This window comes from Falco peregrinus, chromosome 1, assembly GCF_023634155.1.
Source record: "Falco peregrinus isolate bFalPer1 chromosome 1, bFalPer1.pri, whole genome shotgun sequence".
Taxonomy (NCBI): domain Eukaryota; kingdom Metazoa; phylum Chordata; class Aves; order Falconiformes; family Falconidae; genus Falco; species Falco peregrinus.
The window spans coordinates 61,886,535-62,030,713 of record NC_073721.1 but is presented as its reverse complement, the minus strand read 5'-3'; the positions used below and the strand labels follow the sequence as shown (position 1 = coordinate 62,030,713).

General features: G+C 40.5%; 2 protein-coding genes across 5 annotated transcripts; one reads left to right on the top strand and one right to left on the bottom strand.

The window, feature by feature from the left end:
- Nucleotides 1-49,104: 49,104 nt before the first annotated feature.
- LOC129784913 (uncharacterized) lies at nucleotides 49,105-53,581 on the bottom strand. Of its 3 annotated transcripts, XM_055810948.1 has the most exons (3): nucleotides 53,386-53,581; nucleotides 52,073-52,335; nucleotides 49,105-51,940 (listed from the first exon to the last, which is right to left on the bottom strand). In XM_055810948.1, exons 1-3 carry the CDS (start codon nucleotides 53,547-53,549, stop codon nucleotides 51,627-51,629), a joined length of 741 nt encoding a protein of 246 aa, XP_055666923.1. In that variant the 5' UTR covers nucleotides 53,550-53,581; the 3' UTR covers nucleotides 49,105-51,626. The 3 variants fall into 3 exon arrangements, 1 of the variants encoding a protein (XP_055666923.1); XR_008748162.1 differs by having other exon boundaries at nucleotides 49,105-52,504; XR_008748163.1 differs by lacking the exon at nucleotides 52,073-52,335.
- On the top strand, nucleotides 51,934-117,315 carry FLRT2 (fibronectin leucine rich transmembrane protein 2). Of its 2 annotated transcripts, XM_005236343.3 has the most exons (3): nucleotides 51,934-52,086; nucleotides 54,718-55,052; nucleotides 106,991-117,315. In XM_005236343.3, exon 3 carries the CDS (start codon nucleotides 107,423-107,425, stop codon nucleotides 109,409-109,411), a length of 1,989 nt encoding a protein of 662 aa, XP_005236400.1. In that variant the 5' UTR covers nucleotides 51,934-52,086; nucleotides 54,718-55,052; nucleotides 106,991-107,422; the 3' UTR covers nucleotides 109,412-117,315. The 2 variants fall into 2 exon arrangements, with proteins under 2 accessions (XP_005236400.1, XP_027640927.1); XM_027785126.2 differs by lacking the exon at nucleotides 54,718-55,052.
- Nucleotides 117,316-144,179: the final 26,864 nt, after the last annotated feature.

The following is a 144,179-nucleotide window of genomic DNA, read 5'->3' as shown; positions in this document are numbered from 1 at the left end:
AGCAGCAGATAATAAATCAGTCTTTCAAAGAGGCTGAAAGAAAAGATGCTTTTAAATTTTGGGGGATTTGGGGGAAGGAAAAATCTGGAAAGGGTGACAATGTTATAATGAATGGAGCTTCCAATGAACAGTGTTATCAAGGTAACCACAGCTTCACAATTCAGAGCCTGAATCATCTAGTTTTGTCATGCAGTGGCTGGAGAACAGTATAGCCCTTTGCTAGCACTTGATCTGAAGCCACATAAAGCCAGAAAGGATAGAGGCAATGAATAATCTGGTTTTGCAATCAGCGGGGTAGACATGATCAGACCTCAACTCACTTAAATTGCCATTTCTGATATAGGAAAGATTTTCTGACTGGTGGCAAGACACGTCAGGCTCTCCCAGTTCCTCCTACTACGCACGCAGGGCACACACCAAACAAATGCTGGCTGTGCAATTTGCACCATCGTTGCATCAACCATGGCCAGTGACTCTCACCCATCCATGTGTGTCTGGGCAACAACATGGGGTTCACTGAGAGCAGAGGGAGGGAGACCCTGTTTATCGGCACCAGGTGAGGGTAGCCATTTGGTCAGGCCACCAAGGTGGAGGGGGAACTTCACGAGCCCTGAAAGAGGAGCCCAGCCAAGCTATTCCTCCAGGAGGCACTGAGATGTAAAGTCTAAACCTATACAATTAAAACCAACCACATACTCAAGAAAAAGCCCCAGCTCACTTGGTCACCTGCTGCAGCACTCTCCAAACTAGCCAGCTACAACAAGGTCTTTTACCACCACATACCAACATACTCTTCATACAGTCCCTCTGCTACCTTCTCCTCATCTCACCTCATCCAGGGCATGCACTCCCTCTTCTCTCTGCTTCTTCCTCTCCTCCCCTCTCTGCCTTGGCTGCTCTCTCTTCCTTGACCACTCAACCCCTTACCAGAACCAGCCACAGCTGCCCCTTATCCACACCAGCCAACCCCCCATCCCTGAAGCCAGCCCATAGCTGTATATTATCAGTGTTAATTAACCTGCCTTCATTCCTCTACAGTCACCATCAAGGAATAGTCTTGCTCTACAGTAAAATTAATCAATGGACATCAGCAGTGACATCTGAGGACAAAGTCTTACCATTCGGTAGGAATTAACCAGCTGGAGAACTCCATTGCCAAACAAGCTTAGCTGCAGCATCAGAGTGATACGAGACCAGCAGAGCTGCTCTGAATAAGAACCTGTGCAGGACTGCTTTTAAACGTGATATGACTAGCAACATCTGGACAAAATAACCTATGATTTCCCACATGATTAGGAGATATACATCCAGTATTTATGAAGATAGATCTGTCTTTCCCTAAGCCCCAAGACCTTTCTTCAGTACTCAGGCTTATAACAGGATCTTTCAGTCATTGTCAGAGCCTTAAAAGAAATCTCTTCTCAGTCTCAACATCTTTGAGAAGCAAAATATATTGAAACCTAACTGAGACAAGGAGCTGGGGATGGTGCTGCATTTGTTTGTAATTGCCTACGGTCTCTTCTACTTTATGTTTTTTCCTCGTTGGTGCCGTACCACAAAATATATTTCCTTCACAGTGCCATTTGTGAGCAAATTTTAAACAGTAAAACTATAAATGAGCCTCAACCACAGACATCATCATGAGTATAATATATAATTGAACTGTGGAATTCACTGTCCCAAAACATTAATGGGGTGCATTATTGAAAGAAATTACACATGTACTAATATTAACATCAAGTTTTACAGACACTGACCAGCCTTGTAGTTTGGTTTCTGTAGGTAAGTGTTCCAAAGCATAAAAAGGGGTCAGAAGGAAATACCTTACCCTGATGAAGTATTGCAATTAGGTGGATTGTGAGAGTAGGAGTGGGAGGGAGTACATTAAACTTCTGATTTCCACCATTATCCATGGCAGGAGACATCTCCAGGATTGATAGTTCCACTAAAACAATTCTTAAATCCCTAAAAAAAATAATATATAGAACTCATTCTGACAACTTTGCAGAGACAGGTCATGATCTTTCCTAATGCATGCTAGGAAAGACATGCAATGTGAAGGAAATTGTTATAAAAAGTCTTAATAATCCAGTATTGTAGGACTTCTTGCAGACTTGCTAGTTTAGGGCTAATTTTATACAAAAATAAATTAATACTACATAAAAAGGTAAGCACTATCATAACCAAAATCATTTTATAGTCATCATAAAAAGGATAATTCTAAACATGGGTGACATGCTCTTACTGACAAATGGTATATTCTACAGAGCAATAACTTATCCATTTGTGATTTTCTCACCCACAGCTCCTCAGTCTATATCCTGTAGGTCACCACTCTGCTCCCAGTTATGAATTCCAAGTAGGAAACACCTCACTGTCAATATTTATATATTTTTTCAGGATTTAATGGTGAGGGTTATCAGTAGGAAATATTCCTCTTTTTGTTAGTGTGCTTATTTGCCTGGTGAAATTAACTGAATAATAGCTTCAACTGGAAGTAGGACCTTCAGACTTCTCGCTAACTTTAATTGCATAGATTTCCTTATGTCTAAGAACATCTCAAATAACGTTAATAACCCTGTCTGTGTCTTAGACTGCCAGGGACCCGGTATTTCTGCTGAGGGTTGTAGTCTTTTATATTGAATAAAGTTCATTTGTTTACAAACACATGCTTTCTCATCCATTATTCTACTGAATGAAGCATTTATCAGGGAGATGAAATCAAGTCTGTTGTACAATGCTTTCCAGGAAGCTGTGCTACAATGGCTTTTTTGTGATAGAAAGTGATCAAGCAATGCCCTGAAGCATGAGATTTGATTACTCATGTTTATCAGAATATATATGAATATTCTTCTCAAACACAGAAGTAACCTGATATAACACATCTCACACAATTTATACAGTGAACTACATCTACGTTATGATTTATGTATAATCCTGAAGTAGAAAGAGGACAAGAGAGAAAAAGATCCTTTAATTTAGGATCAGTATTATCACTAGCACTTAGCAAAAATAAAGATTCAGGACTTGGTCTTTGGGGGCATTTGAAACACAAACTGCAATGTGGACCAGACCTACCCTTGCACAGAAGTTAAGCATGTTTATCAGATTTTTAGTTATTATATGTAGTTTATCAGTCTTTGCCTTATTGGAAAGAAACATCTTTTTCCTCGAAGTCTCTTAGTAACCCAAAAATCATATTAACTGCTGCAAGCCCGTGACATTTTTGTGTAGTAAAAGGCTCTAAAAAGGCTTTGATCCAGATATTATTCCCACACCTTCACTTGATATATCAAAATACCGAGTACAGTCAGTAGTTCTGTGCCATACCTAGTTAGTTATGGTACGTCAATAAAAAAGCACAACAAATAAAACACATGCCCAGAAGTGCTTTTCATTAGGAAATTTCTCCCCATTCTGAGTGGGACTAAAATAATTTCTGAATATTTTATTAATAATTTTATACTCACTATTGACCAGAGTAATTATAAATAAAGCATATCATGCACATTTTTTATATTTTATAAATTAGTAAGTATCATATCAGAAGAATTAGGATTTTATTGTTGATTTCTCTTCCTTACTTCTTAAGGAGGGAATTTTTCCTATGAGAACATAAAGCAAATCACCAGTAGCTTCACCACTTCTGCAAGTTTGAGCTGGATCTCAGCTCAGAAGCCTTCACCCACTTCCTGAGAGTTCATCTCTGGACAGCCCTGATTTTTTGCTTCTCTGAATCTGTTTGAGTCCCCTAATTTCTCCCACAAATGTATTCACCTCCCTACTCAAAACACCACCTTTCAAAGCTCCAGGACCACATAGTTTCAACTCCCCAGGAGATTTTCATGTTGCTGTTTTAGTGGTGATGTGTTATGTTTGGGGTGGGTTGTTTGTTGTTTTTGTTTGGTTGTTGGGGTTGGTTGTTTTTTTTATCAGCTTCCTTGATTTCTCACATTTATCTGAAAGGAGGACTCCATTTGCAATTGCATTTAATGTAGCTTAGAATATTTATAGTATTATATCATCATAGACAACAAACAGGGCTAAAAGAGATCTCAGGGGGAATTTCTTTGTGCAGTTTAAACCCATTGCTTCTTGCTCCACCCACCATGTAAACAAATAACAGATTACACCCTCCTCCTCAGCAACCTTTTATGTCTTAAAAAACTGTTGGCGTATTTCTCTTCATCTTCTGTGATGTAAAACATTGTTGTTTCATTCCAGTTTTGTAGGTTATCTCCTAAACTCTTTTCTTAGCTCTCTTCGGTTGGGCTAGCAGTCACTCAAGCAATGAGCTCAGAAGTACTTAGGTCTGGAAGCCAAATCCTTACAGTTTACCCTTGTGCCTTCCAAACTACAGCTTTGTTCATATGCCCAGTCTGATGTTCGCTTTTTAGCAATGCATGGTTTTGACTCCATTTGTGATCTAGAGCTGCTTTTCCTGCAGATCTCTCACATGGCCAAAGGTGTGCAGATCCTCTGTTCATCAGCTGATTGTTTCCACCTAGACTCTTGTCTGTAAGAACAGTTGATAAAAGTTTTAGACATTCTCAGAGAAAGCTGTACTCAATGAAAAACAGTATTTCCTAGTGGAAAACCGGAAATTGCTGTTTTACTGACAAGTCCTAAAATTAAATCCATCACTTCCCCCAAGACTGACAAGTAAGAATGAATTACTTCTTGGCAAACTCAAGAAATAAGAAAGTATTAAGGAACAATGAGAGACATGGCTTGTCCAACAGCACTGAAAAAATGCTGATCTGGGTCCCAGCTTCTTAATCAGGACTCAGTCCTGGTCACCATGGGAGATGGATATCCTATTAGACACCCAGAATGTCCCCCCCCTTGGTCAGTGTAAGTATTATGGTGACAGTGATATCCACCTGTCTTTATGCCAAGCCACTTCCAGGAGTGATAAACAGTTTTAATTGTTACAAAACATTTATTGTCCAGCCAGTTATTCTCTACCTCTCCTGGCATAAAAGCACAATTTGGATGAAACATCCCTTGGGCCTGTTTGGCCTAGGGACTGCCTCTAGGACTATGCTGTGATGATGAACGAGATTTTAATCTCAATTGTAGCCCTCAAACTCAAAACAACCCCCATGAGATTCCAGGGATGTCAGCAGATTCACAACAGCAGCAACAACATAGAAACCAAAGCACTTCTCCCCTCCCCCAGGAGCAATCTGGCTACAGTGCTCTCAATTCTATTATCACTTCTGTTCTTGCCAAAAAAATGCCAAAACCACTAAAAAATATATATAAATAAATCACAGACATTAGTGCTCAGATACTTCCAGATGGAGTTTTGGCTCAGCATCTGAAATATTTATTAACTCACCAATAATATTCTCCTGCAAGACAAACACTTTTATTTTTCAATTGTAAAATCAAGTACTGAAAAAGTTTGGGATTAATGCTATGTGCTGCACAGGTTAATGGAGCAGACCAGGTTTAAAATCAATCACCCTTAGTGTGAAAATATATTCATTAGTACAGGTAAAGAAAACACATAATATTTAATTTCTTATCCAAGCAGTCAATTTAAAATTAAATTGGTATATTAGATAAAATAATTCAAGCCTTAGAGGACACTGTGCTTAATGGTAGCTGTAGTGAAGAATGTATATTTTTCTTATAACAATGTAATATTCCCTAGCACTTCTAGGTTTGCAACATCAGAAAAATAAAAATGATCCAACCAGCTCTGACGGGGCGCTCATTGCACATGCAGACTCCACTTCCCCAATCCTGTCCTTCAGGCTGATCTAATCTCAGCAGCTGTGGGAGCTGGATTCCAGGTTCGTACAGCCATACAGACACTCCATCTCCAGCTGGCTGAATCAGCATGGTAAGACCAGCTTCCAGACATTCATGCACCAGACTGGTTGAGGATGCAAGATCTGGTGTCTGAAGTCAAGGGCGCTATGCAATAAACCTGCCAGGCAGGCTGAAAACCAGTCAGAAGGTAATGCAGTTGACTTCTTTCCCAGAAGACAGTCTACTGCCTGCTGATAGCTGCGGAGATATCCTATTCTATTACCCAACAACTTCAACCTTGCTTATGATGAATGAAATTACAGCAAGCAGAGACACGGAAAGGATCAATGCCAAACTGTAGTTACAGTCTGATAGTCCAGGACCCAAAAGATTCTACAACAGCATTTGTTTGGTTTATGTTTTTCATGCTGAAAGGTCAGTGTCAGCTTTGCTATTATCTTACGTAAGGGTAATGGGTAAGGACAGCAACAGCGCAGCAAAAGCTGTTAGAAACAACGCTCAGATGGTCCTGCCTGCTCACTCTGAATCATGATTGCATCCCTCCTCCTTCTCAGCTCAGAGAAATGCAACCAGAAAGGATGATCCTTAATGGCTACAAACAAACTGTAAAAACTATAAGCTATAAGACTCTGACAAGAAGTTTTGGTGAATCAGCATCCCATCTGCTTCTCAGGTGCACACGCATCTGAAGGTGAAATCTAGCACCTGTGTTTTTATCAACCCACAGGTTAATCTCCATGACATTCTAGCACATTCCTATGAATTCCTCCCAAAAGTGATGCTTCTTATACCTGATTAACCACATTTCTCTAAAAGCAGCTAAAATAAGAATGAATGTTTGGGTTTTGGTTGGCCTTGGTGATCAGAGGAACTCACAATGGATTTCTTTTGGGCTTTGAAAACATTGGCAAAAATGGAAACTTCATTCAAGAAACAGTTTTAAGAATATTAGACCAAGAAATTACACTTTAGCCCTTTAAAAAGACAGTGAATAGACCAATTAAGTGAGGGGGGAAAAAAATGTTTAGTTACACAGGCAGGACATTATAAACGTGACTAGGGATGAAAGCAACCTGAAGTGAAGCCTGCTTCTGAAGGAACTCCAGTGATGGGGATCTTTTTAAAGAACAAGCACTGAACATGTCTTAAATAGATGTCAGAAAAAAATCAGTCTTCTGGAAAAGGAAGTTTAAATCTCGCAAGTGATTCTGTAATGACATTAGACTACCCTTCCATTTATGCTTAATAATCAATAAGGCGGTGGATAATTTACACTACTGAAACCACAACCTGCCATAATTTCATTTGTAGTCCTTAGTGAGCCAATTACACAACATCTTTCTTACTTTTTTTCCTTTAAGTGACTGCCTTTAATGCATATTGATCTGATGGTATACAGTATATAAATCCATCCCTTATCTGTGGAGAGGGAATGAAACAATGTTTACAATTGACAAGACAAACTTGAGTAATTTAACCTAATCTATCCATCTAATCAAATATCACTCACGCTTCTTGCCAAGCTCTTGAAGAATCTCCTGCATGTAATGCCTCTATGGTATGAACAGTCACCCAAAAACTCTGAAGAGCTAGGTCTCAGGTTCAAACTGAAGATCCAAAGGAGGTGTAACAAAATAAATGTAAGTGTATAATCAAAGAAAATCTTCATCTGATTTCATATGCACATAGGAAAAATGTTTAGGTAATAAAAGTTAAATTAAAATGAACAAGTGGTACTAGTTTGTGCATGACATAGGAAGATATGATGATCCCAATTAATACTTCTTTCCTGATCCAAGCTGATTGAGACTGAAGATAATTAGTCTCATGAATGGCTGGCAGCTTGCAGCAAAGCACTCTGTGGGAAAATACTGTATTTTGCCTGGATTTCACCCGATCCATCTACCTACACAAGGCTCCACTTGACTGTCAATCTCAGAGCTGTGATCAAGGAATGAATGGGCAGGGAAAGTCAGCTCCATTTTATCACAATATAAAGTCTGGGATCAAAAACTATGCAGAAGCTTATGCTACCTAATATGTTTGTCCTGTTATTACTAAAGCATTTCTTGGAAACTGACACTTTTCATCTACATTTAGAAAAGCTTGCTTGAAAGGAAGCGTTCTGTACATTTGCTTTCAGGCTCTGCTAGGATGGATCACACGTAGGAAGAGTGTATTCAATAAGCGTTTGTGTCAGTTGTGAACTAAATTACACACAAATAATTCTTGACATGATTCAAGTAGTGCTAAGTCTCTATCTTGCTGAGTAATGACAAAGACTGGAAAGGACCTTGTTTTTAGCTGTCATGACCCATTATTGCAGCATGTATCTTTCCAAGATGTTTAAGATCATGAACATGTCTTCTGCTGCAGCTGGGTTTGGTTTGAGCCATTAGATATTTCCTGGAATGCATAATTACCAGTTAACACAGCCAAAAGCCATTTCAGACTCTTTCCATAAAGCTCTAAGTAATAATCTGAAAACATATGAGTTGTTTACACAAAATGAGGGCTTGGATTAGCTTTCAAGGGAAGTCAACAGCCTCAAAAGCAAAAGCTAACTGAAATGCCTTTCAGAAGCATCTCTACATATAGCAAAACACTAAAATAACTGAAGATTCATTACATTAATTTGAAGGCTACACTTTCTCCAGCATGCTGGGAGTTTCAGAAGAAATTCCCTACACAGAGGAGTTTTTATTAGGAGTTTTATTATTAGTTTTTATCTCAAGGCATCCCTTCACTTCTGGTCGTCTCATCTCACTGGTGTTTAAGAAACTCATGTTCTTAGAAACAAACTTCATGCTACTGCCTAGATGTAACTCATACATTCATCTCAGTGCTTTAATTTTCCCAGTCTCCTCTACTAGTAGCTAAAATAGCAGCTTATTAAAAAGCCTTGTACCTCCATAAAGCTGGGCCATGATCCCCTGCAGCCTCAATAGGTACCACTTCACTTTCTTATAGGGGTCAGGTCACCCCATCAGAGAAGAAAGGTCAAATCACAGAACCCAATTCTGACTTGAAATTTGCAATCTGTCACTGAAATCAGCTTCAAGTATTTTGCTAAGAGGAATTCAAAGCATTACACACCTTGTAATCATTACAGAATGGCTCTACCAAATCATAAAATCACAGAATCTCAACATCAACAACTAAAACATTGTAAGGACTAATATCAGCTCAGCTGCATTTTTTTTTCTGCCCCATCCGGGGCCAGAGGAAGCAGGTTTCCTCTTCATGCTGAGTACACAGGGGTTTGACTCATATTACCAAAAAAGCTGGAAGGAGAGGCCTCCCCCAAGCTTCTGAACTCATCTGGTATCTGCTCACACAAAGACATCAATGTTCTGAGATAAATTAGCCCCTGGAATGTTTTTGTTTTTAGAACTGTGTTCTGAAAAGGCAATGTTTGCCATACATCTGGAAAAAGTGTGCATAGGTTAAGGATGGAAATGGGAAAGCCCTGAGAAAATAAAACATGAAAAGGAGCAGACTGGGTGGGAAAACTGCTGCAGCCTAAGTGAGGGGGTGAAAGGGGACTATCCTATCAGGAGGACGTCTTGCAGAGAAGCTTACAAAGATAGCATTTTCTTCTGGGGCTTGGAGATGCTTCATTTGACACACATCACTCCCCAGCAGAGTGGGTGGACAGCTAGTTTGAGATTTTATATGAAAGTGAAATCTTAAGATATAAATACATAGAGAGGATCAGAAATTCTACACAGTTGTTTTGGTTTGTTTTTTTCTCTTTTTTTTGTTTTTGTTTTGTTTTTTTTAAAGACATCCCTTGTTGCTAGAGAAATGGCATCCTACATCCCAGCTGTAGAACATAATGGTCAAGAGAAAAGAAAGAAGCCACAGAAGCTTTAAGTGCCACCTTCTTCTAGCCTGCTCTTTTGTCTAAGGTCTTAATAACTGCAATTAGTAGAAAACTGAAAGTCTAAACAGACAAGGTGAACTGTAGGACGTAACATTCCCAGAATTTCCAGTGCACTGTATCTCCAGCCTCTTACCAGACCTCAGGCCTGCACCTGATATACTGCTGTATATAGAGAGTTATGGATGTCTCTGCAGTTCTTGTAGTCCTTCCCAAGAACAAATACTCTTTACTACCAGTACAGCTGAAGCTCATTTCTACTCAGCATACTGATACCATTGCTAGAAAAAGCATCTCACTTAACTTGCTGATATGGTCCTCACAACGGATTTCACATGATCTGATCATTGCCATCTGGAAAACCCTACACACATCTCTCAGTTATTTCTGTATATACAGAAAAATAAAACTAGGAAGCCATCCAGCATTTGTATAAATGCACTACCCCACTCAGTGGTGAAAAAAGCATGCTAATAATATATAAATACAAAAAAATAGTTGTCTTTTAGGGCAATAATTGAGCCAGTAAGCTCAAGGAAGTATGCTTGCTATTTACTAGCTTGTAGATGTTACTGTAATGCAAGAAAAAAAATCTAACCCATAAACAAAGCTGAAGAGAAAGAAAAGGGCAAAACCCCTCAATCTTCTTCCATCACAATTATGCCAGACAAGTTATCAAGGTGAAAAGGACTCTAAACCCAATAGTAAATCCCAAGAATGGTTTTGTCAGTTCTGTGAAATGATAAATTCAACAAGTAAGAAAATAATTTAAAGCATGTAGCAATCCAATGTACATAGTGAGAGAAAAAACTACAAAGGTGAAATCATAGTCTATTGAACATTCTAGTAAGGACTGGCAGTTCACCTACAAGTCACAGGCTCTTGACAACAGATTTTAAAGCCAGAGGTGTTAGGTTGTCTGTGTGCTATAATCTAAGAAATGTTCGTTAGCCATCATTGGCAGAGAGCCAAATGCTCTATGTCAACTGAAGTATGGTTTCAGAAAAACACTCACTAGATTTGAAAGCAGCAAGAGACAATCTACTATTCCCCCAAACAGTTTGTTCTCTTGGACAATGCTGATCTGAATGTCTGTAGGCTGGCAAGAACTTGAATCTACCATTTCAGAGTTTCAGCCAGACTAGCTCACCGTAATGGTCAATAAATGTAAGGAAAGTCATCAGTGTCTCACACCCCTATCAGCATTTCAAAGGAAAAAGGTTGAATGAACATGGAAAAGTCTGATAATTCAGTCTGGAAGCGAAGATGAGAAAGGGACAGAATCAAACAAATTACTTTCTTCTGGTTTTCTTATTGACTACCTATCATACCTATCTATCGTCTTCTCCCATGTCCATCCCCCTGCCCAGTTAGTGTCTTGGCTGTTCAGAAGTCTTGTCCTGCTGCCTACCTCCCCAGCACATTGCTCAAGAAATCTGTAAGTCCAAGGTTTTAAAACTCAAGGCAATTGCCATGCAAAGAGGAGATACAGCAATCATGACTTTTATTACTCTTTAAGAATCTTCACTTTCAGTATCTTAGTTTAACTTGTACCTTTGCAGCGGGCAGAGAAGTGTCTGTCAGTATGCATGTCACAGCAGCTGGTGATCCTTCTCATCCTGTCACTAATCAATACATACTAACACTTGAAAAGCTTCTGTTAATGAGCATGACTTCAGTAACAACAGTACGTGACAGGTATCTCCAGACAATTCCATTATATGCACATTTTTAAACTTATCAAATCAAGTCTTTGTTCTTTAAATACTTCCTGAAACTCAGACAAGAACATACCAGAAGTGTAAATTTTCTGGCAACTGCTCAACTTTTACCTGTCCTTTATATAACTGTTCACACAGCTTTTTCTTCTGGTTATCTGTTTACTGTTTTATTAGAAATCTATCCTACTTTGCACAATAGCATTGTGCTTGCAGTGTTAATATCAGTTTAATTAATCTTTGTTTCTGCAACAAAAGAACATTTTAAAAAGGAGGAAGAAGAACTAAGCACAGATGAATGAAGGAGAGAGTGATGCACAACGTAAATGGAGAGGTGAAGGGTGAATAAGAATTAAATTAGTCTTCAGCCATGTATGTGCACCAGCCAACCATACCTTGCTAAAAATCAAGGAGCTGTGAGCTGCCCCTGTTTCTGTTTTACATCCATAAAACCTAACAGTGACATGAGAGAGGCTGTCAATGAGGTAGCTCAAAGTCCCCTTTTCCTTACTTGTAACTGCCAGGTGAGAAAGGTATCCAAGCTTAGCCAGGGAGATGGTGGCATAAACTGTTCTTTTTTTTTTAATAAGTATTTTACATACTGGCATTGCTCTGTGGCCCAGTGTGGTTGCAGGTCACTGGAACGCTTCCCAACACAGTAGACAAGTATATTTTCCAACAACAACAAAGTAAGCCGTAAGAGTACCCTGCCTTTGTTTAACCTTCCCTGAAAAGCATTGCTTATGTCACATGTACATGTTCATACTAAGGGTCCTGCAAGCATAAATCTCACCATCTCTAAGAAGGGAAATGTAACTGAGGCTCTGTACAGAGAGAAATTCTGTTGTGAGTTGTTCCCCCCGCCTTTATTTGTTTCACAGTCGTAGCTAAAACCTGGCCTGAGGATGCTGACAACATGCAAAAGATGGTTCCTTGCAGCATCGCTAGCAGGGATCGTGTCAGGTGGCAAGCAGGAGGAGACAGTTTCCTCAGGTCCAGTGCCAGTCTGAACAAACATTTCACTGTGAACTATCAAAACCTGAGCTATTACTTCTTCTACATGCAAAATAGGTTTTGTTAAAATTAAAACTAGTCTATGTTAGTGTTTTTAAATCTGGGCTAATAAGTAAGCCTCAAATGTTTGCCTCTGCTTTGTTGTACTAGCATAACTTATTTCACTTCAACAGAGTGGATCAAGCAGATAAATCAGTCTTTACATGGCACAGGAAAACGCGAAGGACTTAAATCCATCCCCTAGCTCTATATGCATTAGAGATGCAAAATTCCAGTGGCTGCTTCAAATTCTCTTTTAATATTAGTAGAGGTTCAGACACAATAGAACTTAAACAGACAAGGTTAGCTTGTTCCAACACATACATATTCACTCTGCCCCCTTTTCACTGATGTGAAGGCATGAAGAGGAACAAAGGCAGCCTGTCCTGCAGCTCCCACAAAAACGTTCCTCCCCTGGCTAGCTTATATCCTTTCTCTCTCTTAATCATCTATTCCTTGTCCCCATTACAGGAACAGGTTAAGAGCGCAGACCAATTACTCTGTGCATTAGTTACCTCCGAAAGGTGCAAAACATACTGCAGAGCAACCAGAAAAATTGGAGTTATTAAAATTTATCCAAGGCTTGGACCAGGACCTTAACATGTAGGGGGTTGAGCTGCAGAAGTGCCAAACATCATATCTGCCTCTGACACCAGCAGAAACAGCTTTTGCTCATTGCCTTTGAGAATTAGGCCACTGCATTTTAAGTTATCACATACTCCTTAATTACTTAAGAAAAGTAGTTCTTTCTTTTATGCTCAAGGCAAAAGTGATGCACTAAACAAGGGTCCAAAGGGAATGTAACAGCAAAGGCATCAAGGTTCTCACTGTCTTCCAGAGCACTGGCTGGAGATCAAATGGCATACATGCACTGCAAACCAGGCTACAGCAAGGAGCCAGCCACCCCTCAGCAGCAGGGAGCGGAGGGGACAGGACCCCAACACAGCGAGCAGCCCCAGTGCTGCTAGCAGGGTTCAACAGAGCCACCAGCACGGCAAGCACAGCACTCAGCTGGTGACAAAAAACTGGAAACAGTACAACATACCCATACAACGGCTCCAGACAGGACCAACTGCCAGTAACAGGTCACCTCAGGGAAAGAGCAAACTCCCAAAGCTGAGCTTAAATGGGGCTGCTGGGACCATGGCAGGGGTGGGTGCCCCAGGTGAGTGGGGTCAGGGTCATTAAAGCCTATTAGTACCCTCAGGGCCCTGTCACTGTAGGGTATTGCTGTCTTTTACTGCAGTGGGCAGGGAATGATTTGGAAAGGCAAAAAAAACCACATCAAAAAGCCCAGACAACTCAGTTCTGTGTCTGTTTCCTCTTAAGTGGAAGTGCTTGTCCATCTTCTCTGTGTTGAGGACACAAGGTCTACAACTCTTCTTAGAGAAATTAAAAGGAAAACACAGACTTAGTCCTTTAAGAAAGAAAAGCCCAAGTGCAAATAGTCCTGCAGGTCATCTCCCTAATGCTTAATTTATTTGAACAGCTGTGTATCAAAGCTAGCAGAATTAAGTGTCTCCTTTTGTTAGCTGTGAGCCATTTGAAGGAAAAGTCCGAAAATGTCATAACATTTTGTATTTAATATATACAAGTGCAGATTCAATGGGATGCGTGGGGGAAATATCTCTTTCATAATGCTTTTAATCGCTCTCCATTTACAGGGAACAACTGCATTCACAGTGGCTTTTTCTAGACTTGGTGTTTTGGACAATTAATTCCCAGTGGGTACAGCATAACTGGTGATAGCATCAATGGGGCTGGTGGTGTTTGCCAAGGGTTCAGGAGCTCGCAGTCCCATTTCATGTCTGAGTGCATATGAGCAGTCTCAGGTTAGAGTTTAACTGTAGTTATGGATCTGCACTTAGGCATAAAGAGATCCCACCACAGATCAGGCCACTGCTAATTTTTCCCAGCACCATCATTGTCACGGGTTTGGGGCTGCCTGGAAGGAGGCATGGAACGTGGAGACAGTTCCTCATGATTGTACTGTAAAGATCACTAGTAATATGAGAGTTCCTAAGATTTAAGAGAACTTTTCAAATATTATCAGAGTTGCTAAGACTTCAGAGAACTTTTCAGCTATGTTTTGGTTTTGGCGTGCTTTCCACTCCTAACACTCCATTTGTAGCCCAGGTTGGATGAGAAAGTACTGACCTTAACCCATGTTTGTAATCAAAGAAATGAATACAATGATTGTGCCATTTAAAGGAGAGATCTTAATGTTGTATCATATTATCCGCCTCAGGAGAGGCAACCACGTGACACCACGTCCCTGGCCATCGAGCTCTGAGAAAGATGCTGCTGCCCTGAGCCTCCTGGTCCAGAGGAGGAGCAGAGGCAGAGACACCTGCCACCACCCAGGAGGGTCACAACTAGTCTCTTGGTTGGTTCTGAAGTAAAGAAAGGCAAAAATAAATTTCCCTGACTCTGCTGTGTGCTATGTCTCAGAAGTCAACCCTGAAATACTTCACAGAAGAAGAGAGAAAGATTTAGGCTGTGCTTTGAAAGAAATGTAAATGTAATGCTTCATTAGGTGGATTCAGGCAAAATTACCTTCCCTTCTTTTTCCTTTCCCCTGCCCTTTTCCCTCCCCTCTTCCCTTTCCTCTCCACCTCTCTCCTGTGTTTCCCAGTGGGATTACTAAAGGGTTGAAGGAGCCAGGGAATGCTACCCAGGCTTTCTCAGACGCCGATGCAACGGGACTGGGGAGAACAGCTCTTTCTAATCTCAGACAGTCAAACCCCAGGAGCCGGAGGCTGACTTCACCCGTATGATGAAACCAGTTTTAAATCCTTCAGACAAACACTATGATATCATTGATGTACGCTCCATTTTTTTTGTTCTTTGCCTAGTTTCTCTTCTACCTTTTAGTATATGACAGAATCCATTCCCCGACTTGTCTTAAAGATGCTTTTCCCCTCCCAGGAAAGCTGAAATTCATGAGAATTTGTATGAGTCCAGAAGCTCAGCTTTTAGGACAAACAGCAAATGTCAGGGAGTTGTGTCATAAAATCCTGAGCATGTGTGACAGTGGAATTGAACCGACAGTTAGGAATTCATCTTGCTGGGAAGATCCTCTTCAGAGCTTTCCTAATTTTGTTTTACACGCTGTATACATACCACTTCTCTGACAATCACAGGAAGTGATAAACTTGTTTTATTGCTCTGCAGAGGTACTATTGTGTCCAATTAACTTGGTGCTACAGTTTTTTCTAATTAGCCAGGAAATACACATCATAGTTAATTATACTGTACACCATTCAGGAGGCTGGAAATAATTAAACATGTTTTCATTATTCAACCGGCCTGGAAAAAGTAAATACATTTCAAGCACTAGTTCTGAAATACTCTCTCTGATGCTGGCGGCCAGTTGGGTCAAAACTTCAACCAAGCCTGAATATATTGTCAGAAATACACAACAACAGTCAAAACAGCGAGCTGTGTGCCTCCGTGAAATATATATTTGTTCCTTAAAGGAAGAAAGTACATACCTCTGTGGAAAACAAAACAAAACCAAAAACCAAAGTGACTATGTGAGCTATATAAATGTAGTAACAACGAAGAACATGCAATGTAAACCACAGTATATGAGCAGTGAAACTAACTGAAACTACAAATACACGCAATTTTGAAAATGGAGGCAGCAAAATATATTTTTTTCCTTAAGATTTGCCATGTAATTAAAATTCAGCAAATAATACCACTGAAAAATAGTGCACTGTGATATCTAGACAGGAGATGATCTTTGTTCAACAACTTCGTTTTCAATAACCCTGCCCTAAATGGCCTCAGCTGCAGCTGCAGCTTGATTTTTACAAAAGGCCAGAACCTACAAAGAACTGAGGTCTGACTAAAAAGAAAAAAATCTGGCACAGAAGCATCGGCGCTGAGCAGGCGGGCTCCCTGCAGATTGCATTGGGAAAGCCAGAGCCCTCAGGGCAGCACACCAGGGTGGCCGTGGGGGCTGGAGCTGCTGGCTGTCCCCCACCTCAGCAATCACTAGGTAAGGGCTACGAACAGGGACATGCGGTGGTCAGGAGCACATCAGAAATGTCACCCACTCCTCCTCAGGTTGGGGTCCCAGTGGAACAGGGGCACTTGGCTGCCCTCGATCTCCAGCCCTGAGCATCCTCCTGGACAGAGAACATCTCTTTGTTCCTTTCCTGACACAGAAGCAGGCAGACTTCATGTTCTCCATTAAAAACAACGCAGAGGCCCAGGCCATCACTGTGGAAGTGGCCTGAGCCGTGTGGCAGTGATGTCCTCCATTGATCTGCTCACCGCTACCTCAGGCGCACCGAGCACCGGGGCTTGGCAAGTGGGTCCGTGCGCAGTTATCGCCCTTTGACACCAAATCTGCACAGGACGGCAGAAAGGTTTTAGGAAACTTGTTTACACAGGAGGCAGCTCTCAGACCCATGCAGGAGCTAGAAGTTCTGTTTTGTTGAAGAATTTCCAACATGTAACAACCCACCCAGGCTCCAAAGCACCCGGGAAGGGAAGTTTTAGCAAGGGTGACACAGGGGAGGGAAAATTACTGTGGCTGATTGAAACTTAAAGTGGTGTGATTTACGGAGTGGGGTAAAACACAACAGAAAGTCAAATGCATGTGGTAAAATAAATAATAATAAAAAGATAAAAATAATTTAAACACCCTTATTATTAAAATGGTCAAATTAGATTTTTTTAACATTGTGATGATTTTTCCCCCCATAAAATTAAACTTTGCAAATCATACATCATAAGAAATGCAGTTTTGACAAAATCATGCATTTTCACAGAATATGATCCCCTCAAGATTTCTTTGTCCTGAACTATTTCTTAACTTTTTCGAGAGATCCATTCTGAATATACACAAAATTTACACTGAAGCCTGCTCGTTGTCAAAGCATTTAGAAAGGTTATGGGATGAAACAGACAACTAGAAGAAAAACTCTTCCTTCATCGGGTATTTCAAATTAGCTTTTAGAACCTAATATCTGATGGTTTGTGAAATGTGAGGGTCTGTTTACTGAGAACATAAGCAGGAAATTGCTTGCTCCAGCCTGCCTTTACAAACAAAGCAAATCAGATACAAAACTGGTTGCTAGTGACTTCGCAAATTTGAAATAACCCATTCTTCTTTGAAGGTAAGACAAAAGAAATTTCACTGCCCTACAAAATATTTTTATGTTTAAAACTGCCATTTGTATGATCTGACCTTTTTTCATGACTTGACAGTTACATTAACACAAAAAGAAATTTAAACCTGAAACAAATATGCCTCCATGGTTGTAATTTGAACTTCAACCAGTCACAAAATCAAATGTCAAAATGTGTTCAACCTAAATCAATATCAAGATTAGAAGAGGCATTTTCCTCTGTTCATTCTGTTAATTTGAACTTCTAAACATGATTATCTCAAGTTATTGATTTATACAAATGAGACATATTTTTACTTAATTGAAACCATTCATGAACCACCAAACTCATTTGTAAAATTATGCAAGGAGGCTAAAAAAGCTTTAAGTACATTTTATTTTTATCTTACTGCAATGAGAGTAAAGCAGTGTGAAAGCTTCCTGAACAAAACTGAGCAAGTTTTAGTTGGTAAGTGAAAGCAAAATAGTTATGCCTTAAGGATGATTTATTTTGCTGTAAAAACTTTTGCCTACTATTACAGTTGAAATATACGTCCCCGGTGACATAGGTACCTATCCCCAAACTCTAACTGAAAAGCCCATTGAAATCACAGACATTATTTTCATTGAGCTCAAAGGATCAAAGCAGTCTTACAGCTTCCCTGCTGATGTGCAACGGTGTTTGCTTTCATGTGCAAAGTCCACTGTCCATTTCCAGCTATAAGAACATGCAACAAGATGTACACAAGCAGCTTTATTTTTAAATGAAATGTAAAAACTCATCTATATCTTTTCTACATATATTGGTTAGTATTTCTCCATCCATTCATATATTGCAGAGACATCCTAGAATTAATTGAAAATATAGAGGACCATAATTTTTGTAGGGTTTTCTGTCTTACTAATGCTGTTGTAATTTACCATACTGAACCATAAATGTATTTGGTGGTTTCCTCTGAAAAATGTGACGTCACCTGACAGCATGATGCTAAATGAGCTTGATGTAATAAAACTCAGCCTGTCATATCTGTTGTTGTCATATTATATTTAAAACAAGCCTGCAAGTGACAAGAACAAATAAAATATTGTCAAGTTCTAATTGCTTCTGCAGGGAAAGCACCTCACCAAACTTCAGGCTGCCTAAGCTAGGCCAGTAATGCCAGTAATGCACAGCAGACTGGCAAATTTACTGAATGTCTATGTTTCCCTTAATGGAAGGAAAACCAAGGCAAACTGAACATCCCATTAATGCACTCTAGTTCGACAGCTGTCCACAAAGCCGAAAACTACAGGGAGAGGAACGTCAGACCTGGACCTCGGTGAGGGTTTGCGACACACTTGGGAGTCCCCAGAGCGCCCATGAAGCAAAAGGACTTTCTCATCCAAAGCCCTAGGTAACCGGAAACTACAGCAATTCCGCTTTAAAGGAGTATTTCTCAGCCCTAATTTTAGTCTTACAGGTAAGTAATGATCATGTGAGCTTCCATATCCTTCAGCCCTGTGTGGGGTCCAAGCTGACAGTTGCTGTGGGGGGGCTGAAGGCAGCGCTATTGATTGCAAGTAGCTTGGAGGATGAGGGGCTGCCGGACTGAGACCTCCACAACAGCAAAAAGCAGTGCCGGGGTGGTGACAAATAATACAGTAGCAGCAATTTAATGCAGCAGTTCTTCTGGTACATTAGTTAAAAATTAATGTAGAACCCAGGAGCCTGATCCTGATTTCAAGAAAATCAATGTTTAAACACCCACTGAATTGTACAAAAGAGAGATAAACTTCTAAATTATTGACCACCGCTGCTTATGTCATCTGTTTGCAGGCCAGGTGTCTGGTTTCTTAAGGGATTTTAGAAAGATTCAAAGTCTTTCCTTATCTCAAACACTGAGCAAACTCAGACAGACTCAGACATAATCTGTACCACAGGAGGAACAATCTGATGAACGGAGGTGATGCATCACTCCCATGGCAGCCTGGGTTTTTCTAACACGCAGAATTACACTAAAGAGCACATGCTTCACCTTTGCTCTCCCAGCTGTTCAGAGCAAGCAGATCCAGCCCTGGCCCTGCGAGATCATCACTGTCTGTCCTACCTGTAACAGAAGGATAGCTATCCCTAAACAAACTACGAGACTCCAACCTCTTCTTAGTCACCTTTCAGTCTGCTGGTCCTTCAGGATCTCTTTATCTCCACAGCATTGTCACAGACATGCTTGCCTAAGGCTAGGAGAAATTCAGATTTTGTAGGAAGAGGAAAAATTTGTCATCGAAATGAATGATAGCTGAAAAAAGTAGTCCATTTTCTGAGACAGGAAAGGAAAAGGCTTCTTTTTCAGGGCAAAAGAACAATTTCTCTCTGAAAGCTTGTCTGCCTTTTCCAGCTAGTTTAGCTTCAGTTAGTTTAACAAAAATTCTTCCTATACAACGTCAGGATTCTTTGAATTAAAAGTGGTAATAGCAGTATCAATCTGATAAATAGTAGCTAAGACTTTTAAGATATAATGATGTGAAACCAAATTTGCACAATTAGAACATACTGTTTAGGGGCAATAAAGTTAGTTTGGTTCCTCACATTTTGAAGATCTGTTCTTTTTCATTTTGTTTTCTTATTCAATTTCTTTTGGTACATGCCATTAGGATTAGGTGTGCCCTATTTTTATGAATCAGGGTAGTTCAGTATCAATCACCAGGAAAGGCAGATTTATGCTTACTGAGTATTTGGAGGAGGTTGTATAATTAGCTGCAAAGCAAGAGCAGAAGAGATCATTTCATTGCAGAGCAGAGCATAATAAAAATTCACTTATTTTGTTTTGTTAAAATATACATCTTCTAAATTGCCCTTTTCTGTGACTAGATTGTGAAAGTTAGGCCAACTGACTGAGGCAAGCAGGATAACAAAATAATCCCAAGGTAAAACACAAAAACAATAAGAAGGGAGTCTTTAATCTTTTCAATGGAGCTGGTCCAAAAATAATAACAAAATTTCATTTTAAGCATAGCCCAATATAAAATAAGCCTCACTTTTGTATTATCTGATTCTGCCTGTTTTGCTACTTTGCTAGCTGTATCTTTAATGTAATTATATGTTTAAGTTTCCTTACCAGCTATATCTTCTTACCTGTAATGACTGCAAGTAGATATGAATAGGTGTAGGAGGACAAAAAGATTTTCTGTCTTGTAAATAGACAGTTTGCCTTTTTACTATTTTCTTTTAACCGTAAGTCACAGCAATCTGGCAAACATTTTTCTGACAATTTAAATATTTAGTTCTCCTAAATTTTGGATGTTTGTTCAGATTTTTTTGTTCTCCGGAGAAAGAGTAACTTAGCTTGGTAGAACAAAATGTACACATAGTCCTGTTTCTTGTCTTTAGTGCTGACCAAGGAAGGTGCATGAAGAGCCAAGTCATCTACAGAACAGTATAGAAACATGGCAACTTTTATTAAAGAGGTGTTTTCTTAGTATAATCAAACAGCTTCCTCTGATCTGAAGTTCAAGGTCTTCCTGAGTAACAGGTTGTATCTTATGTTTATTAGCCTTTGATAGATTAATCTTCTCTGAGTCTGCTTAAAGAGTTTTTAAATTTATGTAAATTTTTGACATTGGCAACACACTGTAGCAACAAGTTGCACAGATTAATAACTTTTTGTGTAGGAAAAAAAGACCCACAAAACATTTTGTTCGGTTTGAACTTACTATATGAAAATTTAATTTGATTACCATTGCTTCCCGTATTCAGAGAAGCAGTGAATAGTCATTGCATATAAACATACCTTCCCCAGGCAAATAGTGTTGCTTTAGATCTCTGTAATTTCCTCCTTATTTGTGTCTTTTCTGTCTTGTGTAATCCTAATCTAGTAGTATGTCCTTAATATAGAAGACATTTGTTTCTTTAATCAGCCTTCTCTCCTTTCAAGACACCTTCTCTGGTTTTACTGTATCCCATTTTACAATAAGCAGATCAGGAATTAATTCAATGTTGAATCTCTGGGCACTCCACCAACATATATAGTAACACAATGACGTTTTCCATTTCATACTCAGTCCCTTGATTGCTTTTTTTTTTTTTTTTTTTTTTTGTTAATATCAGGACTTGACAAGATTAAATATAACATTTGTAAAGGCCTCCTTTGTTTTCTAGGGAGGAGTGAAGGAGGAATAGAGTTTGACATGAGATATTTCACATTTAAATCTGTAAGATCTTAACCTACAAAAAAAAAAATAATTGTCAAATTGGAATCTTGCTATAGACAGAGTGATCTAAATGAATATGAACAACAAATGATGTAGGTAATATATTTAGTTACATTATTGAAAATTGCTGAAGAACAGCTGCGTAAAATGCCCTGTGCAGAATCCGTCCATCACACTGGCACTTTCAGTCTGGCATTTCCTATCAACTTTGTACTTGGATATATTTTTCAGCATCTGTGCTGTCTTTGATTTTGTGCCCAAACATAGAAAAGCCTTCAATTCTCAGAAGTTACTGTAAATAATAAATGGTAAAAAAGCCCCAACCCTCTCCTGTCACATGCTGAATGCCTTCTGTGCTCTTCAATCTCCCATTTTGGAGATTGGAGCTGGATGAATTATTAGCTTGTGCCAGCATTCCCATGTCCTTGCTGGGAACAAACTATCTGCTTTGCTATCTTGCTCTCTGAAGTGCTTGCTTGGCTCCTGCTCTGCCTTTCCCCACCGTGGAATCTGCACCATGAGCCCGTGCGCGGAGGAGCATCCCCCAGGCTGCCCAAGCTGGGTGCATCGCCCCCCTGCCTGGCCATCTGCCCCTCCAAACCCGAAAGCAAATAAGGAAGCACTGGCCTTGTGACTAATTGCAAATGTAATTAATATTTTTGAAATAGCTGATGCTTTTATTGGGATTTTTTCCTTCAGAGTCACATCCTGAACACTCAGACTTTGTGAAGCCTACTTGCATGAACAATATTTGAAAATAACCAGAAGTGACCTTTCCAATTTTATTTGAACCATGCATTTAGATGAAAAGAATAAAAAGATTTCTCGATTAAAAAGAAAAGGAAATCGGTTAGGTGACACTTAAAAGTTTTATCAGGTCTTCGATGATCTGTGGAAAGTTAAATATTTGTTTTGCAAAGCAAATTCCACAGCACATCCATCACCACTGTTGGGGTCTGTGAGATACCATTAGCAGGAGGAGCAGGAGGAGCAGGAGGAGCAGGAGGCATGGCTCCGGCACTCCAGGATTGCGCTCCATTAAAGATGCTGATTCTGACCTAGAAAATGTCACTTAACTTGGAGTCTTTCACCTACCAGATTTAAATAGGCTACAATTATTTTTGCCTGTATCAAAAGGAGCTGGTGAAAGTCATGTTTTACCTGGCTGTTCAGAGGGTGTGCGACAGGAGTGGAGCTGCGCTATCTTTTTCTCTCAGCCTCAGGATGTTTAGTCACGTTTGGTGACGTGATATAATGGGGATGACAAACACGGTAAATGCTCGCTCCACTCCACGCTGCTCATCTGCCAATGGTGATTATGATTATTACCTTTGCAGCTGGGAAAGCAGAGCACATTTTAATGCAAACTGAAATGGGACAGATTGTATTTTTGTTTTAACATATTAGCATAAATGAAATTGTTGGCAGATTCCTGCTGCTGAGGTGCTGACCTTGAGATGATAGCTGCTTCCTCCTGCCTGCCGCCACGCTACCGCCAGCAGCCACCCACCTTTTCTTCCAATGAATGGGCCAGATACACCTGCTTTACTAGCATCTCCTTGGAGTGGGTCTTTGTCATTGCCACCTAAGGGTACAGCAAGGAGGTAGGTGTACACACACACACACACACACACACACACGCACACACACGGCTGCTGAAGAGAGGGGTGCTCGAGTCCTGGGGAGGCTGCTGTAGATATTTCCCTTGCACAGGCCGGGCTCCCTTGTAAAGCCGTTTTGCCTCCATGATCTCGTTTTGAAGGGTGGGAATGACTAAATTGGGCCAATGAAGGTCTTAATGGCACAAGCTGGCTTTTAATTCATATTTACACTGAAGCCTCAGCACACTGCTCCAGCAGCATAAAAGACTATAAAATTCAAATAAATTATATTTACAGCCACTGTAAGGCCTCTTTACAGTGTGAAAGTGACAGAAATGAGAAGCAGGCGTGTTTGCAAAGTGCTGTGAAGACAGCCCTGTTTTATAAATTGGAAAGCATTATAATCTTTCAACTTGCTATCTCGTGAAAGGTTTCTTCAGCCTTCCCTCCTTTTGTTGTGAGGGAAGGCTTGGCTGCAATCACTTTACACTTTTGGCTGACAAGAGTAGATGGCACTGCCATCCACGACGCTCCCTCTCCTAACCTGCCGAGCATGCCGGGGAGGCTTGCTCCCGCCAGAGCTTTCACCACCCCAGAGGCTGTCAAACCTGTTGTCACTCACATATGTTGGAGCGTGGTAGCTCCAGCATGGGGTGGGGGGTGGGGGGAAGCTGAAAAGGTGCAAGAAATGGGAATAAATCACAAAAAGAAGGGAGAAAAAAACCCACAATCCCACACATAAGGAGGTCTTTCCTAATGGGACCGTGCAATAAACCACAGAACAATAATCCACAGAGTGCTAAAACTCACTGGTAAAGGAATTGGAAATGCTGGTATAATGTTATGCTTCAAGCATATTTTCAACTTCCTTAGGCCAGATCTAAAATAATTTATTCAGTCGTTAGGGCAGGTCTTGAAAGCAATACGATTGAGTTTTTTCTTTACTCCAGATAAAGAATTGTAAATTTGGCCTTTTGTGTTTGCATGATTCATTCCCGCAGTGTTAAACTGAAGTCTTTAATGTTTGGATTTGATAACATACTGTATACAAGCAATTTATCAGAAGTGTTATTGAGTTAAAGGCTAGCTGATTACAACAGATTTTTCTATTTGATTTACCAAAAGTGACACAGTAACCAAACACACATACTCTGCTGTCTGCGATTCATCTATATGACACTCTTATCTCAAAAAACGGAACAAAAAAGTGATAAATAGGTCAGACACCGTGAGGTCTACTTTCCCATCAAAAAGTTAAACCACAGCCTTGCATATGGGATGAAGAGTCGTTCATGCAAATCTCTGGCACGACAGACCTGAATCTCTTCTCACCAAAATCACTTCAAATTAAAAGGTAGCACAGCAAAGCCAGCACCCCGGTATCAAAGAGCACAGAGGGAAGCCACCCCCAGAGTCCTAGTTATGTAAAAAACAATGTGATGCTCTTTAGAAACCTCACCCTGAAAGGAAATCTGAGGTGAATAATTTCATTTTTCTTAGGAAGAAAATACTTCTGTCAAGGAAGGCTGTAAATCTGGGTGTTGGAAAGGGGAAGCTGGGGTGGCTGGAGCACCAGGGTGTCGTGGTTCACGCTTTCTGTTTCACTGAACTTATTTCACATTGCTGCATGATGTGCAGCACCCAGAAGATTACATGCCCACAAATTGTTAGAAAGGCTATGCAAAAAAGAACTACAAAAAGGAAGCTGAGGTGCCTTAATTTACCAAGCTACTAACAGCCTAAAACTGTACTTACAGCTTTGATATTCAGGCTAAAAATCAGTCACGAATTCTCATTAGTCACCAGCAGAACTTCTTTCTGTTCCACGGGCCCAGGGTACTGAAGCCTCAGGCTGCCTGTGCCAGGGGCACACCTACAGAACACTGCAAGGGCTCTGCTCCCCCAGCCTTCATTTAAAAGGTCCTGATACATTATTTTTTTTTTTTAAGCCTTGCAACAAAATTCAAGGATAAAAGAGCAAACCCAAGTTGAGATGAGTGAACAGACATTTCCTAAAAGTTCTGTTAAGATTATATGACCTAAGATAATTTTCCTTCAGAAGGTTTGAAAGCTCTGATCTTGCCCTTGCTGTCGTCAAAGTCAACAATCCACTAGAATATAATAATGCCGCAGAGTGCCTGGAACCTTATCCTGCTGTCCCACCACTTTTCTGCTACAGTTTATTTCAGGCAAGTTAATCCTTTCTTCTCACCAAATTTAGCTGAGATCTCTGGCCACTGGTGTTGAAACTGAAGAGGTTCTGTCCACTAGTCCATTAATGATTTATCCCAAGGGAGAGAACTTTAAGGCAAATTAAAGGGAAGACAGACAACTGCACACAACCAGCTGCCTGGTAAAACAACTGACCTGAATTGTAAGTGGGTCAAAATTTCTTGGCTTAGAGAAGGGAGGATATTTGCAGCATGAGATTACATGATCCTCTCTCTGAGCAACAGGGATTTTCCTAGGAAGCCCATGTCCCTGTAGAGATTGAACACCAGTGAAAAAGCAGATAGCTTCCAGAAGTCATACTTTTAAATAACTGTAAAAACTCTCTCTGCTGTACTTTTTGTGAGCCATAATGCACTGCATCTTTGCAATCACAATTATTAAATTACAGTGTTATTGGTTGCTAAATATCTAAGCTAATGCTGAATGCATGCTAGCACAGTTCACGAGGATGATCCCTAGAAGACCCTTTCTGATAGATCAGAGTGACCAGAGCTATTTAACAGACAGAGAAACACAAGCAAGGTAGTGAAATTATTTATATGAATGTGTTGTATATAAGCATCTCTTTCTGCTGAAGTCCCTGATGAGTGGTATTTCCTACCTCACTTTATCTATGTCATTGTGCCAAAAGCAGCAACATTAGTGTCTAATAGCGGTATCCTCAAAGGCACTTAAGCAATTTTGTTCCCTTCAGGCCTTCAGGCCATAGCCAGAGATACACAGATAAGAAGAGTGACTGATGCCTAAACTTTGTTTAAAAGTAATATTCAGACCCTGCCTGTTTACTCATGAGTATAAAATAAAAAGTTTTCTCTTGAGAAGAAGGCAGTGCAGGCATGAACCTCATGATATTAGAGTTTAGGAGTTCAGCAGTACTAAGAGCATTATCTCTATGGGATCAGAAGTTCAGAGCAAAGATTGAGATACAGCTTTTGCTACGCTGAAATTCTGAGCTGATTTCATCCTTTCAGTACTTACTCATCATCACAAGAACTTGACGTGAGAGCAGAGCATTGTCTGTGAAGGGAACAGAGACTGGAATCACTATTTCCATCTGTCTGTCGTTGAGATATCTTGCAACTGATCCCCTTTTTATTTGTCCTTAAACTCAGAAACTGATGTTGCTCTGCTCGTAATTACCACATGGAGTGATGTTAAGCATTGCTCAAAGATTCACCAGCAACATAAAAATTTGGATTCATAGTCACAGTTTATTTAACCAGATTATAAAGCTAATGTGCTCAGAAGGGAGAAATAACATCAGAAATGTCCTGGGCACAGAGATTAACCTTTCAGGAGTTTTACAAATCTGTCAAGTCTTCAACATTCACTTACAAGTTCTTTGTAGAATAATTCTAGTGAATGCATTTATAAATGAGGGACATGGACCTGTTGGAGTGAGTCCAGAGGAGGCCACAAAGATGCTTAGAGGGCTGAAGCACCTCTCCTGTGCAGCCAGGCTGGGAGAGCTGGGGTGGTTCTGCCTGGAGAAGAGAAGGCTCTGGGGAGACCTTATAGCAACCTACAGGGGGCTGATAAGAAAGCTGTAAAGAGACTTTTGAGTAGGGCCTGAAATGATAAGACAAGGGGTAACCATCTTAAAGTCGAAAAGGATAGATTTAGTTTAGATATTAGGAAGAAATTCTCTACTGTGAGGGTGGTGAGGCACTGGAACTAGATGATCTTTAAGGTCCCTTCCAACTCAAACCATTCTATGATTCTATGAAATGCATTTCTAACTTCTTCCTGGAACTCATACTTTATTTCTCCATTTTTCCCAGATGCAAACACTGATGAAATGACTAATGCAGTTTGGTCTTTAAAATAGAACTGGAAAAATCATTGCTGCAACCGTGTAATATCTCTTTAGGTTTTTTTTCTTCCCTCTCTGGGTTATGTCTTATTAGCTCCATCCCAAACAGAGACAGCATATGCCTTGTGCTAGCTGTCTTCTGCTTGTGTCCCTGGTAGGCGAGCTTTATGCTTATCCTGCCATCTTTCCGAGGCAGCTTATGACATACCAAGAGGTGATAATCAGAGTTCAGATCCAAGTCAAGCTAAACTCTGCACTAATGATTATCCAAAGCAGACAAACAAGGAAAGATGTCACCACTGTCATTCACTCCACCCCATTTAGGTCTATCTGACCAGTCGAGGAGGGAATGAAAGAAGTCACCTGTCACTAGGATGCCCAGGATACACACTGAAAACAGTAAGAATATAGAACTCATGATTTCTGTGCAGTGGTGTCAGGGCAGAGCCTGCCTTCTGGGGTCCAGGCTACAGCAGCAGGCAGGCTGCCCTCCGATTCCTGAGGCTATGAGCAGTGCCTTGAGATCTGGTTTACTCAGCTAGCCCACTAACTGTCTTTAATAATTGTCTTTAAGCCAAATTCCAAGAATAAGGAGGTGAGTTTTAATGGTGAAATATAATGTACCTTTTTTATGTTTTGAAGATTGGTGTCACCTACTCTTTTTACTGACTGACTCAGTTGTTCCTGAGGATGCAAGTTACTGGGTTAGCTTAAGGAAGTTCTTCTTTCTTTCCCACCCACCGCCCCCCTCCGCCCTGCCCCCGCCCCCTCCCCGTAGTAAGAATTTTTCCTCTGTAGAAAGAGGTTAAAACTTCAGTCTTAAGCCCCACAACCTGGACCAAAGAAAACCAAAACACCATCTTGGAACTGTGCAGTAATGGGGGTATAAAGGACATCCAGAGGCCATTAGTCCAATACCCACTCAAAGCAGGGCAAGTATCTAAGTTAGAGTAAGCTCTCAAAGACTGAGCTGCTCAGGATCCTACCCAGCTTCATCCAGCAGAGGGTCCAGCCAAAGACCAGCTACTCCTCACTAGGAAAAGGTCCAACTGGTACTACCTTCTGCTTGTTGTGGAACCAGTGCCCCCACAAGGATCAGATGACTGACCTAAGTGGAGGGGTTTGCCTGTGGTTCCGTACACGCATGGATCTTTTGTGAAAAGTGCTTTGATGGAGCTCGATTGCTTCTTTTAGTTCTGTTTAATTGCAGATGGAGCACTCCAAACAAGGAGAAATTCCTCTTCTGCGTGCCCAAGTGAAAAATGCTTCACTGAGTTTTTAAGCTGTTTGCTAATGCATATAGAAAATGGATCTTTCCCGAGAACCATGTCACATCTTTCAAGCAGATATTACAGGCAAAAGGAACAAGAGCTGGAGAGCAGCCTGGGACTTTGGCTAGGAACTGTGCTTTTCTTAATAGTGCATGGTTTTCCTTTGTTGTTTGAGGTATCAGGTACAAAAATGAAGTTTCAGCAAGATCATAAGTGGTATAAGCCCAAGCCAGAAATATAACCATCAAAATCTTAACAAAGAGAAAAGACGGAGAGGAGGAAGCTCAGGATGTGATGGACCAAATGACTGTTTCACTTCATTTAAAACACGGGCTCTTCCTGCTTTCCATTACAGATCCTAATGAGTATTTCTACCCTACAAAATGTTCCCGAGCTCTCCCTCAGTGTGGGACAGTTGATCACTCCCAATCAACTAGATAAGATGTTAGAAAGACTTATCTTCCTTTCTTGCTGTGATGTTTCCTAATGATACCAATAGCTAACTTTGCAGCTGAAGCTGAAATACAGGTGGTGAGGTGTAACATTAATACTACTGCCATGGGTTGCTTTTTCTCATTCTATAACATTAAACGCAAATTTGTTTGAGGAACACAGTAGCAAAAACCTGACCCAACAGGGCCCTGTCAGTGATCAGGGAATGTGCTGTTTTCAATGCAGGTAGCATCATAAAATCAGGACTAACAGTGCTTAATATAAAGATTGGGAAGACATAAACTATTCATGAATCAATGAAAGAGGTCATAGCCCAAGTTCTTCACTGATTCATATGCCATTTGTATCTGATTTTGCTCTGCATAAGATACCTTTATCTGCTATTTTTAATTCTTCTTGGTTGAGAAAACTGCTCACTCAAATATCATATGCTTCCAAAGCCAAATATAGATACGAATTTCTTTGGATTTTAGACATATGTATGGTGTTAAAATTCACAGTGATGCATGTTAGGGAAAGATCCTGTTCTCATTTCACACTTCTGACAATCTGGAGCACCTCTTTCTACTTCACTGAGGATACAATCATTCAGTCACAGCAGAATGTGGGTCCTTGACTTTAGCGTGGCTTTGTGAACTATTGAAACTACGTTTTTCTTCATCCCCAAAATATGCATCTCATGAACAAAAATTTTGCACACCAGGCTGCCCTTCAAAACAGAAGGGCACAGGTGAAAGTTTGGTATTATGTCAATGTATAAGCCCTGTGGATCAGATTTTGTGAAATATTTCAACTCCTAAATGTGCAGGACTACCCTGGAGAGGTTTGAAAACCCCACCAGCACACTACCGGTGTCTTAAGGCAATACAGCTTTTAAAAACTGTTCCCAGGTCAGTCAGGATCACAGTCAACAAGCAGCTACACAATAAACAGCTACAAATAGCGATGTATTCCCTTTGTAAAAAAGAATCCTGGCTTGAACAAGCAGACAAATTTGGCTAATGTTGCATGTTTTACACCTATATGCAACTGCTTGGATATGAGCAGGAACTGCTTAGATATAAAGGTAATGTTTGAAGAAAATGCCTCATTTACTCGCGCAAAGGCTATTAAGGCTTCTACAAAGCAGAAAATTAATTAATACACTCAAAACCTTGTTGTCTTTAAATTAGGTAGCACTGGTAGCTGCTCAAAGGCAGTTATGCAGGTTTACATTTCTTCCCATGCCTGATATAAATGGCGACGAGTTTGGTGGAAAAAAAGTTGATGATGTTTAGTGAAAGTGTAGGGGGGTGGAGGTGATGGCAAATAACTTTTAATTTTGTATGATGAATTCTGGTATCCTCAAATTTAACTGCTCAAAGTCTGCCAAAGAGAAAAGAGAAAAAAAATCCCTATAATTCAGACGTAATTTCAGCCCAGAATTTCCCAAGAAAATTGATTAAATGAAACGGGAGAAAGAAAAAGAAGACTGACTGAATTTAGCTGCTAAATTATTTATGAAGTATCTTTTGGGCTTCATCTTACGAGAGTTCACAGTCTGAATCCACTTTCTGAACTCCTATCTCAGTCTGTGCCAAGGTGAATTTATATCTCCAATGACTGTATTCAAAAACTCCATCATCCTGATTTATTTGCTGTCTTTTGCCATGTTAATCATGCATCTTAGGGGCACAATGTGGTGTCCCTAAGTATCCTATAAAAAGCAAAAATGCAGAAAGACAAGGAAATATAAAAGCTTCTCCTTGTACACTCAGCAGAACCACGGCAAACAAAGTATCTCCTTGGGCCAGTGCCATTTTTCTAGCGTTACAGCTGACACCAAAATAGTACAGTAACTGGAGACACATAAATATCATAGATAATTATATTCCCTTTAGTTAATTCCAAAACATCTGTGCATGAGACCGCAGCCATAGTCAGACTTTTCAAATGTCAGGGCGATGCTGGTAAATCAACACTTCCACGCATGTGACTGTGCTATAAGGAGCTCCCAGGTCAGCCAGGGCTACCCGGCGGTGTCCCCGGTGTCCCCTGTCCCCAGCGCTCCTGCTGCTCACAGCAGGGCAAAGAGGTCCTGTGGGCACCGTGTGCTGCTTCCTAAGCGGCATTTAGACGTGCAAACTCGTCCTAATGATGCCTTGTTGGTTCACAGAAAATTGTCTCACTGACATTTGCTGCAACTTTTTGCTTTGCTGAGTCAATTTCCCTTGAAATAAAGATTTGCTCACATGAACATCAGGTTCCTCCAAGTGGCCTCATGTCTGTTATCCTCTTTAGGGATATTCTGTGTAAGCTAGTAGGCAAATTTTCTCTTCCTTCTAAATTTAGCTCCTCATACTTTCATCTTTCTTTTTTAACAGAGAGCAACATGATAAATACCTATTCTCAGTGAATTTACAAGATCTCCCAAACTCTCTATTTTTCATCTCAGAAATAGCGCTGTATTTTGTCTGGATTTTAGGTTTGCTTTGAAAACAGTTGTTTTAAAATACAACGTTTACTATTTTGAAGTACAAACAGGTAGGATGAAGTATTAATTTTCCTGAGTTACAGCTTAACAATGAGCTGAAAACAGATGGTGTGACCACCAATTAGGCAAAAATCTTTGATGGTTTCATGTCTTTGTTATTGAAAGAAGGACTTCATAGGTGAGGTGGGTGACATTAATATACATAATTTTAGAATCAAAATTATGATCTGGGAGAAACGTATGCCTAAATTCAAGGGTGATTAAGAGTTCAGTCAGAGAAGTAGTAAAAAAATAGAAAGGTGAACATGTTTTATTTTATTTGCTTAGAAGAACTAAACAGCACCCTCAAAAACTCTAATCAGGACAAAGCTAGTGGTATAGAAAGTGGGTTGAATTGATATTGGGACGTAGGATCACTCTGATACATAAGAAAAAGTGACTCGCCTGGTTTTGACTGCAGTTCCAGAAAGCATTAGGTGGATTCAGTCCTAAACAGAAAAAGCTTTTGGCTGCACTGGAAAATCTTCTCAGTAGAAATCAAGATTTGAGTGGAAACTGAAATACCAATTTAATTCCAGAGTAGGGTTTGGTTGTTGTGATTTAGCTACCTGGTTACGGTTTACTGTGGGAAAAATTTAAAAAATAAAAATAAAAAAAAACTGCCCAGGAAAATTAGAGATCATATGAAGGCTTAACTCTTCCTGTACATAGGTTAACTGTACCTGTATATCCAATAATACACTTAGCAGAAAAATGATATATAAACCATACCTATATGAATGCCTTTGTCATCTTGCATACTAAAACAGATAACTAGATCACTGCAATGAGTTGGTAAAAGCTTTCTATAAAAATGCATCATTAAAAAAAAAAAAAAAAAAGAGCAAGAAAAGAAATAAAGAGAAGCCAGTGTTAGTTCTTTAGCAAAATGAACTCCACTTGCTGAAACATTTTTTGGCCAGAACAATTGTGCCTGGTTTTGCCAGCAGAGCAGAAGCTGGATAGATTTTCCTGTTTTGTTTTTCACACTTTATCTGACATATGCTGCAAAACTTTCTGGAGAAGTCCAGGCCAAAGTCTTCCCAGAGTCTTAACTAGGATAGTTGAGATAGTCTTCCTTCTCTTTTCTCCTCACATATGTTCATTATGTTTCAGCATCACTCTAAACTTGTGGTGCTCGTGTATAACCATGATGTTAGGGTAAGCGTTTGGGTCAGGATAATTTTTTTTTTACCTGTTAAATTGGTGTATTATTAGCAGAGTTTTTTAAGGCAGTAGAAGTTGGGATTAATAGATTTATGGCCTTTTATCCTGCAGGAATTGCCTCTGTACTGGTAGTGCTTCAACAGACACGCTTCAAGTGGTGCAGTTCCGGGAGCTGACAAGGCTTTACATAGCTCACTTGGCAAATGAGCAACGTACCGCAGGGTAAGAGTGTGAAATTACAGCAATGTGGTAGCTGCCAGGTGCATGTTCTTATTCCACAGAAAACATGACGGAGCCTACCTCTTACCTGCCAGCTTGTCAAGCCAGGCACCAGGGCACAACATGCAGCATGCACTGGATGTAAAAATCTTCCTGATAGGAGGCAGAGCAAGCGCCTTGGAGGAGAAAAATCTTCAGTCATTGCAAGCAGCTACAAAACTGCTGGGTTTGCAGCTAAATGTGCAAAAAACCCACGCATAAAGTGCAATGTGAACCAGAGCCTTTACTTGGTTATGAACCTCATGCTCACTGCTGGGCGCACAACTTCTATCACCCTTTTTACATATCATCAGTGACTTTGGCCCAGAAAGTCGAAAGTCTCACTGAATGCACAGGAGCTGAAGCAGGCAAATGCAAACGTGTTTACTCAGGGGTGCAGAGGTGTAGCAAGAAAACCAGCCAAGTATTAGAAAGTGCTCATAAAGAGTCTGTTCCCTCCTATAGGTAATACCTTCTCCCTCTTCCAGGTCCTCCACATGTAAATCACATCAATTTACACTCCATTTCACTGACTTACACTCTAGTAAGTGAGTGTAAGTAGGTCTTAAGGTGTCTAACTGAGCATAAAGGACTCTAAATTACACATTTTATGCATCACCTCTGAACCCAGCTCATAGGTTTTAAACAAAAGAGGAGTAATAAATCGATAGTTTGGAAGAGGGAGGACATTAAATGTATGTCCATTTTGGTTTCTCGAGGTTATCACTGTATTTCATCAGAAGTAAGTAAAAGCTCCTGCCTCTATAGTTGAAACATTATTCAACTCAAATTGAGGTATGTACAAAATTCTTTAGACAATTATTTCAGCAGGTCAAAAAAATAGGAAAACATGAAGATAATAAATCAGGGTTTGGGTTGTTTTTCTGGGTGGGTTTTTTAATCTCAGTTTTGATCTGTCCCTGGGGGAAAAAAAAATGTTTCAGAGAAATAGATGTTATTTTCTGTTTTGGATCATGGGCTGAAATCTCTGATGTTAAACTTCATTCTGATTCACTGTCATTTTTACAATGGAATATGCATTTCAGTAAATTGCTGATGAGGTTTGTGGCAAAGCTACCACACTATGAACAGTGTCTCAGAGTCAGTAAAAAAACTATTTAGAAACAGTGGAATCTATTTATTACCAGATTACTTACTCCTGAGGTCAATTATTGCTACAAACATTTAATTAAATGGTGATGTAAATTTGATGAGCCTACTTAGTAAAAGCAAAGCCTGTTCTACACTTTGAAAAGGTGAATAACAGAAATGTCCCTCCATCATTCCAGTTAAAATTAATTGGTCTCTTGGAAGTCTAGTTACAGAAAATATGCAAACTCTTGGTTCATCTTCCCCATTAACTTAAAAATGTACCAAGAACAAGATTTCCCAAAGCAGAATAAAACAATCTGATTTACTTTAACAATTGAAAAAATCCTGAGGGTTACATTGTATTAAGGAGGGGTTTGGGGGGATTTGTGTTTTGGTGGTTTTTTTTTTCTGAGCTTGGGGGAGGGTTTCTTTAAGGTATGATGTGGAGCTGGAAGGGAAATAGTATTTAAGCTGAGAAACCTGTTATTATTAGTGCTCTGCCTCCACAGTTTTAAAAACAGATTCTGGTACTTATGAGAACGGGGAATTGTATCACTCCGTGACTTCCTCCGTGATAACAAATTAATTAGATGCCAAGTGCTAAATGCTGGATTCGACGCATTCAAAGGGACACTTATGAAAACAAAAGAATTTGGCATCTGAATAGCCTGTGTTTGTTTCTGGAAACATTTATTTATTTTAAGGCTTCAAAATAATGACAATCCATAGAATGCAGCACTCACATTTTAAAGCCCATATTTCCTCACAAAGACCTTTTTTTTCCCAATTTTAATAGAATCTGTTCTTAGAAATTATAATTATACACCAACTCACTCTGCCAGCACCACACTGTACAGCTATGAAAATCAAAAGACTTGCTTTTATGCATTTGCTGAACCAGAGATTTTCTTGAAATCCCTTTGTTGAAAGCCTGCCCAATATTATGAACCACACAATCTCTCAGTCTTCATTCAGACAACATTTTGAGTGAAATAAAGACTTTCTCTGGTGTTATAATACAATTTACCCTTAGCTCAAATCTCTTCAGCTGGTCAGTTGAGAACAGTTAGGAGGGAGACTTTGTGAGTCTCAGAAGCAGAAAGACCTGATGAACTACTTGAATTTCTGGAAACACAAACATTGCATACATATCCGTCCTGTTTAGCATCTCTAGCAATAACCTGAAGGAGGTGATGAGGCGCTCTTTCTTCAAGTTTGCAGGTGACACCAAGAAGGAGGGGGAACAGTCAATACAGTTGAGGGTGGAGGGACACAGACCTGCTGAAAGAATGGGGCCAACAGGAGCCTTAAGGAACGCAGCAAAGACAAACGTGAAGTCCTGCCAGTGGGAAGCAGAGCTTGGTGCAACGTCACTGGCTGGGAGCGGGTGGGCTGGGTGCAGCCCTGCTGTAAAGGTCCTGGGGATCTTAGTGGGCACCAAGCTGAGGGTGAGCCACCAGCGTCACCTGCAACAGCAAGGGCCAGCTGCATCCTGAGCTGCAGGGGCAGGAGGGGAGCGCCGCTGGGAAATCAGGAGAGGTGTTTATTCTCATTTACACACCACTCATCAGTCCACTACAAGACTGTCCAGTTTTGTCCCACTCTGTCTAGTAAAGGCATTGGTAAAGAGGAGTGAGTTCTGCAGGGCGCACCAACAGGACTGGGGGGTGGATGCCTTGCCCTGAAGAGAGGTTGAGGGACCAGGGCTTGTTCAGCCTGGAGGCAAAGGTAGCCTCAGGGTAACCTAGCACCTACATGGAGGGTGTTGAGATGACACAGCCAGCCTCTTCACAGTGATGTGTGGTGGGAGGATGAGGGACAAGAAGCATAAACCAAAGGAAGAGCGTTTCACATAGTGAAACATTCTCCCCATGAAAGCAGTAAAGATGAACTAGGTTGCCCAGATAGGTTGTACAGTCTCCATCCTTGGAAGTTTTCAAGATCTGATAAGATAAAGCCCTGAGCAACTTCAACTGGCAGTGAGTTGACCCTACTGTCAGCAATGTGCTAAAGCAGTGCTGTAGGAACAGCAGGAAGGAAGCCCCTGGAAGAGATGTCCTGGTTGTCAAGTTGTCTCGCAAAGATTTTGTCCTGAATGCCCATATACCTCTCTAGCACTTGTACAAGGTACTACTGGAGTTATTACACATCATTCTGTATAAATTCTGCATTTCCTCTTCAGGTTCATGCCAATTTCCCACCAAGGAAAACAAAGTATTCGAGTCACAGCACATTTTGGAATGACTATATCAAAGGCATTTGTGCCAGCCGAGCTGCACGTACTGGTCATGTACTTCTTCCTACCTCTGTCCATCAGAAACATATTTCACCAATCTTTGTGATCTCTGGTCTCAGATCCCTGGCCCTGGCTCACTGAATTTCCATTAAATGTACCTCTTTAGGTTTGTTGCAATTTGCTTTTTAAAGTGTGAACTATCTTGAAATTTTGTTTAGCTTTAGTTAAACAAGCAAATTAAATTAAAGCCTTGCTTATGGCTTTCCAGCCTATTTCTTTTCCGTTAGAATTAAAGGGGACATTATTTAGGAGATTAGACAAAAATTGCTGAAAACTCCTATCAAGCAGCAGGAGTCTCCCAGGTAAATATACACGGGAAACTCATTTAAATGGCCTTAGTAGTAATTAGCCAATTTTCCCCATAATACTATGAACATACTATTGGAATTCTGTAAGAAATGCATCTTATTCACCCAACAGGCTAGAAAACTTTCTCTGGAACAATGCATTATTCTACACTGTGTAAAGACATATCCAGTCACATAATGATATTCTTCTCTTTGCCCGTATTATATATTTTACAGTTTTGCAAATTCTATTTACTCTTCAGCTGCAAGTCAAGCATACCTATGAAAAACAATACCAAACCTATATATTGCTACAAACCTCCAGAAATGTGCACAAACTTCCGTAGGAACACAATTAATTACTGGATCTGCTGAGATTCCAGCGGTAACTTGTTCATAATTCAAGGTTTCTCTTACCTGTGCCAAAAATATTGGCATGCTGCCGTCACCCGCATGAGATGGCTTTTTATGAGATCTAAAGACTAATACAGTTTCTATCAATGTAAGCTGTTTTCTGAGAGGTGGAGGATGCAGAACACCTGTCATCGACTTTGTAACAGGTATACCTCAAACTGGGGATTAAAACAGTGAGAGCAACTCCTTCCTCCTTTACAGAAACCCAGAACGGGGGGCAACAGCACAGGCTTGGCCATCCCTGAGAGAATATCAAACCTTTGCGACATCATTTATGAGGTTTTCCAGCTTTTAAGAGATGATATTGTCAACTGCTGTGAAAATAACTACTGCTCTTAAGTTAGGAACAAAACACAGAGGAAAAGCAATCAGGCAATCAGGCTGACGTCATTTTTATGACTCAAAAGTTTAAAGCCCGCAAGAAAATGCAAATTTTTTGAGATTTCAACATAGCAAGGCATTTACTGCTAGCCGTGGTGACTTGTATGGGTTCTTTTGGAAGACTGGAGTCCAAGAGGGTTTACCTTTGGCTAATCATTGCCTCCTGAGAAGATAGGAGAGGGGGATTTTCCATCCCAGCAATGCCAAGACTCCTTCCCCACCCAGCATTCAGCGATTCACCACTAAGCAAGGCATCCAGAGTGGATGCTCTGTGATTCGCACCGGCTCCAAAAGGGCATTGCTCTTCCATCGCTCTTCGGCTGGAGTCAGGACTGGTAACGGGCTGACATGGAACCAGACAGTTCCCACTGACTGGAGCAGGAGACAGTCCCATGGGGAGGGGATGGCTTCACAGAGCTCAAACACCAGGTAAGCAATGGGAAAGGGCATGCCGCCGCATCCAGCTGAAGTAGGACACACGCTAGGAAGTGATCTCTCCTCTTCTTAGGGCTCCAAAAGCATCTCCCATGTGAACAGGCTGCGCAGGGCGGAAAGGGAGAGGGTCTGGTCTTTTATTAGTGTGCTGGTTTTGCTTGGTTGCCAGCTGGGGTTCAATCATGACAATTAGAAAGCTGAGGCTTACTTCATCTAAACACGCCGGGGAAATATGGAGAGACAAGTTGTATAAATGTTGAATTTAGCTTAAAGATTATTCCAGTATAGGCAGATCCCTGGCTATACAAATATATTTCTTTGTGTATATATGCATTTGTACACTATACATTCGTATGGATGAAGATCACTGCCTATGCTAGAAAGAACAAAAAAATAATTTTCAGAAAATATTGTGTTAATTTGCATTTAACTCTGAAAAGCGACTGGTTTGTCCTGTTGTTTCATGGTTTGAGAAGTACAACCCCCTCCCCACACCCAAAAACCACCCCAAACAAAAGGCAGGCTGCTGATAATGATACACCAAATCTACGTGATATGAAACAGCTTTCAGATATTCATTGCCTCCAAACTTTCCTCCACCCCACCTCATGCTTTTTATCTTTCATATCTTTGATTTTCCCTTCAGCCTTCCTCTCACACTTCCATTGAAGGTTGCACAAACAGTGTAAGTTATAGATTGTTCCCTGCATCTTTTTCTTTAGGGGATTCATTTTGCTAACAGCTTTCAAATCAAGCGTGGTGCCACCAGCCACCTTGCCACTCTTTCACCCCAGAGGGAGGAACTGATGAGGAGACAGGTCACAGATGTGCAGAAAATTCAATATAAATTGGATGAACTATTTGGACCAAGACAGCAAGGGCTGTCTCATTGCAGAAGCCACACACACACACACACACCTTAATCCTCCCTCAACATATGGCCACTGAGTTCCCAAAATGCAAAACGGGTCACATCCTTCCTTTTCCTAAAATGCTTTCATGCCCTGGCGGGTGGCCAGAAGGTATCTATTCAGTTTCAGTCACACCACAGAGCTTTTGTTATTGGAAGGTGGGGAAGGACTTGGGATATGTGGCCTAAAACATGTTCCAGTCAGAAATTCTCTCTCTTCAGTTTGGTTCAGGAAGAAAACTAGGTGGCAACTCCACAGGGCAGGAGACTCTCGATCAGAAATTGTGCCACAAGGTCCCGAATATAGCCAGATTCTGCCTCTCGCTCAATATCTCTTTACTTTACAGTGGTCTCAGGCTGGTTCCTTCCATAAACTCCCCTGGCAGTAGTGCGGCAGGTGTAGGAGAGCCAAAATACACTGAATTTGAGCACTTGTTGTTAGGTGGAGAGGCTGTAGCAATAACCAGCTGAGCAGACAGTAGCTCTAAATGATGTTGTCAGCTGTACCCGCTGGCACAGAGGTTTTGCTTTCAGCCACCATTGCTAAGCAGAACTGCAAATGAAGGCTGTGGTGGTCTCCGGTGTGCCCTGTACTGTGTTTTGATACCAGAAAGCACTGGTGGTAAAACAGGGGGAGAAAATTTTAGGAGAAGATATAGTTTGTTGGGAGGAAAAAGAAAAAAGAAAAAGTAATTTCCAGAAGAGATGCATGTCTATGGGCTGTGGCCATTTCATCTTCCACTTCATATTGCCTTTGACTGAGGGCAAGCTGGGGCAAAGTTGGAAGTTGCGAGCATTTGGTGGTACCTGTCCTGCGGGGGCAAAAATGGCTGTATAAAATACAGCAGCAGAGATTAACTGTGGCATTTTCCCTGACTCTTTTTCATTTTCTTTTGTAAGTTATAACAGCACAGTCACTCGTGCTTATTACGTTATGCATAGTGATTTAGGGCTTGAGATTCTGTGGTAAGAAAAAGGGAAGATAAGAAATGAAAGGGAGGGGGGAGAAGGAGTACGAGAAAAGCAGCAGGAGAAGTTATGTCATTTGCAGCAATAAATGAGTCAAAGTTAAGAACTAATAGTAAGAAACAGTTAATCCACAGCATACCTCAGCACAGATGAATGAAATAGCAACCTCAATTAGCAAGTGGCAGCAGTGGAGGAGCTAATCCATTGGCAGAAAGGAGGTGAAAGCTAGCAAAGGTGATTAAATGGCAGCAGAGTCGGTCGAAAGGCTTGAATGTGCTATAGTATTTAGCAAGGCAAATTAAACGGCAGGAACAAGCAAGCTGTGAAATGGCTGGACAAAAAACTGACAGGTTTGGCAACAGGGCAGCAGAGAAGCAGAGGGCATGGGAAGTCAAACATGGCCCTGCCTGTGCCCTGAGGGCCAGAATGGAGATCCTTCTGGCTGCTGCAGCTGGAAATGTGTTTTCCACCGGCTGCCTAGGCAATACCACAGACCTGTTCCATCCCCATTGTGTGACCAGCTGTTCCCAGCGGAGGTTCAGAAGTTTCTGCAGAGCCATGTCATGCTTTATGCTGATGAAGATCAGGAAATAGGCTAGAAACAGAATTCCTCCATCTTTCAAACATGGAGAGCTGCCAGGAGTCTTGGACAAGTACCTAGCTCTTGATTGTTTCTTGTGGGTGAATGGCAGTATTGGTAACAGGTGATGCGTTCGGATGTTTTGGACAGAAAATGAGACAAAAGTCAGCTGGGAGGTGTGGGTGGGGGATGCTGCAGATGACAAGGAACTGGTAACGAACCAGTAAGACCCAGCAAAACAGCGAAAAGAAAAAAAGAAATATTTCATCACTTAAGAGGGTTAAGGAGAAAAATCCATTTTCCTTTCAAAGAGAAGGTTCCTGTGTCATTTGATCATTTTTAATTAGTTGCATGAAGAAAATGATGCATAATCTGTAGCAGCAACCAATGACTGAAAATTCAAGGCAGACAAACTCAAATGTGTAATTAGCATTGAAGATAATTAACCATCATGACAGATTATCGAGAGCTTGGTTATCTTTGTAAGCAGTATGTTCTTTCTCAGTTGAAACCTACTAGCTTAATACAAACATTTTTAGGTAAAATTAGGCACACTTTAGCAATGCTTCATAGACTCCTTAGATGATTACATTGCTACTTTAAAAATTTGACACCTCTTAAAGACTTTTTTGCTTAATTTCATTACAGAATATATAAAAGATATAAAGTATTTCTGGTGTTTACAAAATTAATTGAAATTAAACCAGTATATGAAAAGTTCAGAAGGCTGGTGATGTACTTTTCACTTTTGTGATGACTTCTGCTCTTTTTAACACTCTGTAACACTTTGCACAGGCTGTCAGAAATTTTTGTTTCGGTGAAAGTATTTGAAAAATTGATTAGAGAGAGATATGAAAGTAAACTGAGCCTCGGCAGATTTCTTGTGGCCTGTTAGTATTTCTAGTCTAAAGAATTACTAAGCACTATATACACTTTGGTCACCTGAATTCAAATAAAGTCCCTAGGCCTTTGAAACCAGCATGCATGATGTAACGATACTACAGCTAGAGCTGCCTGAATCTCTGTTGAAAGCAAAAACAAAGAAACAAACCCATGCACATTCACGTTTTCCTTCTATACAAACCACCTTAGTTTCATTGGATCCACTGAAGTTATAACAATGCACAGCAGCTAAGGATCTGAGCTGTAGCATATCCACCATTTTATCCTGCTACAGGAATCTTCTACCCGATAACCTTCACCTACTTATGAGAAGGATTTCCCTGTGAAGGAAACAAAGCTCATTTATCCATTTTACAGGTAAGGAATAAAATACCTGTACAGCCCATAATTTATGGTTTTGAAATTTATTTCTTTAAAAGCAGGCCTTTGGGTTCTTCATCCAAGTTGTAAATCACCTTTTGGGACTTTGCGAGGTATTGCATGCATGTGAAAAGGCAGATTTGCTGATAGCATGTGCTCTTTTAAAATAAGATGTCATGAAGGATGAAACAGGTACGCAGGAGGAAAAAGATCTCAAAGGCAAGCATAGGCAGTTACGTGAGAAGAAAAAATGAAGGCAGTATTTTAATTAAATAAAAAGAAAACATGATGCATTATAAAAGGAATAAGGAATACAAGCCATCAGTAAGAGTCCTTACCCCCTGCTGGCCACCAGTCTAGTCATTACCAGCAGGCAATTTTACATCACAAAAGAAATTACTTACAACAAAGAATCCGGAGTGCTTATGAGTTTTAGGCTATGTCAAGGACGGTGTCCAGAGCATAAAAGATAGGCTAGGAAAAAGTGTGTAGACAGCTGTGGGGTATAACAGATCCCCAGTCCCAAGATTTATCCTGCCTTGCTCTGGCACGTTGGTCTTGTAGATAAACATTAGGTTTAAGAGTATAAACACTTGCTAAATGTGGAAAAAAGCATTACCAATATTTCTGGGTTGAAACTGCTAGAAGGTTGCAAACACAGCTGGTAATTAAAGAAATTAAATGCAGAAAGCAGAAAGCAGTTAGCAATCAGTAATGGATGGTCGAGGAGGAGTAAATAATGAGGAAGAATGCAGACAAGTGCAGAAAGACATATAGAGCATTCAAAATGCTAACAGGTGACAGACAGTTCAATGCAGATGAATGAAATGTAATTACAACTTTGATGAGCCTTCATGGCACAAGACTACTCTTTGTTCAAGATAAAATATGAGGAATATAGATGAAAACAGATGAAAAAAATGGAGACAAGTCATTGTACATCATTAATGACTGATAAGAAACAGAAAGAAGAAAGACAAATCAATGCATTTAATGAGTCTTAATAGTCCAGTCCTGTACGCCCGTGAATTAGTATGTGCAAGCTTCATAAAATATGAGCATTTAGAAAAATAGCGAGAAACAAAAGGCAGCTTCTTCATGTGCTGTTAAAAATACAAGGTGTCTGTGTGAGCACTCAGCTAGAAAAAAATAATCAGTTTCTCTGACTTCTGCTTCTTCATCCATAACTTTTATAATCAAGACGTGTAACTTGAACAATCGGCCAGGTGGTTTATGGAAATTTTTTGCACATTTCTCCGAAGTGTCAAACACAGGCATGGCCAGAAGTAGCAGGGCGTTGGCGTGGCTGTACCAATTATTTGATTCAGGGCATCTGATGTTGCGCAGTCAGTGTGATCTGAGCCGGCCGACTCAATAGAGTTTGCCCTGCAAAAGCAGGAGACGCCTTTTGTCCGTTTATCTCTCAGAATTATAGAACTTCAGATCTGTAATAGTAACCAAGTCCATAGGAAGCGATTCCATGCCCTCTCTTTCAGTACAACTACAGGAAGGGTATTCCCAAAGGACCTACTCCTATGTCTCCAAAGACAGGTTTGCTAGGAGATAATAAGTTTTGTAATATTATCCCCTACCAATCTGGAATAAACCCAGCTAAGTCAAATCAGTTCTATGAGAGCATAAGGTAAGTGACAGTGGACCAGGTCCTGAGGACACGGGCAATGAAGAGTGCGCAGGGACTGCAACGCGCTCCTTAGCTCAGCTATCACACGGCATGAGCATCACTCAGCTCTCTGGCCAGTTTAGAATATGGAAGGGAAAAAAAAAAAAGAAAACCAAACAAAACCAACAACAACATAAAGGCAAAACAAACAACCCAAAACAAGTAAATGCAACCTTAGCAGTAACAAGAAGGGAGAGAAAACCAGCACTGCTCACTCAAATCCTTTCTCAGTCACATAATTGAAAATCCTGAGATTCAAAACCTGTGTTTCCAGTGCCAGTCACGATGGCAAGCTACAACATGACGTGGAAGTCTAAATCAGTATTGATGAAGATTTTCTTTTTTTCCAGTAATTACCTTATTCACTTACTTTGTGTTGGTTGGCTGATGGGTTTGTTAGCTTTTTGACTTTTTTCCAGTTTGAGGACTTGCATTCTTGAAAGTTAGAGACTTCTCCCCACCCCCACCCCTACCCTCCCTTTAAATTAGAGTTTGCAGTGGGGCAAGGCTGGTTACAGTTGTTACCTCCCCCAGTTGTCCACCCAGCTCTTTCCTCATTTTCCCTCCACAGGAAGAGCTTCTTTAGGTTGGCAGCAACTCCTGATAGCTACCACTTTACAGCTTAGCATAAAAAAAGAAGCGGAAAATCGACACGGGTCAGCACTAGTACATCTTTTGCTGTCAACTGCAGAGGTTCAAGAATACACCTCAGTAATAACTGATGTGCCAGAGTACCTGCTGGAGCTCAGCAAAGAGCTCTGAGCAGTAACTGCTTAAAGCACCTTAGTTTAGGTGACTGCAAAAGCCTGAGTGTCTCAAGCAATCGCCCAACTCTAGAAGTTAGCTCTGTCAAATGATCATCAATTATAAGGAAAATCATAACACAATTATTGAAAATTGTAATAGTGCCTCTGCTCGGTGAGCCTGTCCAGTCTCACGTACAGCAACAAGACTAAGAAAAGCGAAGCACTGACACTATTATCAATGAGCTTAAAAGCTTTCTCACAACTAGATGAAATATCACATCTTTCAAATATTTAATGTAATAGACTATCTACTATGGATTGGTAAAATCATCTATTCTCTGAGAAAAGAGCTGAAGTTGATTTCTAAGCTTATGAAAAGGCCCTTCAGAGAGTTGATGTTACGTATTGATGAACTATTATGTGGTTTCAGTAAGTCATGTATGCAGTTGCTGGTGGTGAAGATCATAAAAGTCAGAGCCCTGGGGGCACCCCCAGGCCATGATGGGGTACACCCCCAGCTGGGATGCTCCACACACCCTCTGCTGCGGTGCAGGGGCTCCGTGGCGGCGTGGGGCTGGCAGCCAGTGCTGCTCTGGTGGCTGCTGCAGGCGTGCAGTCCTCTGGTCCTGCCTTCTGTGTGGATCCTGGGCATACATGTCAGCCTTCTTTCCAGTCCTGTCTCTGGTCCTGGGTGAACCCTGAGCCTGACTCTCCACCCTGCTGTGTGTGGGATTATTAAGGCACCCTGCCCCCATCACCCTGCTCTGCCCACCCACCTCCCTGCTACAGGGCTGGCTGGGGGCACTGCCTCTGCCTGGGGCCACCCTCCGCTTCCAGCCCGTCCTCCCTTGGGCAGCAGCCTTGCTCATGCAATAAACAGTATAAATTGTATTTTTTAAATTATTTTTACTGATTAAATTTAATATAATTTAATATTTTAATATTTAATTTTTTTTTTCAAAACAAACTCCAGTAATAAACCAGTAATCATGAGAATGTCAAGACTGGCCATAACAATATTTAATAGCCAGCAACGAGTCAGAAACCAGAGAAACCCAAGGATGGTGACAATGGAAGTATCAAATTAGCCTATTTTTTTTAGTGGTGGTTGAGACAAATTGTGTTCAGCAAATGCATGAAACAAGCTCCAGAGATGTTCCCATAGCAAAAACCCAGCTTGTCTCTGAGCTTGCAGAAATCTGTCCCTCTGCTCAACGCATGCTGACAGCCATGCACAGGCTTCAAAAATACAATGAATAAGTCAAATGCTGAAAACTCTCCTCTCCCCTAACTCATTTTATTTGCACTCACTAAAAGTCACCAATAAACCAATACACACCCAAGCTGCTTCATTCTCTTCAGGGAGGATTTCACCGCCTTCTCGAACCCTACGAAAAGAACAGCTTAACTTCTTCCCGTTCTTTTTGCCTGAGGCACTGAAAGGAAGATCATTTTATGATGCAAGTAAAAAGTTCAATCTGTCCTGGGGGTATATTCCTGACTCTTCTTTGTAACTGCTCCACCTAGGCCATTGTATGTGTGGTGTGTTTAGCGAAATAAGCCCATGGTTTGTCTCAAGTGAAATTTATCACCACCAAGTAAGCAGAATTAATCAACGAGAAAACTCAGTGTGAATTGAGGCAGGGTCTGTTTGAGTCAAAAGCAAAGGAGAAGCACACCACAATTACTTAATTATTAATTCTGCAAGATAATTAAATTATATATATATATATATATATATATATGATCCAGAAAAACTTCCCATGTACTATTACTTTTACATACAGCTCTTTTCTTTATAAAAAATGGTCAGCGCTCTCTCCCAGGCTGAATATCGTACGTGCAAAGCCGATGTAGGTCATTCCCCAGGGACCGTTTGAGATCTTGAGAACTGCGAAGACTGCAAAGGGGAAAACGAAGAGGAATGGAATTTCCTAACAAGGACCCTTTAGCTGAATTAAACTCACCCTATATTTGCAATCCTGGTGCAATTCCGTAGATGGGTTTTCTCACCTGCAGGTTCCTTCAGTATCCCTTTGGGGAAAGAAATTCAGGGTCTTTCCCAGTTCTGTTGTAGCGTGGAAATGAACTTAAGAAAAAAATCTGCTGGTACTAGCGACTAAATATTCTTCATAGCATCGGTGTAGTAAGTAGCCTCATACCTTTTGAGCAGCCCATCTCTGCTTCCACATAGCACACACCCCTCATTAAAGCACATCCCTTCTGTCCCCCTGCCAGCAGGCCATGGTTACCTGGATGGGTGCTGAACTTTTCCCTGCTTCAGTGGTTCTCATTAGAGATCCTTGTTCCTTCTAACAACATCTTCCCTACGTCTAAAAGGCAATGCCTTCCTGTTCATAAAGAGGTTACTGAAAAGAGCTCCCTGTTACTAGACATTAAGAAAAAGTTTAGCGCTGCAAAGAATTAAGCTGGTGCCCTGCGTTCCGAAACTGATGAAGAGTTGTTGACTGCTGTGACAACCTTCTTATCCCCCTCAGTCCACAAATCTGTGACGTGGGTGCTTTACACTGCTGAAAACCAAGACAAATGGTTTCACAAGATATTTTCACTGCCTCAGAATCCTCTCAAAGACCTGAAAGCTTACTGCCAATTTATCAGGATTCAAAACAGATACCATCTGCCGAGTCATTCTGCCTGGGCCTTTTTTTTCCCCCCCTTTCCTTTCAGGTAATCAGTCTGTACCACGGTGACATGCTTTTCTGCCCTCTAGTAATAGCCCCTGGATAGGAACCTTCTGGCACAGCAGCATGCAAAGACTATTGCTCATTTATTTCTGAATTTGGAGGTGCAATCACGTAGCCTCTAATTCTTGACCTTGATGGTCAGTGTAATGGCTTTATACCTCCTCCTTTAGGTAATTGAAACCAATTTTCCTTTTCACCTATCCATTTTACCACAATATTTTCTAAAATATATAAGCAGGAAGGATTAGGAAAGGCTTTGCAAAATGTCATTACCTCTTTATCATAATCAAGGGATTAATCCAGAAAAAGAAAAAATCAATAAATTTCAATAGAAAATCTACATTCTCCTTTGTATCTTATTACACGTAATTAGTTTATACCGGAATTGAAAAAGAGTTAACAACGGTTGTCAGCCAGAGCTCAGGGTTCTTTAAAACATTGTAGAATGAAGTTTGCTAGCCTTGCCTAAAGTGCTGCATGGAAATCAGGCAGCTATAAAGCCATAAGACCCGTGCTGTGAGCCCTGGGGGCTACATGGTAAGCTGTAGCAATTTTTTTTAGGCTCTCTTTCTTTACATAATATTAAGACACTTTGACCAGGCTAATTGTTTTAAAACAGTTTTCTCCTGTACAACTTTTATAAAGCTCAAAACTCTAAAATCTGCCCATTCCTGTTTATTGAGCTGAAAGAAAACTGGTTCTGCTTAGAACATCCAGAGGTGCTCTTCCGTAATTGCAACAATCCCCTTGAAAATACAAGAAGTTACAGAAAGGGACTCGACAGAGACAAAAGTGGAAGAATGATTTTAGCTTGCTGAACCTGTGGATAAGAAAGTACAAATGAATCTGGTTTTTTTAATCAGTAGAAAATTAGAATGAGTGAGCTCTTGAAGTCCCTTGGGAGATAGGGCAGATGGCCTTGTGATCAGAAAGTGATGCTTTTTCTAGAGTAGATTGATAGTCTGCCTTCTAGCCTTCTCCACTTGGAATAAAAGAAGAGCGATGAATGCAAAAGGGGCAACTTAATGAATGCTGCACAGCTTGCACTGGCCTGGTGTTTTGGTTCTACATGGTGCAGCTAGAGTATGTCTGGTAGAAGCATGTGGAGTTGTTTTCCAGAAACATAAATTTCCAGTAACAGAACCAGAGATGGAAAACTTTCCTTTATTTTAAAAGCTGCCTATGGCAATGAAAAAGACCTTAATGATTTTGCTTAGAACATGTTAAAGAGAAAACTCACGTGGGCCATTTGTATGCTATTCACAAGGTTTTCCTTATGCCTTCTACTCACACCTTGGTAAGTAGTTAGGTCAATCATAAATGAACTTTTTTTACCCCCCCCGTGTGTGTTGATTTCAGCCAGTTGCTTTTCTGGTTATTCTATTTTTCCCTTGCATTTTGCATACATTAAAAAAACAAAGAACCAATGTATAACCATGTTTAATGATGCTGGTTGCTTATGTCCATGATGATTTAGCCATTTCAATTACCTAAATTTCATCAGATGCAAATAATTAGCTGGATTAATCTATATTTGTGCAGCTGTTTTCAGTGTGAAAATTAAGGTGAGCAACCAGCAATTTATACATAGAATTTTGTCCTCCTTATAGACTTTTTGCTTAAAATAAGATGGCGTGATATGTGATGCAATTTGTCATAGTTTACTTTGGTCACAAAATGTGGTCAGAAAAATAGACTACTTATTGTTTCAGATATAATAAAATGTTACAGTCCAGTCCTCCTGTCTTACCTATTTATCTGTTTCCAACATGTCTATCGGATGGCGTCTGGGTAGATCTATTTTGATTTATACAAAATTTGACAGGAGTCTCTCCGGTTTTCAGAAGGGAAGGGAGGAAAAAAAAATTTCAACAGATTTCGACCAGCTTATTTCCTGATTTTATTGGAAATCAACTTGACAAACAGGCTGCAAACAGAAAAACTTGGAACATCCTCCTCAGTCTTAAAGACGAAAAAAACAACCCAACATTCTATAAGGCTCCGGGATTCCTGTGTCTTCTGGGATAAGGCGGTGAAGGATGGCCAAAGGCAATCCATAGAAGCAGTTTATCATGACACTGTCAAAAGATAAATGCAGAAATCCTTGCAGTAAGGAGGGGAGAGCCTCGGCCAGGTCAAGGCTATGAAGTGCAGCAGCCCAAGGCACTGTGGTACTGTCACAGGCTGACACCCAACACAGACAGGTCAAAGCCCAGCAGGCAACAGTGGGTGAAGGGAAAGGGGGAGACAAGAAAGCACCGATGAGAAACACCACAAATAAGAACAGTCTAATGGCATACTTAAGTTTTATTATTAATTCTATTTGAAAATCAAATCCAATCCCTACTTTCCAAAATAGTAGAAATTTACCATTTGAGTCATATCACAAACTCTGCCAAAGGCTGTTTCAGAACCAGTATGGTAATTTGCTTTTCAGCTTGCCACAGAAGTGAGAGCCCAGAGAAAAGAGACATGGGGTGTTGGTGTTCCCTGGTCTAATGTAGTTCTAGCTCAAGTGCTTCACTTGTTTGATTGCAGTGAAGAGAAACACATTCATAACTTCATCTTGTCTAGAATTCAGTACAATATAACAATATCTTCATAACTCATTTGTCTGCTATTCTAAATGCCCCTTTCCCTTCCTTTTTTCCTTCCCTTCCCTTCCTCAAAGCTTTTTTAAAGCAGCTGATTTTCCCAAATTTGATGAAGAATTCACCTTGTCATTGCCGCCCCCCCCCCCCCCCCCCCCTTCCATCAGCTGCACGAATTTAAGGCCTGACCCCCAATTTGACATGATTGACAAGACCTGGGCATCACTCAGTACGTTTCAGACCAACCAGCCCCCCCCCCCCCCCCCCCATTACAGAATCACTTCCAGTGCCTTTTCCCGGCTCCCCTGCAGCTGCAGAAATCACTTTAACGATACAGCTGGGGGTAAAAAAAAAAAAAAAAAAAAAAAAAGAATTTATGGAAAAGACTCTGATTTTTATAATCTTCCTTAATGTTACCCCATTTCACATTCTGTTTCAAATAAGTGAGGTGGCGTTGCGGCTCGGAGGACCACCACCGCGGGCTGGCCACCCTGCGTGCCCCCAGCCCGTGCGGGAGCGCCCTCGCTGTACCGCCTTTTCGGCTGCCTTTCCCCACGCCGGGCGGTTTGCTAACACACACACACACTTATATCGGGGGTGGGGGGGAAGCTGTTGTGTGCAGCCCGAGCCATCGGGGGTGGTGGTGGGGGGGGGGGTGTCCCGGTCGCCCAGCGCTGGGCTCTGCTGCCCCCTGCGCCGCGCCGCCGGCGCTGCAGCCCGCCCCGCTCCGCGCCCGCGGAGCCCCGCTGCGCGCCCGCCTGCCCGCCGGCCTCAGCCCGGCGGCTGCGCCCACCTCCCCGCTTCTGCCCCCCAACGTTACAAACGGGATGAGGCTAGATGCAATATCTAAAGGGGTTCTTTTTGTTTGGCTTTTTTTCTTTTTTTTTGGGGGGGGGGAGGGGGGTATTCTTTCAAATAGGTCTATTTGCCTCTTCTTAAATTCCAAACCTAAAAATGTGGGTGGGAGGAGGTTTGGTTTGGGTTTTTTTGTTTGTTTATTTTTTTTTTTCCCTGCTCTTTGGCTTATTGTAGGGTTCTTCTCCTTCCTCGGCCAGCCTTACCTTACCCAGCTCAGGAGGCCAGAGTCCCCTTGGCCCGCAGGGGCCATTGCCTCCGTGTCCTCCCCGCGGGGTGACCCCCGGGGCGCTGGAAGGAGGTCCCGGCAGCCCAGCCCACCTCCAGGCTCTCAGTGTTCAGCTGCACTTAGAGGTGGTCGTATGTGTTTGTCCCCCTTATTTTGTTTTTATTCGGGGTGTGTGGGGGGTGTGTGCAGGGAAGGGTGGCAAACATCATAATTTCCTGAAAATATATAAAAAAGAATATTAAAAAAAAAAAAAAAACAACCACAAAAAACAATGGAGTTTGCTAGTTTCCTTCTTTCCCCTTCCGCATCTTTGTGTTGCAGCGCTCCAGCGTTGTCTTGACATCAGGCTCCAGGCTGGTGGTGCTGAGTTTGGAAAGCTTTCATGCACTTCATTTCATCTTTGAATTGCACATGCTTTTTCTCTCATTTTTAAGCTCTCTTCTGCTTCGAAGGAAACATGTTCTGACATGCTGGAGTTTGCTGGTGGTAAATATTTCCTTTGACTACAAAGTGCATGTGTGAAAAAGGCTTTCTTGTTGGTTTGTTGTTGGGTTTTTTTTTTCTATTTTTTTTTCCATGGAAATATGTTTCTTTCTCGCTTGCTCCTTTCTCTGCTGTTATTAATAACCTGTAAACGTGCTGAATCCGGAGGTCTGAGCGAAATAGCTCATGCGGAGCTGTACTTTCAGCCACACCATGCTGAGGAAGGTGTAGAAGCTCTGTGTATGTGTGTGCGAGGGATCCGTGCCATGAGTGTGACAGTTTCCATACCAGATTCGGTGACAAAGTAGGGACCACAGGTGAGTCCCCAGGAAAGCTGCTTTGCCGAGAGGACTTTTTTTTTTTCTTTTTTTTTTTTTTTTTTCCTCCGGCCCCTATCCAGAAAGCAGTGTTCAGCTCTCCAACTGCTCCCCAGTTGGCGGTTGTGATTTATTTCAACTGAAAAAAAAAAAAAAAAATGAAATGAAATCAAGACTAGCGAATGGCACGTAACTGAAAGCCGCCGGGCGAGCAGCCGGCTGCGCTGCCCCTCGCACCAGCGCATCCCCAGGCCTGCGGGCTCGGCGGCCGGGCGAGAGCAAGGGCTGCAAAGGGTTAAGCCGCTGACTCGCTCGCTAGGCAAAGTTTAAGGAAGACTATGCCCGAGGCTGGGCGCGCCGCAGCCCCGCGGCTGGGACCGGTCCCCCTCGCTGCGCAGCGGAGCCGCTCGGGCGGCCGGCGGGGAGCGGGGCCGGCGCGGCCGTGAGGGCGCTCCGCCGCGCTGCGCCCCAGCCGCCGCTGGGAGAGGAAGGCAAGGGAATTCCGAGGCGTTTAACCGCTTTCCCGGGGTGTTCCTCCGTGTCATCGGTGGGGGACGGGGTCAAGTGACCGGCTGGACGAGCAGCTTGGCAAGACAATTTCCTTCCTCCTTTCCTTGAGAGAAACCTTGCGTGATGGTGTCCGTTGGCAGCTATGGAAAGCAGAGACCTTGGCAGTGATCCCTAAAATCATACCATGCCGGAGCCCAGCGCTTCGGTCACTTTAGTCCCTTTCAACCTGCCGGACCCGGTGGGCTTTGGGTGACCAAGCGAGGAGGACCCACCTCCGCAGGAGCAGGTAACGGCTGGTCGAGTCATCTCCTTGGCTTGACACCCTCTTGATTTGACCGAAGTGTGTCTCGAGTGTCTCTGATGTGAAGCATGGGCTGGGTGAGGGGCCAAGGGCAGGAGGGGGCCGGGCGTGAGCCCCCCTAGCCCCTCTGGGGCAAGGCAGCAGGAGTTTGTAGTATCCCCCGTGATTTGGGGGCACAGGGAGCAGAAATGCCTGGCTGGGATCGACAAAGCTCTGTGTGTCGGCGACAGGTTGCTAATATCGGGGAACGTGGAGAAAGAAGGGACGGATGGACAGAGGACGAGAAAGATTTATAAGGGGGGCTATTTTTTTTTTTCCACGAAAAAATGCACCGCTCGTCTATCAGCTTCGGGAAAGGGATATAAATCATCCTCAAATAAGAGCTTTGAAAAGTATGCAGAGCCTTAAAAAAAAAAAAAATAAAGACAGGTCCTAAAAAGTCAAAAAAGACCCAGAACAGCCTTTGATCAACGTCGTTCATTTGCCTCTAGACCCTGCGGGGCTCCTGATGCTTTCATCCCTGGGAGCAGCGAGCAGCCCTCCCTCCAAGCCAGGGGTACAGGCTCTCCCCGCGGGCTGACCCGTGCCAGACCCGCTCCTTCCCGGCCGGCTGAGCCCCGCCGGGGGGTTAGGACCCCCCCACCTCCATCCCGGGGGCGTACCCCGGACCCCGAGGCAGAGGTGTCGGGAGGGGAGCGGGCTCGTCCTCGACTCCTTCCCCCTCGCCGAGTCCCCTGAGAAATGCCGGGGTACCTGCGCTCCCCGTTCCGCGCATCCCCAGCACTCAGCGCACCCGCGTAGGTGAGGGCGCAGCCTCTTCTCCGGGCAGGGCGGCTCGGGGCTGGCTGTTAAAGAGCGGGGTGAGGTGGGGGGGTCATAAGCCCCCTTGGACGGCAGGGTGCGGGGGGGGGCAGGAGCCGGGCTGGGCTGACCCTCGCCGGGCTGGTCGGTACGGCTTGTTAAACCTTTGAAGTCGTGAATAATTTAGCCCCCCACCCCACCCCCCAGCGAAGGAGGTGCGGAGACAATGGCGAGTGATTCAGCTTTTGAGCTGAAAATGCAAGCTAGCGAGCAGCCGGGGGTGAGGGAGAAGCAACCCCCGAGGCATTTCGGTTGCTTTTTCTGTTTCCTCGACACATGGCATTGATCAGCTCTTCTCTCCTCTCCCCACCCCTCCCCAGCCCCTCTCTTAAAGTAACTCGCAGCAAACGCCGCATTGTGCGTTTTCTGTACTAATGGAGGAGTTTCGAGGCAAATTCTCCTCGCGCACAACCCCCGTCCTACCTTGGAGGGCTGTATCCTATCGCCCGGGTGCTTCTCGGTGTTAAAATAGTCCTGCCTTTGCGTGGGCTTGGCAGGGCAGGGCAGCGGCTTAGCGGGGAACGGGGCGGCAGAGGAAGGGTTACCCCGAAAAAAGCGCAGGCAGCCCGGGATGCGCGCACACACATGAACGCGCACACATGAACGCGCACACGCACTGGCTGAGCACCGGAGGGGGGGCGGGGGGTGTGGGGGGGTGGGTGTTAGCGCTTTAGGGCAAGAGGCGGTTTCTCCAGCGGTTTATAAAGTCTTTCTGCCTGATGATGGAAATCAGACGGAATACTAAAGGAGGTCCGTCTCTTCCCTGAGGGTTGGACTTTCTTTTATTCTGTGTTATATGTATTGAGTACTGCTATTGCCTACCTAAAAGTTCGCGGAGGGCGGGGGGAGGGGGTGAGGCGGGCTTGGCGGCGGCTGCACATGAAATATCGCCATGTTGGTGGAGAACACGGCTGTAATTACTGCCGGCGAGGGCATCTCCCTGCTAGGACCGCAGCTCGGGGAGTTTTCCAGCTCCCTCCTCGGATCCTCCCCGCCAGAGCCCGGGAGCGCGCCGGGCAGCCGCGGGGAGGCGGGGGGGGGGGGGGGGGTCCGCGGGCTGCGTAACCCCCGCGCAGCACCGCCCGCTTGCTTCCCCTCGCTGCGAGGAGGAGGAGGAGGGGAGGGCGAGTCCAAAGGGAGGGAGGGAGGGAGCTAAGCTGCCTTCAGCAAGCAACGGGTTAAAAGCGGGAAAGAAAAAAAAAAAAAAAAAAAAAGGAAAGAGAAAAAGAGAAAACCTAGCCTGACTTTGCCTCTTGGAAAGCTTTAGGTTGCAGCCCTGCCTTCCAAGCATTCTTTAAACTAGAAATGTGGGAGGGACTCCAGGAGAGAGAGAGAGATGGCTATCAACTGAATTCATTACTGTAAACATCTCCCTGGGGTGTCAGGCAGGGAGGAAAAAAAGGCACGACTTACATTAGCAGGGAATAGTCAGATCTGAGGCATCATTACTGCTAAGACCAGCCTGCAATCCCGGCTGGAGGCAGGCTCAGGACTTGGAGAGAGCCAGACACAGACTCACACGCATACTCACAGATACGTGTCCGATGCCTTCTCCGACTTCCAGGGGTCCTGGGTCTTCGCGCCTGCTCCTCATGTGATCCTTTCATCGTTTCCAGAGGACAGAAAGAGAGAAAAAAAGAAAGCAAGAACCCCCAAGACCAGGCGTACCCGCGGTCCCTTCCCGTTTTTGTTTTGTTTTGGTTTTTTTTTTTTTTAACTTTTTTTTTTTTTTTTTTTTTTTTTTTAATACGGGAGAAGGAGGACCGGCGGGGGGAAGAGCGAGCGAACCGAGGAGAGAAAGTGCGTTGGGGATGCCAGAGCCGCGGGCTGCGCGCCGGCGGCGGCGGTGGCGGAGCCGGGGGGAGGACGATGCCGCTGCCTCCTAAGGGCGGAGGAAGGCGCGGGAGGCGCGGGGGTCGCTCCGCAGCGGCGGCCGGCGGGGAGCGGGGCCGGCCGGGAGCGGCGCTGCGCGGCGCGGAGGGCGGCGGCCACCCCCGAGGAGCGGCGGCGGAAAAGTTTTGGTGCGGGGGGCCAGAGGCGCGGAGGGGGATTATGATCGGTGCCGGCGAGGGATTCCCAGACACCGCCAGGTACAGTTGGGATTTCATTTTTCTATTTTTTTAAATTATTTTTTATTATTATTTTACTTTCCTCCTTCCTGCTAATTCCAGCCCCGGGCGATTTAAAGCCGCGGAGCTCTTTGCCTGCCCCGGGAAGGCGAAGTTAAGGAGCCGTGGGTCAGGTGGGGTGTCAGGAATCTCGCCTCCGCATCGTTAGAGCCCCGTGGCTGCGAGTGCGCGGCGCCGGGCACGGGCACACGCACGCACACACACACATTTATGAATGGCCGGCAGCAAGCGCTCGCAGGGTCCCCGGGTGCGGGAGTCAGCAGCGGGACCCCCGGCTGGCAGCGTGGTCCCGGATCCCTTGTCACATCCCGGGAAGGTGCCGAGCCCGGCCCCCAGCCCTCCCCCCCCCCCCGCCGCCGAAGCGCTCCGGCAGCTGCCCCTGCTGCAGGGACCGGCAGGGAGCCGGTGTCAGCACCGCTCGGCCCCGGGCGGGAGGTGGGTTGGAGAAATGGGACCTGGAAAGGTGAGACTCGCTGGGGTAGAGGCAGCCGCCTTAGCTGGGAGCTCAGGGATCCACCCGGAGAGCGGGGAGCTGCGCCCGGCGGCAGGATCCATCAAATCCCCAGCGGCAGCCACCGGAGCGGGGCTGGGGCGGGGGGGGCGGCCGAGGTTAAGGGAGCTGAATCAGGGCTTCGGCGGACTAAGGAGACCCTTAGAGACCTGGTGAATTAGTCGGTGTGGGCTGGCAGGATGATAACAGATCCTGCGGGGTGCTGGGGGTGGTGGTGGTGCAGTGGTGGTGGTGGTGACGACAAAAAAATACCAGATAGCGAAAAGAAGTCAAACAGCTGAAAAGCCCTCTGTGGAGCATGTGGTGGAACCCCAAAACATACACAGAAATCTGCTGCAAAGTGAGAGAGTAAGGCTCTCCACCTTCTTTTTGGAGTGGGAATCAGTCAGCAGGAGCTTTTAATTAATTTTAATGGAGGAAATCTGTTGTAAGGATTACAATAAGCTAATAAATCCAAGGCACAAATCCGTGTAAATTCCCGTTCTGTGTGTGGAAGGTACTGATTAGGTTTGTTCAGATGCTGCCTCTTGTGATGCAGAGCTCGGCTAGATAGAAAGGGAGAGGTTCCTTGTATGAGGAGCAGGAAAAGATACTAGAGCAAGTCAGAGCTCTCTCTCGCGCACACACACACACACACAGAGAAAGGCAGGGGGTGGGTTAAAGAGAGGTGTATTTAATGCATCTAACTTTATGGTGCTTGCAAGGAAATTAAACCAGTTTAGAGACTGAGACCGGTTGCTGCTCAGGTTTAAAAACCCCAACCAACCAGAGAAAAAAAAACAACCCACAAACCACCACCAAAAAAACCTAACCACAAACTTCCATGGGCTTAATTCCTTGCTTCGTTCACCAGCGTGGCCTTTCTCCAAGAGCGCCTTTATATATTTGTAGTTTTAGAGGAAGTTAATGAATTGGTTTTAGCTATATGTATTTTTGGAAGGAGAAAAATCCATCCTGGCATTTTTTCAGAACACTTGATAGCCACCGTACCTATACCTCTATCCACCTTTCTTTCCTTTCTTCATTTCAGGAGTCAATGTATGCAATGTTATCACTGAGACAGGATCTTTGCATAATGAAAAAGATACAACAGATATTATTTGAAAGTCACCACTCCTAAGTGACAAAAGTGATATTAAAATGTTAGTGTTGATCTTCCTGAAAATTGCATGACAGGAGAGATTGCAAGCAGCATTACTGCTTGTCGGAGGTTTGCTATTTGCATGGTTGTTTTCTACCCTGATACGGTAGTGAGGCAGTTAAAAGTAAGAGAGTGCAGGCCTGGAGTACTGTAGGTGAAGCAAGTCGGAGCACTGTGTAAATACAGTGTCTGTAAAACTACCTGTGACCGGACCAGTGCTTTCCAAAGTCCAAGGCTGCAGCAAGAAGCGGTGCTGGAAGACACCCAGCAGTCTTAAAAGAGTCGCTCCTCGCATACACATACACCCGGTATTTTGTATAAGGTGATGTTATCTGTGCTTGGCTTTGAGAGTCTGGATCTAATTTGAGCCACTGTCACAAGTCACATTTATATCCTGGCCTGCTGGATAGTTTGATTTAGGATGTAGACGTATCTCCTTTGCGCAACCCTACACCCTCCCAGTTGGAATCTGCATTACATAGGCTATGGTTTCCTTCGAGAATCAAGAATGTACTTGCCTTTCACAGCTTAAAATAGCAGTATCTAAAATGTAGGGTGTTATTAGGGCTGACTTCCCTACCCTTCCTGCAGAACAGAAGGAGACACAGTTTTACCAAGTCAGGAAAGCAAAAAGGAGTTCAAACAAGCATCACTATCAGGCTTTACCTGTACTGCACTTTCTATTTAAAGGACTAGAAAGGCGGCACACTTAAGATAATATTGTTTCCAGGAAGGTGAGAGCTTTATTTCTTAGTCATTTCTGCTACCTCTTTAATCTCAAAATGAGTTCATTTTTCACTAGATTACTTTCAATGTAACTTCCAGCCTTTTAGCAGGCAGATTCAAATCCAGTCCATTAGTGACCTCTATCTGTGAGAAGTGTATAGTCAATGGTGGGCGCTTTTTTTCTCCTTTTTCTTCACCGTAGTCGATTGGAAACACAGGCTTTAAATTGTTTTGGTCTTTTATACCTGTGAATCACCTAGCTTGTCAGGTTATCAACGTCACATCCATTACGGGCAATGAGATTTCCTAGTGTTTTAAACAGGAAAACAAGAAAACCAAACTCCAGTTCCAAACACGAATCCAGAACCTGAAAAGAACTCTAAATCCATCCCAGCCAGTCCAGTGACAATGCGATGAACATTTGCAAAAATCCGAAAATTAACAAGTGTCCAGTGGTATTAGACACCAGTAATAAAGGAATCACATTTATGTTTGTCTGGTGGTTTAATACTCACTCTGAAGCAGGCTGACCCGATGTGAAATTTTATTGCCCCTGAGTGCTTACATAATAACTGAAACTTGAGACAAACACTCAGACCAGATATACCATAAGTAGACTTTATAGTAGCAGGGTGTTTAAAAAAATGTAAAAAAAACCCCAACCCAACCCCAAATCCAGCTGTGTCTATATTAGGAATACATGTCAGAGATCAAGGAAAAGGGGGTCTTTATAGACAGATGGTCTCTTTTAGGGGATTATTAAACCCAGCTTCCCAATACTAATTTGTCTCCTGTTTATATCCACAGCTATATTCCGTGTTTTAGTTAGTGATTGTAAATGGCAGCTGAGGTCTTGATCAGCAGTATCTTTGGGTAGGTGACTAGCATTGTTTGACATTTCCCAGATTGTAGTTGATTACCTCAGCGCTTGGTAATATGATGGTTTTAGGTGTTTCCTTCCTTCCCCCTTGGGCAGTCTTTTTAGGAGACTTTCTGCCAACGCTTTTTATTTATTTCCTCAAGAAACCAAAAGTGCTGGAACTTGCCCCAGAGGTATAAAAATTGCTTTTTCTTTTCTTTTGGTAAAACAAATATTTGTATTTTTTTTTGTTTTATATGTATAAAAAAGAATAATACATAGTTATTATTGTAAAGAAGGCTAATTTAACATACACTGAAGATAGGAGCTTTAGCTCCCCTACAGCTATGTGTAACCTACACCTTTCAAATAATTGACTACTTTTAAAGACAAACAACCACAGAAAATCATAATTAAAATATGTTTCTTGAGAGGCATGTTTTATTCATTTAAAACAAACCTAAACCTTAATCCATAGGTAATACTCAGGAAAGAAACGTCTGAAATAAAAAACTCTTCTCTGTTTAACAGATTATATTCTAGTCACATCAAACAATATGTCCCAGGAATAGTGCAATTTAATCTGGTATTTTCAGCCACTGGTGAAAGGTGTTGGGACCTTCTTATGCCTTCCTTTTTTTTTTTTTTGTTTTTTTGTTTTTTTATTTTTATTGGTGATTTACCCAGCTAACACGCTTTTTTCACCTCTTCCATTCCTTCTTCTGACATGGCCCTTTGAACTGAATCAAAATTAAATACTGGCAACAACCTAGAACAAATCCATCATGCCCTATTCAGCATTCCTGAAAACTTAATGATGCATAAAAAGGCCTGTAAAATATCCTTTCTAAAAAGAACTCTTGTGCTAGCTATCAGGTCTACCTAGAAGCCATCTCCTGTATATTTTACTTCAATCTGTAATGGCTTTATTTATTAATTTGTTATAAAAGAAACCTTTTCTAGCCTAATGCGGGGATGTATTTAGAAAAGCATATGGCACGGTGAAGTGTTGCTCGGTCAGAGGTGCACTGTCATTGAAACCCGTCCTTCAGTCCCTGCAGGCAACGCTGGGGAAGCTGCTGGTGTGCGGGATGCGCTCCTGGCTGGGCATGGACCTGCCAAGGGATGGTTTTGCTCCGGCCCCAGGTGAGGGGTGACTTGCTTCCACCAGGCCAGTATTTTGTAGGATCTGCCCCTCGCAAAGCGGAATATTAAAGGTCACGGATAATATTCTGCCTTGGCCTTCAAGTCAATGGGCCACTTTCATAACACTTAATCACCAGCTACCTATTCACAGAGTAAATTATCAGTGTAATTTCCTGCAACAGTTACGGATTAAAGGCTGCAGTCAAATAATTCTGAAGAAAAAGAATCATTTTGAAAGGTAGTTTGGGAAATAATCTGCAGATTACTGTAATGGTCTGCAGTCTGGTTTGACAAATCCCAGCCCTGGCAGGGATGTACCTCGACACACCGAATACAGAGAAGTTATTTAGTTCTTCTTATCATCATTTGTTGGTGAATGTATCCCAGTGAAGATGCTAGGAGGAAGGGGCACAAGTTCTGCTCTTTGGTCAGAGTTCTTTATCATGGCCAAGTTGTCATGACTAATCTAATTATCTTAAAAATACAAATTCCTATATACATCAAACCAGTTCCTTTGTGAAAACATGCTAGCTATGAGTAAATTAATCCAAAACTACTCCACAATCTTTATTCAGACAAAATTGTCAACATTTGCCTAATATCAGGCATCTTGAGGGAGAATTGCAGGCAAAATATTTTGGCATTCCATCCCTCTGATTCCTTGGCTGTTCACTGTCATGCATTTCTGTCTTCAGCAAGGTTTGGCCAGCTGATGCTGGGCACTTGTCTCCTAGTAGGTACTGTAAACTGTGCCAAAGTACTACCTGAGCCACTGAGAGCAGAAAAGGTCAGAACTCTGAATGAAAAGCCTCATCAGCACCTTCTAAGAACTGAGATCAGTGTGTGGCAGTGTCAGTCCCAGTTCATGCTGGCAGCTTTTGTCATTCCTTCATCAAACCCAACAGGGAAAATTATCTGAAGAGCAGAGTACTTCCCAGTCCTGCACCACGTGGCTGCACGGGTGGCTCACACCTTGCTGAGCTATTCCATACAGGGTAGCCAAGAGGCATCCTGTGGGGAAGGGTTAGGAGCCAGTGCTCCCACAGTGTGCCCTGGCACTGCTGGGAGCCCTCGGTGATGCTCAGGCACAGTCCTCGAGCTTCACACGGGTTGTAGAGGAGCAAACCACGGTCAAACTGCAGCCACGGCATCAGCAACCACAGGCTTGTAGGTTCAGAGTCACAAATATTCCTTTCTCTTGAGATTTCCTGCATTCTTTTCCTGCAGAGAAAAAAATTGCAGTATTAGGACTGCTTTAAAATGGGTATGACATTCGCAATATCACTGGAAATGCATGTAACAAAAAAGACGTATTATTTTATGTCAGTATCTTACTGACAAAACAAGATATAATATACAGCTCTGAAGAAGAAATGCAGGTTTTATATGCATACATATATATAATTTGTGTATGTGTTACATGTATAAGTGACCGTGACTTCATCTAAAATCATAGAGGTCCCCCTCAGACCCTTCAAAGCATACATCGTTAATTGTCATTCAAAATTAGTGTTGGTGAACAGCAAATGAAATTAAACAAGGAGAAAAACTTCTATTTCTTCCTGCAGTGTGTTGGAAGTTTCTATACTGGGTAAGAACCACGACGTGCTCCCAAGAGGTATTTTTCCCAAGGCTGCTGGAAGGAGTCTGAAGCAAACTTAACCTGTGCTTATGAAATAGAACTTCATAGCCGAAAACCTGCTTTTTAAATGAGTGCATTTGATTCCAGACTCGATCCTTCTCTCTTGCACTGGCAAATTAATTTCACAGACACTCTTCTTGTGATTAGAGATTACTCATCTGAGTAATAATTTGAGTACCCCAAAGTGATGTCATTTAGCTGTAATTGAAGATGATACAACCCCAGCAGTGTGTCCCTGGTTATCCTAATGTATATGTGCTTTCATTAGTAGTTCCTTCATGTGTGTATGGGCAAACAAGCTATGTAGGTATGAGCCATTTAAATTGCTAGAATTGCACCTATATTAGGATTGTAGTAGTCGATGTGTTTGTCACAGACACAGCCTACGTAGGTATATGTCTATAAACTCTGTGGACTAGGCATTGGGTGCGCAGATCATGTGATGGATTATGACGTTGGTAAGTGGGGTGGTTGTGGGAGCCTGTTGCATGCCTGAAATGCTAGCTGAAACCGTGTGAGGTGTCTCCACATGAAGGGATATTTGTTAGCAGTACCTTATAATTTCATGTGTGATCTAGGAAGTTTTTCCTAGGTGGTGCTTCTTGTGTCATTGAGAGATTTGCATCCAGCTAAAAGGTACCCCATTTCGCAACCTTGCTGGGCTGGTTTCACAGGCCACTTCCTTGGTGGATCTAGGTTTAACCTTACTCTTATCTTTAACCACTTAGCTTTGGAGTTTGTTGCAAATGCTCCTAGATGAAACATTAATCCTTGAGCTGTATCAGTTGAAAACTTGCTGTTTATGTCATCATTTGTTATAAATATGTATAAAAAAGAAATCACTTTGATACCTGCATTGGTATGAACCTGGATCAGGTGGTTGGAGGACTCCAATTTGGTATGTTAATGCTCTATATACATATTGCATCATGTTGTACTGATCCATTATGGGAAGCCTCCATATTATTCATTGGACAAAAGAATCTGGAGGTGTAAAATACATAAGGCCAACCAAGAGCTCACAGTTAACTCTCTAGTACACTCATAAAATTTTCGTTCGTGATTTAAATGTTTTCAAAGATTTTGTCCGAGACATTTTAGCCTTTGAGCTGTCTGCAGAAAATTATTTTCCAGCACAAAATAAGTAAACTAAAAAGTGTTATTGTCCAGGCTGATAAATTTCTCCTTTAAAACAAATTCAGCGCTCTAACAACAAATTTCCTCAAACTGAAGATGAGTGTACAGTTTGAGACTGCTGAAGTTTAGCAGGACACAAACACAAACACAGGGACACACAGAGTCATTCCCCACCGTATTGCTAAATCCCATGTAGCAAATTGGTATATGCCCAACGGTGATTTTTGAAATAGCTCATCCTGGCCCTGTGCCATGCTGCTCAGGGAAGAGCTGCTTCTTGCAGCCGTTCAGCAGTAAATTGTAAAATGCATTTTGCCAGTAGAAATCTCTTTTTTCTTTTTAAATTTGAGAAATTACTTTCGCTCTTTGACAAAATTAATTTCAGCACGTTATTCTTTAGCAGTTGTGCAACAGAATAACAGTCTTTACTCGGAGAGAGAAGTGCCTATCGTTATAGCTTTGGAAATACTTAGGCAAGAAAGAAGCATAATGGACACCTCTCGTTTTTTTAAAATGTGTGCTTTGAACGCCACAGATAGAGCCAAGTCCCCTGTGATTGCCCAGAGGTGCCTAAGCCTCTGTGGCAGAGCATCTGACAGTAAGGTTACTCTAATTGCTTTATCCATGTTGTGTCCTATCAAAATCTTTTTTTATTCATGTGGTAGTGTGTCTTTGTAATGGTAAGCATCCCCATACATGCCTTAGTTTTTAGTTATGTGTAATTCTGGTGAAATGCAGTGATTTATAATTAAATAAAGGGGGCCGGGGTGGGGGGAGCCAACAAACCAAATGAAAACAAACCCCAAAGCAAAACGGAGGGAAACCCAAACCCACAGCCCAGGAACTGTGATAATCTCAATGCTAACAAGGTGGTTGTTTTCTGTCCCACACTGGATAATCTTACCAGTATCTATTTAACTTACTATTTGGTACCAAATACAGGTTTCAGCTAGATAGTCTATTATCACAGAAGTCAAACACTCAGATCTGTCATCAGATCAGCACAGTGGATCTTTATAAATCTGGAACAAATGAGTTGCTGCCAGCAGCTCTGGCAACAGAACTGTTGATCTGCCCAGATTCTCTTTCCTGCAAAAATTTCTTATCAGCAGATCCACACATCCTACATGGTGTGACTGTGGATTTACAGATAAGAGGACAGAATGACTGAAAGTGGATGGATGGCATGAGCATAAATAGGTCATGAGTTACCAACCGTGGAGCTTGATCCTGAGCACCGGGAGAGGCGATTATAAATTTCAGAACCCCTCTAAGGCTAAGGAGCTCTCTGGGTAGAAGGGTTTGGCTTTAATTCTTTGCCCTTCATTTGTCCAAAGTTGAAAGTGCATAAATCTGTCTGTATGAGCAGAGATGACTTGGAAATCCATAACCACTCATCTCTGTGACATTGATGGAAGCTCTATTGGATCAAATGCATAGGTATTCTAATTATGAACCTCTGATATTCAGAACTTCCCTTAGGCCATCAATATCTCCTAGGCAATCATATTTTACAGGCTGCCGACTGATTGTCTGGTTATGCATGTGCTGACCGAGAGAAGACATCACACACTTTAGCCGACCAGCTGCAGAAAGATGAGCCTCTTTAAGCGCTCCAAGAATAAACACCTTTACATTTCAGATAACACTGGTATCAGTCCACAATCTACTTAGGTCTTGTGAAGAAATATTTGGTGATCTTGGGAAAGGCTGTTTCAGTATAGCCCAGATATTGTCTTGTGTTGAATGATAACCCTGTTTGACAGAAAGGCATCCTTTTTAACTCCTTCAGCGCTATGCTAAAAGAATATCTCCTTATCACGAGTGGAAATACTGCAAAGACCTGTAGCCTTGCCATGAAATCTGCGCTCCCTTCCACCATCTGGGGTACTTTTACTGACATGTATTTATATTTTGGTAGCAGCATACTTCTCTCCTGCTTCTCTCTCTCTCTTTTTTTAAAATACGTGCATCAGCACAGACTGAATCAGAATTTTTAGTTAGCTCGTTTGCTAAGAAAGATCCCTTTTTGAGCTGGAGTTCATTCTGTTAGGTCTGTCAGGTGCATTGAGGACACAGAGTATCCTAAAGATGCTATCAAAACTGAGATAAGCAATAATGCTGATGGAAGCTTTTATTTTCATTTCAATATTTCCCATGTTATTTTTGCAGGTCAAGTATTGCAGTATTGTGCAGAGGGAAGATAAAAGCAGGAAAGGGAAAGTGACTAGGAAATAACTGGGGGGGGGGGGGGGGGGGCGGGAAACAGGAGGAAAGTGAGTAATCCAAATTGTCCAGACTAAATGAAGTGCAGAGATAAACAACTTTCTGTGCAGCAGGAAATCAGAGTTTCCTAACGATCAGGGTTTTAACCACCTAAGCTGTTATTCATCTGAGACTGCCGGCTGCCCTGAGCAGGAGAGGGGGGGCAACGCGTAATCTAGGAGGAGCTGGGAGGGGAGGGAAGGATCCATCAGGTTTCCCCGGTTCTTTCTGTGGTGGGCATAGCACAGGGGAACTGTCGGACAGAGTTCATGCTGTCTGAGTGTGTTAGCTCTGGAACAGAACCCTGACTGGTTTGGTGAGTCCGGTTCCGTGTATTCCCTCTTGATGTTATTCCATGTCCTCATTTTTGGTGCCTTAGAAACTGCATGTTAACGGTAAGAAAAAACGGATACAGAGTAAAGATGGGATGGATAAAGCAATTAGTGAGTAACGAGTCTTAAATTTTCCTCTCAGGCACGGGTATATGCACAGAAAGTCTGCTTTACATAGATAAATCAAAGGGGAATCATGAATGTTATTTGTTATTTAAAATACATAAAATAGATCCTGGCAGCTTTTATGTCATTTAGTTTTCTCTTGCCTTTATACCTCTTATCTGAAAGAGATTAGAGATGCATTATGTGACAAAAAAAGACTGAATTAGGGGAAGACTTGGGGGCAAGTGGCACTGAAGTGGGTCTTTATTGTTCTTGCTTATGAGAAACACACTGAAGGAAATGATCGTCGTGCACTGCAACATACAGAATTGTGATGTTGCTTCTGCGTCATCAGCACATTCATGCTGTCCAGTTGATTAAATCACTGCTTAGGTCAAACATCGATCAAGCTCTGCATTGTGGTCTGGGCTTGCAGCATGCTCTTTCCCCTTGAAGTTGAAGCCAAGGCAGAATTCAACACTGGATCCTAAAAACAGCCAGGGGACAGAGCTGGTGCACGCTGGGGGCTGAACCTGCAGCAGCTGCAGAAAATCCCTGGGGTGTGTATGTGTGGGGGGGCTGGCATCACTCCCCCAGGCAAACCAAATGCCCACAGTCATTGGTGGTTCATAACTAATAACATAGTAACATAATTACACCCCAGGTCTGGGTGCTTATTATGAAAGAAGGAGATAGTTTATGGAGAAGGTTATACTATACTATGTGCAGTTTTGGGGGGATTTCAAGAATCTCCACAAGTGTTCTGGTAGTAGTAATATTTGAGACAACGTGTAACTACTTACTTGTAATCTTGCAGAAAATCTAGTAAAGGATTGGACTAGAATTCGGTTACTGTAACTGTAAAAGAGAAGAAAAACCTCAGCGGAAAGATGGCACTGTACGAGTTAACATGTTGGCCCCTCATTCTTTCAGATCAAGCTTCCTGTGAGTAATAAAACACAAGTCAGATGAATTTGGCTGGTCTCAGTCAAGTCTCTCATGGATAGTTGCCCACACGGGAATAACTACTGCATAGATTAGCTCTGTGAATGGTTCCAGGACAGGTGTGGAACTGAACTGCATTGGCAGAACTGCTCGGGGGAACTCGCGTGCGATGCTTCGCTCAGTGGTATCTGTCTTCCCTTTCCACGAGCACTAAAATGCAGCCAAACATGTTTTTTAAGTATGTGTTTTTAGGGAGATGGAGAAAACTCGTGTTTTGTCAGATTTGCAAGTCTTTTATTAGACTTTTCAAAGAAACGAAGCACAAGTGAAAAATAAAATACCCTGCATTATTTCTCACTAGCCAGCATTTCTTTCTTGAGAGCAGGCACAACGTTACAGCTTCTGACCCATCTGTCCTAACAGTCTAAGACAAATAATAAAATAGTGCAACAGTTTTAAATAATAAAATAGTGCGACATTTTTAAAGCTTGAGAGAGGACAGAATGACAGAAGGTTTCTCCTGCTGACTGCAAAATCTTTCTGTTTCTATTTGAAATCCAGACACAGGCTATAGTGATCTACATAAAATGAAAGGTGGAGTCTGGTAAACCCACCACTATTAAGAGCGCCTCATTTTTCCAGTCCCTGTTAGGAGTGAAAAGATTTCTTAGGTAAGGAGGATGAACCTTTCTTTCACCTCCACATGCTCTTCTTCCACTGCTCTCACAAAGCAGAACTGAGCCTAAGTCACTGTAAAAAGCACATTATCAGAAACATACTCTGCACTATTTTTGCTAACATAAAAAGAGGCAATGCAAACAAAAGACAGAAGGAAGAGTTAACAGCAGGGTATGATCAAAGGAGCGCTGATGCAGAAGCAGATTCAGAAAGCTGCTTGGTATTAGATGTGTAGCGCTCGCGTAAATCAGGGCTGGACCAGTTTACAGCAGCTGAATATCCACAATGTAAAACAGAAAACTTCTCTGTTGAGCTCCTTGTCAGAGCCCTGACTGTAGGCCAGCCTTCCTTCCCCGGCAATAAGGGGAAGGGATTGTGGTCCGGGAGCTGACACTCTGCTGTTTGTGCCCTAGCTGCCTCTGCATCAATAGGGGACCCAGCTCTTCAAATCTCTTACCCAAAGTAAATATTCTTTATTTTTTCCTTGATTTAACTGGTTTTTTAAGGAAATGCCTGGGCATATGACTTTCTAAGGTCAGGTTTACAGTGCTGCTCTACTTACTTGCCTCAGAGTTTGGAGTTTCAGATTCATATGTTGACATGCTTATGTAATTTACTGAGGCATCTATTTATACTGCGGTTGTGGTTCTTATATCCATCTCACTGCAAATGCTACACCCCTTGCGACTGACATATTTTCCATGACATTTTTCATGCATTCCACCAGTGCTATATCTAAAGAAGCTTGATTTTCACATACATGTGACCGTCGTGGGCACATAGTATGGCTCTAAAAAACTGACCCGCCTGATCTTCACCTCCTTTTGCTGGAGGACTACAGACGTAATTGTTTTGTCAATGCAACTGTAGACTTTTGGCACTTGCATTACATTTCAAACTGATTGGTTTTGGTGAATTAAAGAATTTCTCTTGCTACGGGCACTCTCTGCTCAGGAATGAGGGGAGTAGTGACAGGCGGCTTTTATCAATGTGCTGTTTTTTTATTTCAGTTAAGTCTATAGTTGGGCATATTCTGTTGTTGGATGCCTAGGGAAGATAAGAACAGTATGAAGAAAATACTTCAACGTTACTGGAAGTGATCAAGTACTGCTGCTTTGTGGGTGAATACCTCCAGAATCTACCCTGAGACTCTACACTGTTGTGTCCAAACAGAAATGGGCAGCAAAGTGTGTGGAGCTTTGCTAGCTGGTAGTTGGTGATGCCTTTTAACACATGGTTTAGCGACCTTATTCTAGTACAAATTTCAGTAGCACCCCAGAGGCAGTTAATGTCTAAGAATAAATGTATCCATTTTGTTAGGTGTTGTTTCCTTTATAGAAACTACTATAGTGTTTTGCTACTAGATATAAAACAATCTGAATAATAATGAGCCACATTCTAGTCTGTTCTATTTTATCTATATTCTGCTCATGGCTGAAGTAGCCTAACACCAATCTGTAAAACTTTAGTGAAGGTTGTAGTTACAAAAAAATGCTGCGGTGTTTGATAAAGCCAAATGACTTTATTTCATGCAAAGAATTATTAATATGTGACATGAGACCTGGTCAATCAGAATTGCAAAGCTTTAAATTCCCTTCTGAACACGAAATTCAGCCAATGGTTTGTACCCACAATTATTGATGAGTGCACTGATCATATTTATAACTCCACTGACTTGATACATATAAACGATCTAGATCAGCAGTTAGCAAAACGGCATCAATTGTGCTGCATGTTCCAGCTGCAAATAACAGTTGCAAAAGTGACTCCCAAAGGATTGTTCTTTTAGAAATGTAATATACAGCATCTCTCTCCCACCCTTGCTCTCTCTCTCTGACTACTGTCTTAACCTCCAGTGCTTAATACCCTAGATATATTGAAACCTAGGTCTTCCCGCCAAGATTAAAGGGTTGTACTTTCATGGTCCTATGATTCTATCTACTTTAACATCTCTTATCTGAGAGAGCTACTTTGGGAATGAGTCTACAGGCTCACTAATAGATATAGGTACAAAGCTCTCATTTTAGACTGTGTGGAAATGAGACTAGAACTGATCTGACAAGAAAATCTCCCCTTCCTTCACTCTAGTTCCTTTCTCCCAGGTAATTATAGATGTTGAATTCATCAGGCCAGTGTATTGCTTGCTTTTCAGACAATTTCCAGTAGGAAGATTCTCCTCATTATAAATATGTACATGTGCTCTATAATTGCTGACAGTCACACGGGGATCCTTATTTCTTTCCTTTATATGCATTGCAATGCTTTAGATAAAATCATAACTTCACATCTCGTATTATTGGCCTGAAATAGAGGACGATCTTTCTGACAATTTTTCATGATTTAAATCTCATGACACACCACTACCAATAAGGGAAAAGGAATTATAAGACCTGAAATGGCAAGAACTAGCGTGTGGCTGGTCACACTTTCGCCACAGATTTTCTCCAGTGTAAATCCAGGTTTATTTTTCTGAAATCTGGAATTATATTACATGTACATAACTGCAAATGAATAGACTTACTCCTTGTTTCAAATCTTCATCCATAGGATAAAGCAGAAAGAAGATGAGCATCCTTACATCAGCCCAGCTGACAGTCTCACTGCCACACATATTACAGGGCTGCAAATAATCAGAAATGTCGTGCATGTGCAGAATTGTGTGAAATGCTAAAGTAAAGTAGAGGGTGCTGATGGCTTGTGAATCAATGCATAGATATCAGTGCACTGACAAATCCAATGGGTAACTACAAAGAGCTGGCTATTTGTACACCACCCATAGCCATAGCAGGGTTTAAAAAGGAAGTGCAAAAATCCGCAACGCTTTTGAAAACAGAATCTAAAGGGGAACATGTAGTCCAAAGGGAATGTCTAAGAATTCCTGTTTTTAAAGTGTGTTAGTTTTTCATTAAAAATACAAAGTAATAAGGAAATGAAAAATAATCCGTGGCTTTTTAATATAAACTGTGAAAAAAATTGCCATTCCATAAACAGCAAAATTATGACACTGTTTGAGCCAAGGTTCGTGATTTATTTTGATGATTAGCATGCCATCCTGTAGAGGAAACTCATACATGTGCCTAGTATGTGGCCATTCTGCCTTTTGAGCGTGTGGGGCCTGGGAGAGTAATAAAAATAAATCCAGAAAAACAATTGTCTACTTCCAGCTCAAGTGCTGGCATTAAAAATGTTACTATACTCAGATAATTCCTAATGAAGCTGTAACTTCAATATATCTGATTTTTTCATATGCAAACTGAACTTGGAGTAAACAGGGGAAGGACACTATAAGGCTGTCCAGAAAATACAGAAAAAATCAGAAGAATACTTTAACAAAATGACTATTACTGCTACAGCTTATGTATATCTCACTTTTTATAGTGAGCTATAGACAGCCATAGTTGGTTTCTAAGGGTTTTGCTCTCCGTTGTAGCAATGTACGTCAGGAATATTTTCTCATGAGTATTTCAATGCATGTAGAGTATTGTTCTTAAGAACTGACTCCACATTACTCAAATTTAACAATATATGACTGGTCCCCCCACCCCACCCCAGCCCCAGCTTAAGACTGATGCAGTTGTACTCATTTTGCAGTCTTTCCATGTAAAAACAAAAGAAGTTTCTTTGATTTCTCCCCTGCCTTCCCCCCCTGCCCCAAATGCGACTAAGGTATTATTCCTGTGAAATGCAGGTCTCTATTTCATGCTAAATATGCCATTGGCTCCTTCTGTTTCTAGCTTGATCAGAAAAAAAAAAATATTTGGGAAGAAGTCCTCTTTCCACAGCTGAGGCCAAGTTCTGCAAAATTATGCACACTTTTAATTCCAGTTAAAATCAATAGGTTTTGAATGCATTAACCATTTTGCAGGGTATCTGCATATATGTAAATGCACAGAAATGGCTTGCAGCTACCTCCATTTGATATCAAGAAGCGTCACCCATTATATTTTTAGGTTTTTGAGTAAGGAAGATTTAATTTTAAGATACAGTATGACCTAAAATATAAATCTGAGACAGTTGGAAATAAAAGCCCTTTCTGCAGATGAGATTTTCTCATGCTGAGGTTTTTTGTTTAATTGTAGCAGTACCCCCTGCAAAGTCCACAAAACAACAGCAATAAGTCATAAGAACAGGTAGCAAGTTGGCTGGCATACAACGAGATTTAAAGCAAAGACCAATCTCCCTTGGTAAATGTTGATATGAATTATTAAATGAAATAGTGGCAAAATATAGTCTGTCAAAAGCAGTTTCCTTCTAGAGACATGGGAGGAATTAAAATTTATTTCAAAGGAAATCTTTTGTGCATGTTTCCAACATCTTGGTTTGCCTGTGTTGCACCACTTCTCTGTTTGCTAAAATTTCCCGAAATAGTTTCCCAAATAAATAATGTTTATTGGAATAATTTTCACAATATGATGCTTATCCTAGAATTTTCTCATATACATCTGAAGTTTTCCTTCTCAAGTGTTGCCTGGAGAGAAAATACTCTAGTATTGTAGTGGGTGTGATTTCAGTGGGCTGGAAGTATGGCATCCAGTTACTGATTTGATATTTAGTGTATCTGACAATGCTAGAATATATACTCTGTAATCTGAACGTACAGGTCTGCCCCTCAATTCGTCTGTACTGATGTGATTTTTTTGGCTTAAATTATCTCATCATTAGATGAGTTATGCTAGTTTAGGATTTGAACCAAGGAGCAAACTGTCAGCTAGAGGATTTGATCTCTAGATTAGCTTTCCAGAGTAGCAAAGAATTAAGGAGAATGTCAGATGTTAATGATGAAACTATTCCTCTTAAATTTAACATGAAGTTATGAATTTTTTCTTTGATATGCTTAGAATTGGCTGAAAATTTTAGAAATATTTAAATAGATTTCACATAAAACATTTTGATTTGGTGAAACAGGCTATCTAAAGTGATGTAGGTTTACTTATTCATGGCTCTAAATACTATTTTGATCTGCGCAAACCCCTGACAATTAATACCAGCCCCTTGTTGTATGGAATTGATTCATTTGGATATAGTCCATTTTTAGGTATTTGTGGGGCTAATAGCACCGAAATAGCTGAAAGTCTGTGTTTGATGTAAGTGACTGAAGTTCCTGGAGTCAAAGACCTAGATGGTGTTTTGGTCTTCAGCAAAATCAATAGAAATAACTTGTACAGACATCAAAGGAGTGGGGTAACTTCTGACCACCCTTTCCATGTCCCATATGGCTAATGAGGGCTTCATTCAAGCACATCATTGGGTAGTTGCTAAAACTTTTAATTCATCCAACGAAAGGCCACATCTAAATGATTAACCTGTGATCTGATCGATAGTTTTAACTCTGCTGTAAAGTCCTACAAGCCTCCAGGAAAGGGATAGATTACTTTTCTTCCTGTTCAGTGCACCGATGGAATAGGCGTACTGAGACAACCATGCACCCCAAAGCCAGGCAAAAATTTATTGTACAGACACCTGGAATCTAAGCTAATACAGACAAGTTCTGGGTATAATTCAGACCAGAGTACTGCACGTTAGTGTCTTTCAGCAAAGCCATGTAAAAATAACTTTGAACTTAAATGATCTAAAGGAAGTTTGTAAAACCAGGTGCCAATACTTGTATGTGTATTTTGCCGTATAGACCTGTAATGTTCAGGCTTGAATTCTTCACAGACCCTAATAAATCGCCTTTCTTAAACGTATCTCCAGATAATCAGCTAAAACCCAGTGAGAGACACTGAGTATTCCTTGAGAAACTGAAAATCATGATACTTGTCTCACTAGCTGGAACGCCTTCTTTAGCCTCTTTGCCTTTGTCTCAAATAAGCAGCTCATCAGGTCGTTTTTCTAAGAGCAAAAAATATTACACTGTCTCCAAGAAGTTATGGAAGCCTCATTTCTAGGTACAAATAAAATTAGCTTTGACAAGCACTGATGTATTGGTGTTGAAAAGGTGCCTGCGAGGTGATGGGACTGGTACAGCTGGCATAAGGAAACTTTCTCGTCGCTTAAGATAAATTAATTGAAGGAGTTTGGTTATTTGGAACAGCAGAAGGGAATGACCAGGGTTGAAGTTGAATTTTACCGTAGGAGTCATATCTTCTCCTTTGACAAAGAATGAACTGACTACGACACTGTTGCCTTCAATCAAAAAAAAAAAAGAAAAAAAAAAAAAAAAGAGCTGTGGGTGAGTTACTGAGAAGATACTGGGAACACATGGCGCCGAGATAACAGCAAGTCTCTTGAACACTGGCTGAGTTTTTGTCCAGACGCCTATTCATGAGGTCTGTAATGTATATATTCCAGATCTTCTATCCATAGGCCCAATTTGCCAAACCCTTACAAATGTCTGAATTCAAGTTCATTTCAGGAAAGCACATTCACATAAGGGAAGTACATGTTGCAGCCAACAGCTGAAATCATGTAGAAGCCTCTGGAAAGATACTATGATCATTTATGTTATTGAACTCTGCATGCATCCGGTTCTCCTTCCTTTTCCCGGACCTCTCTTACTCCCGTTGTGCATCTCCTCAAGCTCCTTTTCCTTCCTGATGGATTTCAGTGCAATAAATCATTTTAAAAGAAAACTTATGGCAACAGAAGTAATGCCTTGCTGACATAAACTGCTATGTTGCACACAAGATAGGAGGTATATTTCTTACTTGGATACTTTAGGTGGCATTAATAACATCAATATTTATATTGCCATGAGCTTAGTTTGCACTAGAGTGTCGTTTATGTAGTGTTACGTTTCCTGCAAGTATTCTTCCCGTCACATTCATTTCCGTCTTTTTGAAGGTAAACACACAGCAGAACAAAGCCATGTGCATGGAGTTTCCAGTATTTTTAATGTTATAGCTATAAAAATAATGACCTTTATGCAGCCATCTGCAACTATGTGCAATGCCTTCAAACTCAGAGGTTCTTTGGGATTATTAATAGCAATAACATTATCTCAGTAATGTGAGAACTGTAGCTGTCCAGATTGAATGTCACTGGTAAAACTGCACTGGAAAATATGGCCATCTGTATCGGTTAAAAATATAAGTATTAATTCGAAGAATCATTTCTTCCATTTCAAATATTTCTCAAGCATTTTCAGCAAAATTCTGGAGAGTTGTGGTCATCAGAAAATTATTAGGATTATTAAGGAAGTATTGAAGATATCTGAGCTAAGCTTCCACTAATTTTTAATGCAAAGCCATTAAAAGCAATTTGGTTCTTGCAAATTTTTGTGACGAGCTTATCAAGTAGAGTAATAATAAACAAGAAAGAAAGAAAAATTGTTATTTTAACCAAAGACTTGACCATCTTTGTTGCTATCAAAAGAAGGAAGATTTAAATCTGCTGGACTATTTGAGTTTCTCCAGACTGATCAAAAGTACAATAGCTTTATTTAATTTACTTTGTTTCAGAGTTTCCAAAGATTTAGGGCAGAATCAGTTATCACTGTTTATTAGTACAAGTTGCATACAAATAAACAAAAATTGTTAAAGCTTTTCTAGATCAAGTACACAAATGTTGTACATTATCATCATGTTCTTTGGTGCAAATAGCCTGAAATGAGATCTGCCTTTCTACAGAAATTTTATTTATAGTTTACTTGATTCAATTTTGGTATTACACTGTCATTTTCATTCCCTATAATAAGTTAATGCTATGCTGGAACTATTTAAAGGGATTATAGTGTCAGTAAATTTTAAATCATGCTACTTGCCTAAGCTTATATTACTGAAATAATGCATGATGAGCACTTTTGTGAAATCATGTGAAATCAAGTACATGAGTGGGCAAAAACTATCACCAGCACCACCGACAAAATGGCCTTTGAAAGTTTAGGAACTGAAGAGCCCCTTAGTGCAATTGTGTTTTAATGATTGGAGGAGGGAGAAGCATACTACAGAAACGGAAGTGAAATCCTGGCTCTGCAGAAAATGTTGGGAAATCTATGCTGCCTTCAAAAAGATGAAATTTCACTCCTGGGTCTTATTCCTTCTGGCTCTGCTACTGCCTCACTGACCTTCCTTAGTCAAGTCATTTAACCTTTGGTCCTATCTGGTTAAAAATTCTGACTGATCTCAGAAAGTTTGGTCACAGCTGTATTGGTGAATCATCTACTGTCTGTAAAAACCTTAAAGATGATGCAGGGAAAGATGATCTTGGTATGAAATGGCACACAAAAGTCTAGACATCTCGATATCTTCAAAATTGAAGTCAACAGCAAGAGAAAGTTTCCTGTGTTTGGTGTGGGGTTTTTTTGGGTTTTTTTTTTTTGTTTTTTTTTTTTTTTTTCCAAAGGAAACATGCATTTTTTCACAGCAAAATTTGTTAATATTGTGAGGAGATGCTACACAAAATGTAAGTGTTTAGCTCAGAAGGGAGATGCCCAAAAGGAGCTGGTATTGTAATACAAAAGCTATTAGGTAGACAGGGAGAAATACAATATTCCAAATTGTCTATCATTACATCAGATCAAGTGTCTGTATAAAGAATACTATAAAGATAGACAAATGCTTGCTAAAGTGATTATATTCTCTATATTTAGGAGCTGTCCTGCTGAACTCAGTGCCACAGGGTATCCATAAAGTCCAAAAGTTATGGTCAGGACAACTCTCAGCTAGTTATATGGATAATGAGACATTCTTAGTTACAAAAAAAGAGTATTTTATGGATGTGAGGATATGTGCCCTTGCAAGGGAGTGAACAAGACAGCTGTTAATCACTTAGGAGCTAGGTAGAAGCTTAGGAATTTGCTAACAAATATGTGAACAATTAGAATTTAGGATGTCTTTAGTGTTTTAGTCTTCAGGACTTTCTGAAGCATCTGGTAATGGCCACTGCTTTTGACTGGTCTGGCTTGCCCTTCTTCTCTCTTTTGTGATGTATAGCATATATTTTCCAGACGAAACAATTCTTTTTTCTAGTCAGGATCTTGCCATTTACCACATTGTTTTAAGAGTTATTCTGTCTTCTTTTTCATATATTTTTAGCACTAATCCTCTCATTCTGACTAATACTGTGTAGCCTTTTCGGCATCTACTTACCAGGTTTAGTAACGATTAAAGTGCATTTATCTAAGCTACTAGTCTACATTACTGAGCTATATTTTATAAAGATTTTTTGTGCATATATATATACACTCACCTGCACATAAATATTATCTACACTGCATACATGATTTATTAGAATTTTCAGCTTATGTAGCATTTTCTGTTTCTCTTTTGCTTTCACAAATGATGAAGCTATTGTAATAAAACTAGTAGCAATTTTTGCCACTGTAGGATTAGTCTATAACAATAGTAACAGTATAATAACTTACTATCATAGCACAACAGCAAAAAGATAGGCTATGATTTAATCCAGGTGCACTCCTAGAAAACCTAATGAGAGTTGCTCCAGCAGAACTTGTGAGAGACCCAAGGCGGTCAGCGTTCGGACACAGGGTTTTGACTGGGGATACGATGATGCCATAAATAGTGCTTTTTGTTTCTAAAGCAGCACATAAATATAAGAAAATTGAACCTCCTAATCCTGCTTTGAGTGACACATATTTTTTTATCCTTATGTAGGGAAAGAGAGGAAGAGAGTTTTTATAACTCCTTCCAAGGAAGTTCAAGTAGTCTCAGTATCAGGGTTAGAACTCTCACTGAGTTTTCAGTGAAGGTGACACTGAGAAATGCAAAGGCAGAAAGGCTAATAGAAACTTGTACTTGAAAACTGATGTTGCTTCACCTGAGGATGCAACAAGAGTTAAGGACACATAAATTTCATCCTGGAAATCTGGAGGATTTGAAAAGTAACTCCTGAAGCATCATTATTGGAAAACATATGGAAAGAAAGGAGAGGAAAAGAAGTGATCGTCTTTTGTTGGTGTGGCCAGTGGTTCTTTGCCTTTGTCATAATCAAAGATTTAAAACACATTTTGAGACAAATATTTGAGAGCATAAATATCTGTTAAAAATGCAATGGAATGCAACTTGCATTAGCCAAAGATAGAGGGAGGAGTCATCCTAGGCTAGTCTGATGGCTGCGTTTAACAAGATAGCTGGTTTTCTAGAAGAAAATTATAGTGCACCTTTTCTATCAGGACTTCAAGAGAACATCTGATACGGTGAAATTACTTAGCCTGAGGAAGACACTTGAAGACTTACAAGACTTAGAAACAATTAGTTTTCTAAGTGTAAAACAACTAAAGGGAGGAGGGCTAAAAAAAGTAGCAATTTGTCTCCAGAGATATCATTATCAGAATTCCTCTAGCCTTATCTTTGGAGCTGAAAATTATTAGCATTTCCATTTAGGAATTCAGTTTATTAGGAATAAAATCAACCGATGACAGAAATTTGAGATAAATTCACATTAAACTACTGCAATAATATATGAAAAATCTGAAAAAAACACACAGAAACAGACACAGAAAAAACCCAAAGAAATAACAGATTTATGGGGAAATTAAGCAAACCATACAAAAATATTAGGTATTAATACATTTATATTGCAATTAACAAAAAGTCTAACTTGCATGCTAAGAAAAGATGGGGAGACTTGGAGGTATGAGTCAATCACAAAACATTTATGTGACTTGGCCATGACAGAGAGAGAAAGGAAAGAAGAGGAAGAAGGGCAGAGAGAACGAGAAAAGGAAAACATCTCAGTATGTATGAAGTATTTCTAGTGGGTAATGAAAACTTGATGGTTAATAGTAGGAACAGGTAAAACTATTTGGAATGTTATGGAGAGTACTAAAAAAAAGATGTTTGAACTGGAGCAGGTACACAGACCAGCTGCTTCAATAATTAGAGGAACGAAGAAGCTATTTTACATGAGGGGACTGAAAGAGCTGGATGTAGTCTAGCAAAATAATAGCTGAGAAAAAGTATGATTGCTTTCTATAAATAAACGGGGGCAGGAGGAGGATGAGCTATTTTTGCTAAAGGACAAGGTTACACAAGAACAAATGAATATAAACTAGCTATGAATGCATTTATTCTGCAAATTCATAAAAAGGGTTTTAAGATGGAGCTCAAATGAGATGAATGGGATTATATGACATGATTACTTATGATAGCAGGGAATTGGATTCACTGACCCAGGATGCCTCCTCTAGTTCTACAGCATGTGCTCATACAGATTGCAGTTCTGCACTTAGACCAGTAGATCACCTGTTTCTGTGATTAGTTGCTTCCTCTGCTGAGATCTTGTTCAACATGTCTAAAGTCTCTCCAATTTTCATTTCCAGCAGTGATGCAGTCAGGGACACAGTTTTGGATTTGTTTCTTTTTCTCCCCACCCCCCCTTCTCTTTGTGTCTTTTATGTGTAAGGGAAATAATGCTACCCTTCTGCATTTTCCAGTGAATTTTCAGATTTTGCTTCATGTATTTTTGGTAGAAAAATAGATCAGGGTGAGTGAAGGCAACAAAGTACATGAAAGGTAGGTGGTAAACTTTCTGAGCAGGAATTATGTATGAGTAGGTATGAACAACAACCAGTTTTACCGCTATTGTAGCACTAATTCAAATATGAACAGTAATGCATACACACATGTTACATTTTAATTTTGGTATAAAAGGCATGAACAGCTACTTTGATTTAACATTAAAGAAGTATTTTATTTTTACAGACATGGAGGAAATTCAAATACAGAGATGTAAATATTTCTCTGTAGATGTTTTTTGTATAAGTTCCGCTGATCCCACAGAATTTTCTGCCTCTCCCAGATCACTGCGCTGATTCTCCGAGCAACCTGGTGCCTGGAAGTGCCATGTTGGCTCAGGTGACCTAACTGGCTCTGGTGACTGGGATGACGCAGATTTCTTTCATGATGAATGGGGTAGACAGAATTATCTTTTCAAGAACAGGCATTGTTGATGATTTGCCTAGAAGGACACGTGTGTATGTTGTGGATAACTGTACAACTGTCCATCGGTCCCTGAAGAATTAGCTCTACGGCCCCTTAGCCATGATGTTACAAGAACTTCTTAGCCAAAAGAAAACCACGTCATATGCCAAACATCAAAAAAATCTCTTTACTAGACAGAACGTTTCTCATTGCCTTTTATTCAGCCTTGAAAAAGAAGGAAATCTTTGAAATACAGGTGAGTGATTTGGGAAGGTGATAGCAGAAAGAAAGGAAATTCTGGGAAAGAGTTAAACAAGTGCTAAACTTTTTATTCATCTACTGTAGGTTATGAGGGCTATTAGTCAGGCAGAATGGTAAATCAGTCATGATGTTCAGAATTTCATCTCTGCCTTCCTGCTGCTGAGCATGTGCTGGATCTGGATCTGGTATTGTCAGGCATATTAGAAAAATATCAAAGGAGTATGAGAGCAGCAATGCAGAAAAAATTCAGACTTGTGTGTTGCATTATGCCCTGTCAGTCACAGTGAATGTGGCCTGACACAGCATGGTATTTGTACCTGGCTGGTCTCAAGGGCTTAACATTCTAAAAGGAGAGTTTCTCCTGAGCTTAGTTATTAGGAGTTTCATCTGAATAAGGAATGAAGGATGTGGCCCTTTAGAAACAATGGTATCCCAAGAGATTCCTATGTCTTTGTCAATTTAAAATGATGGCAAGTAGTAGCAGCATAGTCATTGTATAGCAGTAACTATATTAATAGCCACCACATAACAGCTGAAAAACATTCCTTTTCTCTCTGGGCATGTCGCCTTAGTACATTAGCAAAGGTTCAAGAACAGAAGATGACAGGCTTTCATAGAGAATCATGCTGTTAAAATAACATTCTCTCCTGTGCCATAGCTTCTGGCACTAGCACCCACCATCCTGTCATAAATTGCTGACATCAGTGTAGTACAGCATTAATATTATGTCTTTAACCCCTTGGATACCATTTCTCTGGGTAAACCTGTATCAGATTTAGAAGGAAGGGAAAAAACTTCATGGGAACATATACACATATACGTACATGCACTGTATTTTTTGCAGACAAATTTCAGAACACAGACTTGAGATTTTCTTTAGAACTCGCATCACTTTTTCAAAATGATTGCATTAATGCTGATAGTTTTTTACTTTTCATTTTTAAATGAAAGAAGAATTAGATCCTACATATTTAAAATGTCATCCTTCAGAAATTCCTGATAAAGTCTGTCTACGCCTATGTATTAATTTCAGTAATAGCAGAGTTTAATGAGGAAGAGGGAGAAGCACTCTCAGGCGGTTCCAGTGGAGTTTTCTTTTGTTTTGGTGACAAAATCAATCCTAAATCACAGCTCTATTTAATTCTATGCAACTTTTAGGCTACATCTATTACTGTGAAACATGGTCTTTTGTCATTTTTCATAGCCATTTATACTCTGCTGATTCTTGGTTCATAAAGAAGTACACCTCACTATAGATATGACTGAATGCAAAGTAAGAAGACGACTAGAATCGATGCTGAGTAAGCCAAGGCTGCTTAGTCTGCAAGAGGGCAAAACTGTTTGCAGTGTCAATTTACAAATTATGGATGCATTTCTGAACTTCACTACGGCTGAAAGTGTAGTGAAAACCATGCTGTGGTCACTGCCTCGAATGACTTTAGAAAGGTCTTGCACATTTGTTGGAATCAGGCAACATGGATAATCTACCACACAAATACTGACCAAATCTGAGTTTCTTAACCTAGAATCACAACGCTAATCACACCTCAGAGAATGGTCTCTTGCACGTTAGGTTAATACTTGAATTTGATTCGTCCTGTTCAACTCCTTGAGAAGCTGGCCTATTTCTAGAGCACACAGTGAATGAAATCTTTCATTCATTTTGTCTTTGCCCTGCGTATCTGTTCTGCAGCTCAGCTCTTCGTGGTGTAAAAAGTACTTTCTCACACCACTGGGCAGAGTGCTTTAAATTCACCTTCTTTTCTGCCTTTCAAATAGCTGTTCCACTTAAAAGCTATATTTTTGCAGCCCCCCCGTAGCATGGAAATGATACATTCTGACATTTTTTTTTGGCTCTAGTTAAATTCAAAGGTGATAACATGGTAAAAAAAGTTCATTAGATTTTTTGCTCCTGTCACCCAAGTCCCTAGTAGAAATTCTGTTATGCGGAGTTTGGCCCAAAAGGATTCTTGGCATAATTGCATTAAATCCTGCTTTCTGTTTACAACAAATTCTACTTTCGTGTAGGGGGTCTGATTTGGTATGGGATTTAACTTTCAAGATGTGGGATAAGAGAACAGAAGTTGTTACAGGATACAATGACTTAGATCGCCAAGACTGACATACTTGCCCCTGAATGTGTCTCATTTTCTTTCAGTGCACGTACAGTGTGAAGAGACAGGGGAAAACTGAAAGAATGAACTTTTGCGCTGCAAAATTGTATTTAATATAGAGCCAGCGATAACAAGAGCTCATCTGGCTTGAAATATTATTGTGACTTTTGTTTGCTTGGCAAAGCACAGAGTTGTTCATATATATCTTCTTCCATGTTCCCTTTGCTGAAACAAGGACAGATAAATTTCTTTCCAAGAAGCCAATTACCCACTAACAAAACACAGTATGCAGGTGGAAAGTATCACTGGAAAATAATACCGTATCTTCCATTCTGCACCATCATGGAGGCATATGCCACTATTTCTGGAGGTGATGATAGGCTACCGAGCTTCCTAAGCTGCTTGGACTTCTGTCACTCCTTTTCACACCAGCTCTATTTTTACATTTTCAGAACCCTGTTGGAATCAAAGAACCCCATTCCTTTGCAAACTACAAACTTCTGCAGTGTTTTTGCTGTCCCTATTGCAATTCCAGTTACTGTTTGGTTTCTGCTGATTTTTTTTTTTTTTTTTCATGTTTGTTAGGTCTTACTCCATCATCTTTCCAGTTCTTCCCGAAATTATACAGAGTAGGTATGTGCTGCAGGGCTCGGGGATTTAGCCTACTAAAGGCTCCCTTTAGTGTTAATAGAGATCATATGTAAATCTGTGCACAGCCCAGAGAAATCTTTTCCCTCATTTTTTTGGTGAAGGGTGATATAAGTGCAATTAATTTTTATTTGATACCCTATTAAGAAGGATAACCAAGTCATTTAAATGGCTTCTCTTTAATACAGATTAGAAAATATACTAAGATGCCTATACATCGTTCTGTATTTACCCGTCTTGTCATTTTAGGGAGTAGAAAAGATTTATTTTCACCATTTTCAATGATTAATTATTGTAGTGCTGGTTATCGGACTGAAAGCCTTGAACAATAAAAGTCTCTAACTATTCATAGAAGAAATACTGCACGGGCACTACAGAAGCAAAAATTATGCTTTTACCCTCCTTTCACAAACACATATTGTCTCACTCTGTCCCTCAACGTAACCCATGGGAACCTTTCAATGATTAAGTGAATAATTTCATCTCCATGGTTATTCGCTTTTTTTTTTTGCCTTTGCAAGGGGCCAGTTATTGCCAGTGGCGACTGTGGCTTTTGCTGCGCACACCTGCCCAGTGATAACTGTGCTGGCATCTGCTTACAGAATGGCAATCGGCTGGCAACAACTGTTGGGTCCAGCTGAGATTGATTTGCCAACATTTGGGGGAATCCTGTATTCTACTTTCAAGTTTTTCAACCAAATAATTCATCATAATTCTATTAATCGAATACCATGTCTACAATCTGTGTTCTTTTCAGGACAGTATTTCCAATCTAAACTTCTATAGGTTGACCCTAGGAGCAGGTCATGCAGAAACTCTTATAGATCTGTATGACTTTGATGTGGAAGCTAGGGCTAATTGCATTTGACCCCTACTGCTTTGGGGCAAAACTGCACCATCCTAGCTCTAAATCCTGATTATTTTCTATTTCTCCCTCCAAAAAATCTGTGAAAATGAGCACTACGTTGAATTTTATAGTTTTAAAATAAGTTTTCTTCCTTAATAGTAATGACAAATAGACTCTTGAGATTTTCCAAGGTGTGTCACTGCAGCCTTAATAAAATATTTGGGTTTTTTTCCAGAGTTGTTAGTTAAAGTTAGTTTGTCTGTCATTGGTAACTCTGAGACCTGGACTTGGCTCTGTGAACATGGCTATGGCACCTTGTTGCCAGAATATATGCCCAGAAGGAAGACTGAATCCATGTCTGTGTACATCCAGATCCAGCTTTTCTCCCTTCCTGCCTCCAGAGAGCCAGGGTAGGCAGTGGGAGCCTGGCCAAGAGGAGGTGCGGTAGCCAATCATGTGTTCCCTGTGAGGAAAAGTGTGAGACTGGTTGGAATCAGCCCTCAGAGTCATCTGGTCCCAGGTCAGCAGCAGGAAGATACTGGTTTGTATGAACAATGAAAATATCAGCCATGGCTGAATAGTCTCAAAATTCAGTTTACAATTAACAATCTAATGATAAGCAATACAGTAAAAAGCTTTTCAATGTCGTTGATTAGGAGTTTTCCACCAGAAAGTATGCACTACTTTAAATTAAGTACTAGTCTAGTACTAAGCATCTAAAATCCCATTAGAAATCTCGCTACCTGTGGTTGCGCAGAATCTCCAAAATACAGTTCCTCGGTTTTCTGCTTCAGCTCATTTGTCTACAGTATTTATCTAGCCTACAGAAAATTTTGGTGACCTGCTCGTGTTTGCAACATGCATTTAAATGTAAAAAGGCAGGCAAATCAAGTGTTGCTGTGATGCATGGACTGCTAACAGTACTTCATTGGAAAATGTTCCTGATCTCGCTCAAAGCCTGACTGCCATACCTCTAAGTGTCATTAGTTTCTGACAGTCCTTCCTGAGATTTAAATCTTATTTCCTTTGTATTATCACAGTCTCTAAACAGTAGGAATAATAATTTGGCACTTAAAAAACACTCAGATGTTAACATTGTTATGATTATATGATTGAAAACGGGGAACTGTATTAAAATATTCAAACAGGTGCTTATGGAACATAGTCCTACTATTAGTTGCCCCTAACTTTTTGTTAAATGGAATTAGAGAATTTTATTTTTCATGTCTGTTATTCCCATCTGGGTTTTACTCAGTAATTATGGTGGGAGCTAATTGCAAATTCTATATTTAGGCCGGTTAACGATTCCTTTACAAAGGATTACTGTGAGCTCTTCTTTCAGAAACTTTCACAGCTGTCTTATTTACAGCAGACATTAGTCAAGAGAGAACCCCATGGCTTTGTCCCAAGCAATTCAATTTCTGATTTGCTTGTAATGCAAGGAGTTAAACGACATTTCTGTTCTCTTGCTTGTAAGTCTGTAATCAGTATTCTCAAAGTACAGACTACACCTCTTCCAGTCTATCAGAAGCTGCTGGGAATGTTCTAAGGACACCCTTCCTTTTTGACAGCAGCCACAGTAGTTGGGGTGGGGATGAAGGCCAGAGTCTTCACATACATCCATCCTTTCCTCCCCATTTGTCCAAGAAGAGGCAGGTGTGCTGAACACTGCATCACTGGGATTGGAAACATATGTGAGCCCTCCCCATAAACCCTCCCCATGAGACATACGGCCTCATCCTTTTTTGCTGGCGCTGTCAGTGAAACAAATAAGATAGGAGCTCTTGCACGGCTCTTAACAACAGAACGGCTAAAGAATCCTAGTGACCAAGAGGTGAGAGTAAGTGTCACTTAGCAAGATTCATGGGCTAAGAAGAAGCTGTCGGTAGTCCTTTGTCCCTCCTAGGCAACTCACATGAACCAGAGCCCAGGTACTCCCATCTCTAGTCCTATCACCTCTTCTTGTGGGGACAAAAAGTGGGGGAAAAGAAAGCTCCCTCCTCATTGTCTGCGGGGAAACAGTCTGCATGGTCATCAAGATTAATTTCTAGACACCTATATAGCATCCTTTAAGCAGTTCTTCATATGCAAAACACAAAATACTTCAATATTTTTTGATGCATATATTGCTTAGCCTGTAGAGAAATGGCCAGGACTTGTCTTGCAATCCAGCTTTGCTCTGGCAGAACAAAGCAGAAGAATAAGCAGTACTGCTTATTCCCAGCTGACAATTCCATCACTAGCCTGGCCACAAAAATTAGGTTACCCTGAGGGTCAGATGGGCCAGAGCCAACCGTTTACCAGAGGCAACCGCTTGGCATCTGCTTCCAATTGCTCTCAGATGGCAAATGGCTGTGCAGAGGCTGCTACCAGCCAGAAGGGTTTAGGGCAATACGAAGCGCCTCTGCATTTTGCAACTACCAGAGCTACCTTAAAGCAACAGAGCAGGCATTATCACAGAGCAGAGATCATCTGCGCATAGATCGTCTGAGAACCAGGGATTTGCAAACCCTTTGCAGCATCATTGTATGCCTGGTACGTTCAGTAGAGATGTGAGGAGAATACTGTTTCTGCACCAGTATCCTTAGTATTGGTAGAACAATATTGAAAGGAGCCTTGCAATCATTTTGCTTTGTCTACTGTCATATGCTAAAGGCCAGAAAATACATTATAAAGCCTAGTTTAAGATGAAAAGTCAAAACAAGTTTGGCAGCAGGAATAGCATAGGATTCACAAGTAAGAGCAACCTCTTAACAACGAATTTATTAAAAGAGCCCATTTGAGCAGAGGAAATGGAACACTACCCACACTAGGTAGGAAAACAAATTGGGAAGTGAGAGAACATCTTGCTTTTAAACCCAAACCTATCAATTGATTTAAATCAAAACATGTTTTTTCATCCATACCAACTGTGCGCTTGGGAGACTGTGCTGCTGCTAGGAACACAGGAGAACAGTGCCAGGGAGAGAGGGCAAGGTGCATCCACTCCTGCTCTCCTTTGCAAGTGTTGCCCAGCAGCTAATAGAGCAAAATGTCCCAAACTCTTAAATTATTCATCAAGGCAGGTGGACAGATATCTCTACAGGAGACCATCAAAGCCCCGAAATGAATATCGTGCAGTCAAGAAAATTATTTAATCTCTTTGAACCCGGGAGGCAGTAACATACTAGGCAATGCAAGACTCTTATCACAAGTTCACGTTGTTTATATCCAGAATTTTTCTATTCTGGCTAGAGGCCTTATTGATGTACAATTAATTTTCTCTGGTTTACATGTTTTTGCATTGGTCCCAATTATTGTTGAGTGGTCAACCTATAGATATTTTATATTTAACTATAGGAGATGTTTCATTATATACTCTTTCTGTACTTTTTCAGTCAGTCCTTGACCTTTTATCATTCCTGATTCCTGAACTTCCCTTCTGCAATCTTTTCACAATAAATTATCACTTAACAAAATTTAATAGTAATTTTAATAATTTCTTTGCTCATCTTAGTATAAGCAAACATATTCAGTTATGCAGTGCCTACTTTCCGGGTATCCAGCACTCCTCCTTAGGTACCTAGCATCCCCAAACCCAGACATTTAATTAAAAGGAAGCATTTGAAACTAAGTGTTTTATTAAAATCAGTAGGTCAAGAGATTCTTTGCACATTCAGCTCTCGGCAGGGGGGTGTCTGCTGGTTATTATTATAGTTACAGCTGAAATCAAGTTAGACTGAACTTAATGAACTGGCCTAGCTGCATGTCTGGGTTTTTATAGGTTCTTTAATGTTCATTGTTTTCTTAATTATCCATTTGCTGTTTTTATATTGGACTGGAGCTTCATTACTTAATGTTTCTACTATACTTGAGAAATGAAAAGTCATTTAGCAGAAAAGTACATTTGCTGTAAGCGTTAAATGTTCTTATTATCTCCTATGGGCAGAGCCTGGACATCCTTAAATCCATTCATTTAGCACAGAAGGCCTCTTGCAAGAAAAATGGATTTATTTTCTATGCTCTTTTCATTGATCCCATTTTAGAAAAATATCACCACACTAAAGGAAACAAAAAGTGCAGTTTGCAGATCTAAGGGGAACTTCATTGGAGCTGCTGGATACTCAATTAATTTGATATTAAAGAGGGAGAAAAAAACCCCTTAGAAATCCTGTTTTGAACAATTGAGAATCAAAGTATTCAGTTTCCAACGAAATTCAGTCCTTTCAAAAATCCGGATACCATTTAATTCATGTAAATCATGAGAGGGAGAGACCAGCAGTCAGAAGCCAGTCCACCCTTGCTGAAATCTAGAGAAACCTCGGGGAGCGGATTGTGCTCCACCTCGGGGATGGGGAGACAGGGAGAGAATGTGGAACAAATGACCCAGAAAGGGAAAGAAATGGTGGAAATACAGGTGTGTGGGTGTGGGTGTGGGTGTGTGTGTGTGTGTGTGTGTGTGAACATAGTTTGTTTTTACAGAATAGAGGAAGGAATATCCAGTACGTGGTTCTGGCTGGGCTCTTTCTCAGCCTTTCACTGGTACCAATGATATCTTTGTTAAGACAGGGCAGGAGAGAGTAGCAGGGAAGATGAAGAAAAAACACTTTAGAAAATTTAACTGACAACAAATAAAATAGTGTTGATTTTGTAGAAAGATGGGAGGATAAGAGTAAAAAAGAGCAATGCCTGGAATAAGTTAAAGTTTTGGCTGGTGATCTTTAGCAAAGCTGCTGTAACATGCAGTGGTGTTTTTATCTTTACTTCAAATCAAATCAAACCATGGCTGGTAGATTTTACGCGGTGCACAACGGTGCATTGCATCACCAGATGAAACTTTGGGATAAATTTTCATTTTGAAAAGTGAATTAGATGCTTAAATATCTTATGAAACTGATGGAGCCCATTATCTTGTTTGTTATTCACATCTTTAAAAAATCCCTTGGTGCAGCAATAATTGCATGCCTGAATCAACTGACTTTATGTAAAACAAAGTTTCAGATACTTTCTTCAAAATATTGCTCTCCAGCCTATTACACTTAATGTCATTCAGAACAGTCCCAGGAAACTTGGAGAAAATTGCCTTTTTGCTTTTTCTCCTAATGTACTGAAAGTACTCTCACAGTTTTATGTCCTTGTCATTCCACAAAGTATTAACTGTGTTTTTCTAGTGAGCTGCCATTGTTAGCAATATAACTATTGCATAAGCTGCAGAGCTCTATATCTTGAATTATAAAGTGGGATGGAGAAATCAAGTCCTGTGATTGGCATTCCATGCAGTTAACAGAATGTAGCACTATAAGTGGTGATGATGGGTCCAGCCCTCCAGGCTCATTGACTTCAGTAACTCTGCCTATTCATGTGCATAAAAATTCTTTCAAGATCACACCCAAGGTTAAATCATGGGAACTTGGAAATGGCAAACTTTAAAAAGTACTTCTGAAAATAAAACAATGGGCCAACTGAAACTAATGGGAAATTTTCCATTGACTTCAAAGGCAGTAGGATGGAATCAGAGCCATGAAGCTTCATGCATGGGAAAGGAATCCATGACTGTGATTTTGTACTAGTTTCTCAAAATTGTGCTTTTATTATTGACCACTTCTTTTACCAATTTTAATAATTTCTGGCTTCTCTTCAAATAAAGCACATAGTCTTGCAGCCTAGTGCAAATAAACCTATCTCCCCTTCAAAAATATGAAAGAAATGAGAAGTATTATCCAACTTGAATATTTAAAATTAAGCAATAAAATAACTATCACTCACAGCAAAGTCTGTTTTATTCTCTACTAACTTATCTACTTTATTCTCTGCTACTTTTGTTGAGAAAGCATACAGGACTAGATGTCATTCTAACGTATTAGCATACAGCATTGGAAAGAAGGTCAGAATTATGTTCTATTTGGTTGGTTGGTTGGTATTTTTAAGAAAGGAAGAGCATTCACAGCGTCAAATTGCATTACCAAATTGTGACATCAGTTTTTAAAGATAAATATTTTTCCAAAAATCTTAGATACATTTAGAAGCAAACCTGCAAAAAAACTTCTGTAAGGTGCTAAGAATTATGCAGCTCCTTTTTACTCATTTCTTAAAATGTTTGTGTAATCTTTTAGTCAGACTCTGGTTCAAAATATCAAAATACTGTGCAGTATGTTCTCTGCTGGACCATCATGATAAAATGGCTTGTTTTCATCAATGGAGAATTTGGCCCTGGAAGTAGAAATTCCTGAAAACTGGAGGGATGCATTTGCATACCTTTTTTCTTGATGTTTGGGCACATTTACATGAGTTTTGAGAAGACTTTGAAAAGTGAATTCTAGGCTGTTGTGTTGAGCTCATCTTACATATCTCTCTATGAACATTTCCAGCAGAAAATCAATCACGGGAATTACGAGCATTGAACATGAAACCAGAAGCTCTCTGTATGACTAATGTGACCAACTGCAAATAATGAAACTTTCAATAATAGGCCACCTCATTGCTGTAATTTGCAGAATATTTTATTGTATAATTCCAAAATTACTGATATATTTTAGAAAATCATATTTGAGTCAAGAGCACTCTAGGAACAGAATAAGAGGTGATATTTTCAGTTAGCTATGGCAATTTTTTGTCTCAATTTGAAGACTAAGATGGTTCATTCAATCCTATGTCAATAGAAGTGCAAGGAGTGGTGAAAAACCCACAAAGATTATTTAATTTTGGCATGTAGTTGTCCATGTAATATTGTTGAATCAAAAGATTGGGGTAATCTGCCTACCTGGAGCATTACCAACACGAGGTATATTTTTTTGCTCATGAAGTAAAATAACTGCCGTGAGTTCTACCATGTCTCATTCAGGCTCTGTTAACACCTGGGTACCATAAAATTTAGGCACTGCAATTCAAGTGGGTCTCCCTTTTCCAGTTTTATGTTTGCTTTCTGCTGTGCATGGTTGACACAGTATGTGCAACTATTCTTTTCAGCTTGGGCTCCGCAGTGCCATTCAAAACCCACAAAGACAAATTCCCTCTGTAATTCAGAAAAAGCAGACTTGCAACTTTTCAGCATTTAAAAGGACTTTTGTCACCCACTGTCAGAGAGAACAAGGTAAAACCAGCATGGTCACTTTAATAGTTGGTACTTAAAACAAAAATGGATTTGAATAGTTGCTGTGGCTTTCAGCATTGTATGTTTGTGCTGTTCTGTCACACAGCACAATAGTTTCCAAGCTGTCCTAACCACAGGATCAGGGGAAGCTGTGTACTTGTTTCCTTGTAACCTTGTAAATCATACTGTCCATTTACATGCTTTCAATAAACAAAAGAATTTCTGCAAGTGCTTTCATTAAATCGAGTTCCCCACTGTTACACCAGTCTTCTTCCCTGTACTTGCATTGAATGGCTCTGTCTGAGGTCGGTAGTAAAGGCTGAAGGGGAAAAACAAACCAAAATAACAAAGCTGGAACAGTCAAACCTCAGGCCATTAAAGGCCACGTCTTCAAAGCTGGATGTCTAAGCAGAGAGAACATGTGGTTTCATTGATTGAATGCAGACTAGGAGACAGGAACTTGTAACTTTTAATTTCACTTGTGCTCCCGTCTCACTTTGTAACCCTTAAGCAACTTTATTTAACTCCGAGGAAGACCTGGCATTGCCTTGTTTAGCGTCGCAACACCAATCCCAAAGGCCAAGGGAGGCTTAAGACACGCTGGGTTGTCCTTGTTCTGGGCTGCTCCAAGGGTGCAAGAAGGCCTCGTGAGGAAAGCTCAGGATAACCTCCCAACTGAGTACACTTGTGTAAGATCCTAAAGCCCTCAGCCTCACTCCCTTATCGCCCATATACTGGGTCTTCTCCTCCATGTCTTGGAAAAGCCTGAGCTGCATTCGGTGCTGGCTGTGCCGGGGCGGTTTCCCCTGAGGAGACCGAAGGGTTCCCGCAGTTCCCGTGTTTACCGTGGCCCCGTGCCCATCCACAGCCGAACCCAGCATACACAGCCGCTGTCCTTCAGTTTCTCAATCCAGCCCAAAAACTAAAAAAGCTTTGAATTCCAGGAGAAGGCTAATAATGCTTGTCATGCCTCGATTTTGCAAGCGATGGTTAGCTAACCCTGGGAACAAAAGCAGCTGAAGTGCGAGGCCTTATCTCCCAGGAAAAAACAGGAAGGGCCACGAAAGGATTCTCAGCAGGAAGAGCAAACCCTGCATCAGCTCCTGGCTAACGTGTTACCTTCCAGTGGCAGGGATGCCTGCCATAGCGGGGGTCTGGACTCCATGACCCAGGAGGTCAGTCCCAGGCCCACGAACCCGGGAATTAGCCTGTCTCCTGCTGGCAGCCATCTGCTCACAAGCAGGGGCAGAGCTGCGTTCCAGGGCAGAGCTCTCAAACCCCAGGCTGACATGGGTAAGTGAGCGCTGGGGTAAATATAATTAACTGTATATTATATAACCAAAAAAAATACCTTCACAAAGCCAGTGTGTGAACATACGAGACCTGGCCTTTTGACTCTTTATTTTGAGGATGGAAATCCAAAACCTGACAAGTTAAAAAAAATAAAAAAAAGTATCAGAAAAGGAAAATTTCCTTCATTCCTAGCATGGCACTGGCTCAGGGAAGCCGGTGATACTGCCACAAACCCTGTGTCTTTGCCTGGTGAACACAGGCCTGCGGAGGACGCTTCATCTTGTTCGTTTTCATCATCTTTGTAATGAGATACCTGGGACAGGCTACCCATGCAGCTTGATGGAGGATGCTGTTTTTAGGTGCTTGGCTTCATTTTACCTTCTGTTACGCTCGCGAGAGATAGACTTGTCATAAATATTCAAGTGGGAAGCCAGGTGGGATAATTGGATTAATCAGTCATATTTACTTAATGCTCACACTGAGTTTAAGAAACACATCCACTGGTGTTATGCCTGATTATAGGTTCTGACATGCAACCTTGCCACTTCTGATTTTGTTGTGAATCTTAAGACAGTTGGCATTTCTTTTATGGCTCCTTCTCCTGGAACCTGTGGGTCCAAAAGAACTTGAGCTTTTCTTCCCTGAGATGCAAACCTCTGTGATTTATAGGGATGTGAATAGTGCTTGCAGATCTGAATGTTAACCACTGTCCAGGCCACTACAGCATTTCTTAGGAAAAAATATTATTTCAGCACTTAGACAACTCCATGTAGAGCTTCTCTGGGTGCAGGGGTATGCTATTTGCTATGCATTAGGAGGATGGTCTCATTTTCAGTCCTGTCTTCACTGACTGCTTCCAACTGTAAGGTAGTTTTCACCCAAAGATCTTGTCAGAGAAAAAGGAATGTCTACAAAGAAGAGATCCTGAAGACTTATTTTCTATCAGTGGAATGACACTGACTTCTCCAAATACCCCCTTTAGAAGTCTGCCTGACTGCTTCTTGCTCAGTAATTAATCAAAGGTTAGGAGTCAGTAAAGAGAAATAGGACTATCATGCATGCAACTGCCTCGTCTTCACACTGTTTCAGACTCTACTTCTCCTAAGGAATAGCCTCAAGCTACCAGCTCATTTTTCGCCATACTCATCACCCATTCTAATGACCAATGGCTGGACACTACCGACCTAGTCTGGATTAGAAAGGACAATCAGAAGGTGAATAATAATGTATGCAGTGACAAGTATGACTGTGCCCAACAGATCGCAGGATATAATTATCCTGTAGCAATAAAGCAATGTTTGATCCTTCGTGGCTGTGTTAACACTGTCAGATCGTGTTTGTTATGTCTTGCTGCAGCTGCTGCAAAAGCTGAGCTGACCCTCTCAGAGAGAGACTGCAAATACAGCATGGAAAGGAAATTCTCATTTCTTATCACAAATTTGTAACTGAATGTTTTAGAGAAGGAATAAATAAGCAAGCCTTGCTTGCTCTTACCAAGCATTTACTATCAGGACCATAGCTGTCAAAACACCATCTCTGGAATTTATTTTATTTACTTTATTACTTTCAAACAGCAGAAAAATATTTATTTCTTAGAAAATAAACTTTTAAAAATGTGATTGTTATTACTTATGTTAACAATGGCAGAGAAGAGTAGAAGTTTTTGAATCGTTCATCTACAAAAAGCGGAGAGGGATCTATCTGCATGGGTGCTGAGGTATTACTGGTGTTGATGGGATGAAATTGAGTGAAGGATCAGAAGAAGTAAAAGCGTGGATATCCTCTGCTTTTGGTGTTTGTTTTTTGTTTGTTTGGTTTTTTTTTTTAAAATCACTATATTTATTCTGAAGTATTGTTTGTGAAAAGTATCAAGTTTAGGAAGAGCTAAGATTTTTGCTAAGTTCTCTTTACATTGAAGCACAACCAAAATTATGGAATCTATAGGTTAGTGGAAGATGAGGATCTGTCAGAGTATCTTATCACAAAGGAGGTGAAGTGAGCTAGTGAGCAAGACCTTCTTACAAAGGACTTTGTTTGACAATCTTCCCAGCAGTCAAAAAGGAAAAAATATAACCTAGCAAGTTCGCAGACTTTATATAGCAGCTGGTCTAATGACCTTTTTCAACAAAGTTTGGGCAGGAGACTGAGAAGAAAGATCCCATCTATATAATATAAAGAATACAAATGGAATTGAAAAAAGTATTTAATGATGTTTCTGCAAAGCTTGGAGAAATAAAAATTACAGATGTGTTCAAACCAAAACTCTAGTCTCAAAACAGTCTGAGTTTCAAGGCAGTGCAATTCTATATACAGACATTGTGGCTTGGGTTTTTCTCTACAGGCAAGGTTCAGAGGTCATTGAAGAGAAGAGTCCAAAACATGATGATATGTTTCAGTTCCTTATGTGGTCACTGCTTCACTCTATAAAGTTTCCAGTCCTCTAAAGCTAAAGCAGGACATTGCTATTTAGGGAACTAGAACTTACTGCAGCCCTGGAAGAAAATTTCTGCATTATCATTTTACCATTTTATTTTTGCATTTGCTTTAAAGACTTATGGCCTCAAAAGCAGAATAGAACAGTGAAGTCTCCCTTTTTCTTTCTGCCACATCTGGAATGCTCAGGAGTACATAACAATGAGATGACATTAAATGGTTGGTTTAGGTTTAATATTATATTTGTGGTCATTAGCAACCATCCAGAGTTTCAAAATGCAGAACTTGAGCTGTCAAGGACTTTTAGGCTATCAGATAGATTACAGGATGGCACTGTATTTAATTTCTGATTCAAATACTCTGCAAGTATAATGGACAGGTCCATGCATGCTACATTTCCACTGCGGTGCTCAGTCCCTAGTTCTGACCATAAAATGTGACTCACTAAAACATAAGAAATTCCCAACTCAGGCAGACCGACATTCCGTCTAGCTCAGTGTTTTGTCCCCAACAAAGACAAGAAATTGTTGCAGTTGCTTTTTGCTGTTTCCCCCCTGCGCACCCCAGCAGTGCCCCAAATGGTGGAACTAGCCATATTAGCATGAACATCCCTTCCTCTTTTCTTTAAGGGAACCTGTTTAGAAACCATGAAATTGTGGAATCCTTTTTCGAACCTGGTAAAACTGTCTGTTCTACAGACACCTGTGGCAGCAAATTCCACTTTGCTATCTGCTGTGTAAAAGAGTACTTTGTATCATCTGTTTTAAAAAGATATCTTTCTAACTTAATGAATCTCAGTGGCTTTTAGTATTAAAAATATGATTTTCATACAGGAATATTCCTGATACCATGCTTGTTGTCAGGTGGTGGTAGTCAGGAGCTTCCCAGGTGAAGACTGGTGCCTGTGAATTTAATTAATTTGCTACAGGTACCTATGCAAATCACCCTATATTTTCTTTCATTATAGTGCAGCTCAATGATTTGTAGGAAGTGAACTCAGAGAGTGACCAGAACAGCCACAGTGAATGTGTTTAAACATTCAGTGCTAAGTCAGTCCTTATCTGTACTTCAGAAGTGGTTGGTTATTAGTAATAATAATGAACACTTCCTTTGGCAAGTCTTCCTCCTTCATATAAGCCCTACACAGAAGATTTGAGTAATTTTTATTTTTTTTTGGAGGAGGTTTAATGCTTAAAATACTTGCAGTCAATGTGGAAACAGATTTCTTCTCTGTCTGTCTTGCATGCGAGATGGTTTTCTGCTTCACTGCAGCAGAGGAGGGCAATATTTCCCAAGAGGCTCAAAAGCCTTGAAGATAATTGCTGCCAGGGTGGGTTAGTTTAAGCCTGTGTTTGGATAGAGCATGTGGCAGTATCTCTCAGGATGTATGGTATTAGGAAATGCAGTTCATTTTGATTGAACTAGCAAGGAAAGGATTTCTAAAATAATATTATACAGTAAACAAACTCCACTGCTGTGGGCTGAGCTCATTCAAGCTCTTAGGAGATCTGAATAGTCTGTTGTCCTCTGGCATAACTGCAACTGTTTAATTTTTTGTCCTTTATTATTTCACACCACTTTTTGAATGAAGGTCAGCTGTTGACTATAAAGGGTCAGAGATGTCTAGGTATATCTGGAGTCAAATGTCTTAACAAATTCCTGCCAAATCCAAACTGAAGGGGGGGGGGGGGTGTGCGCGCACGCGCATGTGAGCGTGCGTGTGTGTGTGTGAAGGCTCAGGTGACTTCCCCCCCTTCGTATTTATTCCAATCTCAGTGCCACTTCTGTTGTCTTGGCTGTATGTGCTGCAGAAGACAACGCAGACACAGTACCGCAAAGACAGAGGTGCTGTAAAGAGGGCTTTGTTCTATAAGAACATTTCCTTTGTGTAACCAAAGCAACATCTGCAGCTTCTCCCATTCTCAGAATCCTTTTCCCAGGCTGCTTCCTGCTCTGCTGCCATTCTTCTAACCATAAAGCAGAAGATTTTGAGGTTTTTTTCCTCATTTGCTCCATAGGTATTCTGCCACATCTGCAAGCATGTATGCAATATGAATGAAACAGGAAGGTGCAAGCCTATGCCTGCTGTTACGCATGTATGCAATAGAAATATTTCCCTGGCTATAAAAGCTGATTTGCTTTGTAGTTCCCTAATTTTATATTCCCCAATACAAAAGGATCATGTAGAGGTCACAGCAGACTAGCAGAGGTAAAATTGCTGAAAATACCACAGATTGGATGTAAAGGTAACACTAACTTTATACTCTACATCAGTGGGTTAAAACAAATATATGACTTATTAGTAAAAGTATAAGTAAAGAACCTGTGCCTCTAGTATCTAAAATTTTGGTGTAGACATAGGTCAGGATCCCAGATTTCCCATGCTTACAAAGATACTCGTATTAGGGACCTAGCTCAGTTTTTAGTTCAAGCAAAAAACCCATCAGCAAGCCCCCAGATCCCTCAGCAGATCTTCCTATGAGGTCCATTTAAAGTACCCAGAGGTCTACACAGTAAACATAAAAGAGTGTCTTCTCATTTGATTCCTGCAGTGACCTGAATAGATAGAGTGCTCTGCAAACAGAAGAAAACAATAATTGCATTTTTGAGCAGGCGTATTCTGCTGCCTGTAGAATAGCTGAAAACTCTATCTCACTTTTTTTTATATTTCTCCCTCTGGCCCTCTCTCAGGTTTTATTGTGCACTGCCTCTCTGCCTTCCTGAACTCATTCAAGATGTCTAGTTTTGTATAAGCACAAAATGCTGATAAGAATACTGCTGTGATGCCTTGCAATAACAACTGTGCTGAAAAGTAGCACAAGGACACATATTGATAAGGAATCCGTTGCCTGAAATGCTTTGGCACACGTCAGATGGAATTTGCTTTTGGGCTGAAGGCCAACTCCAGGCTTCTGCACCTCTTAGGACCCACTTAAAAGCTATTAGGAGAGTTTAAGTGGTGTGCAAGTCTTGTTGGCTGTCTGCACAGAGCTAAAGAACACCCACTGTGAAGTGTTAATGGTAGAGGACTATGGTTTCTGCCCTACTGCTGGTAGGTATCGTCCGTGGGCCTGCTGGCAATTTTGATCTCACTGATGCAACCACACACAGACCTCAAAGGCAAAGGGGGGAAGCAGAAAAACAAAGCTGAATTACTTTCTGTGCTCTCTTCTGTCTTTGTCAGGATTCATTCAGTGTGAAGGCTTTGAACTTCCTAATTGAAATAAGCTCTTTTTTAAAAAAAAAAAGTTTTAGAGCAGTTATTGAGAAAATACAATGATAGAAACTTTGCGACATAATACTAGGGGTTTATTCTGCTTCATAAACAGACATAGGTGGCAGGTTCTTTCCCTGTGCATTGTGGAGAAAATTAGACTTATTACCATTCCTGTATCCCTCTTTCCTCTGTTCATGGTCAGAAGACTTGCAGTGCTGTATGGCACGTGAAACCATTCACACAGAATATTCTTTCCTGCAGCCATCAGCATGGGGCAGAAGAAAAACTGGCTGGAACTGCACATTTCCAGCTTCTGGAAATATGATGTCCACTTGGCTCTGCTTTGTCTTTGTGCACCCCCTGTGTTGGCAGCATCACTGCTCCTTCAAGGAAAGACTAGAGCAGGAGGAAGACCGAGAAGTGACTTTAATCATAGCTGCAGTTGTAAACACGGTTTCTTCTTCTGCTAGGTCTTTTCTTCCCCAGGGAACTGAGCTGCTGCCAGAAATTAAAGGCAGCTAGTAGTTACTTGGTTGATGTAAACTGTTGCAGTCAGTGTTTAAACATGTAATCTGTGCTCCTTCATCCTGCAGGAGCAGTGCTCTTGCTGGCTGACACTGCCTTTGTTTATTACTCTGTGATCCCTTAAGACCTCTCATGATCTTGCGGTTTTAATTCCAGGGTTGAGAATCATTGCGTTAGAAATGTCTATTTACTATTTCTAACTTATTCTTATTTCTGCTTGTACCTAAAACTGAAGCTGTCCTGTGTTTATTTATGTGCAGTCCCATGCAGCCTCCCCTTCTCAAAGAACTTTGAAGTTAAACAAGAAATCTGAATGACTGCTGGGGAAATGTAGTATTGTACCTTTTCACCAAAGGAGAACCAAACCAGAGCAAAGTGCCAAAGAAGTGTGCTGTCACGATCAGGACTGGGCGATTCACATCCCCATTGAACCAAACACCTTCTTTAATCCCACCACCTGTCAAATTTTCCTCAATACTTTTATTCTTCAGATGTGTACATTCTTAGGATGTGTGCTTGGGCATCAATGTTGAAAAGGGACGACAGGACTGTCTCACTGAAAACAGTTATTATCGTAGAGAGTTACCAGAATCCTGAATGCAAACAAGCAAAAAATAAATGGAAAAAACAAGCAAAAGTAACTGAGGAAAAAATAATCCATAAATGGTCCATATCCTTGGCAAAATGTGCTCACCCACAGCCTCTGGTGCTTCTTTTCTCTCTTTAAGGGAAATCACTGCTTTTACTGGTGTCTGGGTAAACAGTGGATCTTGAGAGAATGCTACCACATGCTGGATGTTTTTGTACTGTTATAAAATAGGTACTGCTATCTCTTTAGTGTTTTATATTACTGTAGAATAAGTATTTTTTTGTATTCTGATGATGTGTGGGAACATAAGGTGTTTCCTGTATGAGGTGCTCTAGTGTCATTCCTGGAGTAGTGAGAATATTGCACTTTCTCCACCTGTGCATACAGGAAAGTGTAATTGGATCACTGGGAAAAGATAACAAATCCAGATCCCTAGACCCTTGTCAGGCGCCATTGATGCTGAGATATTGTACAGTGAATAAATAATTAAACTATTTAGCAGAATAGGGGTTTCACAGGCTTAACTGTATGTTCTTCATCCATCATTTTAATATCTTTCCCCTTTTCTGGCAACTGGCTATCTGAATGGCAGTGGTTTTTAAAAACAACTGATTGATAACCTTGTTTGCCTGTTACAGGGGCTGTGTCATATATGCAAGATTTGTTCTCTAGCTGCAGAACATCTTTTGTTCAGTGGCCCCATAAGTGACTACACCATACAGGACAGATTCTCTGAAGCAGTTAGAGTGCAAACAACTTTATTAATCTTTCTTGATAGCTCCTTAGCAGTGTTTATGGAGTAGTTCTTAGTACTGTGAAGGAGCAGCATGCTAAGTAATATTAAAAGGGGAAGGAGAGATCTCCATCTGGCTTTGTTGGAAAGATGAACGTATGATGACACTTTCAGCTTTACTTGTATCAAGGTGCCTGAGAGGTTGAGGGGCAGCTAGTGCCATATTTTCTCCCTGGACCATATGCTACAAATAGGGAAGATAAGAACATGGCAGCCCACACTCATTTGCCTAAGACCCCAAATGAATGATACCCCACAAGGTAATGTGACACCATGCAGAATCTCATCAATGATGTAGCGCCATGCAACACATTTAAAATGTGTCAAGATGTTGTCTCCACAGAAGCAATGTTTAGTCACTTAGGTCACTAAAAGCAGCTTTTTCAAATTATCCACAGACGTTTTGCCAGGCTGCCCACATATCTCTAGATAAAAGCAAACTGTTTGCTTCGCAGTGTAGAATAATTTATAGGTAGGGACCAATTTGCTTGCAAAGAAACAGCAGGTTGCCTTCATTTTTTCTTAGTACAAAATGCATTATGCTAAACAAAGTACAGAACATTTGTGTTCCAAAAGGGGAATTATTTTAAATTTGTTTAGTGTTATTAGTTTTTTCTCAAACAGACGTGTCCAGTTTTTGTCACAGAAAGCTGTAAGCCCTCTGGGAGAGGGTCAAGAAAGCAAACAAAGAATATATCTTTTTTTTTCCATTTTACTATGTTAAGTGCAGCTGTCCAGAGGCAGATAATTCCACAACAGCTTTCATGGTTTTGAAATGTGGAATGTAAACACTATTTTATGAATGCTGTCATGACATGAAATTGTGTCAAAACTTACCTTTTTGGGTAAAAAGGTCAATTTCTCACTCTTCTTTTATCCTTTTTTCTCTCTCTGCCTCTGGTCATAAACGATGAGAAAGCGTTGGACCTCAGGCACATGTCCTATTGAAAACATAATCAAAACTGACAAATCTCCATGAAAGGTTTTGGCTTCAGTTAAATCGTATATTTTAATGAAAATGCATTTTGTTGAAACGTTCCAGATAGCTCCTCATGTAAAATTCTTTTCATCTGCCATCTCCAACTTTCTCAATCCAGCTTTACATCATCACATAGTACATTGCTGAGTTTATTGAGCCCTAGATGAGATCCATCAAAACTATTTCACCTAAGAGATGAGATCAGTTCTTTGGGGATGAAAGACTAGGTAATTAATTCACTACCGTACTAAATAGATCGTTCTCACTTTTTGACAGATTTGTTAAGTTTTGAACAGCGCAGCATTAGACTGGTGAGGAATTAGACTAGGCCTTGGGGGAAGGTTAATAAAGACACCAATAGCCCTTTGCTAGTAGGTGCAATACTCCATTTAATATGAGTCCTGGAGGTGATCATCTGTTCCTCTTTGCCCGCTGGAGTGAAACTATCATGATGGTCACCATCTGGAGTAAATTTTCAACAATCAGCGATTTTGTAATGAAAGCAGGGATATTTCTTTATAAACAGATGCTTGGGCTATCAATGACTTTGGGCTGCCTTGAAGTCCTATACAACTCAGAAGCTCATGTTGGTGAAAAACCTGGAATTCTGCATGTTTCCTTCTCCCTTGTGTTCTGTGAGGGAGTCCTACCTGCTTGTGCAGAGGCAATTAAAGATTCTGTTTTTTAAATGTGTGTCCTCATTACCTTTTACTCTGACAGCTACCATTAGCTGAAATAGCACGTTTTGATGATTCCTACATTAGAATTCAGGACTCCACAGGCAGAAAGTCCTTAGAGGCAGTTTTCCATTTCTAGAACTCTCCTTCCGGGTCTGCCAGAAGCTGAAATGATCAATAACAAAGGTCTATGCAAGAATAATCCATGCAGACAGGGGTTCAGATTGGGCTGGGTGGTATAACAACCAAAAAGATAAATTTGGATGAATGGCACAACAGTGAGCACTAGTGCAGCCTGCAGTAGGATATGCGCTATTTCTTTGATGTTTTCCATTAGATGTTCTATAGCCTTTCATTTCTGTTTTTTATTACTAAAACCAGTCATATTTCCTGACATATATCGACTATGACAAAAATTGTATTGACCTATAGGGCAGCTGTGTGCATGAACAGGCATGAGGTTTTTTGTCATGGACTGGAAACACAGATGTTTCTAGGTTTAGAGGTTTATTACTTATCACAGGTGATATGGTCTTGATGAAGTTATGCAACATCAAATTTTGAGAATAACTTCCTTGTGTCATAAATAAGTAACTGTTGAGCAAAGGCAGGAATGAAGATACCTTAGTCCAGACAGGCTGTACTCTCCGCAGCTGAACCTTGGCATTTCAGTGCCCACTTAGGGACAAGGCTGAGAAGCTGAGCAGGATGCTTGGCACAGGACAGTGCCCAGAGGGATGAAAGCAGCCTTGAATTCATGGTTCCACCCGAGGCATTAATGCTGTTGTTCTTGCAGCTATTTCAGCCCTGCTTCCCAGAGGGAAGTGGTCACCCCAGTGATTGTCTTGCAGTTTGTTCTCTCTTTTGACCCGTCACTGGTTCCTAGTAATCAGTAAAAGGAGACAAATCTGTTGTACCTGAGCTGTATCCCTCACAAACCTTTTTTCCCTTTGCTAACTCCCTTTCCTCCTCCTCTCTTGCATGCCTCCTCATACCTATGCAATAGTTGCACTCTGTAGTAACTCACAAATAAAAAGTGTCTTGAACCATGAAGTACATAAATTCAATGCTCATTATTACCATGTAGAAATATTACTTTTCCCAGAAACAAAGTGCTGCACTGCTCAAACGGGTTGTCAGGCGTGTAACAGAGATGCTGTCAAACAAGCCAGCAGTCACTGGTGACCCCAGACATCTGTGAGGAAAGAGAAGTGTGTGCATGTTGTGTGGGCATGGACAAAGTGGGAAGAAAACGAGTCCCAGATTTATTCGTTTATTTGTTTATTCAAGATTTCCTGCGGTCCTGGCTCCCCCTCCTGGCGCTCAGGAATTGGGCTGCCCAGATTCCTGGTGGCTGACAAGAGCCTGCACACCACCCAGATTTCCAGAGACAAAGCTTTTGTTCATTATAATATCGTGCCTTTTAGAAAGGGATTTCCTGAAGCTTGCAACCTTCAGGGAAATGTGTCTGCTTCTTAATTTGCAGGAATGTAGCTGGAAAAAGATAAAAGGCTTGGAGGAGCAGAAGGTTAAGGAAGAGCAAGGGGGGAAGGATGGCGAATGACGTCTTTAGACCCGTTGCTGCAAGATGTACCACTCTCTAAACTTTCTTCTGCCTCCACCAAGGCAGATCCAAACCCATTTCACTTGCCTTCAGCAGGCTGCTTGATCTGAGCTGTTGAGAATAATTATAAGTGCAAACCGAGAGGCAAAACCAGGTGTCCTCATCAGAGCAGAAAAGAACATGAGGGAAGAACCCATTTGTGTACATTTGCTGAATCATTTTGCTAACAGTATTGCAAAGGCAATAAGGTCTGTCTCTGCCAAAAGCTGTCCATATAGACTTCATAGTGTCTGTAACAGTGTACAGAGACACTTTATGGTTTCCTTCCAGGACTAGCTACCGATCATTCTCCTGACATCGATATTCACTTTAGAAGGCGGCAACAAGGATGGTTTCTTCTTTTCCTCCTCACCTCATTTTCTTCCTTTTACCTCTTCTTCTTACATAATACACACCCGTAACTATGGAGCAGCCACAGCAGCAAGCACACAGAAGGGCTTCCTCTAAAAGCATTTTGGTTCCTCTGGGTCATTTTTTTTGTGCCTTTGATGCAGAGATTATAGCCTCATACTAAATTTTGAACACAAAGTTCAAACTCGCATAACTCACAGAGAACCGTAAGCAGTAAACCATCACCTAAGGCTCTAATCAGCTAAAAAAAAGCCAAAATATTCATTCATGTGTAGATGTCAGCTCTACTTATGTGAAAAAAAGGGATTTGTCAGGTATTAGTCCATAATTATTTTTTGTTACCGGATGATAGAAATACAGGGGCTTTTTTCTTTAAGCACTAGGAACTCTGTACTAGGTTTCAGAGGAATGGAATCAGATTTATTTTCTGGTTGTCATTCAATTCCAGATGTAATAGCCGTGTACTTAACTGTATATTATAATTATGTAGAGTAAGATTATGACTTGATTATGACCTTGATCTGCAGTAAAGCCAAGAAAATTTACACCAAATGGTTTTGTGCTAAATGAAAATCACTGACTGGTAGTTGCAAAAAAGAGTGGATATGACCATTTGGTTTTGGTTTTTCTTGCCTTTCAGTTTATGTTGCATGGCACCATGAGCAATGGATGAACTGCTAGGAAAAGTGGTGCTGGATGGTTAGAATATCAGAAAAAAACCCATCCAAAACCTTGGATTCCTAGGACCTATTTTTGATTATTTTCAGGATTCCTTGAAGGAAAGGATAGCCAAGCATTGTTAATTTGATTCCCTCTGAAAATTTAATAGCCTTAATACAAAACATGGGAAGACTAATGAAGACGGATAACCTGGCTTCAGGAGCACCACAAAACTCCTGTGCTTATAGGGCTGTAAGTATCCATACGCAGGCTGTGCTCTATATGCTGCCTCCTCCCTTTAATCTGTTATCTCTCCTGGATATCGATAGGTTCCCAGGCAGCCACAGGGACCTCACCTGGCACTGCATGTCGGGAAGAGACACCATAGACACAGCCACGGAGGCAATGGTGGTCAGTGAGGGGGGAAAGGGTTCCATAAGCAGGCTGCTAGTGGGTTGTTGGTTGTTTTTTTTTCCCTAGATACCACAAATTTATGATTGAGTAGCATTTGCAGTAATATATGAATTATTGAAACATGTTTGTTTAGTGAAGCGAAATTATTTTGTGGCTATGCACAGCGGGGTGACTGAAGCTTGAAGTTGTGTGGATGATTCTGACCAGTGAAAGGGACACTAATAAAACTTTCACCTTCCTGACTTGCAGCCAGGTGTTTCAGCCTTTAAATATCTTTAATCAAAATATCTTAAAGGAGCTGTTAAGTTCCAGTGTTGAACAAAAACAAATTTGAAATTTTTATCCAGTACACCACGCCAGAATTGTCCTTCTCCAGCTAGCATCAGTCATGCCAAAAGAGAATTTAAATAAGACAGGCTTGAAAAAAGACAGTGAGATGAATATGTTGATCAGAAACTCCTCTTAAGATATGAAAGGGAATATTTCCATTGATGTCAGGAACTCAGGCCACTGAGCCAAATTTTCAGACATGGCCACCTAAAACGTATGCATATGTTCTCATCTGTTTCAATGTACTTTTCTCTAACTTTATTATATCATTCCTTAAATCCTAATGGGATTTAATATCCTGGCTGCAGTAAGACAGGAAATATCCTAGACACTTGGAAGACATTGCTTGTGCTCCAAGGAGGATATAGTGAGAAATAATAGAAATCAAGTGTACAGGGCAAAAAAATAGAAACAGAAATTAACAAGGTGGTGATGGGAAGACGTGTTATTATTGACGCTTTTGCTTGTTAATTTCTTTAATTTTAAATTAGTTGTGGCAGGTTCCCTCACCCTTGTCCTTCTCTTCCTAGACTGGTATTTAGAACCGCCTGGAGTCACAACATGCAGAGGCACTGCCATCTGTAGTTTATGAGTCAATTCCCCAAGATTTACAATCATGGAGCTAAGGAATACCCTTAATTCCTCCACTTCCAAAACTCTACTTCTGCAAGTGATCAGTTCATTTGCAGAGAGACTCCGTTCAGTTCTTGTAAAAATATTGGAAACAGAGAGCTTGCTTTAAGGAAGCCAACATGGCAGGAATGGGGAGAAAGCTCAATTACTCTACCTGCCTTTCATTTTGGCAATTTGCTAAAGAACAAACTGTTTCAGCTTTTCCAGCCTTCTGGAACTCGCAGAGGAAGATTTTCCATCACAGAGTTTCTTTTTCAAATCAAGCAGGTTGTTCAGCTCTTCAATCCTTTTAAAGTCTTTGGGGTAGAGATTTCTAATACAGGGACACAACTCACTTTTGCATTAGTGATTTGCTGAAATTTGTGTTACGTGGCACTATGAGCAGTGGGTGAACTGCTAGGAAAAGCGGTGAGATTTGCTGAAAAATACTGCAACTATGACCACTACTATGAGGTATTAATAAACAGTTTTAAAAGACTACTGGGGTAAAGCTTTTCCCAAAAATATTATTTAAACATACTCAGTTGTATCTTTGCTTCCTCATTCCTTCCTTAGATTACACTGCAGTCAATCCTGAAGTCATAAATATCTAATTTGATTTGTCCTTGTGCTCTTGCTTAATACAATCAACAGTAGTTACCAACGCTTATCTTCTGCACTGAGTTTTATAGCACTGGTTTATTAAGGACAGATAGCTGGAAATTAGGATACTGCCATTAATAAAAAGACTCCATTTCTCACCATTATAAAGGGAGAAAGCAGTAGGAAAGTTTTAATAGATTTCTAAGGGCAAAACCCATGTAAGAATAAAGAGAAAAACTCCAGCGTGCCAGTTTCCAAAGTGCTGATATGCTTAAGTGACTGTCCAGTCAAAGCTCTTTTACTGGTAATATCTAATGAGAAATGCTGCGTGTTTGACCCAATATGCTAGAATCATTACTGAAATCTTTTATTCATATGCCACATTTACTTAGGTGAGAGGTGCTCTGGGCAGAGTCCTAGAAGAAGGTGCGTGCATAAATCAGTTTTAATACGGCATTCCCTCCTTAGGAGATTCCCAGCAAACCAGGAGCTGCAGCTGCCTGTAGCTGCATGTCCTCAGCTGGGCTGTCTATCATACCCAGGAGCCAAATAAAACCTCGTCAGCAATCGGACTTACAATCAAAAGAGAGCTCAGTGCAAGATACTGACCCTGTGAGGAGGTACAGGCCGTCTGTCCCTGATGATGGAAAGGGAGTGGGAGAATCACTGTTATTACTCTGTGCGGTACCGAGCACCTCAGAGGAGGCTCTGCACATCCTTTCTTATTTTAAAAAGCCAGTGTCACGATGGATCAGAGCAGTACGATGCAGATGGGAGCCAGGCCATATTAAAGGCGGATAAACTGTCACAGTTAGGCTCATGTTAGAATGTAATCCTGTTAGACTTTCTCTACAGTATCACGTCATCTTACATAATTGAAAAGAACCCACTCTTGACTGAAATATGCCTGCGAGAGAGAAAACCTTAAACAGCAGGGTGGCTAATTGTACCGTTTCCAGAAAAGGACAACACACATTATAGGCTACATTACAGTATACGTACATTTACCATTTGAATTTATAATGATAAGCTACAGGACGTTTCAGGCTCTCACATTTATCTCCAACCATTCTAGCCTTGAGGCTGATATTCGATGGTGCTCCAAATAAGTATAGTAATCTGCAAGTGCAAGGTTGCAGGGTTACAACAGTTTTGAGTCCTGAAGAGACTTCCTACACTGTCAGTCCATAGGCTTCCCAAAAGCAGCATTTGGGACGTGTCATGAACTGCACAGCTGTGGCAGAAGAACAAGCTTTCACGTATTCCTGAATTACATTTCTTTCTGAATTACCTGGATGGTGTTTAAACTGCTTAAATAAAGGGGAAAAGATTTTTAAACGTGATTTCTGTTCACTGAAATTGCATTTTGCTGAAATCCCAGCCAATGAGTTTTGATTTGGGCAAACAAAATCTGGAAAAATACTGTGCTTATGTAACTGCTATTCAAGACACAGATCTACACATGCTTGGTACTTGGCAGGGTTTATATCCTTCAGTAGGTTCAAGTACGAAAAATGCAGCGTTTGTTTTCAGTCAATGGAAACAACATACAACAAGACATCATCATACAGTACAGTATCTTTCACTGCATGCTTTAGAGAGTTGTTTCGTTATAGATCTGAATAATAAATAGTAGCTGGGAATGTAAAAGTTAAAAATTACACTTACAAGCCGAAAATACACCTTAAAGAGCTCGTCTATGCTAAAGCTAACAAACTTGTTTATGTAGCCATTCACAGACAACTGCGTAGCAGAATTAAAAGTATCTAACCTTTATGGTTTCAAAGAAAGTGCTTTCCTGCAAAGCTACTGTAGTTTGAGCTGATATGCTAAAACACTAACTTAGCAGATGTGAGCCTGTTTCATTTAGTGGAAAGCTAATTCTGAAGTCTGTTGACAGCACAGTTCACATCAGAAACAGTATCAGGATGATAGTTTTAGCAAATACATGCCTTACAGCAGGTTATCTTGTGTTTGTGGATTACCATACTTATTTAAAAGACTCTCCTCATAAGTAGCTAATTCACTGTAGTAAAGTGCAATAATCTGGTAGTGTGCATTAAGTTGGAGAATATACATAATGGCATTACAAAAATAGAAGCAGAACATTCCAGAGTCTGGTAGGAAATGAAGAAAACATGGAGTGTGATTAAATAGTACAGCCCAGAGCCTACTCTGTCAGGCATCAGTGAATAGCATTCATTGAAGTCAGTGGTTCTGCAAAAGAAAAGAATACCTGAGCAAAAATTTCCAGTTAAATGGTTTAGTTTTAGGTTTGTAAAATGTTTTATTTTTAGGATTTGAAACACTGTGAGAGTACAAAGACTGGAAGTACAATATGCAAACACAAGTGATAGATCTAGCCTTCACTGAAGTCGCTGGAAGTCTTTCAATCACTGCAATGACTTTGCATCAAATCTATTTCAAGACTATTTCTTTTTCCCAGAAAGCCACAAAGAGCACAGCCTTAGAATAGCCTTCCAATGGGCTTGATCTTCCCTATTAAACATTTCACGCTATTCATCTTTTTCTTTTCTCTTTTCTTTTACAGGCAAGCCAGATCTGGCAGATAGCTGATATGAGGACTTGGGTGACTTCAGAAAGCCGAGTTTAACGCCGACAGACTTCAGTGAAAGGAAATATTAACCCTCCAAGCAACTCATACACAGACAACTTTTGGTAGCTTTAAATTAACCTGTTGCTCACCTGCTGAGACATGCCTATTGTTTCTTTCAGCACATATGGAGGAGGGCCACAAACTTTGTAACCCTGGCTAATAAGACTGTGGCTTTCTTATCACAAGTAGGAGGTAGGCCAATTGTAAAAGGATTATTTTATACATAGCCTCCAGGACTTTAGCTCTGGCATGAACACTGGACAAAAAAATAGAAGCTAATTTTAATGACCTGAGATTTTGCTACCTGTGCTTTATTATTGTTATCAGTTCGTTAACACTTTGGTACTTTATTTCTTTAAATTAGAAATGGGTTCTTGGACTAGAATGTGGCCCACAGATTGGGCTGTCCTCATGAAATCATGGCTTATCTTTTCCCTGGGGCTCTACGTGCAGGTCTCCAAAACCCTGGCCTGCCCAAAAGTGTGCCGCTGTGATCGAAACTTTGTCTACTGTAATGAGCGAAGCTTGACCTCAGTGCCTCTTGGGATACCGGAGGGTGTAACCGTCCTCTACCTCCATAATAACCAAATTAATAATGCTGGATTTCCTGCAGAGTTGCACAATGTCCAGTCTGTGCACACAGTCTACCTATACGGCAACCAATTGGATGAATTCCCCATGAACCTGCCCAAGAATGTCAGGGTTCTCCACCTGCAGGAAAACAACATTCAGACCATTTCTCGGGCTGCCCTCGCTCAGCTTCTGAAGCTGGAAGAGCTACACCTTGATGACAACTCCATTTCCACTGTTGGCGTTGAGGATGGGGCATTCCAGGAAGCCATCAGCCTCAAGCTTCTGTTCTTGTCCAAGAATCACTTAAGTAGCGTACCAGTAGGCCTTCCGGTGGACTTACAAGAACTTCGAGTAGATGAAAACCGAATTGCTGTCATTTCAGATCTGGCCTTCCAGAATCTTACAAGTCTGGAGCGTCTGATTGTGGATGGCAATCTCCTTACTAATAAAGGCATAGCTGAAGGTACCTTCAGCCACCTCTCCAAGCTCAAGGAATTCTCAATAGTACGGAATTCACTGACCTACCCTCCTCCTGATCTTCCAGGTACACATCTGCTAAGGCTCTACTTGCAGGACAACCAGATAACCCATATACCACTCACAGCCTTTTCAAACCTCCACAAGCTGGAACGTCTTGATATTTCTAACAATCAACTTCGGATGTTGGTAAAGGGGGTATTTGATAATCTCCACAACCTGAGGCAACTCACTGTAAGGAATAATCCCTGGTTGTGTGACTGTAGTATTAAGTGGGTCACTGAATGGCTCAAATTTATTCCCGCTTCCATCAATGTACGGGGTTTTATGTGCCAGGGACCAGAGCAGGTCCGAGGTATGGCAGTCAGGGAGCTCAATATGAATATGTTGTCATGCCCCACCACCACCCCTGGTCTGCCACTTGTCATCACCCCCGTCCCTGACGCAGCCATGCCAACTACATTAGTTCCCACCTCATCAGTTCCTCCCCCAAGTAGCAAATATAATCCTCTCACTCCCACCATAGCCACACTCCCCACTGTGCCTGACAGGGAGGACAGAGAAAGGGTGACACCTCCTGTATCCGAACGGATTCAACTCTCCATCCATTTTGTGAATGACACTTGCATCCAAGTTAACTGGATGTCTCTTTTTACCGTGATGGCGTATAAACTCACATGGGTTAAAATGGGCCATAGTCTGGTAGGAGGAATTGTGCAGGAACGAATAGTTAGTGGTGAGAAGCAACACTTAAGCTTGGTAAATCTGGAGCCCAAATCCACCTATCGGATTTGTTTGGTTCCACTGGATACTTATAACAATTACCGAACTGCAGAAGACACTGTCTGCTCAGAAGCTACAACCAAGGCTTCCTTTTTGAGCAACGGCAGCAACATCCCCTCCAGCCACGAGCAGACGACTTCTCAGAACCTGGGCTCCCCATTTCTGCTGGCAGGGTTGATTGGGGGTGCAGTGATATTTGTCCTCGTGGTCCTGCTCAGCATTTTTTGCTGGCACATGCACAAAAAAGGGCGTTACACCTCCCAGAAGTGGAAATACAACCGGGGCCGTCGGAAAGATGACTACTGTGAGGCAGGGACCAAGAAGGACAACTCCATCCTGGAGATGACGGAAACCAGCTTCCAGATTGTCTCCTTAAATAATGATCAGCTCCTTAAAGGAGATTTCAGACTGCAGCCCATTTATACCCCAAACGGGGGCATTAACTACACAGACTGCCACATCCCCAACAACATGCGATACTGCAACAGCAATGTCTCAGACCTGGAGCACTGTCATACGTGATAGTGAGAGGAGATGGGGGTGTCTAGGACAAAGAGGAAAAACTCTGGAAAAAGTAACCCCCCAAACAACAATGAAAAAATTACATTTGATAAATGTTACACAGATGCATTTATGCATTTGAATACTCTGTAATTTATACGGTGTACTATATAATGGGATTTAAAAAAAGTGCTATCTTTTCTATTTCAAGTTAATTGCAAATGGTTTTGTAACTCTTTGCTTTTTAAATCTTTAAAAAATATTGCTAAGTACTGTACAGGGTTGTACAATAAGAACCCAATGTCATGGCAAAGGAAAGAATGACTCATTCTTCAAGCATTAACCACTTTGCTGTCGAAGCTGTCTGAGGGATGTTAAGTTTCTAGGTGTCCTGTAGTACAGGAAAATAAGTGCATATTAAAACAGGGTCACTAGGAACGGACAAAAGCGACTCAGATAAAATAGGTACAACCCTTCTGACCTGAACCCGGCAGTTGCTGTTGAGCTTCAAACAATTGGAAATACTTCCATTCCCCTTTGTCAGTTCTGCGTTTCCTACCTCCAGCTGGAAGCTGGAGTCCTGAGTGCTACCAAAAAGGCTACTTTCTCCTTTGGTTAGTTTTCTCCCAATATACTTGGAATAGGAAAGGTAGACAGCTCAATGTCAATCTCAAAGTGACCTTGATTCCTATTTGCCAGTGCTACTCTGACAGCGTCCCCCAATACTATACACTTTTATGATAGAAACAGTTCCTGGTTTTCATTATGATTAAGAAGCTTTAGGCATTCTCTGACCCTTCTCAGTGGGAGATGAAGGTTATCAGTATGTAACAGATAGCTGTCATTAAGCTGCACCTCTCTTTAATAGAGCAGCATTTGTTGACACAGCATGTTCAGGTAAAGCTTGAATGAGGGGAATTCTGAGTGCTCCCAGCTCTGCAGTATTCATGTAGAATTTGGAATCGAAAAGTGTAAATTGCTGAAGATGTGTTGCAAAATATGATGCCAACAGAAAGGTTGCTGTTGGCTTTTATAGTTCAAGCCCTGTTTGATTTAGGGCTCTGAGTTATGTTTAGTATGGAGAGGTAGGGAAAAAAAGAAAACAAGCAGAGAAAATAAATAAGAAAGACCTTTAAAATATTTATTTATTATTGGAAAGGCCTCCAGGCCTGTTATGAACTGAAATATGTTCAGCAGGGAAAATTACTTGTAAATCCTGGTTGCTTTTTTTGGGGGTTGTTCCCCGACACCACCTCACACCCACCCCCCTCCTTCAAGTATAAAGAGACAGACATTAATTAAGCATTTGATTAGCTGAGGAATTTTGAGAACACAGGTACACACTGTCCTTCTGAATTACCCTTCTTTTATCTTAAGCTTTCAAAAATTTTCTACAACTATCAGTGCTTTCTAAGCAGTAGGTGGGCTTAGAATTTGCTTTTTTATTCCCTCAAATTCCGTAGCTGGAATACTTTCTGAGTCCTTGAGATTTACGTGCACTATGCGAAACATCATGCTTGTATTAAAACCTTGATGCTGCTCTCAAAATCACGTAACATTCCAGCCACTCCATTGACTCTGTGACTGCCAAGCACTCCGGATTTCTTGCCAGCTCAGTGGTAGAATCTAGTCCTTCCTTTCTTTCAGTTTGTTTATTTTTTAACGCAAGCAAAAGTTCACAGCAAAGAGAAAAGAAGGAGAGAGAAAAAAGAGAGAGAGAAAACTTTCCTGAGGGAGTAGGGAACCAAAGAGAAAACTTTTTACAGTGACCAGCTAGGGACGAGAAGAAGTTGTTACAATGGATTGGAAGTAAAGGCTGAAGCACTTTCACTGTGGAATGCTTAGACTTTTCACTTTATGAGGCTGCTTATGTTGGGAGAGAGAGTTTTAATCCTTTCCTTTGCTCATTTCGCTCAACCCATTCTTGAATCCCAGCAGTCTATGAGTGTGCAGTTTCTGAAATTCAAATCGCATGATAGCACTCATTTTCTGCAGTGGCAAAATGAATCTAATTATGACTGAAGGCAAAGTACAATCATTGTATAAGGAACGGCATCCTCCCCCTAACACCTTTTATAATCACATTTTGAAATTCCACTCTATATTCTGTATGTTTGCTATTTTCTTCAGCTGTAACAGGTATTTTAGGCAACCTGTGTGGCTACTGTAATAGTAAAGTCACTGAAATGTTGCTGAATAAAAGGCTGCCATATGATTTCAAATGGTGTAATTCTAGGTAGAAACGTCTATGCAAAGTGTTTTTTTCTGTGACCTATTTACTGAAGACTATGATGAGAAGGTTGATACTTTTGTTTTGTTTGTTTCATATGTTTTACGTGCCAAAGCCCACAAGACAAGCAGCAAATAGTTGTGCCTCTGCACGCTTCCATTGCATGCTGGAGTTTGTTTGAAATTAAGTAGAGCCAGAGATTCCCGTTGGGTGTGGATGTAGTATTTAATTTCACTGAAATAACTAGCTTTACGTTTGATTTCAAAAGGCATCCTTTGAAAGTACGCGCTTACTAGAATTTCATACATCAATGACTGATGCTGGAGGAATCTTTGTCCTCCTTGATGAACATCTTCTGTTCCAGGCCTCAGGATACCATAGTTTCAAGATGAGCTAGGCGCCTTATTTGTAGCAAAAGACGTATTCAGGGAGTTCAGCCGTACTGCAGGTGAATGATCCACAAACCCAAACCAATGACAAGTGTGGTTGCTGTCCTAATAGGGTGAAAACAGAAGGCATTCACAAAGCATTTTGATCTCAGATGATGAAATGTATATATATCTATCTGTGGACTATTACTCGCTTACCTAGATCAAAAATCAAAATGATATTAAAGATAGCATAGTTTAAGCTTCTTTTCAGTATGAAAAAGAATATATATATTGGTATGGGATACTGACAAAGTTTCTTTTCTATAAATCCACTTCTAAAAAAAAAGTACCAAGCCACTTATACCAAAATTTATGGACAGAGCTGGGAGTGTTAGCTAAAAAATATTCACAGTTGTAATCAACTGAAAGGTCTTATGTTTCATTTGAAGGGTGTTTCTCCCAATTCAGTTGGGTTTTTTTTTTTTCTTTAAAAAATACAGTTAATGTATTTCAGCCTACAACAGAGTTTGGGACTTTTCAAAGTGCCAGTCACACAAACAACTGAGACTTCATTTCAGCTCACATCTAGAGAAGCACATAATAGACAATTTTTGCTAAGTGAAGTATTTGGAAAGAGTCAGAGTTAGAATTGGGCAATGATCTTTTGGTGCTGTAAAGTTCAAGATTAGCAGCTTTTTCCTTGGGCTTTGTAAAATAGGGTCATCTTCACTTAGTACAAATATATGACCACATATACTCACTAAAGGCTACACAGCAGAAGTCCCAAATTTGTGCATATACAACTCATCCAAAATACTCACTCTGAGGTGCTGATTTGGACAGGTTCTTTGGACATGGGGACAAATGAGTGGTTTACAGATAAGATCTTACCCATCTTCCTTTGTATGCTGCTAGTAGCTGTATACAGTAGCAGAAAAGATTGGTGAGTGGAATAAAACCAGAGTTTAAGTGAAATTATGTTAAAGCAGTATCACAACACTGCTGTGCCCGATGCTTGGGTTCCTTCTGAAGACTTATTTATTTACAAATAGGTCCTCATTTTCACTGATTCTGTCACTGTAACAAGTGTTCCTTGCATGTAGCTTGCTGGCAGAAACATCTGACGAATGCATGGACTTTGTGTTAATGGGTTCTTATTGGAGATATTGTTATTGAATTTCTTCATAAGAATTTTTTAGGGATGGGGTTACTTGGGACTGAAAAGATATTAGCAGTTTTCCCTGTAAACCAATAAAGGACTACAATGAATGTCACATAAAACAGAAAAACAAAGTGGCATACGCTATTTGCTACTAGAGTAGTTCAACTATTTTTTTCTCTCAATCATTTTCTCTTTTCATGAGAGAAAATTTCTCCCTCTGAGAAATATATTGATTTTAATTTTGCAAGCAAAATAACTTTATGCATATTGTATTGTTGTTATGGTTTTAAGGGTCTACATAAGGCACTTTATTAATGACATTTAAGTGAAAGTTCAGCTTTTGACAGTGAAGTGGTTAATCCCCATTGAATTCTCCATTTATAGTACTTCTTCACCTTAAAATTAACATGGAGATATTAAAGGTTTTTCTTTAAAACATGAGAATAATGGTTTTACTCATGACTTACCTTTCCAGCTCAGTGGAAAAACAAAACAGAAATGAGTGCCAAAACCAAAAGTTACTGGCTCTGAGCCTCATCAGATCATGCCTGATGCTCTCGTCTAAACACAGAGATAATCCTAGGAAGCTGATGATCACTCCTTCCCTGAACTCTTCCGAACAGGGTGCTTTATATCCCAGATGATACTGCAGGCAATATTGAAGCATTTGACATTAAATGTTTGTACAGCAGAGAATGTCTTGCTCTTTAAAAGGACACTGGCTAGTAGTCCATCTGGAAAACTAGCACAAAAGAGATTTGGCAAGCTTTTATTGTACTGGGGCTCTGTGGAAATGTGCCTCGTGAGAGCTGAATTCTGACCCTCTCAGAAACAGATAAGCTACCAAATTATTATCATCACTCGGTCCCAAACATCTGAAGATGATCTTTCACAAAATTGATTTTAACTGAGACATGCACACTTGATTCTGTTCTGTGTTTGGTATACTTTCTATCTTTAACATGGAAAAATAGATGGTTTGAAGTCTGCGTTATCTGTTTTCTGCAATCTGCCATGTTGCACGCATTGTTAACTTCAAAACCTCACTATACACTATATATTATCTTGTTGACATATTCAGTAAAGAGTTATTTAAAAAAATACAACAATCCTGCTGTATTTATATGAACAAGTTAATTAAAATAAGGATGTGAATATCTCAAAGGGAAAACAGAAAAGCAAAAATATCAATCTTCTGTACTTTCATTCCTGGAAATATTTTCAAATGTTCTACTTTATGTCCACCGTCTCTTCAGGTTCTAAAAGACAAATATTTTCGTCTTCTGTCTCTCAAAGAGTTAAAGCATTTGTTACTTCAATTTCTCAGATTTAATCTTGTCTTTATAAGATTATCTCATTCTGATATGCGTGTAGGAAAGCACTGTAAAACAGGAACAGATTGTATTCCAGTGTTTGCAATTAATAGGTACATTTAAGCAGCTACACATGTCTGTAACAAATATATATGTGGAAGCTGTGACCCATTATGTGCATAGTCATTTGATAAATGCATTTGACATTCATCCTTGACAATCTTAAACCTGCCTTTTACCTATTACTATCTATTTAATCTGTTTCCTTGAAATGAAATGTGATTTTTTTCCACAATTCTCCTTTCAGAATTGTTCTTGAATTTTCAGAATGCACAACATTCAGACATAGGCCTTAATAAATTTTTGTATATCTTATACCTAACATATATGGTAATATATACAGTATATATAAAGATATGCTTTAGCTACTTAGAAATGAAAGTCACCCCTCTTCTAGTTACCTATATAAGAACTAATTTTTGGCTTTGCCATAACCTGAAGTACTGGATGTTACAAGCTGTGTCACTTCAAAACTTTGAAATGTGATATTGCTGAGTGTCACAATTCCTCTAGAAATTATTTTGTTCTCTGTCTTAACCCCAAATGTCAAGTAAAATTACCGAGAAACGCTGTGCAACACATCCACATCTAGCCCCCCCCCACACCTTAATGTGCCTCCCTGAACTTAATGTTTATTCTGAGTAACTGAACTTCTTGTCTCACTGCAGGAGGGTGGACAATAGAGGTAAAGTGAATGATAAACACTTGCAACCATTTATGTATTTCTGGCAAAAATAATGGCATCATCATTTTCAATCGACAATTTTGTTTTCTCTCAAAAAAAAGTTGACAAACGCTGACTACTTCATCAGATAATATTTTAGTAACCCCAAAATGATTTATCATAAAAGAGATCAATCTTTATATTTACTTTTTGTAGGGGTAAGCTCAGTTATCTGGAGCTGTTCACACACGTATATGTGCATATAAATTCCTGGGGTTGTGTATGGAGGGTTTAGCTACAAGGAATTCCCAAAGCAAGTACACAGAGGGCTATATTTCTTTATTGCTCAGTCAATATTTTTCTTTATTTCACTTTAAAACGAGCTCTTCTATCTAAAGAAGTGTTATGGTGCCGCATGGAGAAACTACATTTGGTCATTGAAGTACAAAACAAATGTTTTAATTCTACTTGAAGTGCCACTGAGAGTGAAGGCTCAAACTAGAGATCGCTAAAATACTTCTGTCACAGAGTAGAGACCTGGTGAATTGTTTAACAATAATTTGCATTCCTAAAACAAATTAGTACACTCTGATGGTAAAATCCTGGCCACACTGATTTCAAATATAAATCGGAGTATTTATAGGAATAATATATATTTCAGAAGGATTGTGAAAAACATTCAGTATGACACATATAATATGTCGCACTATGTATCCCCAAATTAAATACATCAACTGACTAAGGCAGGAAGCCTATGGTATCTCTTTTGAAAAGCTAGGGGAGCAGTGAAACAGACTTCACAGAAAATGAGGTGAGAGAAATATGTACTGAGCAACATTGTCCAATGTAAAGCCACAAATGGGGGGTTGAGCACAGCAGGAACGTTCTTGTACACGTAATCACGCACGTCTTCTGCTTAGAACTCTGTATTATTGCTAACAGATGTGACTGCAAAAATGCATGCATGAATAGAAGGGTTTATAGTATAGTACACTTTGGTGGGGACATCTTGTATAGAATAAGAAGAATCTTGACTCTGTGCACTGGGTCTGTTATCTATCTTCCTCTGTATAGACAGGATTCATATACAGGAGGAAGTAACAAAAGAGGAACGAAAGTCATACTGATGACCCTATCCTGGTTTTCTGAATGTAGAAAGCCTTGAAGAATGATGACCTTGTGTAAACTATTACAGAAAATCCAACTCAAATGCATGTGTGTGTTTACACCTTTAACATGCTGTGCAAAAGTGAGAAGGCTCCGTGGTGAGGATCAGTCAGTGTGCCAAGCTGAGCACAACCATTCTTAAAAAGCACAATTGCCAGAAAGATTCTGTTAAAATGGTGTATTTCTGGAGTGAAATCAATATTTCTACTCCGATAGCATTTGGGTAGGTGATCACATAGATAAAATTCTTTGTGATGAGGTCTGGAACAATGTGTCTAAAGATGGAATGCTGTAATTTTCATACTTTGAAACTGCTTGATGAAAAAAGGCAGATTTTGTTCCATGAAGATGAAATGTAGGAATAATGATGGACAGAATGCAGAGATACTCCCCTTTACTGACATTTTATGGACATGAAAAAGGACACATACACATGCTTTATACATATACATTTGTGACATGATTTTAAATTTCCTTTACAATTTTCTGACTCCTCAGATGAGACACACTTCTAACACTTGTACAATATTCCAAAACATTTAAATCCTCAGAAATGACTGCAATTCCTTTCAATTAATAGAAACAAGAAAATGAGATTAAATGAGTATTTGCAGAAAGTGAACCCTACTTTCTCAGTGCTTTAGCACAAAAAACCCAAAAACCAAACAAACAAAATAAAAGAATGAAAGAAGACAACTGTTAAACTAGAATAGCCTTGCATTTCTGTTTAGGTAAGTCCTTCCAAATTTGTAGCACACTCAGTTGAATGTCGAACTTTGGTTTGACTTGAAAGTCAAATGATTTAAATGCCAGTGCTGTAAGCCTGACCTCCTATACCTTCTCAGGCTGGTTTGTGCATTCCCAGTTCAGGAACCAATACGTAATTCATTGCTCTCTGACTCACAACCTGAATGTTAAGACATTTTCCCCATTAAAGAACCATGTTAAGAAAATCTGAGAGTTGGTGCGAAGTACTGCAGTATATCTTAGTGTGCGTAATTTCGTTTATTCAAGCAGGGTGTTAGCATGGCTTTGTAAGCGAGGATTGCAGTAGCAAGGCATGCACATTAACTCTGTCATTTTCAGGAAAACCTTTCTCACCAGTATTAGACACTACTTCTAGGTGACAAAAAGCACATATGACTTATCAGGCTTATATGATTAGAAAAACAAACAAATGGGAATCGAGAAAGGAGAGACATTCCCAATTATTGTAGTTATACTAATAATACACAGTTGAGTACTTTAAGCAATTAAATAAGATCTTATAAAAGTATTGAAGCTTTTCATATTAAAGGTCCCTAGCGAGCATATATTCTATTTCCTATTCAGAAGCAATGAGTTTAGTCAACTTTTCACTTACATCTGCATTGCAGGTTAGTTTTGAAATCAGTATTTTCTTTTTATTTTTTTTCCCCCGATTAAAGGGAGCCGCATCACATTCATATTATTCTCCAATCTATTTGGTCATGATGTTTATTTGTAAGTCTGTCCATGCACTGATTTACTTTGTCATCTATGAAAAGTTTGAGGGATAGGTTACTTTAAGTATGATACTTACTTTCATGAAAAATTTGTAGTTAACTGTATTTCTATACATTTCTGCTTTGGTTTTGGCTTTCCTTTTTACAATTCAACATTATGTACAAGTGGAAAATTGAGCGAATTTAAAGTAGACTGCATTTAAGTTACTTTCTTCTACAATTATAGGAATGGCAAGACTATGTCTTTTTAGCAGAAGACAAAATTTAAGAATACTGAGTTAAGAAAGAAATTATCTTAAAAATTTTTGCTATCAATTTTAAGTTGAATTCAGTATTTTTTTTTAACATTTTGTTACAGTAGTCATGCTAGGAAGTTGAGCTGTGAAGACTGGATAAACTCAGGTTTGTGGTCATAGGAACCTCATGTTTGGAGGTTCAGTTTTACAGATCATTACTAGTAGCTGCACAATGAAGAGGGGAAAAAGGTTTCTTCTTCCTTACTGAGGTACATCAGATTCCCTTCTGTAGTAATTCAAGGAGGAAGACAGTGATCTCCGTCAAAAAACAGGGTGTCCAGAACAGAAGGAAAATAACTGGAGTCATGGCATTTCTCTTTGCTGACTGCAGAAGCTGGCAGATGAAGATCTGGATCATTTTATGAGAGGTGCAGCAAATTACAGGTGCTCTGCAGCATTATATTGGACCTTTGGTTTGTGCAGGACCCTGCTAAGGTACCTTCGCTAAGGTGAATCCTCTTGGAGGTCTGCAACAAAATGCACAGTACATGCCTATAAAAGCAGGGAAGGACCTGAGTTTTATTTTATGTTGTAAGCCTTTAAGTTTCATTCACTGTAAGTTCTGGAGTTCCAGGTACATCACGATGTTCAAGGAGTGTATCACAAGGCAAGATTGGAAGGTCGCATTTTTGATGACCCTCCTTTTATCAGTGCAAATATTTGTAAGGAATGTAAGGTTACATTCCAAACCCCAGCAGATGTGATCATTGTGTTAGTGGTCAGACTGGACACTCCTACTTTCAGTTTAGATGTCTAATACTTTTCTCCTTTATCCCTTGTGCAATTAATTCTTTTCCAAACATTTGAAACTAAGTAATATTGCTTATTTATCACAATGCAAGGAAAAAGCTTCTACAAACTTGTTATACCTACAAACTGTGATGAAGATTACCCAGCAAAGCTAAGCTACAGAAATACTGGCAATACTGTGAACCATTTGTCATGAAGTAAAGATCTTCTGCTGTGACATGAATTCAGATTATACCCAGACTATGAAAAATCCAGAGGCACCAATCTCACAATTTCCTCTGCATTTGCATCGTTTCTTCTATGCCACATCAACCTTCTCTAGCATGAGTGGCTTGGAAGACAGATCTCTGCTTGCTGCCTCACATGATAATGTCCTTTATAACTGTTTAAATTTAACATTAAAACAAGAAAAACAGCTGTTTTCTGACTGCCTGCATTTTTGGGCTGCCGTAGTAGTAATTTGCTCTGTACCTGTCTACCGCACTACTTGTTTCTCAACATTTTTACACACACATAGGACACACACACGAGCATGTGCACAAGCACACTGTATTTATACATTTTTTATGTATCTATATTTAGATAGTCAAACATACACATAAGCATATAGGTAGATATATATATAAGCATATAGATAGAGATATAGATAAGCTACGTATAGTGGTCTGTATAAGTATGGATTGGTCCAGGTTGAGTCCTATCCTGATTTTTTGCTCCAGATTTATGCATCATTTCAGTTTCACTTAAGCTTGTGAAAGACAGCAAAGGTGTGGTATAGCATGACCTTTTTATTTTAAGAACTGTATTACCAGTATTGGTGAGAGCATCTTTTCTATAGTGTATGTGCTTTGGCAAGCTGTGCACTAAAACTTGAATAATACAGAGAAGATTAGCATAGCTCCTGGAAGTGGATACTAGGCACCTTCTGAAATACACCTTTCAATGCACAAAGGACATATGAGGAGTCAGTTTATAGCAGGACTGTTCTGTGTGGTTATTAAATAAACTCCAGACAGGGCAGAATGTGGGAAAAAAAAGTATGTAACTAAAGCCTAGTATGAACAAGAAAGGAAAAATCCAGATGTTTCTATATCATTAGCATTACAGTTGACTTTTTCTAAGTCATTTTCTTCTCTGTGGCCTATTTTCCTTTCCCTGTGTTTGAGGTTTTTCATTCTTATGTGAACAGCCTTTTAACTCACTCTTCACCTTCTGCTTCATGAAGGACCCTTTGTTACATGGGATTTTTGTGGGATGCCCAAAATGAGGTCCCATCTCATACACGAGAGGATGCATTTCTGTGTAGCAGCCCAAACGGGCAGCGTTCATTGCCATCCACCCTCCTCAATTCATTTATCTAACTGTTCCAAAAAGATCTTGCTGAGATGAGCCACACAGCGACTGTGCTATACAGGAAGACTTAGAAATCTGCTATGAAATATTCTTCCAGGGTTTCATTTTAGAGGATCTCTGTTTGCAGCAGACATGCAAGGAGATTTGCACGCAGCAGAAGCCTTCCCAGCAGTGATGCAGCGGCACCTTGTCCTTTGTTGCCTGCCCCTTCCACTTGCATCTGGCTGATGACTTGAAATATGAAAAGCTCGCGGCTTGCTTCTGTTGTTCATACACAGCTTAGGTATCCTGACTCTGTAATTAAAAGGCATGAACAGTCACATGTCAAATTCAAGGACTAGGAGCAGGAGCTGCAGGGCTCGGACCATGACTGTGTGCCTGGACACGCGGTAGCCTAGAAGCCAAGTCCGTACATGGCTCCCATCACCTCTACTGCCCCTCTCTCAAACAACTTTGGTGTAAAAAGATTATTTCCTTTTAGATCAACAAACCTATCCATCCCTTCCTGAGGTCAGAAATTGTACTATATGTATTATTTCTCCTGAGGTGAGGAGGAAAGGGTGAGAGGCATGTCTCCACCCATTTCTCAAAAGAAAGTCAAGGCACCTGTGGAACGATCTAAGAATGGGCTCCCTCACCGAGTATACACTGTTCCCTTGTGCTAACCAGGCTCCGAGCCATGTAGTACCCCCAGCTACTCTTCTTCAGCCAAATACATCAACTCTGTAGTTAAAATGACTCCTCTCCATGCTCGTATTGTGGTTCTGAACATTCAGAACCTCTATGTTTTATTGTAATTTTCAGTTGATAGTTTACATACTCTTTTTGATAGGACTCCTGGTTTACTCATTACTCAAGATGGAAGCAAAGCAGTATTTAATTGCAGAGCAGTGAACGTGGTATTTCCCTCTTTTAAATACCTGCCTTTGCAATTTATAATATATTTTACTATGGGGGTTTGGGTTTTGTTTTTAACCCATAATATTACATACATATTGCTGGATATACCTCTCATATTCAGAAATACAAAAGCATAGAGTGTGTATTATCCTAAAATTTGTTAGCAAACATCATTGTTTTCCAGTTAGAGATCATCCCTGCTAGTAAAACAAATTACACAAGTAAAGGAGTTCCTTCTAGTTTCTGAAGCTTCTGTAACACACTTCTCTGAACTTCAAAGCTAAAGCAATGTTTGGGGCAGGGGTGGAGAAAGAAATAGGAATTTGAAAGACAGAAATTGTGCCAGTGCAAAATGTCTTTTAAATAAACATGGGCCAAAACATAAAAATTCCATTCAGGTTTAGGGTATATCGATATAATATATGGTATATATGTGGTAAATATAAAGAAACAAATCTTCCTTACCTGAGCCATGTTTTCTATTTGTGGGATTTGATTAGGGTTACTGCTTATTTCAAGTGCCTGAATTAGTAGTGTTGATATTTTTCTTTCCTGGGTTGAGAAAAAATATTGGTTATATATATTTGGCAGCTATTCATTTTTTTAAATTTGAATAACTCCAATTACTTTATACATTTTATCCCCAAAGATACCGGTGTCTGCTAAGTTGCAGTGAATTTGGAAAGCTGCACACTTGTCATTTAAAGCATAACAATTTCACAGCAAACATTTCTCTACCTTGTTAGAAGAGATAAATTGTTTAGAGATAACTTTCTGCAAGCCCAAATAATCCAGCAAAAGAGTTTGATCAGGAGACAGGATTTATCTGTTTCAAAGGCTGATCTTCATTTGAAATTGTAGAGAAATGCACTGTCAGACGAACGCCTTCTCTGCATTGATTCTAGAAGGTGACAGGTACTCATATGGATATAGCTTTTGACAGCTGATGAAGAATGAGAGTGAAATAACCGTAGCAAATAATAGAAAATTCATGAGTAAAACACTAACAGCATTACTCTGTTGAGTACAGAGTATTACATGCCTGAAATAACATGAATTTCCTCATGTTAGAAATGTACTGCTTGCTGTCAAATACAGTTGTATTTTCTAATGAACATTATGGCCTTCAAAATTTTATTCACACGATATTTCTCATAACTATTTTAAAATTGTATTTCAGAAGCTATCCACTTCAGGAAGGTCTTTTAGCTATGCTAAACACCAGTTCCCTGGTGTATTAATTGACCCTGGCAGGTCTTTATGCTCTCTTGGATTTGCCCGCAGGTTTTTTCCTTCTGTTTTTCCTGCTTGACTACCCTGGCTGGAGCAGATCGTGGGGAGTATCTGCCATATTTTCCCATGTGCATTTTTTTTCTCAGGGCAGCCGGGCAAGAGGGAAGAGGCAAGATAGGACTGATCCTTTTAGCCCTCTGATGGCGACCCAAGAGCCGTTTGCCAGGCAGCTCCACGTGCACAGCTAATGCAGAGTCCTCCGCAGGGGCTGTGGAGGAGGGGGATTGCAACAGGGTGAGGGACCGTCACCACGTCTGTCACCTCTCCTCCGTGTCACGCTCCCTGCTGCATGTATCTCCAACATTCAGTCTAATGCATGTATATCAGCAAGCAGATCCCTGCTGTGGATCCCACCTGCAGAGTGTTTATGAGCATAGAGGGGACTTAAACCTGGTTTCTGAGTTTAACTCCATGTTCTCTTGTTTCTGTTCACTAACTGCATGCACTACATTCTTGAAAAAATGTTAGGACCATAAAGTAAGCTGACAAAAGCCAAAGCTTTTAGAACTTATGGTGTATTCACAGTTGATGGTAAAGGCTCCAGCTTTTACCTATTATATAAAAATATATTTTTGTATTTTTAATAGGAGAGCCACATCCTCTAAGAGTACTTGAAGACATCTCTTTCTTTAAAAGACATTAAAAAATTGTGGACTGCATCAGAGTTTAAAAGGGCTGGAATGGTCTGTGGATCCCATTACAGACTTCTTCAGAGGGAATTATTCTAACAGCTTCAGCAAGTTCTGGACTGAATCCTGAAGCATGTCTTTAGCCAAAAAACATGCTAAATCCGCTGTCAGATTAGAATAAATTATGTGGAAGGCCATCTAGGTCAGTTATGGTTTCTTCCGTAGGTCCACATATAAATTTCTAATCTTCAGTGTCATCTAGTCCATAGAGAATAGAAATTCTGACATCAAAATGCTAATGATCCTGAGCCTGCATGCCTGCGGATTCTTGCTTATAATGGGACAAATGGTACATCCTTTAGTGACCTACTTGGGATAAGCACTATGTAAAAGATAGGCATTGTTGTTATTTCACTGTATGCAGCTATATGACCTCTGCTGAAAAACAATAGATTCACCATGAGGCATCTTAGTGGGAGATAAGAATCTGTTTTACCATTTCAACAAAGAGTTTTCTCTAACCTAATATAAGGACTCCACACAATTTAAATAAAGATATACAAACAACAATGGATTTATATCATCACAATATCCACAGTTCTGCTTAAAATCATTATGGGTAAAAAGGAAACAATTTTATGTAAAGCCAGGAGATATTATTATTAGTGTAACTGAAATCTTAACAGTCTAATTAAAGAGTTAGCCAACATCTAACTCTAACTGAAAAAGAAGAAAATAAGGAACATAAAGAAAAGGCTATCACCATAACAAAATCTTGAAACAAACCAAGGCCAAAAAACCCCCTCATTAATAATCTGGTTAGAATTGATATCACACATTTCCTAGCTGGTAATCTTTTTTCTGGTGTTGAAAACTGACCCTCAGGATCCTTCCATCTGTTAGAGCAGCGTATGGTGAATCACTGGCAGCCCAGCTCCTTCACTGGGAAGACTATGATGTCAGCACTGGTTGTTTCTTCTTCACTTTAGGATCTGCTGGGGTAATTTTTACTTGCTTGCTAATTGTCTTTTACACTTTGCTTTTTCTTCATTGGTCTGCAAGTCCACATTACTCCCAAATTTACTAAATATGGTGCACTTTTGAGACCCCTGAAACCAGTTTTGTCTAGATCTGCATTTCTGTAACTAACCATTGATGAGTCATTCATAGCCACGGGCTTTCCAGTGCCAGCCTGTGACCATCTCTTGTCTCATGCCTGTGCTCTCTACTGCATCCTGTGACTTCCCAAAGCCTCCACTAACATACCAGGACTGCAGTTCTCTACGTTGCTTCTACATTAGAGTCACAAATATCTCCCTCTATACAGAACGACTACTTATTACAACTATACGTAAAACTATGGTTATGCCATAAGAAGATAAGCCATATTAAAACCAACCTTAATTGGTCTTAATATAGTCTTAAATGGCCAGCAGGTTATGAAAGAAAAATACTGTTACAGCTAATCCAGGTCAAAGTGAAGTTCCAGGCAGATTGAGACAAGGTCAGACGAAGTAGCCTTGACAAGCCACAGTCCTGAGGCCTCATAAACTCAGCGCAGATCCTGTGGTCTGTTGCTAGCAGAGGAAATACTGTATTGCTGAACTACAGGCCGGGACAGATAATACACGTGTTCAAAATGCTGTAATACAGTCCCTGTATATCCTCTCTAACCTAGTTTAGAGACTAGTATCTGGACTATTACAGGAAACAATCTATTTAAGAATAAAAAGCGTTATCTTAGTTGTAGAAGTACCTATAAAGTGGCCTAAAGTGTTTAAAGATATAATTAAAAATGTGGTTTGAAAAAAATGGGGTTTTAGTTTTCTGCTACTACGTCTCTACAATTTAAGGTTTATGATTTAGTCTAAATAAAGTCTTCTGAAAGAGAATGTACCGCAGAAACACGTGCCAAAGTCGGTAATGGTTCCTGCAGTGACTCAGCAACCTTAACTTAGATAGGGAAAATCGGTTTCTGAGAAATCTTTACAAGCTGTCAGTTCCACTTTAGAAGACACTATCCTTCCTGGTATGATGGTTGGCTTCTCTAATGAGATTACATTTCTCATAAGACTTTCCTAAAGTCTTATGCTCATGGTCTGGCTTTTTTTTTTTTTTTCCCCCTGAACAATTTCTGTATCTAACTTTACCAACATATAAAGTAATTGATTAATTAAGTCTTGTATTGAGATATTGCCCTCTAAGTGAAAAATTTAGTGAATCATTGCTTATTCTTAAGCAGGCAGTTATTCAAGATCACTCATGCTTCTTTAAGAAGCATAGTTTCATGTGGTCGCATTTTATACGCCACTTCACTCATGTAAAGGCACAAGGATCAGCAATCCAGCTGAAAGTCAGATGCAATATGAAACAGATATTACAGGAAGTTACATCATATTTAAATGAGATGCTTTAGTAGGTTTACCTTAAATGATACAGCCTGGTTCCCATTACTTAAATCAAGGACATCCTTAATGACAAGACTTCGTCTTTTCAAAAGGCAATCTTTCCCTTATCTTTTTCTTGTTTGGTGGACATCTAATTATATCTTGTCTCTGTTACAGAATCAAGTGTGCCGACTTGCTATATTTGTAAATTTATAGTGGGATAATAGACTTTGTTTTAATCTAATTAAGGGTTGTCAGGTGGTTAAAAGCAACTGTCCTCTTATAAAGGAGAAAAACACATAGTCTCAAAAGAAAGCATTTCCTATATTATTATTTCATTATTGGTACTTACAGACTTTCTGCTGTTAAATAAGACATCACTGAACAGATAGTGCTGAAATGAGTAAAACTTCATAATAACTATTTTCTGTTGAATTTTCAAACAGCTAACATAACTGAAGGCGTATTTCTAATTCAGCTCTAAAATTCCGTATGTTGAATTTTTGAAGCAAAAGTAAAAACCCACCAATATAATTTGATAGCAAAGCCTACCAGTGTTGTTTTCATTCCTCCAATGATCAAATGAAACAATATGAAGTTGTTCTCAAAACTGACTTTTAATATAGCAGAAAAACCCTCCTGAATATGCTGTTTTTCCTCTGATCATTGCTTAGCTGGATGTTCTCCATATGCTTTTTCTTTTTTATTCTTGAATGTGACTTGTTTTTTTCTGGCCCAGATATGATACAAGAATGTTTTTTTTTAAGCTTGGAGAATGCAGTTTTTAACTAGCAGAATATATTCTAGTCACACCGCTGTGCCCTTCCCATCCATCCAAATATGACTATAAACAGCATTAGATCATTTTATCAATTTATCTGGCAAGGATTTTTTACAATTTGTTTTCTAAAGCTTTGCTTAGTTTAGAGTATTTCTTAGCCATGCTACTGCATCTAAATGTTAGCTATTTTAACTGGTTTGCTTCTCTTAAAGAAAAAGTCTGTTTGTTAGCAACTTTTTCCTTTTGATACTTCTGTAATTTCCCTTCTGCTTAGTGTTCACACAGTTTATATGTGGAAGATGTGGTATTCCAAATATAGAGAAGTATTACATGTCTGTATTTGTTTCTCTTCATACTTCTATTCTTTCCTCTTCCTTCTTGTTCTTTGTGGCTTCTTTTAATTAATTCTAATTCTGTAGAATCTGTAAGTGAACATAACACAGAATTCTTCCCCAAAATGTACTGCAAGCTGCTGAAAAGTACAAGTTCCCAGCCAGGATCCTCCCTCCACAATAAAACTGTTGCATGAGCAAGTCATGAAGCTGACACACTATGAATTTATTTATATGTGCCAGATCCTTCTTCATTCTTCTCTCCCCTTATTTTTCACATCCATTTCCACCATTTTCACTGTGCCCCTTATTTCAGTTCAGGGCCCACCACTAGTACAATACTTCTGTTGTGCTTGCACGGCACTTTCAGCTCTTTCTGTATTGCCTACCACCGTTTAGAGATAGAACTAGCTGGGTAACAGGGCAAAGATGCTGTAGGTGACTGAGAGCAGTGATAAGCCAGCGCAGGGCTGTGTGTTGCCCAGCTGGCTGAGCTCTATCTACCTTTCCCTGAGAACAGAGCCTTTGCAATCTACCCAGTCACCAATTTTCACACAGTTTTTAGCATCTGGCTGACTTTGAGACCTTTTATACAACCAACAAATAAAAAAAAAATCCAAACAACCCAAACAACAAAATGACCCAAAAAGGTGTGATACTGACAATGTGACAGGCGGGTGCAGGACAAAAAATGTTTGTTTTCTGAATAAAGCAAACCAAACATGATGATGTAGCAAAAAAATCATCTAAGGAATTACACTAGACCAGCTGAATAGGGAACAGCAGGATATTGCTATGATAAGAAAGCAAGAAAATAAAAAAAAAAATTCATTTAGAGTTAACAGCAGTGCCACATATTAGAAAAAACCTGAGGTGACTGCATAAGCCTCACTTAGGGATGAAGTCTGAAAATTTTTAAACCAGAAAGGATAAGAAGAATAAAAGGAGGATATTGCATCACAAGATGTAATTCACCCTGTGCATCACCCTGTTCTCCTGTTAAAACATGGAATGTATCTATGAAAACCTCTTTGCATTTTAAAAAATGTCTTTGCAAAGAAGCATCATAGCCTATACCTTGGCGTAAGTTAAGCAAAACAGATCTGTCCCAAATGGTAAGATTTAAATGTAGGTTTTAGTTAACCCGTTCTTTGAGGGGCCTCTCAGCAGAAGGTTTGATTTGAGGCTTTGCTGAAAGCCTCTTTATTATACTATATTGCATAATACTGCATTGAATGCAAGATCATTTTCTGTACTTCAGCTTATACTTACAGTTGTGGTTTTAAATTTATTTAAACTTCAAACTCACAACAGCACTTCTAAAGAAACACAGACAAATCATTATGTTAATTTTTTTAAATTTCACATATCTTCTAAGGAACAAAATTGCAGTTTATATCTGCTGCACTGCATCAGGAGTCTTGGAACATCTTGATGTGGAAAGAAATGATTCAATGAAATGTTACCAAGTTTACGGATTACAAAATCTATGAATCAAGCCATCAAATATCCAAATTAACTATAAAAATAATGAAAATTTTAAAAACATACATTCTGCCTGATTCTTATTTTTATTTTGCTATGGAATATTTTGTAATCAGACAGATTTTCAAACCTTTTTGCACAGGTAATTTTAAATTTAGAAAAAAGGAATATTATGTTAGTTACACTTTGCTTGATTCTGATTTAAAAAATGGCAAAACACCAAAATAGTCTGTTGTGCCACTGGTGATAAAATCAAAAGACTTATAAAAACAAATATCTTCCAGAAGAGGATACAATATTGATCTCCTTGTTAATCAGAAATCATTCCACTGAAGAAAAGCCTAGACATGTGGAGAAAAAGTAAATTCTGGTCTCAAAGGACGTAGATAAATTTCAGTACTTTGATGCAACTTAAATGAAGATAGGGTGCTGAAACTTTTAATTTACACCAATCTGCAGAAATGTCAAAGAAAGTTTTTTTTTTTTTTAAAAAAAAAAGCAAACATAACAAATCAACCCACAACAACATATTTTGATTCTGACCTTAGGTCAGTATCCTGTTTTCACAGGTTCATTGGTGCCTACAGTTATGTAAAGTGAAATCCACATTTATTTTTGCAAAAAATATCATTGTAATAAAGTCCTATAAAAAATGAGAAACAAGAATAGCTTCCTATGTGGTGCCTTCAAAATTCACACTCCTCACCATGGTTCTGCCATTTGAAAGAATTTTCTTAGTCACTGATTTTTGCCTTTCAATTATCCAGTTCACTGTGGCTTTCCCTTAGGGACTGGGAAGGCATTCTGCCTGAAGCTGATGGCCCAAGTGATTAACTGTGAATGTGTCAGGTGTTCTTCAAATAACCTGGATCTAGTTTTTCAAAGCCAGCTCCAACCTCTTCTGTGTATTCTTTGCAGCTGCTTCTGTAAATGGTTGCCACCAAGATAATCATGGGCAAAATAATGGAGTCCTTGCATCTTTTGTTTGGTTGGTTCCTGAAATGTAAATCCTGTGCTGGGCAGTCCAGGAGGCACTATCTTGTTCTCCCAAATTGTTTACAGTGAGTAAAGATTTGCACAGTTTGAGTGGAATTTAGTAATATAAACTGATCAAACCCAACGGAAGTTTGGTTGAGATGGCTGAATCCATTCAAAGTTTTCAGGAAATCATTCACTCTGAACAAAAGGAAATAAATGAAATTTTGTCATTGTGCTCAGCCTTTGTAAAGTTATACTGAAAATGCATTTTAAAAATGTTCTTACAGTGTCTCAAGGGGTACCTAATTTTTCCTCAGTCCTTAAATACAATGCTCAAACCTCTCTGACCCAATATTACTGGCTGTAGCTTTCTCTGATAGGTTCTTCATCAAAGCCTGCTATTTTATCAAAAACATTTTTCTATTGATTTTGCAAAATGTGGTTCTGCCTTTGTAGAAAGACCTAACTCCCAGAGCAGACTCATGTTCTTGAACCAGTTTCCTTTCATTGTTGGTGAGTATATCTCACAAAATAAGGGGTTGGAATCCCTTCTCTTTCCTACAAACCATGTTTATAACCTCTTGACATCTGTAACAGTCTTTCAAAGTATTCATGTGTACAGTTTGTGGTACAGCCTGGCTGTGTCATTTCCTGACATTGTAAGTAGATTTGTTAACCTGTTCATTTCCTCAAAGGTTTCCCCTCCCAAGAATTTTGCATCTTAAAGTAGTTTTCAGGGATTAAAGGTAGCACTAAGTCCTCCACTTCAAAAGAATTCTTGCAACTCTTCTGGCTGTACCACTTCTTCCAGCTCCTTTGGCCTTTGATCATACTTTGTTGCATCAAATGTAATGTGGATTTTAAATTACCACATAACACTCTGAATATATGAAGTTCCTCCTTCAGTCTAGTGCTGCTTCACAAAAAAATACCGATTGAGATCTGAAGATTTATGTTTTTTCTTTCTGTGTGGGTGTATAAACTGATGAACCGCATAGATTCGTGAAACACCTCGTAGTAGGCAGAGAGTGAGTTAATGCTGCCTTTGGAATCTTTTTGGTTGGGTATGTTTTCAGTTTAGCCTTAAGCACTTTGATGAAAACGTAGGTTAAACAATTTATTCCTGGGTAATAGGAGAAAAATATCATCATTTTGAAATTATTTAAAAGATCCTAAAAGTTGTCTTTTCAGTTGTTATCTGAAAGGACAAAGCACTTGCTTTAAGATATTAGATAGCAAAATTTCTTGTCATTATTAGAAGCAGAGTATTTTTCTCCATTTAGCCTGATCCATAAGTGCACTCATAATGATGATGAAGACCATTCAGAACGGCTGTTTGACCATCTGAGAGAGGAACTTAGTGGGACTTTCCTGGAGGCAAATATTTTTTTCAGCTTTTGAGGTCTGGTCACAGAAGCTGCAGCAGTCCGTACTTCAACCTGCCTGCTAGGATGAAGAAGAGTAATTTCTTGAGCACCTCAGGAATGTTCTTGATCTTAAATGAGAACTGTAACGTGCTAGCTGTGAAAGTACAGCACGTGTCTAGCAGTCTACAAGTTTACCTCAGACAAGGCCTCTCATCTTTAAAGTACCTCTCTGTACAGACACCATTTTCCATGAGGCATTTCTGTTTTATTTTATGCCTGCAATGGCACACGAAGACAAGGCTTTCTACCATAAAAAGAGTTTATGTTTTGATACATAAAATCTTGTGGTGCCAGTGGTCTCATTCAGCAGGGCTGATCCTCACCCCATAACTTCTCTGACTTCCCAGTATTTGTGTCAGTGAGTGGATCCTGGTCCTCAGCTACCTCTGGCTTGCTGGAATGCTTATCATGGAAGAAGAGCCATAATTTCAGGCAGTGTACCTGCAAGAAGCTCCCACTAATTTCCTCTTCCCAAAGCTTGTTCACCTGTAATGATCTGGTAATAGTTATGGCATTTTTCCTATTAGATTATAGACTAGGGGTTTTATTCTTTGGAAATGCAAAGTTCCCTGTTCTAGAATTGCCTATTAACATCTCTTGAACTCTTTTTAGTGGTAAGGTGCTCTCTTCCCCATTTGATTACTGAATGTGCACATTCCAATGTAAAATGCCTCTACATACAAAGCCTTAAATTTGATACCAACCTGTAAACTGAAAAACATACTTAATTCAAGGTTATAGATGGAAAAAATGCCTGCCATTCATTACCAGTTCTTAACAGAGACTGGGCATGACATTAATCAGCACTTTGAAATTATAATGGCCTGGGATAAATCTTGCCTGAACTAGTCTTTGAGGAATACCGTAGCAATTCCCAGCAAGCATTGGATCAGTGCTTTCTGATGAGAAACAACATTTTTGTTGGAAATGCTATAATTAGAGGCATAACTTAAATATTGTACAACTATTGAGATTAGATGCTTAGATTAAAATTCCCAAAACAGAACTTGAAATGTGTGGATATGATTCTTGAATCATAGAAAATTAGTCTGGGAAGGATGTTCTAAGCACTGTAATCCTTCCCTCTCTTCTACCTCATGGCATTCCATGTAGAGGTCCTTTCAGTGCTTTATATTTAGTGGTAAATACTATGTCCCAGGGAATTGCATCTGGAGTTCAGTTTCCCAACACCTTGTCTAAACCCTTGCTGAAACGTCAATTCATTATTACTTATACTACTAGCCCTGGACATGGAGAATGAAATAATGGTAATTTGTTTCTACCTGACTATTTTTATTTTAAGAACTGCTAGTTTTTCTAACCCCTGCCATATCTTTCTTGGCTAAGCAAGGTCAGATTCTTTATAATTCATCATTGTTCATGCTTCCAAAATATTTTCTTTCTCTTCTTTTCTTTCCTGATGAATCTGTCTGCCCAGTTTGCTTGTTGTTTCAAGTGCATCACAACAAAACTTGGGATGCTACCAGTGCTAAGGAAATCAGAATTACATCGCTTTTACAGCTGCTGCTCCAGTTTGGCATCTTCCTTTTCACAACACAGTATTACACTGTTGATTCCTGTTCAGCTTGGGATAACATCCTGCCCACATGCTTTCTCCATGCGTTAAGTGGCCCTTGAAAGACCTCTGGTAACTCTGCGAGACCCAAAATTTCATTGTCAGAAATTAAACTGACTTTCCCCTGTATAATATATTCAATATCAGTTCTATTTATTTTAAACTTTGTATTCCAGCATGGAAGTCAGATTTGTATTCATTTCTGTGAAGCACCCTTTAAAATTATTAGGTTCTTACTACATTCCAGAAATTTAATTTCTGACTCCCTGTAGCACTCATAAATCAATATTGTATGGGTTGACTATTTATTATTATTCATTTTATCTCTTTATTCTAAAAACTCAGTTTGATGCTTAGTTCAAAAAAGTTCCATGGTTTCTAAGAAATTTCTGAACTCACATGTTCTGAATGCTCTAAACCATCTTCTTGTCTTCATGTCATAAATCTGAATATGAAACACCACTACATTCACCCAAGTTCCCGTTCTGCCGCTTCACTCCTCTTTGTGCTGTGAGTTGATAACTCTGAGCATGGAACCAGTTTGGCCTCTCCTGTACAGTGATTCTATTTTATTTCCCTAATTTGTTAATGAAAATGCCATGTGAGAGAAAAGCTTCAAAGAAAACAAACTACATGACTTCTACTGCTTCACCATCTGTATCGACTGGTACAATATCATAGACAGAAATTAGATTGCCTTGTTACTGTTTTTACTTGATGGTCAAAGTTGGCCAATATTCATCATCATATTTTCCTCAAGTGCTTACAAATCTGATTTGTTTGCTGACACTATTCAAATTAATTGAAATTAAACTGATTATTCTGCTAGCCTCAAATTCTCCTTTTCCACTTTGTACTTTCAAGATGTGTGGAATGCAGTGAGTTTCATAAGATTTACAGCTCCTACAACATACATCTAACAACAAGAGGAATTTTCATTAATTTTTTTTACATTAATGTCCTTGCACAGATACCTGACTGTCAAGACATTTTAAAAGATTGTAAGTAATGCGAGAATTTAGTTTTAGGTCTCATCTGAATATTGAGAACTTAGCCAGAACACTGCCTCTTGACATCTGAGGGAATTTGAACCTCATGAAATCAGATAATATCGCTAACTACACCTTTAGTAAAGCTTCATTGTCCTCTTCTGTAAGCTACCTATAGGAAATGTATACCACAGTGGTACTGTTGTCTGTGGAGACAAAGCCCAGATGGGACATGGGCACCCTGTGCATCTTCAGCTGTCTCTTTTTTAAATGAGTTAATGAAACATGGCTTCTTCATAACACTCGTTAGCAGTGAACATGGGAGATGACACTCTCTTGTTCAGTCTCTCCTTTCTGGAAGTAGGATCAAGGAAAATTTACAAGATTCTGAGTAAATACCTTTTTTCCTCCAGAACCCAACTCTGGCTTTTATTGCATTTAGTCACCTGGCATTTAGAAATAAAAGGGCAAAACCTGCCCCTTAGGCAACGTGTCAAAAGAGACCCTCTGTATCTAAGCAAGATCTTTCTGATTTTTCTACGGGCCTGGTAGATGGTGTTCTTATTCAAGCTCTACTGATCTGAAGGGGGAAAAGCACAGTTTGGGGGATGTGTTGTCTTATTTATGGCAAGAACTATAAATCATAGTCTGCATTCAGGCTTCAGTTTCTGGAGCACTTCCAAATAGGAGGTGTGAAAGCAGGTGGTTGGCTTATTTTGCACTGAAGAAAAGGGAAGATAATGTAAATTTTCTTTGGCAAACTCTGGCACTGTAAAAAGTTGGGGTGAAATCCCCATCCCTTGGAAGTCAAGAAGAATTTGATACAAAGAAATTTTGTGTTAAGTCTTAATGGATTTCAGTGAAACTAAGATTTCATAATGAAAAAAAATCACTTATTTTTTATGGGCTGTTCTTCTAGATTGTATGAATTTATTTTGTCCATTTCAAAGGGAAGCTAGTTTAATCAGAATAATCTTGAAAATAGTTTAAGCTAACTCATTTTTATTTCATCCAAGATAGGATTCAAGTGGACACATCATCTGTTACCACCATTTTAACTTCCATTAGAGACGTAATTTATATCTCATATCCACATGGGCCATGACTGTAGCATCTTAAATTGTTGTGGTAGTTATGGATGCAGTAGCACATAAGAGCTATTACTGAGTTTTTGGTGGTCATGTTAGAACTAAAACTTAAATTAAATCCAACACAGAATTGATTTGCAAATGGCAACCCATGTGCCAAAGTCCTTTGATACAGAAACTAAGGAAGAACTAAGTCTTTAAAGTACAGCCATCTCACAGGAGATTGTGATCTGACTTCCAAAAATACAGTGGTCAGACTCCTTCCTGAGAGAGTTTTGATATTCCAGGGCTAGAAACAGCTTGGTGAAGGTTTTGGAACCACAGTTTTGGATATTGGCAGGTTTGCAATGTGCACTTGCAGGCCAGAAAGCCAACCAGATCCTGGGCTGCATCAAAAAAACAGTGATCAGCAGCTTGAGGAAGTGATCCTGCTCCTCTACTCAACTCTCATGAGACCCCCCTGGCAGTGCTGCCTCCAGCCCTGGGGCCCCCAACATAAGAAGGAAATGGACCCGTTGAAGTCCAAAGGAGGCCACAAAGATGCTCAGAGGGCTGGAGTGCCTCTCCTAAGAGAGGGGTCCAGGGAGACCTTACAGCAGCCTTCCAGTACCTAAAGGGGCCGACAGGAAAGGTGGAGAGGGGCTTCTTACAAGGTCATGTAGTGATAGGACAAGGGGGAATGGTTTTAATTTGAAAGAGGGCAGATTTAGATTAGACATTAGGAAGAAATTTTTCCCTGTGAGGGCGGCGAGGCACTGGCAGAGGCTGCCCAGAGCAGCTGTGGGTGCCCCATCCCTGGCAGTGTCCCAGGCCAGGCTGGACGGGGCTGGGGGCAACCTGGGCTGGTAAGAGGTGTCCCTGCCTGTGATGGGGGGTGGAAGTAGATGGTCTTGAAGATCCCTTCCAACCCAAACCGTTCTATGTTTTTATGATTCTATGAAATCTCGCAGCCATTAGGCAGAAAGTAGACCCACTAAGCTATTTTGTAGCTTTCTTTGAACTATACTAATTTAACTTTATTCTTCTGTATCAAAGAATATATTTTTTTAAAAAAACAGCATGATCCAAAATGCATGCTTAATGCTTGTATAGCAACAAAAAATGTTCCTCCCCCAGATAAGTGAGTAAATTTCAGAAGCTGGTTTTAAACTGCATATTTTCATTAATAACACATTTCCATTAAATGCAGATGCTAAAGTTCCACAGTACAGATTATCACAATTATTGGTTAGAGCTGTGTTAGTTTTGTCTTTCTTAAGATTACATTGGGGGAAAGTTTAGCAGATGTCTGAATTATACTTTGTTAATAATAGGGGCAATGCAAAATATGAAGAGATGTCATTAAGATTCATTTTTGGATTAAACTCTAAACAAACAGAACACAGGACTTAGGCAAATCCTAAGAAATAAAAAAGGAAATAAATTGGATACAAGGGCCCATATGCTGTGTACAAATCAGGTCTATTATCTTTGCTTACCTTATGGCAGAGATATCATTTATAAACCATCTTTATTGCTGAGCAGAGATAAAAAGTGTATGTTAACAGTACATTATAGCTTATCTCTCACAAACAGGTGAGAAGTCAGCTTTTTCTTTAGGAAAAAAACCCCACCCATACCAGAAAACACAAAAACTAGGTATGTATATTTGTGTGTGTTTAATTGCAACACAGTGCAAACATCCCTAACAAGAAATATCAGCTGCTTCATCCCAGACACGATGTATCCCATCTGCTTAGCCTTAGTGATACCAGCTCAGCACCAGCCATCTCTTCCCAGACACCTGAATATTAGAATTCAATCACACTGCAAAATTATTAAATCAAAAAGCCAAAAGGGTCAAAACAAATATCCCCTGAGGTTGAGAAATGTCCAAGTTAGCTCAACAGCTGGTGGCTTGAAATATATTTTGATGATTAGGATAAATGTTGGGTGCTTTTTTCATGTCTTTGCTTGTTTTGGTATAACTTTTCTGTGATTGCAAAAGGTTTCCTACTTTCAGGTATGCTGTTGGGTGCAGGAAATGTCCTTCTCATACATATGGGAAAATCAAATTCACCCAAGCTTTTCTGGTGGTGTTTTAATGTGATCTTACTCTCACCATCCTCCTCATTATTTAAAGTCAATCAAGGTTGGTGACACAGTGATATACACTGGGGGATTAAATCTTTCATTTTTTCATTAGTAGGGGCAGGACCTGTGGTTAAAACAACATTAAAAATAATAAATAAATAAATACATATATATGCTGAAATATCATCCTGTTTCTCTTACATATTTCCTGTGTTGGTTTAGCTAAGTCACTCAAACTGTCACTGTAGTATAAAACCTAGGATTAGTGTGTATGAGAACGTTTTGATGTGATAATGTATAATGGTCTTTATTATTGTCTTTGGATTCTTTGTAAAATAGGCGTAAGACAGTGACATGCAGTGTAAAGAGCTACAAAGCTAGACCTATTAACATTTAATTTATAACATGAAATTATTCTAGGAGAAGCAGCGAAGGATATACACCTTCACTGCATCGTCTGTCTGTGTATGCTTTACTATACAAGTACTCCCACTATCACCTATTTGCAGCATAATGCAATACTAACCCTGTAAAAAAAAACAACCAACCCTGTTCTGAATTGGATTAATACATCTTTTTCACTGGGAGTTTTGGAAAAATTGCCCTCCAGTAAGCACACAAGCATACTGGAAAACTCACAATAATGTTTACCAACTATACCTAACAGTCAGAAACAGCAGTGATGGAAGGTATCGGTTTTATTTGTTCTTCTCTTTCAGTACATTATTTATATTACGTTCCATTAAAAAAACAGGACTGAACAGCAGGGAAGCAGTTCGCTTGTTTGACTTCTTGCTGCAAAATTCTGAATCCTTTTTGAAGGTGGGGGGTGAGTTTATGGCTTTTTAAGAGCAGAAGTGCCTGTGGAAATGAGGGATGCCACAGAGCAAGTGAGGGGTCAGCAGGGCAGGATCAAAAGGGCAAGCCGGGAGCATCCAGCAAGAGCAGAGAGGAGGAGGCAACTGAGAGCAGTAGGAAGCAAATACACAGCCAAGTCAAACAAACACAGTGAGGACTGTGTGGAGCGTGCTACAGCTCAGAGGCCCTGGAAATTGCTGGAGTAAGAGAAAAAATCCACCCTGCAAAAATATGTCTGTATGGAGTTTTAAAATCTTTTATTTTAATCTGTCTCTACTGTGTGTATCATATGTTCTTCACATTCTTTTTTTAAAAAACAATGCATTGAGGTCTTGTCAATGGAATCCAGTAAGAGAACAAGAAGCAATTGGCATAAACTGAAGTACAAAATATTCCATTTAAACATTAAAAAACAGAGTTGTTTTGGGTTTGTTTTTTTTCCTGAGGGTGACTGAAGAGTGGAACAGATTGCCCAGAAAGGCTGTGGAATCTCCATTCTTTGAGATGTTCCAAACCCAGCTGGACACCGACCTGAGCAGCCTGCCCTAGGTGACCCTGCTTTGAGCAAGGGGCTGGACTAGGCCAACCTCGATCATTCTGTGATTCTGTCTTGGGAGAGAATTTTTTGGGGGAAGGGAAAGTTGCTATGTTCATTTCGATTATTTTTTTTTATCCCCCCTGTGTTTACTTAAGGAAAAAGCATGGACATATCTGTCTCTAACCCCTGGCCGACTTGCACCTCCCCAGCAGAAACCTAGCAGTAGCTAGCATCCCTGTAAATATGCTGTTGCAGCAGTAGGTCCAGGTGACTTCCACAAATTGAAGGCACAGGGACACAGAAGGCAGTAAAGGCCACTAGAGGTCACACAAACTATTTAAAAGAACATGAACAAAGTAATTTATACTCCAGTTGGGAATCTTTTCCTTTTCCACCTGCTCCCCTTGCTTGGCAGTCTCAGGTCACCTCCCTTCCTGATACAAGGCTGTGGTCAGGTATGTTTAGCTTGTTTTCTTCCTGAACCTGATTTTCCTTTCTGGTTTAGTCATGTGGAGATGATATCAGTTTATGGAGAAAATTCCACTGTGATCACAGGCCATGGAAATGTCAAATGCTAGTAAAAAAAATACAATCTCATGCTAGTTGAGAAATGTTTTTCTTGCCTTCCAAATACAGACTCAGTGAGTGAGCAAGACAGAGTATTGGGAAAGCAAGAGTAAGCAGCAATAACAACAGTATTCATCTTCCCCAAACCAATTCAGCAATCAGCTTTACAATTTCCAGATTCCATTTCAGTGAGTTTTATAACAGGAGCTGAGATGAGAGAGAAATGAGAGTCTGTAATGGTAGAACTGCCCCACCCAGAGCCTGATCATTACTTTTGCTCTACTCGAATACCCGGTCTCCTGACTTACAAATTTTACAATACAGGTTTTCTTACTACTGTCCCTTCTTTACATTTACTTTATTGTCTACCCCATGCACATGCAGACAGCGAAATAAGTTTTCCAGTCTAAATACTCTTACATTTAGCTTATTTTTCTGTTTATTATAGTCTCCCTTCCTCCCTTCTCTTATTTGTCTATTTTGCCTAAAATGGTTATCTGTGGATTATTATTTGATTCAGTATGTCAACCAGATTCCTTTAAACAGGGCAAAGGAATGTATGGGTGGAAGACAGAGCTCTTCAGACTTACCAAGAGCTGTAGTGTTCAGTCCCTGCATTCAGTGTACAAAATAGCTAAAAATTCTCTTTAGAAACAAATGAATAAATGGGATTATTTTCATTCTCTTTGTTTTAGCTGGATTATCATCTGCCAAGAGCATCCTTGATAATTAATTCTCCAAAAATTGATTCAAGATGGTTTTGATTCCTTCTTAAATACTTTCAGTCAACTTACACCAGCTAGCCCCATGTCTGGTATGCTAAATACAATATATCCCTACCTCTGTCAGAGGATAACAATGACTCAGTGTGATGGTACTGATGATGAGGGTCATATAGGTAGTGGTAGATGAGATATGGCTTTACTGTTGTATAAAGATAACTGTTCTGGCATATTGCAAGCTATTCATTAGGACAAGCTATTTTTAGTTGCACTGTTGTCAAAGAACAGGGAGAAAGAGAGAGATCACCCACAAGAAACAGAGGGCAGTTACCATAGAATAACACCTGGTAACCAGAAGGGAACATAAGTCACTTTCATGGTCTGAATTAAGGATGGAACCCTAGCTTACTGCTGTCCTTAAGCAAGGCAAAAGCTCCAAATACCAGGCCCCTTAGATCAGTCCCTTTCTAGCTTCTCTGTTTAGGCTTCTCCACATTGGATTTTGTAGAGGCACAGAATAACTTGGATATAAGACCATCTGTGCCATATACCTTAATATATTTTGTTCACCAATGACCACAGCAAAATATTTCCTTTGCTGAAGCCTCCAGTAAGAAAGCTAATGACCCATTAAAACATCTCTGCTTTAATGCATGCTCTGTCTTGCACCACAGAAATTCCCGGAGGAGGGAGGAAAAAGCACAGGATTTAGTTTTATGCAGCAAGAAACAATGGGACATGGATTAATTTCCTTTCCCCCTATAACAAGGGTCTTTTGGATATTGTAACGACAATGAATTTGCAATGAAAATCTGAAGAATGAGCTGATTGCATATGGCAGGTTACCAGATGGTTTTTAGTTAAATAGTTAATTAAGGAAAAAGGAGCTACATGAGTTATGAGTTGCAGATTTGTAGTTTCCTTCATAACCAAAATAAACAATGTATGAGAATATATAGTTGGATGAAACGTCTTCTTTAACATAAATCACATAATACACAAGTTCACTGGGTACGTAGGATCCAGTTTCCCATACTTTACAAAATGCACTTTGCGTGCAGATGCAAGTTAGAAACTTCCTGTTGCCTCCTTTCCTTCCTCTTTTTCTCCTTTTTGCCCATCATTTTCCCTCCTTCCCTCCCTTTTTCCTTCCTTGCTTCCTTCTTTTCCTTTCTTCTGCAAAACCTCCTTTTATGCCAAATATAGAAATTATATTTTCTATCATTTTTCAGAAAAAAAAATATAAGGAGGAGTTAAAAAGTCAGGAAATATTTTTGGAAACCTAGTCTGCTTAGGGTAGTTATTTTGCTGACCTGTTGCGGTTTGTTGAAGATTGTGTTTTAATAAGTTACCAGGAAAGATTAGTTTTGTGCAGGCACATGAGTTTTAGCGTAGGGAGGCTGGTGGAAGTGACCCTGCACAATCTGTAATATCAGACAGCATTGTGTGAAGCAGGCTAAATGTCATTTCTGTAGAGGGAGAGTGATGAGGGGATGAATGCTATTTGTGTGAGGGATGGCTGCAGTTCATCTCATTAATCTTTCATTTTATGGACACTGGTTTCAAAGGCAGACAAAAGTGACTCAGAATGTACAAATGGCATAAAGGCTAGTCTCTGGCCGCTCAGGGTACAAGCGAGCATGGTACGGAGTTTGCTTAAATGTCACATTGAGTTGTTGTCCCTAGCTCTGAAGAGCTTTGCAACTCTACTGGAGCCTGGAAATAAGGATCACATAAGTCCAAAGCAAGATGCTCACTTTTAAGTCCAGGCGAGAAATATTATTAGGATGCATTACTAGGATGGATTCCTGTGTTACAGGAGGATATACACAGATGCATTGCCACCTTGAGACACTTTGCAACCAGAAGTCCAGAAACAGCATGAGGTGAACCTTTATGCATCAATGGCAACATTCTACTGCTGATGCTCAATTATATCTGCATATTGGGACACAAAACCTCCAGAAATTGTCATATTATTCTCTTATACTCCTGCTCTTGTGCTGGTGAGAAGAGCTTTAATTTTACTTTTATTCAGACCCTCCGCCTTTTTGAAACTTGAAAATAAACTTGTGCTTGAACCTACCCATGCTATGCTCCCCCCATCCTGTACCATTAAGGAGCTACTAGCTCAAGACACTCTCTGGAGATAGAATAACCACTTGGAGAGGTCTGTTTTGCCACAAATGAAAGTTCACATCACTGAAACCTTGACTTTTATGAAAAGCAATGAAAGTTTCTCAAAGAATCCCATGTCCAATAAACAGTTCATTCTCTTAAGGATCTACTTTAAAGGGTCCCCAAGGTTTCTAGCAGGGTTTTATCTGACGTTTACCCAAACACCACCTCTGCAAAGCAGTACATCTTCTGGTTCTCCAGGGTAGGACTTAAGACAAGTTTCACTGTGTACCTGTGTAAACAGCCAAGGTCAGCATCACTACATACACTGCCAGGTGGACTATGTAAACCCACTGGGAGTCCATAATTTAAAATCCAAAAAAAAAAAAAAAAATCACATGCAGATGAAGAAGAGATTTTAAGGGAACAGGAGCTTTTCTTCTTACCTTAGTACTCTCCAAAGAGAGAGATTTGTCACAGCATGTCAGGCCAGACTTCTCTGTACTGTCCTGTTCTGGACACCTTGGGAGGCCCCTCTGAATGCTTGGCATGACACAGTCATTCTGTCTACAGATAAATATATCCAGAAAGAAAAATGTGTTTTCTCTATGTATTTTGGCATGTTTCAAAATTTCTTCTGAATTGGCACTGGGCACCTGAAAAATAAAAACATTCTTTAAGATTTAGTGTTCCAAATGTCTTAATCCCATCTTAACCTCTAGGACCAATTTACTGAATAATGATTTTTGTTACAATTTTTCTGGTTACATAGGACAAACATTTTAAATACTTGATTTCAAGTCACCAGAGGAGATCCAGCATATCACAGACTTCAGTACAAATTAGATTTTCTCTGTGTCACTACCACCTAAGCATTAAAAAACAGTACTATGTAATTATTTTCTTTATAACCAAACTTTACTTCAAGGAAAGATTCTTAGAGTCTTTTACTTTGCTCACAGTACCAGACAAAAAAGTATAAATTAGTTGGAAGTTTTTCACCCACAGCAGAAGCTCAGCTTCTGTTGCAGTTTGAGTCCAAATCAGCTCACCTCACACAGGGCACCAATTGTCACAGCACTACCAAACCAGCAAGCTGCAAAAAGGCTTTACCACTGGTCAGATTCTACTGTAAATAAAGTGTGTAAAATGACAGTGTTAAAGGAAGTGTTTAAAATAACAGTGGCTGTCGTTAGGAGTTGTGTCTCCCTGCTGATGCATATACCAAATCCTATAATACCAAATACATAAAACCTAACATATAGTGAAGTAAGAAGGGCTTCTTTCAACGCCTTATTGTTTAATTCTTAGAATCATTGAATTGTTTAGGTTGGAAAAGACCTTTAAGATCATCAAGTCCAACTGTTACCCCAGCACTGCCAAGCCCATCCCTAAACCATGTCACTAAGCATCGCATCTACGTGTTTTTTAAACACTTCCAGGGATGGTAACTCCACTCCATCCCTGGGCAGCCTGTCCCAGTGCCTGACCACCCTTTCTGTGAATAAATCATTCCTAATATCCAACCTAAACCTCCGCTGGTACAACTTGATGCTGTTTTCTCTTGTCCTGTCACTTGTTACCTGGGAGCAAAGACCGACAATATAGGCAAGCTTTGGGTTTTTTTTTTTTTTCAGTTTAGACACAACATGGTTGTGTTACAACGTGGATGTGCGTTCCCCCTTAGCAGACAGATATGTTTTTGTCTTTGGGCTTTGTTCCCCTTGGGACAGAGGGTGTGAGCGAGGCAGTGATATCGCACATGAGAGTAGGGATCAAGGGCCTCGGAAAGGAGAAACTGCTCGGCCTTCGCCCAGTCCTGCTCCTCTCTTTATGGCTTCAGTGGCTGTTTCCATTCTTTGGCACACTTTTTCCGTGTTTTTTTCCAGACAACAGCCTGAACTTCAGAGATAGTGACTCTACCACCTCCCTGGGCAGCCTGTGCCAGTGCCTGACCACCCTTCCCATGAAGAAATTTCCCCCCTACCCAATCTAAACCCGCCCTGGCGCACCTTGACGCCATTTCCCCTCGTCCTGTCGCTTGTTCCCTGGGAGCAGAGACCGACCCCCCCTGCCCACAGCCCCTGTCAGGCAGCTGCAGGGAGCGACCAGGCCCCCCCAGCCCCCTCCTCTCCAGGCTGAGCCCCCCCAGCCCCCGCCCGGCTCTGGACACGCTCCAGCCCCTCAGTGTCCCTCTGGCCGTGAGGGGCCCAGAGCTGAGCCCAGGGCTCGAGGGGCGGCCTCACCCGTGCCGAGCGCAGGGGGACGGGCACTGCCCCGGCCCCGCTGGCCACGCCGTGTGGGACACCAGCCAGGGCGCTGCTGGCCTCCTGGGCCACCCGGGCACGCGGGGCGCTCCTGCCCAGCTGCCCTGCTTGTAGATGGGTGTCATGTTTGCCAACCTCCAGCCAGCTGGGCCCTCCCCAGTTAGCCAGGGCTGCTGACAAATGATGGAGAGTGGCTTGGTGAGCTCCGCCGCCAGCTCCCTCAGTGCACTCGGGTGGATCCATCTGGCCCCATAGACTTGTTTGTGCCTAAGTGGAGCAGCAGGTCACTAACCATTTCCTCACAGGCTGTGGGGACATAATTCTGCTCCCTATCCCTTTGTTCCAGCTCAGAGCACCAAGTACCCCTGGGGTAACGGCTTGCTGTTAAAGACTGAGGCAAAGAGGCATTAAGCACCTCAGCCTTTCCCTCATCCTTTATGGCAATGTTGCTCCACACATCCAATAAAGGATGGAGATTATCCTTGGACCTTCCTTTGTTTCTAGTATATTTGTAAAAATGTTTTTTATCTGTTACAGCAATTGCCAGCCTGGGTTCTAGCTGGGCTTTTGCCTTTCAAATTTTCCACCTGTGTAACCTCATGACATCCTCCTGAGTCACCTGCCCCTTCTGCCAAAGGTGGTAAACTCTCCTTTTCCCCTGAGTTCCAGCCAAAGCTCTCTGCTCAGCTACGCCAGTCTTCCCCACTGGCTTGTCTTTCAGCACGTAGGGACAGCCTGCTCCTGCGTCTTTAAACTTCCTTCTTGAAGGACATCCAGCCTTCCTGGAATGCCTTGGCCCTTCAGGACTGCTCCCAAGGGACTCTGTCAGCCAGGCTCCTAAACAGGTCAAAGTCAGCCCTTTGGAAGTCCAAGGCAGTGGTTCTGCTGATTCCCCCCTCCTTACTTCTCCAACAATCAAAAAGCTATCATC

What these genes read in the sequence shown, in the direction of transcription:
- LOC129784913 (XM_055810948.1), bottom strand. Translation starts at nt 53,549, where the DNA reads ATGTGTGTGCGCGCATCCCGGGCTGCCTGCGCTTTTTTCGGGGTAACC. An exon ending in ATAGGATACAGCCCTCCAAG is followed by an intron (nt 52,336 to 53,385) that starts GTAGGACGGGGG and finishes CCCCGATATTAG; the next exon opens with CAACCTGTCGCCGACACACA. An exon ending in CGTTACCTGCTCCTGCGGAG is followed by an intron (nt 51,941 to 52,072) that starts GTGGGTCCTCCT and finishes TGCTTTCCATAG; the next exon opens with CTGCCAACGGACACCATCAC.
- FLRT2 (XM_027785126.2), top strand. Translation starts at nt 107,423, where the DNA reads ATGGGTTCTTGGACTAGAATGTGGCCCACAGATTGGGCTGTCCTCATG.